The sequence below is a fragment of the Pelodiscus sinensis genome, chromosome 31 (assembly GCF_052426305.1).
Source record: "Pelodiscus sinensis isolate ZL-2025 chromosome 31, ASM5242630v1, whole genome shotgun sequence".
Lineage (NCBI taxonomy): Eukaryota > Metazoa > Chordata > Testudines > Trionychidae > Pelodiscus > Pelodiscus sinensis.
The window spans coordinates 1,820,470-1,936,547 of record NC_143082.1 but is presented as its reverse complement, the minus strand read 5'-3'; the positions used below and the strand labels follow the sequence as shown (position 1 = coordinate 1,936,547).

The window sequence follows — 116,078 nt, the reverse complement described above, 5'->3', positions numbered from 1 at the left end:
GCGGGAGTGGGCAGGGACAGCCCTCCTCTCCCCTTCCCAGCCGTGGGATTGTCTGCTGGAGTCCTTTGGGTTGTCCTTCCCGGTACTGCCCCCAGTTCCCCCAGACACCCCGGTGCCCCACCAGACACTGACGTTGTGTGAGGGGGGTGACCCCAACTGCAGGCAGGAGGCGACGTGCTGGGAGACCTTGGCCAAATACCCGGCCCGCTCTGTGCCTCAGTTTCCCTGCCTGCTTTTCGTCTCGTTAGGCAGGGAGCTAATTGTGACGGGGCAGCCTCTTCTGATCTGTCTGTGGAGCAACGGCCGAAGGGGACCCTGATCTCAGCCAGCGCCCGGCCCGCTGGGAGCTTGATTTTGGTTGGGGTCTGGGGAAGGACCCTGCAGCCAGTGACGGCTCCTTGGATCCATGCAGGGCTCCCCTCACCTGGGGGCTGGCCTGGGCTGTGGGGGCCAGCCCCGCTCTCCAAGCAAAGGACCCCCAGCCCAGCCCCCCTTCCCAGCTCCCCCAGCGCAGGGGGAGAGGCTGCTCTAGGGTCAGAGCTCTCCCTGGGGGCCCACGGGGATTCCTAGGGAAATAGTCTCTGCCCCGGCCGCAGCTGCCCACGGGCGCCTATGGGCGCGTTCCATAGGGGTCCGCCTGCAGCGTCGCGCGCGGGGCGCCCCATAGGGGCCGGGGCGCTCCAGGGCTCGGCCGGCAGGGGGCGGCGCGGTGCGGGCGGACGGACCCGGAAGGTGCCGCCCAGCCCGGCCCGGCCGCAGGGACGGAGCCACATGGCGGCCCCGGAGCGACGCGCCTTCGCCCAGCGCATCAGCCGGTGAGAGCCCCCCCGCGGGCCCCCCCGGCAGGGCCCCCCGCCCTGCGCCCCCCCGCGGGCCCCCCGGACCCCCCAGCGCCCCCCGCCCTGCGCCCCCCCGCGGGCACCCCCGCCCTGCGCCCCCCCCCGCGGCCCCCCCGGACCCCCCAGCGCCCCCCGCCCTGCGCCCCCCCGCGGGCCCCCCCGGGCACCCCAGCGCCCCCCGCCCTGCGCTCCCCCGGGTACCGTCGGGCCCTGCGCCCCCCTGGCACCCCCCAGCCCCCCCGCCCGGCACCCCCTCGGGCCCCCCCGCCCCGAACACCCCAGCGCCCGCCCGCCCTACGCCCCCGGTCTCGCCCCCCCCCCCCGGGCCCTTGCCGGCGTCCCCCCTGCGCTCAGCGCATCAGCCGGTAAGAGCCGGGGGTGCCCCTGCTCCGGGCCCCCCACCCAGCGCCCCCAGGCCCGCCCCTTGGGGCACCCACCCACAGACCAGAGCACCCTGGGGCACCCCCAGCACTGCAGCTGCCCCTCCCCCTCAGTCGCTGGTGTCCCCGGATCCTCCCCGCAGGGCCCCTCCTGCCAGGTGCAGGCTGGGAGGGGTCCCCCAAGATGCGCATGGGGGGCTAGAAAGCTTCCTAGCGGGGGGGGGGGGCCAGTCCCCTGCCAGGTCCCAGTTGGCATCTCCCTGCCCCCCAGCTAGAAGTGTGAGCCCCCCCCCCCCCCCGCCAGATGGGAGCCTTTTTCCAAAGATGTGGGATCGGGGGTCCTGGGAACTGGAGTCCCCCTCCCCCTGCAGAACGTGCGAGCTGAACCCCAGCCCCAGCCCGAAGGACAGGGCTCCCAGCTCTCCCTGCCTGCTTCGCACGCACGCGTCCTCTCGTGAAATGCTAGTGTTGCACGGGGGCCGGGTTGGTGCCCGAGCCTCACGCTGTCTGTGGCCTGGCAGACTCTGTGTTTCAGTAGGGGGGCGCCTGGTCAGGTGGGATATCCCTGGGGTTTGCCTCCCGCCCCAGCGTGTGGGTGGAACCTGGTCTGGACGGGGCTTGGGAAGGGGGCCAGGCGCAGAGGAGCCTCGTATGGCCGGGCTGTCGACGCTGCCTGGCCCGCACTGGCCCTGGGGCCCGCACGAGCCGGCGAGCGCCGTGCAACGAGAACGGTCGCACCAGGATCTTCACTAGGGTGCCCCTTTGGAGCCTGGCGCCTCCCCCCTTCCCGGCCCGGCGCCGTGCAACGAGAACGGTCGCACCAGGATCTTCACTAGGGTGCCCCTTTGGAGCCTGGCGCCTCCCCCCTTCCCGGCCCGGCGCCGTGCAACGAGAACGGTCGCACCAGGATCTTCACTAGGGTGCCCCTTTGGAGCCTGGCGCCTCCCCCCTTCCCGGCCCGGCGCCGTGCAACGAGAACGGTCGCACCAGGATCTTCACTAGGGTGCCCCTTTGGAGCCTGGCGCCTCCCCCCTTCCCGGCCCGGCGCCGTGCAACGAGAACGGTCGCACCAGGATCTTCACTAGGGTGCCCCTTTGGAGCCTGGCGCCTCCCCCCTTCCCGGCCCGGCCGGCCAGCCCCTCGCTGGCATGTTTGTTGCTTCCTGGCGGAAGGAAATTCGGCCCTTTCCTGGCTCCCTGTTGGGCTTTGTTGGGTTGTCTGCTTTGGCGAGTGTGTGTGTGTGTGTGTGTGTGTGTGTGTGTGTGTGTGTGTGTGTGTCAGTCATAGAATCCCAGGGCTCGCAGAGACCTCAGGAGGCATCAAGTCCAGCCCCCCGCCCAAAGCAGGACCAATCCCAACTAAACCAACCCAGCCAGGGCTGAGTCTGTCTCTCTGTGCCTGTGTGTGTGTCTGTCTCTCTGTGTGTCTCTCTGTGCCTGTGTGTGTGTGTCTGTGTGTCTCTGTGCCTGTGTGTGCGTGTGTCTGTGTGTGTCTGTGCCTGTGTGTGTGTCTGTCTCTCTCTGTGTGTTTCTGTGTGTGTCTGTGTCTGTCTCTCTGTGTCTGTGTCTCTCTGTGTCTGTCTCTCTGTGTGTCTCTGTGTCTCTCTGTGTCTCTCTGTGTGTCTGGCTTTTCCTCCAGTTTGTGAAGCGCAGGGCTAATGCTCCGGGCCGGGTCTTGCAGGCAGGCAGCCGGGCGCTCCGTCCCGCCGGTCGCGTTCAGGTAGCAGTTAGTGGACGTTGAACTGCGCCGGCTTCGTTCCCTGCCTGCGGGCTGGGCTTTGGGCAGCGTCTCTCTCCCTGCCCTCCCCCCCCCCCCCCCCGTGCGGCTTGGCTCCCCAGCCCGGCGGGCACCGGCCAGTCGTGGGCGCGAGTTGCTGGGGAGCAGGAGGGACACGGCCGGCCCGGGGGTGACCTCGCTCACTGGCCGCGAGCCGGCAGTAGGTGCAGGTGAATAATTCAGGGGCTCCGGGCTCTCCCTCCCCTGCTGCTCTCGGCTTCCTCTTCCCCCGAGCCGGGCGCAGGCGGGGTGTGGGCCAGGCAGCCCGTGGGGCACTTGGCGGGGGGGCGGGGGGCTGCAGGATACCTTGGGCAGGTCTCATTTGCTTGTCCCAGGGACTTGCCTGGCCCCGTCCCTGCAAATCACAGGCCTCAGCTCTAACCACTGCGCCAGCCTGCCCCTGCTCTCTCTTGGCCCCTGTTCCTCCAGCTGCCAGAATGGGCAGAATGTTCTTTTCACCCCTCCTTGTCCCAGCAGACTGTCACCTTTCCGGCCGGGGCTCTGCGGCACTGGGGGGGGGGGGGTCCCTGGTCCGGGATCCATGCAGCTCTTGGCACAGTGTGTGGGGGGGGGGGGGGGTAAAGATCCATTCTCGGGCAGGGCACCCCAAGGTGCTCTCACAACACCCATAAGTGACACAGTGTCTGGCCTGTCCCTGAGCTCGACTCCCCCCAGCAGGTTGTTTCCAGCCCCGGGCCCCCAGAGCTGGCCTGTGGGTGCGCTCAGCCTGGGCCCGCCAGCTCCAACCTGCTCCTGTCCAGCGCCCTCCGGTTTCTCCAGCCTCCCTTGAGCTCGTCCGGCCCCAGGCAATTGGTACCACAGCAGAGCAGCCTGCTGGGCGACGCGGGATGGGTCACGTCACTGCCCAGTGCCTCAGTTTCCCCTCCTGCTCTGTGCCTTGCTGGGATTGATTGTAAGTGCCTTGGGGCAGGGCTTGTCTCTGGGCAGCAGGAGGCGGGGTCCCGATCTGGGTCCAGGGGTTCCCCTAGGGCGCATCACTTGGGTTGGGGTTTTTCCAGGCCTTTCCCACCCCCTCCGTGCCCGGAGTGACCATGGAGGTGTCGCCTTGGTGACTCAAAGACCAGCCTGGCCTTGCTGGCTTTGAGCCAGTGTCCTTCTTTGCCTCAGTTTCCCTGTCTGAAAGGGCCCCACTGTGTCCTGCCCCGTGGCTGGGCCCCCGGACTTGCAGAATCCAGGGCTCCGGGGAGCCGCTGTGGGGCCTGACCGTACGCAGCCCCCCGTCTGGATTTGAACGTGGCTGGGGCAGGAGGCGCCACGTGCCCTGGTTCCCGGCCTGAGTGCGTCTGGCCCTGGCTTCCGGCCGCCCCAGGACTGGAGCTGGGCCCGCCCCATAGGGGGCGCTCTCTCCTTGGGGGTGCCGAGCCCCGTGCCCCACTAGGGGGCGCTGTGCCCCCTTTGCACGTGCTCCCATCCCTGGGCGCCGAAATCCCGACGCTGCTCACGACGGCCTCCCGCTGGGGGCGCCGCTGCCCCGGCGTGGGCGGCCCCGTGCGAGCCCCCGGAGCCCGCGCCCGTCTCGGGGCCCCGTTTGCTTTGGGGCGCGGCCGGCGGAGGCGTTTGGTTTTATTGTCCCGGGGTAGGAGGCCGGGGTCCTGCCGGGGTTTGCTCGGGACCCTGGGCCTGCCTGCTGCCCCGACAACTCTGCCCTCCCCATCAGCCCCCTCCTCCTTGGACCCAGAGCGTGGGAGCCCGGCTGGAAAACAGCTGCTGAGCCGGGCGGGGGGAGCGCGGGCGGCAGCAGCTGCTCCGTGGCAGCTGGTGGTACCAAGTGGCACTGCCTAGCGCTGCCACCCGGGCGGATGCTGCCGCGCTGATGGTGGCCGGGTATTGAGCCGGGCCTCGGACACCTGGAGGCGTCCCCGGTTCCCCCCCGAGGTCTCTCGGGGCCTCGGTTTCCCAGGGGCGAGTGGGGACCCAGAAGGCGCCGTGGCCCCGTTTCTGAGGGGGGTGGCTCGGGCCCTTGGTCTGACTGATACCCCCCCCATTGAAAAGTTGAAATCTGACTCGTCGTCCCCCCCCCCCCCCGAGCTAGGGATGGAATCCAGGAGTCCTGGCTCCCAGCCTCTCCCCCCTCTAACCACTAGGCCCCACTCCCCTCCATACACATTGTTGCTTGAAGCAGGAGACCTGCCTCGCCCCTTACAGCAGCTCCCGGGTCCCCAGCCCGCCCGGCGCCTGCGCTCTGTGCCCCGGGGAGGGCCTGGGCATGGGGCCGCCTGGCAGCACGGGGAGCCGGGGCAGGGCTCGCTCGTCTCCTTTCGCACGGGGGGCCTCTAGGAGGGGTGGCCCCTCTGTGCCTGGGGCGCAGGACTCCTGGGTTCTCTCCTGCCTGCGGGGTGTCCCGGGGCAAGCCCCTGCACTGCTCCGTACCTCAGTTTCCCCATCTGTACAATGAGGCGCATGGGGAGCTCCTGTGGAGAGAGCTGGCAGATCTGCTGCCCCCGTGCCCGGTGTGTCCCCCCCCCCCCCCCCAGCAGGGTGGTGTGTTGTGGTATTGCGTAGGGGCCCCCCGTGATTGGATTCCCGTGGGGTCGGGCGCTGCATAGGCCGAGTGAGGGACGGCTCTTGCCCCCATGCGCCCCATAAAAGAGAGAAGAGACAAAGGCTCGTATCCTCATGTTATAGGTGGGGAAACTGAGGCACAGGGCCGCACTGGTACTTGCCCAAGGCCACCCAGGGAGTTGGTGGCAGAGCCCGGGCGTCCTCAGGCGCATTGCGGAGAGAAGGGGGGTGAAAATCCAAGCTCTGAAGAACCAGGGATGCTCCCCCGGACTTGCCAGCGCTACCCCCGGCCTTGGAGCGACTCGCGGAGCCAAGCTGGGCGGGGAGGGGCTGGGAAGTGCCCCTCCCCCGGCTCAGTAACGTGTAGCGCAGGCCTTGCTGGATCCGGTCTGCGCTGGCGGGCACGGGGAGGGGCTGCCAGCCCGGACTCCTGGGGTCTGTTCTGCGTGGCTGTGTGCCCTAGCGGTTAGACCAGACGACCGGGAGACAGGAAGGCCTCCTGGGGTCTGTTCCCAGCTGTGACTTGTTGGGGGACTTTTCCCTGCGCTGTGCCTCAGTGTCCCCTGCTGCGGGGCAGGGCCGGCTGTGAAGCTGCAGGTGCCCAGGCCAGCCTGCGGCCCCGGCGACGCCGGCTCTCTGGGCTCCAGGCCTCGCCCGGGCGGCTCCCGCCCTGACCCGACTCTCTTGCAGGACGGTGGCGGCCGAGGTGCGGAAGCAGGTGTCCCGGGAGCACGGCGCGTCCCCGCAGCTCTCCAAGAAGCGCAGCAGCTCCCAGCAGCTGGTAAGTCGTGTCTCCCCCCCCCCCCCCCGCCCCCCCCCCAGATCCTGGCTCTGCCCGTGGCCCAGCCACGTTGGGGGACCTTAGTGCCGGCTCCTGCCATTGGCTCTACCTCCCCGGCCCCGCCCTGCCCACGGCTCCTGCTGGCCTGCGTGGCTGGACACCCCACGCTCCGTGCATGGTTCGTGGGGGCCGGGAGCTGCGGGCATTGAACCTGCGGGCGCGGCGGGGAAAGGCCCGGCCTCTCCTGCCTGCTGGGAGCCGCTGCCGGAGCCGGCTCGTGGCCCCTGCTCGGCAGCAAGGCCGTGGCAAGGCGCGTGGGGGCTTGTTTACCGCTGGGCAGGGAACAAGGACGAGCCTCCCATACAGCCATTCATGGTGGAGCTGCTAAGCAGGGCAGTGGGGTCTAGTGGTTACAGCGGGGAGGGGCTGGGAGCCAGGACGCCTGGGTTCTCTCTCCAGCCCTGTTGGTCCCTCTCCCGGGGGGCCCCCCTGAGCCTGGGCGGGAGGCTGGCCTGGCGCCAAGCGAGAGGACGCCGGTGCGCTGTAGCGCTAACCGCCTCGGTTTCCCTTTCCCTTTCCCGTGTGGTTTCGGTGTCTTGCCCTCACTTCCTGCCTGGCTGCTCTGTGCTGAGATTCCTCCGGCACAGCTGGCCGGTGTTACCCGTGGCCCTGTGCCCGCCAGCCAGGGCGGCCCCCGCCCAGCCCGGATGCGCCCCCCCCCCCCCCCCGAGCTGGGAGCACGCCCAAGGGGAGCGGTGTGGGGGGCGCTAGGGGGTGGTGTATTCCCAGTCAGTGCATCTCGCTACAGGAGCCGGGTGCGGTACCCAAAATATACCCAGTGTCTGAGCGTTGGTGGAAGAACCCAGGAGTCTCCTGCTCCAACCACTAGGCCCCCCTGCCCTCTCAGAGCCGGGGAGAGAACCCAGGAGTCTCCTGCTCCAACCACTAGGCCCCCCTGCCCTCTCAGAGCTGGGGAGAGAACCCAGGAGTCTCCTGCTCCAACCACGAGGCCCCCCTGCCCTCTCAGAGCCGGGGAGAGAACCCAGGAGTCTCCTGCTCCAACCACTAGGCCCCCCTGCCCTCTCAGAGCCGGGGAGAGAACCCAGGAGTCTCCTGCTCCAACCACGAGGCCCCCCTGCCCTCTCAGAGCTGGGGAGAGAACCCAGGAGTCTCCTGCTCCAACCACTAGGCCCCCCTGCCCTCTCAGAGCCGGGGAGAGAACCCAGGAGTCTCCTGCTCCAACCACGAGGCCCCCCTGCCCTCTCAGAGCCGGGGAGAGAACCCAGGAGTCCTGGCTCCCTGCTCACTGCTGTCGCCGGTAGCAGGGGAGAAGCTCTCGCCCTGGGGGCCCGGGCAGGGGCCTGCGAAGAGCTGGCCTTGCTGTGCTGGGACCCCCCCCATGAACGGATCTGCCCCCAGGTGCCGCTGACGGAGGTGGTGGAGCCGGTGGACTTCGAGGAGTACCTGGCGGCCCACCCCCCGGAGGTGGAGCCTGGCCCGCTCCGGGACCTGGTCGAGTTCCCTGAGGATGACCTGGAGGTGGTCCGGGAGCCCCGGGAGTGTCGCACGCTGGAGTCGGGGGTGCCCGACGAGGGGTGGGTGTCTGGGCCGGGGCTTGCTCCTGAGCAGTGTGTGGGGGGACCGGCCCTGATGCTCCCTTCGGCCGCGGGTTAGCACCTCAGTACTGCCCAGCCACCAGCAGGGGGCAGCGCGTCTAGCACAGGGCTTACGTCTCACAGCGTTTAATGTGTGGCCACCACTCCCAGTGCGAGCGCCAAGTGTGGTCCTCCCTAGGGGGAAACTGAGGCACCAGGGGCCTCACCAGCCTGTAGTGGGGAGGCTCCGACGAAGCAGCATGGCCTGGGCTACACAGACAGGAGGGGCGGGGCTCAGGCTAAGGGGCGGGGCTGCAGCTATACAGACAGGAGGGGCGGGGCTCAGGCTAAGGGGCGGGGCTGCAGCTACACAGACAGGAGGGGCGGGGCTCAGGCTAAGGGGCGGGGCTGCAGCTACACAGACAGGAGGGGCGGGGCTCAGGCTAAGGGGCGGGGCTGCAGCTATACAGACAGGAGGGGTGGGGCTGCAGCTACACAGACAGGAGGGGCGGGGCTCAGGCTAAGGGGCGGGGCTGCAGCTACACAGACAGGAGGGGCGGGGCTCAGGCTAAGGGGCGGGGCTGCAGCTACACAGACAGGAGGGGCGGGGCTCAGGCTAAGGGGCGGGGCTGCAGCTACACAGACAGGAGGGGTGGGGCTGCAGCTACACAGACAGCAGGGGCGGGGCTCAGGCTAAGGGGCGGGGCTGCAGCTATACAGACAGGAGGGGCGGGGCTCAGGCTAAGGGGCGGGGCTGCAGCTATACAGACAGGAGGGGCGGGGCTCAGGCTAAGAGGCGGGGCTGCAGCTATACAGACAGGAGGGGCGGGGCTCAGGCTAAGAGGCGGGGCTGCAGCTATACAGACAGGAGGGGCGGGGCTCAGGCTAAGGGGCGGGGCTGCAGCTATACAGACAGGAGGGGCGGGGCTCAGGCTAAGAGGCGGGGCTGCAGCTATACAGACAGGAGGGGCGGGGCTCAGGCTAAGAGGCGGGGCTGCAGCTATACAGACAGGAGGGGCGGGGCTCAGGCCAAGGGGCGGGGCTGCAGCTACACAGACAGGAGGGGCGGGGCTCAGGCCAAGGGGCGGGGCTGCAGCTACACAGACAGGAGGGGCGGGGCTCAGGCTAAGAGGCGGGGCTGCAGCTATACAGACAGGAGGGGCGGGGCTCAGGCCAAGGGGCGGGGCTGCAGCTATACAGACAGGAGGGGCGGGGCTCAGGCTAAGGGGCGGGGCTGCAGCTATACAGACAGGAGGGGCGGGGCTCAGGCCAAGGGGCGGGGCTGCAGCTACACAGACAGGAGGGGCGGGGCTCAGGCTAAGGGGCGGGGCTGCAGCTATACAGACAGGAGGGGCGGGGCTCAGGCTAAGGGGCGGGGCTGCAGCTATACAGACAGGAGGGGCGGGGCTCAGGCTAAGGGGCGGGGCTGCAGCTATACAGACAGGAGGGGCGGGGCTCAGGCTAAGGGGCGGGGCTGCAGCTACACAGACAGGAGGGGCGGGGCTCAGGCTAAGGGGTGGGGCTGCAGCTATACAGACAGGAGGGGCGGGGCTCAGGCTAAGGGGCGGAGCTTAGGTTGTACAGCCTAGAGGGATGGGGCTAAGGGGTGGGGATTTGGAATATGAGCGCTCATGAATTCTTGGCTCCCAGCCCATGGCCCGCCCCCTGCCTCGCCCCCTTGCCGGCCCCCTGGGACTGGCATGGCCCCGGCCTCGGGGGCACTTTGGGATGGGCCATTTGAACCCTGTCCCCCTCCCCCCCACGCCTCCACCCAGGGCTAAGCTAATGCTCCCGCCAACGAGCGCGTTGTAATTAATGCCGGCAGAGACTGCCAGCCCCCTTCCCCCGCCTCTCGAGTCACCCCACTGCTACAGGTGGGGAAACTGAGGTAGGGGAGGGGGCGGGACATGCGGCCGCTGACTCGGCGCGTTTCCCTCCCGCCAGTTTGCTCGATGGCCGCGTGCGGGCCGCGGTGCAGGTCTACACGCAGGACTGGCTCGTGGTGCGGAGGAAGTAAGTGGCCGGGGCGCCGGCGCCGGGTGAGCCGAGCCCTCGGTCCCCAGGGCCTGACGGCTTCTCGGTGCTGTGGAGCCGCTCCCCGCGGGCGGAAATGGCTGCTCGTTCCGTGCCTGGCGGGAGGCCAGGGGGATGGGCCCAGCACGCCAGAGCTGTGCCGGAGCCGGCTGCCCGCCGTGGGCTCCGAACCCCCGGGAACCGGATCTGCTCAGCCCCTGCCGAAAGGGGCCTTGTTTCTCCCGGGGCTCCGTCGGCCCGGCCTGGCTCGGCTCTGCCTGGTTCCGGAGATGGGTGCGGCCAGGGACAGCGGGCAGGTCGCCATCCCCTGCCTGTCCGTCCGTCAGCCCACGTTACCCAGCAGCTGAGTCCTGTTCTTCCAGATAGGGAAACCGAGGCACGGAGCCCCCGGGGGTGTCAGAGCTGCTAGCGGGCACAGGTGGGAGATGGCCACGCCCGCTCCCTCCCTTGGCCGGAGGCACCCGCAGGGGGTTCCCCCACCATGCTGGGGCGACTCTGCCCCTTCCCTGGGGCCAATAGCCTGCTGGGGGCGTGGGGGGCGCCGGCTGGGCGCTGAGCGTAACCCAGGCTCCCCGTGCCCAGGTACCAGCCCCTCAGCACCATGTGCAGCCCCCACACGGCCGAACGGCAGCGGCAGCGCCAGAGGGGGCTGCCCCGGCAGGTCTTCGAGCTGGACCAGGCGGAGGAGGAGCCGGTGAGGAGGCTGGGGGGGCGGGGAGCGCCCCTGGGGGGGCCTGGCTGGGAGGGGCAGTGCTGGGGCCGGGGGACTGCGGGCTGGGCCAGCCTGGGGGGGGACCGGCCCAGACGGCTCTCTTCCCCCCCAGGAGGAGCTGAAGCGCCGCTCGCCCTCCCTGGACGACACGCCCCGGGGCAGCTGGGCCTCCAGCATCTTCGACCTGCGGAGCTCGGCGGCCGACCCGCTGCTGCTGGCCCTGCTGGAGCCCACGCCCGTCGAGGAGGTGGACCGGCGCAACGAGGAGCTGCGCAAGGAGAACCGGCCCCCGGAGCTGCTGGCCCTCTTCCCCATCCCCGACGAGGTGAGTCCCGCCCGGCGCCTGCCTGAACTGGGGGCAGGAAACAGCTCCCCCCTCCGGCGCGCTGGGCTCTTGGCAAACCGTCCCCAACCCAGAGAGCTCCTGAGGGGAGGGGAAACTGAGGCACGGGGGCTGTGACTTGCCATGGGTGGCACGTGGGGTGGTGGCAGAGCCGGGCGGGGACGGCTGGGGGCGGCGGCGCGGGGACGGCTGGGGGCGCCGGGCGGCGGCGCGGGGACGGCTGGGGGCGGCGGCGCGGGGACGGCTGGGGGCGCCGGGCGGCGGCGCGGGGACGGCTGGGGGCGCCGGGCGGCGGCGCGGGGACGGCTGGGGGCGCCGGGCGGCGGCGCGGGGGGCGCGCGGGCGGCGGCGCGGGGACGGCTGGGGGCGCCGGGCGGCGGCGCGGGGACGGCTGGGGGCGCCGGGCGGCGGCGCGGGGGCGGCTGGGGGCGCCGGGCGGCGGCGCGGGGTTCGGGGGCCGCTCTCACGGCTGCGCCGGCCGGCAGGACGAGGCGGTGGAGCGCTGCACCCTGCCCGAGGAGCCCCGGGAGCACTTTGGCCAGCGGATCCTGGTGAAGTGCCTGTCGCTCAAGTAAGTCGCGCTCCTGGTGGGGTGGAGAGGAGGAGCGGCCGGGTGTTGGGGGCCTGGGATGCTCGTGCTGAGCTTTGCTCGTCTCTGGGGCTGCGGGCGTGGGGGGTGGGGCGGGGGGGCGTAGTGATGGGGAAACTGAGGCGCTGGAGGTGGGGCTTGGCCATGACTGCAAAGTGAGTCAGGGCAGATCCAGGAATGGAACCCAGGTGACCCGGCTCCCAGCCTGCCCGGCCGCAGTGGGGTGGGGCCCCCAGGGGGCTGTTGGTTGTGGGGCTCGCCCTGACCCGCCCACGTCTCTCTGGCACCAGGTTTGAGATCGAGATCGAGCCCATGTTCGGGACCCTCGCCCTCTACGACGTCAAGGAAAAGAAAAAGGTGCCAATGGCCCAGTGAGCCAGGCATGGGGTGGGGGGCAGGGCTTGGGGGGGAGCCTGGGCTGTATTGTCTAGGCCAGGGGCAGGCATGTGGGTGAGGGGCGGGGCTTGGGCCAGGGGCGGGGCAGAGTTGCAGGTGAGGGGTGGGGCCTGGGCAGGGGCAGGGATGCGTATGAGGGGCGGGTGAGGGGCGGGGGCAGGGATGCGGGTGAGGGGCGGGGCCTGGGGGGCGGGGGCAGGGATGCGGGTGAGGGGCGGGGCCTGGGCGGGGGCAGGGAGGGGCAGGGAGGGGCGGGGCCTGGGCAGGGGCAGGGATGCGGGTGAGGGGCGGGGCCTGGGCAGGGGCAGGGATGCGGGTGAGGGGCGGGGCCAGGGCAGGGATGCGGATGAGGGGCGGGGCCTGGGCAGGGGCAGGGATGCGGGTGAGGGGCGGGGCCAGGGCAGGGATGCGGGTGAGGGGCGGGGCCAGGGGCGGGGCCAGGGCAGGGATGCGGGTGAGGGGCGGGGCCTAGCACGGGCCGTCTCCTGCTCTGACTTTTGCTCCCTCCCCAGATCTCGGAGAACTTCTACTTCGACCTGAACTCGGAGCAGACGAAGGGGCTGCTACGGGCGCACGGCGCCCACCCGGCCATCTCCACGCTGGCGCGCTCCGCCATCTTCTCCATCACCTACCCCTCCCCCGACATCTTCCTGGTGCTCAAGGTGAGCTCCGCTCCCGGCCCCCGCTCTAACCGCTGGGCCCCGCTGCCCTCCCCCGTGGGTCACGCTTTGCTCGTCTCCCCCAGCTGGAGAAGGTGCTGCAGCAGGGCGACATCGGCGACTGCTGTGAGCCCTACATGGTCCTGAAGGAGACGGACGCAGCCAAGGTAGGGGCAGCCCCGGGGCCCGCTGGGCTGTGACAGGTGGGGCGGGTCCCTCGAACTCGGCCCCTCCACCCCATGCCTGGGCCTCTGTCCCAGGGCCTGAGCACAGGCCAGGCTGTTTTCTGGGGTCCCAATTGTCCCTGCCTCTGCTCCAACCACTAGACCATACTTCCTTCCCAGAGCTAGGGAGAGAGCCCAGGAGTCCTGGTTCCCAGCCCCTGCTCTAACCACTAGCCCCCACTCCCCTCCCATAGCTAGAGAGAACACCCAGGAGTCCAGGTTCCCTGTCTCCTCCCCCCTCCCCCCCCGCGCTAACCACTAGCCCCTACTGCCCTCCTGGCACTGGGGAGAGACCCCAGGCGTCCTGGTTCCCTGTCCCCCCCCCCCCCGCTAACCACTAGCCCCTACTGCCCTCCTGGCACTGGGGAGAGACCCCAGGCGTCCTGGTTCCCTGTCCCTCCCCCCCCCCCCCCCCGCGCTAACCACTAGCCCCTACTGGCCTCCCGGCACTGGGGAGAGACACCAGGCGTCCTGGCAGTCGGTGCTCCCCAGGGGCTGGGTGGGGCTGAGCTGGTTTCTCGCGGCCCCCACCCCAGAACAAGGAGAAGCTGGAGAAGCTGCGTGGGGCGGCGGAGACGTTCTGCAGCCGCCTGGGCCGGTACCGCATGCCCTTCGCCTGGACGGCCATCCACCTCCTGAACATCGTTAGCACCGCCGGGCCCCTGGAGCGCGACGCCGCGGAGGCCGAGAGCGGTGAGCCCTGCCATCGGCCCCCCGAGCCGGGCCTGGGGCCCAGGGGCTCTGCCCTCCCTCAGTCTGAGCCCTGTGCCCCAGCGTGGCGCTAGGGGCTGGGCTGCAGGGAGGGGGAGGGGGCTCGGTGGGGTCTGGGCTGCAGGGAGGGGGAGGGGGCTCGGAGGGGGGCGCTGGGCTGCCGGGGGGGACTCGGTGAGGGGGTGGGGGTTTGGGAGGGTGTTGGGCTGCAGGGGGCTGATCTGTAGCCAGGTCCCAGGGATTGGCAGAGGCGCCACCTGGCCCTGGGGGTGCAGAGGGCAGCAGGTTGGTGCCAGGCAGCTGTGGCCCCACCCCAGAGGTGGCTGCATTTCAGTGGCAGGCAAGACACCCATCATCTTCTAGCCCGGGGTGGGGGAGCCAGGGCAGTGCCTGGGGCTTGCTGGGCCGCCCGTGGAGCCCCCCGGCCCGTGGTGAGCGCCCCCCTCCTGTCCCGGCAGAGCGCAGGGGCACCTGGGCAGAGCGCAAGCGGCGGACGCTGGAGCGCGGCAGCGCCGGGGAGGAGCTGGGCAGCTTCGGCAGCTTCCGCCCGGCCACCCTCACCGTCACCAACTTCTTCAAGCAGGTGACAAGCGCCCCCTGCTGGTCACGGTGGGGATTGCATGGCCCTGTTGGGGGCAGGGCTTAGGGGATGGAGGTGGGGTACTTGGGGCGCAGCTGCTGTGGGTATGGCTGGCCATATTGGATTTGGGGGCAGGGTGATTGGGGGCAGTATGGGATCGGGGGCAGGTCAGTGTGGTGGTATGGACCAACAGGGTTGTATGGACTCGGGGTGGGTAGGGGGAGGTGGGAGAGGTTATAGGCTCGGAGAGATGAGGGAGGTATGGGCTCTGGGGGCGGGAAATGAGGGTAAGGGCTTTGGGGGGGGCAGGGAGATGGGGGGGTATGGGCTCTGGGGGCGGGGCGATGGGGGGGGGGGGGGGATGGGGGGGCTGGGGGGCTGGGGGCGGGGCGATGGGGGGGGCATGGGCTCTGGGGGCGGGGGCGATGGGGGGGGGGCATGGGCTCTGGGGGCGGGGGCGATGGGGGGGGCATGGGCTCTGGGGGCGGGGGCCCGACGCGGCGGCTCTTCTCGCCCTAACGCCCGCGGGCCCATGCAGGAAGGCGACCGCCTCAGTGACGAGGATCTCTACAAGTTCCTGGCGGACATGCGGCGCCCGTCCTCGCTGCTGCGCCGCCTGCGGCCTGTCACAGGTGGGGGTGCAGGGGGGCGGGGGCACCGAGGGGTCCCGCGGGGGAGGGGGACACGTTGCCTTGCTGGGCGAGGGCCCGTACGCGGCAGTAAGGCCCCCGGGGGCGGAGCCTGGGGGCAGCCACAGAGCCCCGCCCAGAGGGCCGGGCAGCGCGGGGGGCCCCCAGGCCCAGCTCCTCACGCCCCCCGGCCTCTCCTCCCAGCTCAGCTGAAGGTGGACATCTCGCCGGCGCCCGAGAGCCCCCCGTACTGCCTGTCCCCGGAGCTGCTGCACGTCAAGCCCTACCCGGACCCCCGGGTGCGGCCCACCAAGGAGATCCTGGAGTTCCCGGCCCGCGAGGTCTACGTGCCCCACACCACGTACCGGTGGGTCGCTTTATTTCCCAGGGCGGGGGGGGCCTCACCCACCCGCCGCCAGCTGGCCCCTCGTCTCGCTGGCCCCTCGTCTCGCTGGCCCCTCGTCACGCTGGCCCCGTCCGTCCCGCGGCCGGCTGGCCGGGTGCTCGTGGGGCAGGGGGGCGCCGGGGGCCCGCTCATGTCCTGGTGCGGTGCTGCAGCTGCTGGGGGAGGAGGGGAGGGTGAGCGGGGGCTGGGCAGCAGGAGGGGGAGGGGTGAGCCCGTGGGGCAGCCAGGCGGGACTGGTGTTGCTGGGACGCTGCCCTTCCCCCACCCTGGGCAGCGCCCGAGGGAGCCGACCGCTTTGGGCTCCGACAGGCCTGGCTCTGCCCCCTGGCTCCAGGGCCATGGATCGTAGGCAGCGTGGGCTAGTGGCTAGCACGAGGGCTTTGGGACACATGGGTTATTCCCAGCTGGGCTAGGCCCCTCTCTGCCTCAGTTTCCCCTCGGGTAGCAGCTTGTGCCTGCCCCCAGCTCATCCGCGCCGAGCTCCCCCGACCCCCCTCACGGGGCCTTACCTGCTCCCGGAGCCGGGCCAGCTGCTGCGCCTGGCGGGCCGCTCGCTGCTGCTGGTGCTGGGTCGAGCCCGCCAGGGCCCGGAGGGCGAGGCTCTGCTGCTCCACGTGCATCTGGGGAGGGGCAAGGGGGTCAGACCTGGGGGAGCTGAGCGGGTTGGACACGGGCCAGGGGACCCATGGTGCCCCCCCGCCCCTGGCTCCACTTGGGTTAACCCCCCCTCCCCCGCACCAGGCGTCAGCGTCTCTCCCAGGCTGGGGCTGGGCAGATCTGGCCTGCGAGTCCCTGGGGCCCGGCCCTTGGGGCATCCCAACGGGCGTTACCTTGAGAGCAGCCAGCTCCACCGCCCCGTGCCGGGGACCCCTGCGCGCCAGGCTGGCCAGCGTCCGCTCCAGCTCTGTCAGCCGCTCCGCCAGCAGGAGGAGCCCTGCCTGGGCCCCCTGGAGGGCCTGGGTCCCGCCGTGGGTCTGCAGCCGCAGCGCCAGCTCCTCCACCTGGCGGGGGGAGAGCAGAGGGCCGGGGGGCTCGTCCCTGGGGTGTTGCGAGGGACCCGGGGCAGGACATCAAACGCCTCCTGCCCCTGGGTCTGCTGCGGAGGGCAGGGCAAGGCCATGTCGTGCCTCAGTTTCCCCCTCTGGGGCTGGTAATCTTGCCCCACTCTCCGGACTGATGGTGAAGGGCTGGGTGACGTGGGAGATGCCCCAAAATCTGCTTGGGCCCCAGGGCCAGGATCCAGGCTGGCCTCCCCTAGGGCTGTGCCGGCACTAACCCAAAGGCCCCGGCCATAATGTTGGGGAAACTGAGGCATGGCACTGGACCCCGAGATCGTGAAGAAGTGACACAGCCAGGAATAAACGCTCCCCCCCCCCTCCAGTGCCGCGGGTGGGTACCTTGAGCCCCTGCACTGCCCCGCGCAGCTCCTCCGCCCCCTGCCGGGCCTGGCGCGCCTGGTGCCACAGGGCCCCCAGCGAGTGCTGGCAGAGCCGGAGCCGGCGCCCGGCCTGCTCCAGCTGCTGCCCCGTGGCGCTGTAGGTCTCGTGCAGCGCCTGGCTGAGCTGTAGCACCCCGTACACCAGGACGTCCAGCTCCTCCTGCGGGGCTGCCCCTGGGGGGGGCCGGGCCGGGCCGGGGGGCAGCAGCGCCAGCAGCAGCACCAGGCTCCGCATGGCTCCGGCGCAGGCAGGCGGGCAATGGCCTGATGCAGACGTGGGATTGGGAGGGCGGCGTGGGGCAGGCTGTCTGGTGAGTGTCTCCTCCCTGCCGCCAGGCAGACTTTGGCAGCTGGCGCTGCGCCCGCCCCCGTCCCGCCGGCCGCCCTGGGTCACGGGGCCCTGGCCGGGGCAGGGCGCTTGCGAAAGGGGCGTGCGTCAGGGGGGCAAGGGGAGGTGAAGAGGGCAGCCCACAGGTGTTCACCAGCGCTCCCTGCAGCTGGCGTGGGGGGGGGGGCCTGGGGGGCAGCCATTGATCTCACAGCTAGAGCCTGCTCGCTTCCCCGAGCCACGGAGAGAGCCATGGAGTCCTGGCTGCTGGGCCCTCTGCTCTAACCGCTAGCCCCCACTGCCCTCCCCGAGCCACGGAGAGAGCCACGGAGTCCTGGCTGCTGGGCCCTGTGCTCTAACCGCTAGCCCCCACTGCCCTCCCCGAGCCACGGAGAGAGCCACGGAGTCCTGGCTGCTGGGCCCTCTGCTCTAACCGCTAGCCCCCACTGCCCTCCCTGAGCCACGGAGAGAGCCACGGAGTCCTGGCTGCTGGGCCCTCTGCTCTAACCGCTAGCCCCCACTGCCCTCCCCGAGCCACGGAGAGAGCCACGGAGTCCTGGCTGCTGGGCCCTCTGCTCTAACCGCTAGCCCCCACTGCCCTCCCCGAGCCACGGAGAGAGCCACGGAGTCCTGGCTGCTGGGCCCTCTGCTCTAACCGCTAGCCCCCACTGCCCTCCCCGAGCCACGGAGAGAGCCACGGAGTCCTGGCTGCTGGGCCCTCTGCTCTAACTGCTAGCCCCCACTGCCCTCCCCGAGCCACGGAGAGAGCCACGGAGTCCTGGCTGCTGGGCCCTCTGCTCTAACCGCTAGCCCCCACTGCCCTCCCCGAGCCACGGAGAGAGCCACGGAGTCCTGGCTGCTGGGCCCTCTGCTCTAACCGCTAGCCCCCACTGCCCTCCCCGAGCCACGGAGAGAGCCACGGAGTCCTGGCTGCTGGGCCCTGTGCTCTAACTGCTAGCCCCCACTGACCTCCCCGAGCCACGGAGAGAGCCACGGAGTCCTGGCTGCTGGGCCCTCTGCTCTAACCGCTAGCCCCCACTGCCCTCCCCGAGCCACGGAGAGAGCCACGGAGTCCTGGCTGCTGGGCCCTCTGCTCTAACCGCTAGCCCCCACTGCCCTCCCCGAGCCACGGAGAGAACCCTGGAGTCCTGCCTTATCCCGCTCTAACCAGTAGCCCCCACTGCCCTCCCTGAGTGAAGGAGAGACCCCAGGAGTCCTGGCTCCCAGCCCCCTGCTCTAACCACTAGCCCCCACTCCCTTCCCAGACCAGGGTTCCAGCTGAGACAGGATATGGGGCAGTTCACTGCCCCAAGCCCTGACTTGGGCAATGGGAGTTGGCATCTGAGCAGGGGGAGTTTCAAACCAACCTCCCGCTCATTCCCCAAATCCTCCCCTGCCGTTCTCCCTCCTCTCCCACGCCTCTGGCTGCCCCGTGGCGCTTTGCCCCGCTGTGTACCCACTCCGGAGCGGCCTCTGGGTCGGCCCAGTCACCGTCGGGCAGGGATGGGGGCAGGACGCCTGGGTTCTCTCCTCTGACTTGGCACCAGGCCCCTGCCCTTTGGCCTGCCTCAGTTTCCCTCCCTGTAGTGGGGTTGTGGCTCGCTCCCCAGGCCTCTGGGAGGCAGGAGCCAGTCCCAGCCTGCCGCTGTGGGAATGGGCCTTCCCGGGGCCCGGTGACACCCTGCCCCTCTCTCCTGCCCCCCAGGAACCTGCTCTACGTCTACCCCCAGAGCCTCAACTTCAGCAGCCGCCAGGGCTCGGTGCGCAACATCGCCGTGAAGGTGCAGTTCATGGCAGGCGAGGACCAAAGCCAGGCCCTGCCGGTGAGCCGTGGCCCCGCCCCCGGGCTCCGTGGGGCCCCCCATCAAAGCACCATCCCAGGAGCAGGAGGGGTGTGGTACCCAGGGGCTGCTGGGCTCGGAGCCTCCATCCAGTCTTGGGATTTTCAGGGGCCTGGCTGGAGAGTTTGGTCCCCTTAGGGCTGCCCAGCCCCAGACACCCCAAACCCAGGCCCTGAGATGGGGGGCAGCTCGGTGATGCTCTATGGGGCACTCTGAAATTCAGGCCCAAGAGTCCAGGGTGGTTAGACACACACCTAGTGCCTAAATCCCCTAGGCAGCATAGTCCCTCTCCCCCCTCCCGCTGTTGGGTTGCTGTCCCGTCTCTTCCCCCAGCCCAGGGTGGCCCCAGTTCAAGTCCCCTGGCCCCTCGCCTGGTGTGACGCCGTTGTGCTTTGCCAGGTGATCTTCGGCAAGTCGAGCTGCAGCGAGTTTGCGAAAGAGGCCTACACGGCAGTGGTGTATCACAACCGGTGAGCGCAGCCTGCAGGGCTGTTGAGGACTTTGGGGGGGGGGGCTATTTCAGTTAAGACGGTAACCTGTCTGGGGAGGTGGGCTGGATTTGGGGTGCTGGCTATTTCAGATAATATGGTCGCTTGACTAGGGGTGTCTGGGTGGGACAGTGGGCAGGATTGGGGGGTGGCGGCTATTTCAGTTAATACGGTAACCCGTCTGGGGGTGTCTGGGTGGGACAGTGGGCAGGATTGGGGGGTGGCGGCTATTTCAGTTAATACGGTAACCCGCCTGGGGGTGTCTGGGTGGAACAGTGGGCAGGATTGGGGGGGCTATTTCAGTTAATACGGTACAGTCTGAGGGTGTCTGGGCAGAGGGGGGCGCTGGGCCCAGCCTGTGAGTCTCTCCGGGATGGGGGGGGCCGGAGCAGCTTGGAGCGGCCTGGGGGTTTCAGGGCTGGAAGGGCTCAGGGCCCCCTCACTGCCCGCTGGCCCCCCAGGTGCCCCCAGTTCTACGAGGAGTTCAAGCTGCAGATCCCGCCCGCCCTGACGGACAATCACCACCTGCTCTTCACCTTCTACCACGTCAGCTGCCAGCCCAAGCCCAACACGCCGCTAGAGACGCCCGTCGGCTACACGGTCCGTCCGCCGGGGCTGCCTGGCCTGGCCCTCGGTCCTCCCGCCGGGGCTGCCTGGCCTGGCCCTCGGTCCTCCCGCCGGGGCTGCCTGGCCTGGCCCTCGCTCCGCCCGCCGGGGCTGCCTGGCCTGGCCCTCGCTCCGCCCGCCGGGGCTGCCTGGCCCTCGCTCCGCCCGCCGGGGCTGCCTGGCCCTCGGTCCGCCCGCCGGGGCTGCCTGGCCCTCGGTCCGCCCGCCGGGGCTGCCTGGCCCTCGGTCCGCCCGCCGGGGCTGCCTGGCCCTCGGTCCGCCCGCCGGGGCTGCCTGGCCCTCGGTCCGTCCGCCGGGGCTGCCTGGCCCTCGCTCCGCCCGCCGGGGCTGCCTGGCCCTCGCTCCGCCCGCCGGGGCTGCCTGGCCCTCGGTCTGCCCGCCGGGGCTGCCTGGCCCTCGGTCCGCCCGCCGGGGCTGCCTGGCCCTCGGTCCGCCCGCCGGGGCTGCCTGGCCCTCGGTCTGCCCGCCGGGGCTGGCTGCCTGGCCCTCGGTCCGCCCGCCGGGGCTGCCTGGCCCTCGGTCCGCCCGCCGGGGCTGCCTGGCCCTCGGTCCGCCCGCCGGGGCTGCCTGGCCCTCGGTCCGTCCGCCGGGGCTGCCTGGCCCTCGGTCCGTCCGCCGGGGCTGCCTGGCCCTCGGTCCGCCCGCCGGGGCTGCCTGGCCCTCGCTCCGCCCGCCGGGGCTGCCTGGCCCTCGCTCCGCCCGCCGGGGCTGCCTGGCCCTCGGTCTGCCCGCCGGGGCTGCCTGGCCCTCGGTCCGCCCGCCGGGGCTGCCTGGCCCTCGCTCCGCCCGCCGGGGCTGCCTGGCCCTCGGTCTGCCCGCCGGGGCTGCCTGGCCCTCGCTCCGCCCGCCGGGGCTGGCTGCCTGGCCCTCGCTCCGCCCGCCGGGGCTGGCTGCCTGGCCCTCGGTCCGCCCGCCGGGGCTGCCTGGCCCTCGCTCCACCCGCCGGGGCTGCCTGGCCCTCGGTCCGCCCGCCGGGGCTGCCTGCCTGGCCCTCGGTCCGTCCGCCGGGGCTGCCTGCCTGGCCCTCGGTCCGCCCGCCGGGGCTGCCTGGCCCTCGCTCCTCCCGCCGGGGCTGCCTGGCCCTCGCTCCGCCCGCCGGGGCTGCCTGGCCCTCGGTCCGCCCGCCGGGGCTGCCTGGCCCTCGGTCCGCCCGCCGGGGCTGCCTGGCCCTCGCTCCGCCCGCCGGGGCTGCCTGGCCCTCGGTCCGCCCGCCGGGGCTGCCTGGCCCTCGGTCCGCCCGCCGGGGCTGCCTGGCCCTCGGTCCGCCCGCCGGGGCTGCCTGGCCCTCGGTCCTCCCGCCGGGGCTGCCTGGCCCTCGCTCCGCCCGCCGGGGCTGCCTGGCCCTCGGTCTGCCCGCCGGGGCTGCCTGGCCCTCGCTCCGCCCGCCGGGGCTGCCTGGCCTGCTGGGGCTGTCGGGGCCTTCTCGCTGCCCCAGGCACGGCCCCTGCCTCTGTCCTCTCCCTCTTGGGCATGGCCCCGACCCCGGGGCCCCCCCTTGTCCCTGCCCCCAGGAACCTCCCCAGTGCCCCCTCATGTCCTGCTCCCCATCCCATCCCCTCCCCTCTCTCCCGCCAGTGGGTCCCCCTGCTGCAGCACGGCCGCCTGCGGACCGGCCCCCTCTGCCTGCCCGTCTCGGTGGAGAAGCCCCCGCCCAGCTACTCAGTGCTCACCCCTGACGTAAGTGAGCGGGTGGCTCCGTGGCACCTGGGCACGTCTCCCAGCTCTGCGGGACTCAGGCCCCGGGGGGAGGGCTCACCCAGGCCTGGAATGGGGCAGCAGCCCCCTTTGGGACCGGCCTGCGCCTTCCTCTGAGCACCAGCAGGGAAACTGAGTCACGGGGACGGCGGTGTGGCCAGATCCTGGGAGGGAGCACGGCTGCATCCCAGCTTGGTCCATGCCCTCTGCCCACGGGAGGTGGGACCTAGGCAGGGGGCGGGGCCGGGGCCGGGAGTGGGTACCCAGGGCCGAGGCCTGGCTCCCACGGCTCTCCCTCCCCACCGGCAGGTGCAGCTCCCTGGCATGAAGTGGGTCGATAACCACAAGGGGGTGTTCCACGTGGAGCTGCGGGCCGTGTCCTCGGTGCACACGCAGGTGAGGGGGGCTGGAGCGGTGGGGTGGGGGACTGGAGGGGGTGCTAGAGGTGGCATCATGGGGGGGAGGTCGAGGCTCCGGGCCCAACGTCCCGGCTCCTTGGCATCGCTCGGTGCCGCTCGCGGCCTCCCCCGTGCCAGGACACCGGGCGCCCTGTGGCACCGGGGGGGGCGATGCTGCTGGTGCATAGAGCCCCCTGGTGCCACCTCCCCCCCCCGCAGGACCCCGCCCTGGACAAGTTCTTCACGCTGGGCCACGTGCTGGAGGAGGGCAGCTTCCCGGTGCGGCTGCGGGACGCCGTGCTGACCGAGGGCAGCGTGGAGGGCGAGCTGCGGGCCAGCCTGGCCGGGCTGCGGGGGGCGGGCCTGGGGCCCCTCCTCACCCACGCCCACCAGCTGCTGGACAAGCTGCTGCTGCTCATGGCCCGCCCACCCCTCATCGGGGGGCAGATCGGTGAGTGCCCCCCGCCCCGCAAAGGGCTGGCCCCCCCGTTAGGGAGCCTCCGGCACACGGCCCCCTGCGGTAGCCTTGCCCCCCCATCCTTTGGCAGGCTTGCCCCAATCGGAGCCCCTGGCACCCCCATGGGGATCGCGCCCCCCAATTAGTGGGGGGCAGAACAGCCAGGGGCGGGCTTAAGGCGGTTCTCCACAAATGCAGAGGTGGGGGCCCGCAAACGCCCCCCAAAACCTGATCTCTCCTGGCTTTGGTACAAACACTCCCCCCCAAATCGTAATGCCTGGATTTTGGGGACTATCCGCTGCCACCCCCCAAGTAAACCAGGGAAGAGGTCACTTGGGAAACCTCCTCCCTAAACCTCGGGCACCTCCCCAAAGGGGAGAAAACACCAGCTGCCGTCTGGGTCGCTGCCCCCTCGTCAGAGGCCGGCAGACCCCCAGACCCACGTTCCCGAAACAAAAGGTTTTTGGCCGACCAGACACCTGCCCGGAGACGGGCGCCACCCTAAGCCCTGGGCTGCTCGCCTCCTTCGAAAGGGAGCGTCTAGACGCCAGCCCGTGCTCCGGAACGCGCCCGGAAAAGGCCCGGTTTGCAGCACGCGGCACCTTTTCGAAGGAGCCCGCTGGGGAGAAGGCGTCTCCCCGTGAAACGCGGTTTCCCGCGGTCGAGGAAGCTGCCGCGCTCGGTGGATTTACTCGCGAAAGACCCCGGCGGCAGGCGGGACGCAGGGAAAGATTTGGTGCAAAAAAGGCCACTTTTTCCGAAACCCCCCTGTAGTCTAGAACGTGGGGGGGGAGAATTCTGCCCCCGCCGCCCCACCTCTGATCTTCCCGCCCCCCTCCGGGCCCTCCCCCTTCTCAGGCCAGCTGTCATGAGGGGGGGAGGAGCTGGCACCCCCCCCCCCCCAGGGAATGGTGCCCACCCTGGAAGGGAAAAGGGGAGAGCGCTGCAGCTGCTCCGATTGGCTGCTCCATCCCAGGAGGCGGGGCAGAGGGGAAGAGAGCCAATCAGAGGCGGCGCGTCCCTCCCAGCACCCCCCCACAGGGCAGGCACTGTGGACGGGGTTGGCCGGTTGTGCCTCGGGGCGCGTGTGTCCGAGCCCCCGCCATTGGCCTAGATGGGGAAACTGAGGCACCAGGTGGGGCTGTAATTAGCGGCACAGCCCAGGGGTCCTGTGTGCCCGGCCAGCTCCCGGGGCCCAGCCTGGTCCCTCTCCCCAGTTCAGCCCCCTCCCCCCCACGTCTCCCCCAGTCAACCTGGGCCGTGCCGCCTTCGAGGCCATCGCCATCATGGTGAGCCAGATCCACCGGGGCCTGGAGGCCAGCCAGGACCAGCACGGCCACAGCCCGGTGCTGGCCGCCTACGTGCACTTCGCCTTCCGCCTGCCCGCCGCCGAGCCGGCCCCGCCCGGGAGCGGTGAGCGGGGCCCGGGGGAGGAGCCGACGGGAGGGTAGATCGCCCTGGGAGGGGGCTGCTCTCTGGAGGGGGTCTCCCGGGAAAGTTTCCTCTGGGGGAACCTTGGGAAGGGGGGCAGAGCGGGGGAGGGGAACTGGGCTGAGATGCAGGACCCCCGGGTTCTCTCTCTGGCCCTGGAGGGGAGTGTAGGCTAGTGGTTAGAGCAGGCAGGTGGGAACTAGGACCCCCGGTTCTCTCTCTGGCCCTGGAGGGGAGTGTAGGCTAGTGGTTAGAGCAGGCAGGTGGGAACTAGGACCCCCGGGTTCTCTCTCTGGCCCTGGAGGGGAGTGTAGGCTAGTGGTTAGAGCAGGCAGGTGGGAACTAGGACCCCCGGGTTCTCTCTCTGGCCCCGGACGGGAGTGGAGTTTAGTGGTTAGAGCAGGGGGCCCAGGAGCCAGGCCGCCTGGGTTCTCCAGGGTTTCAGAAGCTGACCCCCGGAGGGGGGTGTATGTTCCAGAGGCCTCGGTGCTGCCCCCCGGGGCTGCCGTCCAGTGCGCCACCCTGTCCCGCGCCACCGCCCGCCCCACCAGCCTCACCCTGGCGCGCTCCAAGAGCATCAGCAACAGCAACCCCGACCTGGCCTCCACGCCCGGCTGCCCGGACCTCGAGGTGCAGAAGATCCTGGCCAGCAAGGTAAGGCCGGCGCTGGCTGTGCCCCCGGGGGGTCTCCTGGCACCCGGCCCCCTCCCGCTCTGCCCTCGCGGCTCCCCCTCCCCGCTTGGTGTTGCTGGGACCCCTTGTGCCGCGGGGGGGCCCTGCTTGGACTCTGCCTCCCGCCGGTGACGGTTCTCGCTGCTCTTTTCTCTCCCGGCGGCCGCGCGCAGGCGATCGACCGCTCGCACTCCTGGGTCAACTCGGCCTACGCCCCCGGCGGGCCCAAGGCCGTGCTGCGCCGGAACCCGCCCAGCTCCAGCGCCGACCTCAAACAGGTGCCCCTCCCCCTTTCCGCTTGGCTTCCCCGCTCGGCTTCGCCCCTCGCCGGCCGGTCCTCGCCGCACCGCGCCTCCCCCTGGTGGTGGGGGGGCGGGGACTGTGGCGCCACACGCCCGCTGGGGTGGGTCGAACCGGAGCAGTGTCGAGGTGGGGGGCTCCGGGTGGGGAGGGGGCTGCCGTGCTGGGGGCTCGGCCCAGGTCTGTGGCTGCCCCCAGGCTGGGGAGGAACCTCGGTCGCTGTTGGGATTCGCATCCGTGTCTCTGCTCTGCTCCATCCTCTCATTCCATTCGCTCCTCCATCGGCGCCCCCCGCAGGCCAGCGAGCGAAGCGCCAACCGCCTCTCCTCCTTCCTGGAGAGCTGCTCCAGCGCGCCCGCCGCCCCCACCCGGCCGACCGCCAAGAAGGTAGAGGGGGCGGGAGGGAAACGGGCCCACCTGGAGTAGACGGGGGTGGAGGGTCACGCTCCAAGAACTCCTGGGTTCTGTCCCCGTGCTGGGGGCTAGTGGTGAGGGCAGGGCGCTAGGAGCAGCTAGAGCTGGGGTACTGGGCGGCTGGAGCCTGCATCCTGTGTGGCACTGGGCACGTCCCAGCCCTTTCCCGTGCCTCAGTTTCCCCATTGCTAACACTTAGGGTGCCCCGTGGCCGAGTTAACGAATGCCAAGGAAGTGTTCGGAGCCCGCCCGGGGCCATTAAACATCCAGTCCGAGCCAGGGGACGATCCCGCAGGCGCCCCACAGGCATCGGGTCGCTCCAAAATCTTTCCTGCGGTCCCTGGCCAGAGAGAGAATCCGGGAGGGGCAGGAGGGGAGTCTCCTTTCGAACAGGTTCCCCCAGACTCGCCTGCTAGCTTCTCATCTCCCGCCTCTTCCTCTCCATCCATCCGCTGTCCATCCGCTGTCCCACGCGTGCTCCATCGCCGGCGCGCGCTGGGCCGCCTTTCCCAGCCGCATCACGGCCTCCAGCAGGGGGGCAGCCACCCCGCCGGTCCCGCTGCGTCCCTGGGGACTGGGGAACCGTTCCCGGGCCAGGGGGCTGGAGCGACTCAGCACGTTCGCCGGGCACTGGGGCGAGTCGGGGGGAGGAGGCGTTAACGCGGGGCTGGGTTCAAACCCCGCCTGCCACCAACCAGCGCCACCCGGGGCCTCGGTTTCCCCCCGTGCCGAGGGGGCACTGGGGATTGCAGAGCGGGCAGCGCCCAGACGCCAGGGTGATGGGCCTGCATGAGCTCAGCAGGCAGAGGGGTCAGGCCCCCATCAGCCGAACAGGTCCAAGAGCAGCGGGGGGGTAGGGGGGACACGACGCTTGATGCCCCCCGTAACGGTGCCTCCGTCTCTGCCCAGCTGCTGCACGAGGAGCTGGCGCTGCAGTGGGTGGTGAGCACGAGCACCGTGCGCGAGGCCGTGCTGCACCAGGCCTGGTTCTTCTTCCGCCTGCTGGTGAGTGCCCCTCCCCCGGCCCCTGGCTCCTGGAGAGGGGCTCACCTCTCAGCCCCCCACTAGCCACCCTGCCCTTGGGGGCACCCCGGGGTGGGGGAGGGGCCACCTGCTGGGGAGGGAGGCTTCAGGCCACAGGTCTGGTGGCAGGTGACGGGCGGCTGCCACCAGGGGGTGGGTTCCTGGCCCCGCCCCCTGGCGCCCAAGCCCCGCCCCCACCAGCGTGCGGCTCCGCCCACAGGTGAAGAGCATGGCCCTGCACCTGCACCAGGGCGAGAAGCTGGCGGCCCCGCGCCGGCTCCGCTTCCCCAGCCGCTTCGTGGACGACGTCGCCGCCCTGGTGGGCTCCGTCAGCGCCGAGATCGCCAGCCGCCACCAGAAGGTGGGTCCGTCCCGCCCCTCGACCCCCAACCTCCCGCCCTGCCCCGTCGGCCGCACCCCCTGCCCCCCGACCCCCAACCTCCCGCCCTGCCCCGTCGGCCGCACCCCCTGCCCCCCGACCCCCAACCTCCCGCCCTGCCCCTCGGCCGCACCCCCTGCCCCCCAACCTCCCGCCCTGCCCCGTCGGCCGCACCCCCTGCCCCCCCGACTCCCAACCTCCCGCCCTGCCCCGTCGGCCGCACCCCCTGCCCCCCGACCCCCAACCTCCCGCCCTGCCCCTCGGCCGCACCCCCCGCCCCCCCGACCCCCAACCTCCCGCCCTGCCCCTCGGCCGCCCCCCCTGCCCCCCGACCCCCAACCTCCCGCCCTGCCCCCTCGGCCGCACCCCCTGCCCCCCCGACCCCCAACCTCCCGCCCTGCCCCATCGGCCGCACCCCTGCCCCTCCGACCCCCAACCTCCCGCCCTGCCCCTTCGGCCCACCCCCTGCCCCCCGACCCCCAACCTCCCGCCCTGCCCCCCGACCCCCAACCTCCCGCCCTGCCCCGTCGGCCGCACCCCCTGCCCCCCAACCTCCCGCCCTGCCCCGTCGGCTGCACCCCCTGCCCCCCCCCGACTCCCAACCTCCCGCCCTGCCCCGTCGGCCGCACCCCCTGCCCCCCGACCCCCAACCTCCCGCCCTGCCCCTCGGCCGCACCCCCCGCCCCCCGACCCCCAACCTCCCGCCCTGCCCCCTCGGCCGCCCCCCCTTCCCCCCGACCCCCAACCTCCCGCCCTGCCCCGTCGGCCGCACCCCCTGCCCCCCGACCCCCAACCTCCCGCCCTGCCCCCTCGGCCGCACCCCCTGCCCCCCCCCCCGACCCCCAACCTCCCGCCCTGCCCCTCGGCCGCACCCCCTGCCCCCCGACCCCCAACCTCCCGCCCTGCCCCGTCGGCCGCACCCCCTGCCCCCCCCCGACCCCCAACCTCCCGCCCTGCCCCGTCGGCCGCACCCCCTGCCCCCCGACCCCCAACCTCCCGCCCTGCCCCGTCGGCCGCACCCCCTGCCCCCCGACCCCCAACCTCCCGCCCTGCCCCTCGCCGCCCCCTGCCCCCCCCCGACCCCCAACCTCCTGCCCTGCCCCCTCGGCCGCCCCCCCCGACCCCCAACCTCCCGCCCTGCCCCGTTGGCCGCACCCCCTGCCCCCCCCCCCCCGACCCCCAACCTCCCGCCCTGCCCCATCGGCCGCACCCCCTGCCCCCCCCGACCCCCAACCTCCCGCCCTGCCCCTTCGGCCGCACCCCCTGCCCCCCGACCCCCAACCTCCCGCCCTGCCCCCCGACCCCCAACCTCCCGCCCTGCCCCGTCGGCCGCACCCCCTGCCCCCCAACCTCCCGCCCTGCCCCGTCGGCTGCACCCCCTGCCCCCCCGACTCCCAACCTCCCGCCCTGCCCCCCCGCACCCCCTCCCCCGACCCCCAACCTCCCGCCCTGCCCCGTCGGCCGCACCCCCTGCTCCCCACTGGCCACTCGCTCCTGTGTGTGTCCGCCCCCCGCTGGCAACGTACCCCCCCCCCCGCGTTACTTCTGTCTGTCTCTGTCCCTCCACCCCAGCCCAGCCTGCTCTCGGCCACATGGGCTGGCTGCTCGCATGCTGCTTGGAGCCCGTGTCCTTGGGTCCCCCCCCCAAGTGTGACCCCCCCCCCCCCGGCCTTGTCCCTGCAGGACGCGGGGCTGGCAGAACGCCTCAACAGCAGCCTGGCCTTCTTCCTCAACGACCTGCTCTCCCTCATGGACCGCACCTTCGTCTTCGGCCTCGTCCGCACCTACTACAAGCAGGTGGGCTGGGCGGGCGGGAGCCTCTGCCCCCGGAGCGTCCTGGGGCAGGGAGTTCCGCAGGTGAACTCCCCGTGCGGGGATGGAGCGTCCTGGGGCAGGGAGTTCCGCAGGTGAACTCCCCGTGCGGGGATGGGGGTGGGGAGGCAGCTGGGCTGGGGGGATGGTCAGGAAAAGGCTGGGAGAGGAGAACAGCTGGGCCAGGGCTCTCCTGGGCCGTCCCCTCACTGGCCGCCCCCCCCAGATCGGGAACCGGCTGCCCAGCGCCCAGAACGCGGCCGCCCTGCGGGGGCTGCGCCTCGATTTCCTGCGCATCGTCTGCAGCCACGAGCACTACGTGAGCCTGAACCTGCCTTGGCACCGCCTCTCGCCGCCCGCCTCCCCCTCGCCCTCCACCTGCTCTGCCACCTCCCAGGTACGGCCCCTCCCCGCGCCCAGGTACGGCCCCGCCCCCCACTCGCCCCGCGCCCAGGTACGGCCCCGTTCCCCCTCCTCCCCCCGCGCCCAGGTACGGCCCCGTTCCCCCTCCTCCCCCCGCGCCCAGGTACGGCCCCGTTCCCCCTCCTCCCCCCGCGCCCAGGTACGGCCCCTCCCCCAGCTCCTCCCGCGCCCAGGTATGGCCCCGCCCCCCCTCCCCCCCCCCCCCTGTGCCCAGGTACGGTCCCGCCCCCTGCCCCGCCCACCCAGGTGCTGTCCCCTGGAGCCACAGCCCACGCCCAGAGCTGGCTCCCGGGGGGGTCGCTGCCGTCCCAATGGGGGGTCACTGACCCACCACCAAAGCCCTCGCCCCCCACCCCAGTGGCTCTGGGCCTGGGGGAGTTTGCTCTCTGTTGGGGGCAGCCTGGGGAGGTCCCGCCCCGAGCTCAGCACTGAGCCATCCAGGGCATCACGGTGTGGGGGGAGCCCCGGCTTGGGGGCAGGACATGGGGGGGGCAGGCGGGGGCAGGGGGAGCCACTGTCCAGGCATTTCAGTTCCTGGCATCTGCCCCCCCCGGCCCGGCTCTTCCCCACCTGCCTGCCCCACGCATGCCCCCTTCCTGCCCTGCCCCACGTCGCTTGCTCCCGCAGGGCTCGGCCTTCTCCAGCCTGGCGCCGGACCCGCGTGTGGCCGGCATGTTCGAGCTGTCGGGGCCCTTCCGCCGCCAGCACTTCCTGGCCGGGCTGGTGCTGACGGAGCTGGCACTCGTCCTGGAGCCCGACGCCGACGGGTGAGCAGGGTCCCCGGCCCCCCGGGATCCAGCTGGGCAGAGCTTGCTGGGGAGGGGGGAGGGGCAGGGAGTCAGGATGCCTGGGTTCTCTCCCGGCTCTGAGAGGGGAGTGGGGCCTAGTGGTTAAAGCGGGGCGGGGGGAGGGGCAGGGAGTCAGGACGCCTGGGTTCTCTCCCGGCTCTGAGAGGAGAGTGGGGCCTAGTGGTTAGAGCAGGGAGGAGGGGCAGGGAGTTAGGACGCCTGGGTTCTCTCCCGGCTCTGAGAGGAGAGTGGGGCCTAGTGGTTAGAGCAGGGGGGAGGGGCAGGGAGTCAGGATGCCTGGGTTCTCTCCCAGCTCTGAGAGGAGAGTGGGGCCTAGTGGTTAGAGCAGGGGGGAGTCTCCTTTTCAGCCCCCCCTTTTCACACACCCTCTTCGTCCTCCCTCCAGCATCTTCTCCTTGCACAAGAAGGCCATCAGCACCCTGCACAACCTGCTGAGCACCCACGACGCCGACGCCCGGTACGCCGACCCCGTCGCCCGCGCACACGTGGCCCGGCTCTACCTGCCGCTCCTCGGCATCGTCACCGACGCCCTGCCGCAGCTCTACGACTTCACCGGTCAGCCCCTGCCCCCCACCCCCACTGCACATCGGACCTCACACCCCTTCCCAAGTTGGGACGAGAACCCGGGAGTCCTGCCCCTCCGCTCTACCCACTAGACCCCACTCCCCTCCCCGAGCTGGGGCGAGAACCCGGGAGTCCTGCCCCTCCGCTCTACCCACTAGACCCCACTCCCCTCCCCGAGCTGGGGCGAGAACCCAGGAGTCCTGCCCCTCCGCTCTACCCACTAGACCCCACTCCCCTCCCCGAGCTGGGGCGAGAACCCGGGAGTCCTGCCCCTCTGCTCTACCCACTAGACCCCACTCCCCTCCCCGAGCTGGGGCGAGAACCCGGGAGTCCTGCCCCTCTGCTCTACCCACTAGACCCCACTCCCCTCCCCGAGCTGGGGCGAGAACCCGGGAGTCCTGCCCCTCTGCTCTACCCACTAGACCCCACTCCCCTCCCCGAGCTGGGGCGAGAACCCGGGAGTCCTGCCCCTCCGCTCTACCCACTAGACCCCCACTCCCCTCCCCGAGCTGGGGCGAGAACCCGGGAGTCCTGCCCCTCCGCTCTACCCACTAGACCCCCACTCCCCTCCCCGAGCTGGGGCGAGAACCCGGGAGTCCTGCCCCTCTGCTCTACCCACTAGACCCCACTCCCCTCCCCGAGCTGGGGCGAGAACCCGGGAGTCCTGCCCCTCTGCTCTACCCACTAGACCCCACTCCCCTCCCCGAGCTGGGGCGAGAACCCGGGAGTCCTGCCCCTCTGCTCTACCCACTAGACCCCACTCCCCTCCCCGAGCTGGGGCGAGAACCCGGGAGTCCTGCCCCTCTGCTCTACCCACTGGACCCCACTCCCCTCCCCGAGCTGGGGTAAGAACCCGGGAGTCCTGCTTCCAACCCCCTGGGTAACTGCTAGATCCCGCTGTAATAGGCGAGGTTTCTGGGGACACGAGGTTTCTGGGGACACGGTTCAGGGCGAGTGGCTCAGAGCCAGGGCTACTGACAGCCAGAGACCGGGCCAGCCCCACCGAGCACGTCAGCTGCCCCCCGGCCAGCAAGGAGCCTCCCTGGCAACCCCCTTGGGCACTAGGGGTGCCCTGTGCCACCGCAGCCCCGCGCCCTCCGCAGGGAGAGGTTAGGACACCCCGTGGCCCCCACTCCACCAGGCTCTCCCGGGCCCAGGGCGCTTCCCACCTCGGCTCTCGCCCCCAGAGCCGCCGGGCCCGGCCCTGTTCTCCAGTGACCCCGTGGCTCTGGGGCGGGGCTGGCCAGGGGTCTCAGGGTGCAGGCTGCTCAGCGCGGCAGCTTGGGGCTGGGGGGAAGCGTCTCTCCATGGCCGCTGCAGCTGGGAGAGGGGAGCAGGCCCCCTGGCGGGACGGACAGACAGACGCTCTCCGACGCTGGCCCTCTCTCCACCCCGCCCCCTGCTGGCCCAGTGGGGTAATAGCTGGCCCATCGCTGCCCCCCTGTGGCCGTGCTGCAGGAGAACGGTGCCTGCTAGCAGAGCCCTCCCTCTCCATGGGATGGAAACCAGTCCCATTCCAGGCACAGCCCAACGCTCTGGCACGGCCATGCCCAGCCCTGGCTTTGCTACGCGACGAGGAGGCGGCCCGGCGAGGGGGGCGGCTCTTCCCGTGCGGGAGGAGTTCTTGGGCCGACTCAGACGCGCACAAACTCTCGCAAGCGTCTGCTAGAGTAGCCAGAACGAAGACAAAGCTGGAGACGCCCGGGGCCCCCTCGGTCCCCCGGCTCACGGGGAGGGAATCCAGCGTTCCCGGGGCGAGATGGGGTTTGCCAGGCTGGTCGGAGCGTTCGCGGCAGAGCTCCTCCGCTCCTGGCCCTGCTCTCTCTGGGGCACCCCGGGGCTGGCTCGTGCCCCAGCCTTGTGCTCTGCCCCCCCCAGAGCACCACAGTGCGCGCGGGCGCCTGGTCACCGTGCCCAGGGACGACGTGGACCACGACAGCAGCACCATTAGCCAGTCGGTGGCCATGGCCATCGCCGGCTCCCCCCTGCCTCACGCCCCCCGGGCCAGCCCCCTCCCCGGGCCAGCAGCCGTGAGTATCCTCTGCGGGGTCCTCGAGCCAGCCGGGGCGTCGGAGCAACCTCGGTCGCTGGAGATAGGGTGCTCCCTTCCTGGTGACCCCGCTGCCCCCCCAGCTCCCTGCTCTGACCACTAGACCCCACTCCCCTCTCAGAGCCGGGGATTGACCCGTGTCCTGCCCCCCCGTCGTCTAACCACTAGACCCCACTCCCCTCCCAGACCTAGGAGACGGTTTCTGTGGGGCGGGGCTGGTGATGGAGCCGGCAGTGCCCTCGGGGTGGGTGGCAGCTGCCTGGCAGGGTTGACGGCAGTGGGGCGGGGCGGGGCGGGGTGGGGGCAGGGGTTTCTGGGCTGGATGTCCCCCCCCACACGTCATGGCTCCGGCTGCAGGGGCCCGGGGTGGGCGCTGACCTCCTCTCTCCCACAGCCCCCCCGCGCGGGCGGCGCCCTGTCGGCGGAGTCCAGCCGCACCCTGCTGGCCTGCCTGCTGTGGGTGCTGAAGAACGGGGAGCCGGGGGCGCTGCACGGCTGGTTTGCGGAGCTCCCCCCCCCGCAGCTCGGCCGCTTCCTCGACCTGCTGTACCTCTGCGTGGCCTGCTTCCAGTACAAGGTGGGGCGCAGCGGGGGCCCCCCAAACGGAGTCGCGGGTGCTCACGTTGGGGCCGATTATCGCGGCCCCCCCCTCGGCCCCCCCAGCACACATGGCTGGCCCAGCCCTGTCCCCCCTCCTTCCCTGCACGGCCTGCCCATCCCCGTCTGTCCTCCCTCCGCCCCCCCCAACAGCTGGCCCCGCCCCCCCCCCGACACCCGGCCCAGCCCTGTCCCCCCTCCTTCCCCCTGCCTGCCCCCCCGCCTGCCCATCCCCGTCTGTCCTCCCTCCGCCCCCCCCCCCACACAGCCGGCCCCCCGCCCTGTCCCGCCCCCCCCCCCCGACACCCGGCCCAGCCCTGTCCCCCCTCCTTCCCTGCACGGCCCTGCCCATCCCCGTCTGTCCTCCCTCCGCCCCCCGCCCCCCCCGACACCCAGCCCCCCCCCCCCCCTGTCCTCCGCCCCCCCCGACACCCCCGGCCCCCCCCCCCCCCCGACACCCGGCCCCGCCCTCCCCGCCCCCCCCCCCCCAACAGCTGGCCCCGCCCTGTCCCCCCCCCCCCCCGACAGCCGGCCCAGCCCTTTTCTCCCCCCAGGGCAGGAAGGCCTTGGAGCGCAGCAGCAGCCTGGCCTTCAAGAAGTCCCTGGACATGAGGGCGCGGCTGGAGGAGGCCATCCTGGGCACCGTGGGGGCGCGCCAGGAGATGGTGCGGCGCAGCCGGGGTGAGCTGGGGGCGGGGACAGAGCCCCCCTCCCCTCCTGATGCCACTTCTCATGGGGGGGCTCAGACCTGGGTGGAGCCGACTGTCTAACCGCCCCCCCAACGCCCTGCCTACTCCAGCCCCCATGCGCTCACTGCGCTGGGGCAGGGGAGATGTTGGGGGCTGGGAGGGGCTCAGGAGGAGAGCGGGGGGCAGGTGGGATGCCGGGGGCTGCGAGTGGCTTGGGGGGGCAGGGGAGATCCCGGGGGCTGTGAGGGGCTTGGGGGGGCAGGGGAGAGGGGGGCTGTGAGGGGCTCGGGGGGCAGGAGGCATGCCTGGGGCTGGGGGCTGGGAGGGACTCGGGGGGAGAGTGGGGGGCAGGGGAGATGCCGGGGGCTGTGAGGGACTTGGGGGGCAGGAGGCATGCCTGGGGCTGGGGGCTGGGAGGGGCTCGGGGGGCAGGAAGCATGCCTGGGGCTGGGGGCTGGGAGGGGCTCGGGGGGCAGGAGGCATGCCTGGGGCTGGGGGCTGGGAGGGGCTCGGGGGGCAGGAAGCATGCCTGGGGCTGGGGGCTGGGAGGGGCTCGGGGGGCAGGAGGCATGCCTGGGGCTGGGGGCTGGGAGGGGCTCAGGGTGTGGGGGTCTGGCTGGGGCGGGGCTAAGCCCTTGATGAGGCTGGCTCACCCTGGGGTGCCTGCGGCTCCTAAGCCCCCTCCCCACGCCCTGCAGAGCGCAGCCCCCTGGGGGGCCAGGAGAGCGTTCGCTGGAGGAAGAACCTCACCCACTGGCGCCCCAACTCCGACAAGGTGGACAGGTGAGTGCGGCCGCCGCGGAGCCTGGGGCGTCTGGGGGCCATGAGGTGGGTGGGTGGGCACAGGGCTGTGGGGGCTGGCCCTAGGGGGGAGGAGGATGCTGGGGGACCGGGCTGGGGGGGGGGGGAGATGGTTGGGAGGGCTGGGCTGGGGGAGAGGAGGACGCGGGAGGGGTGGGGGCCCGGGCTGGGGGGGGGGGAGATGGTTGGGAGGGCTGGGCTGGGCTGGGGGAGGGGAGGACGCGGGGGAGCCAGGGGGGAGGAGAGGCCGCGGGAGTGTGGGGGGCCGGGCTGGGGGGGGGGCTGGGGGAGGGGACGCGGGGGGCCGGGGGCCGGGCTGGGGGAGGGGAGGACGCGGGGGAGCCAGGGGGGAGGAGAGGCCGCGGGAGTGTGGGGGGCTGGGCTGGGGGAGGGGAGGGGGGGACGCGGGGGGGCCGGGGGCCGCGGGGGGGACCGGGGGGCCGGGCCGGGGGGGGGGAGGACGCGGGGGGGCCGGGGGGCCGGGCTGGGGGAGGGGAGGACGCGGGGGGCCGGGGGCCGGGACCGGGGGGGGGGGAGGGGAGGACGCGGGGGAGCCAGGGGGGAGGAGAGGCCGCGGGAGTGTGGGGGGCTGGGCTGGGGGAGGGGAGGACGCGGGGGGGCCGGGGGGCCGGGCTGGGGGAGGGGAGGACGCGGGGGGCCGGGGGCCGGGCCGGGGGTCGCTCTGAGTTGGCCGTGGCTCTGCCCCAGGAGCAGGGAGCAGGTGGAGCAGGAGATGCTGGTGGAGGGGAACCTGGCGACCGAGGCCAACCTGGTGGTGCTGGACACGCTGGAGATCATCGTCCAGGTGGGGGCAGGGCAGGGCCCCCCCCGGCAAACCCTCCCCCCAGCTGCTCTCACTGACCCAGCCCCCCCCGAGAGCCTGGGACAAGTCCCCCCCCCCCCCGGAGGCTCCGGCCCCCCTGACGCCGTGTCCCGCAGACGGTGCTGCTGGCGGAGGCCCGGGAGAGCCTGCTGGACGTGGTGCTGCGGGTGCTGCTGCACGGCCTGGCCGGCGCCTCCAGCGCCCTCTTCCTGCAGCACGGCCTGGCCACCCAGCGCGCCCTGGTCAGCAAGGTGAGAGCCCCCCCCCGGCCCCTCCCCCGCCCAGCGCGCCCCCCCACCCCCCCCGCGGCCCCCGCCCAGCCCCCTCGTTCCCCCCCGACCTCCCCCCCGCCCCCCGCCCGGCCCCCTCGTTCCCCCCCGACCTCCCCCCGCGGCCCCCGCCCGGTCTCCTTGTTCCCCCCAACCTCCCCCCCCAACCCCCCGCCCGGTCTCCTCGTTCCCCCCCAACCTCCCCCTGCGGCCCCCCACCCACCCCCTGACCATCCTCCTCATTCCCCTGCCCACCTCCCGCGGCCCACCCGCCTGTTGTCCCCATCCCCCCCGACCGCCCCCAACCATCCCCCCGACCCCCACCCCCCCCCCGCACCTCCCCCACCCACTTCCCCATTCCCCACAGACTCCCAACCGCCCCCCGCGGCCTCTGGCCTCCCGGCCGTACTCCCCATCCCCCAACCGCCCCCCGCCTGCTTCCCCCCCCGCCCGGGCCCCCCCCGTGGCACCCCGCTTCCCCATCCCTCACGACCCCTCCTGTGGCCTCTGGCCCCCCGAACGCCCTCCCCATCCCCTCCCGCCTGCCCCCCACTCCCCCATCCCCCACGGCCCCCTGACCGTTCCCCTTGTCCCCCATCCCCCACGACCTGCATTGGCTCTAACACCCCCCCCCCCCGCACAGTTCCCGGAGCTGCTGTTCGAGGAGGACACGGAGCTCTGCGCCGACCTCTGCCTGCGTCTCCTGCGCCATTGCAGCAGCCGGGTCGGCGCCATCCGCGCCCACGCCAGCGCCTCGCTCTACCTGCTCATGCGCCAGAACTTCGCCCTCGGCAACGTGAGCGCCGCGGCCGGGCCCCTGGACCCCCCCCCCCCCGGCCGGGCCCCTGGACCCTCCCCGGCCGAGCCCCTGAACCCCCCCTCGGCTGGGCCCCTGGACCCCCCCCGGCCGGGCCCCTGGACCCCCCCCGGCCGAGCCCCTGAACCCCCCCGCAGCCGGGCCCCTGGACCCCCCCCGGCCGAGCCCCTGGACCCCCCCCCCCCGGCTGGGTCCGGCCGTCCCCCCCGGCTCTGGGGTGGAGCATGGGCCGTCTGGGCCCTGCCGCCGGCTCCTTGGCGCAGCTCTGGGGGAGTGGCTGGGGGCTCAGCCCCATGGCGCCCCCCCCCCATGCCAGGAGCTGGGTGGCGCTGCACCAAAGCAGCAGGGGGCGCTGTGGGCGCCTCGGCTCATCCCCCCCCCCCCCCCCCCCACAGAACTTCGCCCGGGTGAAGATGCAGGTGACCATGTCGCTGTCCTGCCTGGTCGGGACCTCGCCCCCCTTCAACGAGGAGCATCTGCGCCGCTCGCTCAAAACCATCCTCACCTACGCCCAGGAGGACGCTGCGCTGCGTGACAGCCCCTTCGCCGAGCAGGTAGGGCAGCCCCACGGCGCCGCCCCTTCGCCCGGCGGGTAGGGCAGCCCCACGGCGCCGCCCCTTCGCCGAGCAGGTAGGGCAGCCCCACGGCGCCGCCCCTTCGCCCGGCGGGTAGGGCAGCCCCACGGCGCCGCCCCTTCGCCCGGCGGGTAGGGCAGCCCCACGGCGCCGCCCCTTCGCCCGGCGGGTAGGGCAGCCCCACGGCGCCGCCCCTTCGCCCGGCGGGTAGGGCAGCCCCACGGCGCTGCCCCTTCGCCGAGCAAGTAGGGCAGCCCCACGGCGCTGCCCCTTCGCCCGGCGGGTAGGGCAGCCCCACGGCGCCGCCCCTTCGCCGGGCGGGTAGGGCAGCCCCACGGCGCCGCCCCTTCGCCGAGCAAGTAGGGCAGCCCCACGGCGCCGCCCCTTCGCCCGGCGGGTAGGGCAGCCCCACGGCGCCGCCCCTTCGCCGGGCGGGTAGGGCAGCCCCACGGCGCCGCCCCTTCGCCCGGCGGGTAGGGCAGCCCCACGGCGGGTACCCTGGTGGGTGGGAGCCTCCGGCCCTGTCCCCCCCCTCCCTCCCCCAAGACGGTTCAGTGGGTCCCAGGGCGCCGCGCAGCTCAGACTCGCTCCAGGGACCAGGAGCCGTCAGCACCATCCATCGGGGGGGGGGGGGGGTGGAGAGGGGCCAGAGCCCCAGCTCTGCCCCCTGCCCGGCCCCCCAGGCCAGCGAGACTCCCTCCTCCCCCACCAGCCGGAAACAAACTCCCAGGCCCCCAGGCCGCCCCGCCCCCTCCTCCCCTGCTTTGTTCAGATTCTGGGGCAAAGTGTCACCTGCCTGAATCCTCCAGCTAGCTCCAGTGCCAGGCCGGCCTGGGCCCCCCCTCGGCCCCCCCCCCACAGGGCAGCAGGGTTCGCACACAGCACCCCAAAGCAAGCAGTGACTGCAACGCCAGCGGCAGGCCTAGCCTGTACGGCACCAGCCCCGCCCCGCCGAGCGCGTCAGCCACCCCCCTGGCCGGCCAGGAACCTCCCCAGCTAATCCCCTCGGACCCCCGGCGCTCCCTGTGCCCCCGGCCCCCTTACACAGGGGAGAGGTGATAACCCATCCCCCACCTCCCCTCGGCCCCCCGGCGCTCCCTGTGCCCCCGGCCCCCTTACACAGGGGAGAGGTGATAACCCATCCCCCACCTCCCCTCGGCCCCCCAGCGCTCCCTGTGCCCCCGGCCCCCTTACACAGGGGAGAGGTGATAACCCATCCCCCACCTCCCCTCGGCCCCCCGGCGCTCCCTGTGCCCCCGGCCCCCTTACACAGGGGAGAGGTGATAACCCATCCCCCACCTCCCCTCGGCCCCCCAGCGCTCCCTGTGCCCCCCAGCCCCCTTACACAGGGGAGAGGTGATAACCCATCCCCCACCTCCCCTCGGCCCCCCGGCGCTCCCTGTGCCCCCCAGCCCCCTTACACAGGGGAGAGGTGATAACCCATCCCCCACCTCCCCTCGGCCCCCCAGCGCTCCCTGTGCCCCCCAGCCCCCTTACACAGGGGAGAGGTGATAACCCATCCCCCACCTCCCCTCGGCCCCCCGGCGCTCCCTGTGCCCCCCAGCCCCCTTACACAGGGGAGAGGTGATAACCCATCCCCCACCTCCCCTCGGCCCCCCGGCGCTCCCTGTGCCCCCCAGCCCCCTTACACAGGGGAGAGGTGATAACCCATCCCCCACCTCCCCTCGGCCCCCCGGCGCTCCCTGTGCCCCCGGCCCCCTTACACAGGGGAGAGGTGATAACCCATCCCCCACCTCCCCTCGGCCCCCCGGCGCTCCCTGTGCCCCCCAGCCCCCTTACACAGGGGAGAGGTGATAACCCATCCCCCACCTCCCCTCGGCCCCCCGGCGCTCCCTGTGCCCCCCAGCCCCCTTACACAGGGGAGAGGTGATAACCCATCCCCCACCTCCCTTCACACACCCCAGCGCTGGGGGGCAGGGGCTGTGGGCCAGAAGCAGGTGAGTGGCAGGAGGAGGTGGGGGCCAGGCCAGGGCCGGCCCAGCTAAGGGCTCTGCAGCGCTCGGCCCCCACGTGGCCATGAGAGGTGCCGGCCTTGGGGGGCTGAGCGGAGGGGGCGGGGTCTGAGCCCAGCCCCCCTCTGCCCCCAGGTGCAGGACCTCGTCTTCAACCTGCACATGATCCTCACCGACACCGTGAAGATGAAGGAGCATCAAGAGGATCCCGAGATGCTGATCGACCTGATGTACCGGTGAGCCCCCCCCCCGTGTTTCCTCCCCCTCCCCCCAACCCGCTGCACCCCTCCCCCCCACAGCCCCCCCATGTTCCCTCCCCGTCCCCCCCAGCCCGCTGCACCCCTCCCCCCGTGTTCCCTCCCCCTCCCCCAACCCGCTGCACCCCTCCCCCTCCCCCCAACCCGCTGCACCCCTCCCCCCCACAACCCCCCGTGTTCCCTCCCTGTCCCCCCCAGCCCGCTGCACCCCTCCCCCATGTTCCCTCCCCTCCCCCAACCCGCTGCACCCCTCCCCCAACAGCCCCCCGTGTTCCCTCCCCGTCCCCCCAGCCCGCTGCACCCCTCCCCCCGTGTTCCCTCCCCCTCCCCCAACCCGCTGCACCCCCTTCCCCCCCAGCCCCCCCGTGTTCCCTCCCCGTCCCCCCAGCCCGCTACACCCCTCCCCCCCGTGTTCCCTCCCCCTCACCCCAACCCGCTGCACCCCTCCCCCCACAGCCCCCCCGTGTTCCCTCCCCGTGCCCCCAACCCGCTGCACCCCTCCCCCCCGTGTTCCCTCCCCGTCCCCCCAGCCCGCTGCACCCCTCCCCCGTGTTCCCTCCCCGTCCCCCCCAGCCCGCTGCACCCCTCCCCCCGTGTTCCCTCCCCCTCCCCCAACCCGCTGCACCCCTCCCCCCCACAGCCCCCTCTTCCACTCCCCAGCTCGGTACCTGCACCACCCCACGGCCCCCTGCGCCCCCCCCAACCATTAGCCCTCACTTCTCTCCCAGGATCGCCAAGGGCTACCAGAACTCCCCGGACCTGCGGCTGACGTGGCTGCAGAACATGGCGGCCAAGCACACGGCGCAGGGGAACCACGCCGAGGCCGCGCAGTGCATGGTGCACGCCGCCGCGCTGGTGGCCGAGTACCTGAGCATGCTGGAGGACTGTCGCTACCTGCCCGTGGGCTGCGTCTCCTTCCAGGTGAGCCCCGAAGCCCTGCCGGGGGAAGGGAGAGACCCCCGGAGTCCTGCCCCCCCGGATCTACCCACTACACCCCACTCCCCTCCCAGAGCCAGGAGAGACCCCCGGAGTCCTGCCCCCCCCGGATCTACCCACTACACCCCACTCCCCTCCCAGGGCTAGGAGAGACCCCCGGAGTCCTGCCCCTCTGGCTCTACCCACTACAGCCCACTCCCCTCCCAGAGCCAAGAGAGACCCCTGGAGTCCTGCCTCCCCCCCCGGATCTACCCACTACACCCCACTCCCCTCCCAGAGCCAGGAGAGACCCCCGGAGTCCTGCCCCCCCCCCCGGCTCTACCCACTACACCCCACTCCCCTCCCAGAGCCAGGAGAGACCCCCGGAGTCCTGCCCCCCCCTCTCGGCTCTACCCACTACACCCCACTCCCCTCCCAGAGCCAGGAGAGACCCCCGGAGTCCTGCCCCCCCCACCCCGGCTCTACCCACTACACCCCACTCCCCTCCCAGAGCCAGGAGAGACCCCCGGAGTCCTGCCCCCCCCACCCCGGCTCTACCCACTACACCCCACTCCCCTCCCAGAGCCAGGAGAGACCCCCGGAGTCCTGCCCCCCCCTCCCGGATCTACCTACTACACCCCCAATCCCCTCCCAGAGCCAGGAGAGACCCCCGGAGTCCTGCCCCCCCCCTCCCGGCTCTACCCACTACACCCCACTCCCCTCCCAGAGCCAGGAGAGACCCCCGGAGTCCTGCCCCCCCCACCCCGGCTCTACCCACTACACCCCACTCCCCTCCCAGAGCCAGGAGAGACCCCCGGAGTCCTGCCCCCCCCCTCCCGGCTCTACCCACTACACCCCACTCCCCTCCCAGAGCCAGGAGAGACCCCCGGAGTCCTGCCCCCCCCCCGCCAGTGGCCTCCCCCCTCACAGCCCGTCTGCGCAGGGCATCTCGTCCAACGTGCTGGAGGAATCGGCCGTCTCGGACGACGTGCTGGCGCCGGACGAGGAAGGGATCTGCTCTGGGAAGTGCTTCACCCAGCAGGGCCTGGTGGGGCTGCTGGAGCAAGCGGCCGCCGCCTTCACCCTGGTGAGTGCCGGGGGGGCGGCGTGGGATGCCGGCGGGGGGGTGCCTGGGCCGGGGGGGGGGCGGGGGGCCGGGGGGGGCGGGGGGGGGGGCGGGGGATGGCGGCAGGGGGTGCCTGGGCCGGGGGGGCGGTGTGGGATGCCGGCAGGGGGTGCCGGGGGGCGGTGTGGGATGCCGGCAGGGGGGCGCCTGGGCCGGGGGGGGGGGGGGGATGCCGGCGGGGGGGGGGGGTGCCTGGGCGGGGGGGGGCGGGGAGGATGACGGCAGGGGGGTGCCTGGGCGGGGGGGGCGGCGGGGGATGGAGGCAGGGGGTGCCTGGGCCGGGGGGGCGCTCCTGGGCTGCGTGGCACGTGGCGCCTGCCCCTGTGCTCACGTGGCCGGGGGGCTGCCCCCCACCCCCCCCCAGGGCGGGCTGTACGAGGCGGTGAACCAGGTCTACAAAATCCTCATCCCCATCCACGAGGCCAACCGGGAGTTCCCGAAGCTGGCGGGGCTCCACGGCAAACTGCAGGACGCCTTCAGCCGACTCAGCTGCCAGGTGAGCGCCCGGCCGGCCCGCTGCGAGGGGAGTGGGGAGTAGTGGGTAGAGCGGGGGGCTGGGAGCCAGGACTCCGGGGGTCTGTCTCCTTGGGCAGGTCCCCCCGTCTCTGTTCCCCCCTCTGCGGCGTGGGGCGACCCCTTAGCCTGCCGGGGCCCCAAGGCTGGTCCCTGGGTCAGAGCGCCCCCTTGTGGCCGGCTGGGACTTGCAGGGGAGCCCTGCTGAGCGGGGTGGGGGGGCCGGTTCCCTCTGTCAGGCCTTGCCCCCGTGTCCTGGCGGCAGCACCCAGGGGGCCATGGCGGGGGTCCCACTGGGACTGACGTGCTCTTTCCTGCTCTCTCCCCTCTGCGCCCGTCCCGTCAGAGCGCTGGCTGGGAGGTAGGACCCGTGTGCATGGCTGTGCGAGTCCCTGCCCCCCGGGCGTGTGCACGCCCCCCTCGCCCCCCCCCCCTCCCGCATGGTCTGGGCTGCCTGGCGGAATGGTCTCTTTCTAACCCTCGTCTGTGTAGCTCGGGCAAAGGAGGGGGGCCTAGTGGTTAGAGCGGGGGCAGGCTGGGAGCCGGATGCCTGGGTTCTCCACTTGGGGAGGAGAGTGAGGCCTAGTGGTTAGAGTGGGGGTGGGCTGGGAGCCAGGACGCCTGGGTTCTCCACTTGGGGAGGAGAGTGAGGCCTAGTGGTTAGAGCGGGGGTGGGCTGGGAGCCAGGACGCCTGGGTTCTCCGCTTGGGGAGGGGAGTGTGGCCTAGTGGTTAGAGCGGGGGCGGGCTGGGAGCCGGACGCCTGGGTTCTCCGCTTGGGGAGGGGAGCGGGGCCTAGTGGTTAGAGCGGGGGCGGGCTGGGAGCCGGACGCCTGGGTTCTCCGCTTGGGGAGGGGAGCGGGGCCTAGTGGTTAGAGCGGGGGCGGGCTGGGAGCCGGACGCCTGGGTTCTCCGCTTGGGGAGGGGAGCGGGGCCTAGTGGTTAGAGCGGGGGCGGGCTGGGAGCCGGACGCCTGGGTTCTCCGCTTGGGGAGGGGAGCGGGGCCTAGTGGTTAGAGCGGGGGTGGGCTGGGAGCCGGACGCCTGGGTTCTCCGCTTGGGGAGGGGAGTGGGGCCTAGTGGTTAGAGCGGGGATGGGCTGGGAGCCAGGACGCCTGGGTTCTCCGCTTGGGGAGGGGAGCGGGGCCTAGTGGTTAGAGTGGGGATGGGCTGGGAGCCAGGACGCCTGGGTTCTTCGCTTGGGGAGGGGAGTGGGGCCTAGTGGTTAGAGCGGGGGCGGGCTGGGAGCCGGATGCCTGGGTTCTCCGCTTGGGGAGGGGAGCCGGGGCCTAGTGGTTAGAGCGGGGGCGGGCTGGGAGCCGGACGCCTGGGTTCTCCGCTTGGGGAGGGGAGCGGGGCCTAGTGGTTAGAGCGGGGGCGGGCTGGGAGCCGGACGCCTGGGTTCTCCGCTTGGGGAGGGAGCCTGCGTTGCTCTGCTGCGAGGGTTTGCAGGTCTCGGCTGGTGCCCTTCCCTGTGGGGTGGGGTGGGGGGGAGCCCTGGCTGGGGAGGGCTCTGGGCCAGGGCAGGAAATCCCCACGGGGTGGGGGGCAGCCCCCGCCCCAGAGCACAGGCCCCAGCGAGCCCATGCTCAGCCCCAGTGACCTTCCCCCTCTGGGGGGCTCTGTCCCGGGCCTGGGGCTGCCCCCTGCTCACCTGGTGCCTCTGTCTTCCCCCCCTGCCGCCGGCCCCGCCCGCTGCCGCTCTCCCGGCTTCCTGCTGCGGTGAGTCTCCCCCCCCCCCGGGGCCCACGGGTTTGGGGGGCTGGGCCATGTCCCCTGAGCTGCGGGAACCTCCCTGCCAGGGGGAGAAGCCGGGGCGGGGCTGAGGCCGCGGGGGGGGCTCTGTTCTCAGCTGGCGGGGGAGGGGGCAGGCGGGGGTGGGACTGGGGGGCGTTGGGGAGCGGCCGTGGCAGCCGCGGGCCAGAGCAGGGGCTGTTCCCGGCGCTCCCGGCCCGGCATTCTCTGGGGGTTTGGGGCGAGGAGGCCGGGTTCCCTGCCAGCCCAGCCGGGTCCTGCAGGATGGGCCGGTGCCAGGGCAGCTGTTGGGGGGCAGGGTCCGAGCGCGGTTGAGATGGGAGTGGGGTCTAGTGGTTAGAGCGGGCGGGGGCCGGGGGGCTGGGAGGCAGGACTCCTGGGTTCTCTCCTCAGTTCTGGGTGGGGTCTAACCACTAGCCCCCACTTCCCTTCCCAGCGCTGGGCACAGAACTAGGCTGTAACCATTGGGCCCCACTGCCCCTGTTCTAGCCTGAGCTGGGCGCCCGGAGCATCAGACCCGTTAGGCGGGTCCCACGGATCCCCTACGGCAGCACAGTGACTCCTGTGCCCCCCCCCCACCAGCCCCCTGGCTAGCAGGCCCCCTGCTCAGCCTGGGGTGGGTTGGGGTAAGGGAGGCGCGGGCCGGGGCCGGGGCCGGGCGTTCGGGGGCGCCGCGTTGCATGGAGGAGGGGCTCAGTAGGGGGCGCTCTCTTCTGCCGGCAAGTCAGTGCCGCCGCCGCGTTGCACCCCAGAGGCAGCCGCACTGGAGGGCGAGCCGAGCCCATGAGGCGCTGCCGGCTCTGGGCCTCTCCTGCCCCACCCGGCTCACGGCCCGCCCTGCCCCCAGGCCAGCGCATGTTCGGGACGTATTTCCGGGTCGGCTTCTACGGCTCCAGGTTCGGGGACCTGGACGAGCAGGAGTTTGTGTATAAAGAGCCGTCCATCACCAAGCTGGCCGAGATCTCCCACCGGCTGGAGGTGAGGGGCACCGGCAGGGCTGGGGGGCGGGAGCGAGGGGCAGGGCTGGGGGGCGGGGGCTGCGGGGCGGGAGCGAGGGGCAGGGCTGCGGGGCAGGAGCGAGGGGCAGGGCTGGGGGGGAGCGGGGGCTGCGGGGCGGGAGCGAGGGGCAGGGCTGGGGGGCAGGGGCAGCGGGGCGGGAGCGAGGGGCAGGGGCTGCGGGGCGGGAGCGAGGGGCTCTGGCAGGGTAGGGGGCAAGCGGGCTGTGGCATGGGAGGAAAGGCCCCCTCCGGCCCCCCAGGGGGCGAATCCCGCTCCAGGGTCCCTCCGTGGCTCCAGGGTGTCCCGTGGGCTGGATCCTGGGCCCCCGCGCTGTGTGGGACGCTGCCTGCCCCTCATTGTGGTCTCTGGCCACCGAGGCGAACCCTGTCCGGGGATGGGGGTCTGGGGCTCCGGGGTCTCTGCTGCCAGCCAGGGAAGCCGCAGGCCGGGCCCCCCCCCCTCGCCGGGGCGGCTGGAGACTCTTAGCTGGAGACCCAGTGGTGCCCCCCAGGAGTTCTACGCCGAGCGTTTCGGGGACGACGTGGTCGAGATCATCAAAGACTCCAACCCCGTGGACAAGGCCCGTCTGGAGCCCAGCAAGGTAGGGCCAGGGGGGCACATGGACACCCCGACCCACGTGGTGCTACAAGGACACAGCGAGAGGCCCTGTCCCCGGCGGCTCCCAGCCTGAGGCACGAGGGGGAAACTGAGGCACAGAGCCGGCCGAGGACTCACCCAGCTTTGGCTCGGTGGGACGGGGGTGTGGGCCGGGCGCTTCAGCCACGGGGCTCGGTAAGGGGGGGGCAGATCCCTAGCCAGGCCCCCTCATTGCCCCCCTGCTCCCAGGCCTACATCCAGCTGACCTACGTGGAGCCCTTCTTCGACACCTACGAGCTGACGGAGCGAGTCACCTACTTTGAGCGGAACTACGACCTGCGCCGCTTCGTGTTCTGCACGCCCTTCACGCTGGCCGGCCGGGCGCACGGCGAGCTGCACCAGCAGCACAAGCGCAAGACGCTGCTCACCACCTCGCACGCCTTCCCCTACATCCGCACCCGCCTGCCCGTCGTGCACAAGGAGGAGGTGCCGGGACGCCCTGCAGGGGGCGGGGCAGGGTGCTGGGGGGGGGCCACGCAGCGGGGCAGGGTGCAGGGGGGGGCCACGCAGCGGGGCAGGGTGCTGGAGGGGGGCCACGCAGCGGGGCAGAGTGCTGGAGGGACCACGCAGCGGGGCAGGGTGCTGGGGGGGACCACGCAGCGGGGCAGGGTGCTGGGGGGGCCACGCAGCGGAGCAGGGTGCTGGGGGGGGCCACGCAGCAGGGCAGGGTGCGGGGGGGGGCCACGCAGCGGGGCAGGGTGCTGGGCAGGGGGCAGGGCTGGGCAGAGGGGCCAGGCACGTCCCCGTGCCCCCTCCCCAGCAGAGGAGGGGGGCTGAGCCCTCCCCACCCGCAGATCATCCTGACGCCCATCGAGGTGGCCATCGAGGACATGCAGAAGAAGACGCAGGAACTGGCCTTTGCCACCCACCAGGACCCGGCCGACGCCAAGATGCTGCAGATGGTGCTGCAGGGCTGCGTGGGCACCACCGTCAACCAGGTCGGGCAGCGCCGGGCACGGGCCCCGCCCCCGGCCCCGCCCCCGCCCCCCCCCCCGGCCCTGGCCCCGCCCCCGTCCCGGCCCCGCCCCCCTGGCCCACGACTGTCCTGTGGATCAGGAGTGAGGGGCAGGTCTGGGGCGGGGGCTGTGTGGGGGGGGGGGTCTGGGGGGAGGGGCTGTGGGGGGGGTCAGGTCTGGGGGGAGGGGCATCTCCGCTGGCACTGACCTGCTCCCCGCTGCCCAGGGCCCCCTGGAAGTGGCCCAGGTGTTCCTGGCCGAGATCCCGGACGACCCCCGGCTCTACCGGCATCACAACAAGCTGCGCCTCTGCTTCCGGGACCTCACCAAACGGTAGAGACGCTGCCCCCCCGCCCCGCTGCCCCCCCGCCGCCCCCCGCCCCCCCCGCGCTGCCCCCCCGCCCCCCCCGCCCCCCGCCGCCCCGCGGCCGCTGCCCCCCCCCCGCTCCCCCGCCCCCCCTGCCCCCCCTTCTGCCCCCCCTGCCCCCCCCCCGCTGCTCCCCTTCCCCCCCCCGCCCCCCGCCCCCCGCTGCCCCCCCCCACCCACCCCCCCACTGCCCCCCGCGCCCCCCCCCCCGCGCTGCCCCCCCCCTCCCACGCTGCCCCCCCCCCCTCCCGCTGCCCCCCCGCCCTGTGCTGCCCCCCTTCCCCTCCCCGCTGCCCCCCCCGCCACCCCCCCCCCGTGCTGCCCCCCCTTCCCCCCCGCGCTGCCCCCTTCCCCCCCCGCGCTGCCCCCCCGCCCTGTGCTGCCTCTCCCGCCCCACGTACTGCCACACCCCTGCACAGCCCCTCCCTCTGCCCCATGCTGCCCCCATCAACCTCCCACCCCTCACACTCCTGAAGCCCCCAGTTTCCACCTCCTCCTCCCTTCCCCCTATCCGTGGGGTCCCGACCCCCCAACTCCCCTGCCACTGTCCTGGCCCCGCCCTGGCCCCGCCCTCCGCGGGGGGCGAGCAGGGCAGCCCCCGCCCCGCCCCTAGCGCCCCCCTGGGTTGCAGGTGCGAGGACGCCCTGCGCAGGAACAAGGTGCTGATTGGGCCGGACCAGCGCGAGTATCACCGGGAGCTGGAGCGGAACTACCAGCGCCTCCGGGAGGCCCTGCAGCCCCTGCTCAGCCGCCGCATCCCCCAGCTCTACGCCCCGCTGGTCCCACGCTCCACGCACCGGTGAGCCCCCAGGGAGACAGGCCCCGCCCACCCTGAGTGGCTGCAGGGCGAGCGGGGAAACTGAGGCAGGGAGGAGCCAGGATTTGCCCAGGGTCACGCAGGGAATCCCGTGGCAGAGCCAGGAACAGCCCAGGAGTCCTCGCTCGGAACCCCCCTGCTCTAACCGCTGCACCTCACTCCCTTCATGGAGCTGGGAATCCTGAGTGGCTTGTTTCCTGGGGTCTCTCCACCCCCATTCCTGGGGCCCAGCCGCTGGGGACGGGGGTAGCTTTGCCTCTTGTTAATTTCACCATCGGATTAATTGGAGGCTCCCCTCTGCCCCCAGAAACTCTCTGAACAGGTCGAGTCTGAACAAGTTGGAGGGCTAGGAGCCGGCGTCTCCAGGGACTCGGACCAGCCGTGCCCGCGGGGGGGCTGCTTCCTGGCGGGGGCCTGCATGGAGCCGGCCCAGCCTGCCTCCTGCTGCGCCCGCACCTGCTGGCAGCCTGGCCCCAGCGGGCCTGTGGGGCAACCACCCTACCCCGCGCGGGGCCCTTCTCTGCCCGTCCCCTGCGGCCTGCGCCCCGTGCGGCAGGGGCTGTCCGGCCGGTCCCCCTAGCAGCCTGCCCCAGCGTTGGACGGCCCCGATCCGGACCAAAGCTTTGCGCTGTGCCCTGGGCATCCCCCCTACAGCGCCCGCGGCTGCCCTGCCACAACCGGTGCTACAGGCTGGTTCTGGGGGCGGGAGCTCCCCCCCCTCCCAGCACGGGGGATGGACCCAGGAGTCCTGGCCCCCCCGGCCTGAGCTCTTGGCCAGCCCTCCCCATTCCTGTGTGGGGAGGCAGGAGGCGTCCAGCCCCCACGGGCCTAGCTCTGGTGTAAGGGAGAAGGGCCCTTCCCCCCGCCTCTGTGTGTCTGTCGTCCCGGCTCTGGGCCCGGGCTGGGGGGCTGAGCTGTTCCAGGAGGGGCTGGCAGGGGCACGGTTAACAGGCACCACCAGGCTGTTCGAAGTGAGTCCAAGGCGGGGGGTGGCACCCAGTAAAGGGGCACAGAGTTGGGGGGAGCCAGATCCCTGCACAGGGTGGGGCAGACCAGAGATTCCCTAGGACCCCCCCCCCCCCCCAGCAGCCCAGCTCTGCCCTAGAGGGCAAACCTAGCCCAGGCCCTGGTGCCCTGACTCCACCAGGGCTCGGATGGGGAATGGGGGGGGAAGCCCAAGTCTTCCTGCCCCCCCCCACTCCAGCCAAGGGTCTTCACTGAGTCACTGGAACCCCCCCCCTGTAAGTGCCAGGCGGGGGAGCGGTGAATCCGCAGTGGGCACTGCCCCCCCCCTCCCTGGGCAGCTGCATTGGCTCTGGCTCCTGCCTTGCTCTGATCCAGGCCCTGTGGGGGCAGGGTCTCTCCTCAGCTCCCCCCCCCATGTCTAGCCGGGCCCGGGGGGAGGCGCCGGTCGGGTTTATTTATAAAGTGATTTAACAATAAAACCAACCCCCTTGGGACTTGTTGGAGTGCCGGGCAGATGAGCCCAGTTTGTTTATGGGGGGCTGGAGGGGGGCTCGTGTGTGGGTGAGGGGGCAGCGGCTGGGGATACCACTGGCAGGTGGGTACCTGGGCAGGAATTGCCAAGGGCCATGGGGGGGGGGGAGCAAAGTGTTATGAGCTTGGGTGGGATGTACATGAGTTACTATTAGGTGTATTACGGTAACATCTGGATTGGGGGGGGGAGGCTTTTGGGCCAGCACTGCCCAGACTGGCCCACCCCGAAGTGGCCCTGGTCTAGCCAGCTGCAGGGTGGGAGGGGAAACTGAGGCAGAGAGAAGCGCTTGTCATGGGTTGGAGCAGGGCCAAGGACCCAGGTGTTCTGGACGGTGCCCTGGAGGGGGGAGGTGAAGCTGCCCGGGGGGCGAGCGGGGGGGGGGGGGCACTGAGGGTTCCTCGGCCAGGCCTGGGCCGGATCCGACAGAGCAGGGGCCGGGCTGGGGTGCTAAGCTGGGCACTACCGTAATGCACCTAATAATGCCGCCCACGGAGGTTGTAAAGGGCGCCCCCCGAGCCCTGACCCCGAGGAGCTCAGAGACCCCAAGTGCCCCTCGCGGGGGCCCCTGGGCACCAGCCGGGGCCGCGCCTGCTCCTGGGCAGCGCTTCGCCCCCGGATCGGGCCCCGCTCCCGCGGTCTCTGCCGCTTTTAGCCGGGCAGGGGTGTGGGCCGGGGGCGGGGCCGCAGGCAGCCCCCGGGAGCCGGGCCGGTCGCTCCTCGCCAGAGCTCCGCGGCGGCCGGGCGCCTGGCAGCGGGGAAAGGTACCGCAGCCCCCGGCCCGGGACCCCCGAGGGGCGCTGCCCCAGGGACCCCGCCCCCCCCGGGAGGGAGGCTGCGTGGGGGGCCCGCGGCGTTCGGGGCCCGGCTGCCCCCCTGGGAGAGCCGAGCGCCCCCCCCCCCCCCGCGCGGTGCCCCCCGCTCCCCTTAACCCGCCGCCTCGCCCCCTTGCAGGTCCGGCCGGGCTCCCCGCCGAGGTAAGCGAGCGAGCGAGCGAGATCCGGGCTCCCGCTTCGCGCCTCGGGAGCCGCCGCCCGGCCCGGGGCGCGGGACGAGGCCGGGTCTTTCGAGGGCCCCTCTCCCGGGGCGCGGGCCGGCTCCGCTCCGGGGGGGCAGGGCTGCGGGTTGCGCTGCGCTGGGGGAGGGGAGCCGCGCTCCCAGCTCCAGATGTTTGTCATTAGACGCCAGCGGCTTCCCCCTTGTTTTCCGCCGGGGCGCGGGCGGGTTCGGGCCGGCGCTGGCCGGGGGGGGGGCGGAGGCTGGAGGGGTCCGTGGCTTGTCCCGCTCGCCCTGCAGTTCGCTCCCGGTGCCGGGCTCCGCGCACATCTGGGCGCCAGGTGAGGGGTGGGCGCCGGGCGCAGTGTCGGCGTGGGGGCGGCACGGCCCGGGGTGTGGGGCGGGCCGGGGCACGGGGGGGCGGAGGGATCGGACATTGGGCTGGGGGGGGGGCAGTGCCCAACTCCGCCAGCGACTTGCTGCGTGGCCCTGGGCTGCTCCCTTTGCCTCTCCCTGGCTGGTTCGTATTGTGCGTCTGGGGGCGCCCGGCCCGACGGGCCCTGATCTCGGCCGGGCTCTGGGCAGCAGAAAACTCCTCCGGTTGCCGGTTACTCAGACCTCCCCGGCCCGGCTGTTCCAGGTTTAAGGCCCCTGGTTTTACGGGTAGTGGCCGGATTTGCTCCCACACCCGTGGCCGGTTCTAGCCCGGCAGCCGCGTCCCCGGGCCGGGCTGCGCTGCGCTGGGGTCCTGGCGGGCCAGGCGCTGCAGACAGGGGGGGTCGCCTCTACAGCCCCAGGCTACACCTCCAGTTCTGCACGTGGAAAAGCGGTCGCCGAATCGGGGCCGTCCATCGCCAGAGTCTGTTTCCTGCAGCCCCGCACGCGGGAATGCGGCTGCCTCTGGTGCGGAACGTGGCTGCCCTTTGGGCTCGGGAGCACGGGAGAATCGCAGCCCGGGGGGATGGGAAAGGGGTGGCCTGGGGGGGGAGGGGTTGAAGGAGGTGAAGGTCTGGCCCTGGCGGGGTTTGGGTGGGTGGCTGGGCGCGGCCGGGCGGGCCTGCGCCAGGGAGCAGCTGATGGCAGAAGAGAAGGAGCAGAGCCGGGATTAGCAGTTAACCCCTCCGTGGCCACTTCTGGGGCGACACCGGGGGGAAGATCTCGGGGCCCCTGAGATCGGTTGTATGTCCCGCCAGCTAAGTGTGGGACGCCCCTTGTTTCCGGCGCTGGGGTGGAGTGAGAGGCAGCCCTGGCCCCGAAGGGCTCACAGGCTACACACGGGGAAACTGAGGCACAGAGCGGGGGAAGGGGCTCACCCGGGAGATCAGAGGCAGGCGTGGCATCCAGGTGCCCAATCCAGAGCTATGGCCACTAGGCCGTGCTGCCTCCTGGTCTCTCTTGCCTGCAGTGTGGGGCAGCTGCCTTTGGCTCCTTGCAGGGTTGCTGATGGGCCAGGAATCCAGGCAGGGTGCAGTGCGGGGGCTGGGCCCTGGTCCTGCCCCGTCCTGCCCCCACCCCTCTCCTCCCCCTGCAGGCAAGACAGTGGGGCAGGAGCCACCCCCCAGGACTTGACTGTGGCTCAAAGCCAGGGAAAGAGGAAGGAATTTCTGAGCCCAGCCTCACCCCCTGGCTCCCCATTCTGGGCGCTGGGGCAGGGAGGGGTTGGGGGGTCGGCTGGGGGGCTGGACCCTCCATGCGAAGGAGGGCTGGGGAAGGGGCAGCAGCCGCCTTCCCACCGCCAGCCCCAGAGGCCCAGCTCTTTTCCCTGCCCCCACATGGGATCCCTGGCCCCAGCTGGGCGGGTCCAACCTGAGGCTCCTTCCTGACCCGGCAGCGTCTGCGGCCCTGAAGCCTGCGGATGGTTCCCCCTTTGCAGCTTCCTTGCTCCCTGCGGTCGCGGCCCTCGCACCAGGAGTGGAACTGGGGTGGGAGGCAGAGGGGCTGGGCTAGATCCCTCCTTCTGGGGGTCTGCAAAGCCCCCCCACATGCCCATGCCCCCCCCCCCCGCTGCCCCTTTCCCGCCCCGGTCCGAGGACCCCAATTTTGCTAGTGGGAAGGGGAGGATTCCCACAGCCCTGCCCCCTTGGGGGGCCGTTCGCCCATGGGGCACTGCCCTGCCCCCACGTGGAGGGAGGGGAGTGGGGCTCGGAGGCTGAATGGCTCCGTTGTGCGCAGGGCGCAGGCGGGGGAAGGTCGGACAATCGCTGCTTTCATGCCAGGCCCTGGCGGAAGTGAAGGGAAAGTCCCTCGGGGGCCCGGGCGGGGCCTGTGGCTGGGGGGGGCGTGGGGGTCGGGATTCCAGCTGGGAAGGGGGCTCGGCGTATTTCCTCTGCACCTGCAGATCCCCAGAACTTGTCCGTGTTCTCCCCCCGCCCCCAGTGGCCTTTGAAGGGCAGGTTATGGGCCTTCCCCATCCAGGGGCCTGGCCTCGGCCCTCGGGATGGAAGCCCACCCAATTCTCCGGCACAGGCAGAGCTTGGAAGGCGGCAGCCGAGGCCAGAGGCCGCGGGGATGGGCAGGGTGGGGAGCACTGAGCTGGCCTGTGTCTGCCCCTCCACCCTGCTGGGCGGGTGCCCCCAGCCCTGCCCTGTGCACTGGGGGGCTCAGAGCGGGCCGGGCAGCCGGGGGCCGTGTGGTACCCAAGCCCCCGCCGCTTAGAACAGAGCCGGGCGCAAACCCGGGTGTCTGAGTCACGGCGTCCCCACCCGCTGGCAGCGACTGTGCCCAGCCCCGAGATGCACCCGGGGACCCGCAGAAACAGCTCCCCAGCCCCACCCCAGAGGCGGCTGCATCTCGGCCCCTGCTGAAACCTGAGCCTGCCCAGGCCCATGTGAGCCCAGCCCGGACTAATTGGTTCCATGTGCTGCCGGCAGCTGGGGGAGGGAGCGGATCTGCCTTAAAGAGGCCGCGCTGGCTGAGGTCTGGGGGGGCAGGGTGTTCTCGCTGTCCCCCGGCCGGGCAGCGAAGGCCCTGTACAGACCGGGGTGTCCGTGGGGCCGGCACTCAGAGGAGGGTTCTGCAGTGGGATGGAGGGGCCAGAACACCCGCCCCCTGCAGCTAGAACCCAGGATTCCTGACTCCCAGCCCCCCAAGGCACATGCAGCGAGGCTGGGGGGTGGCTCTTGGAGCCAGGGGCCACAGGGACAGGGAGCCTCTAATCGCATTAGATCCCCCCCGGCTCGGCCGTTCCAGGCGTCAGGAGCAGCCGGGTTTGTGGGACCGGACGCAGGGATTGGAAAACAGACACACCCCGCCCCGCGCAGCCCCCCCGCCCCTCGGCACTCGGAGCCAGCACCCTGCAGATCCCAGCTGCAAAACAAGCAGGAATGTGCCAGCTTCACCCACGCCCCTGCCCCCGCGCCCGCCTTCTAGCAGCACCCAGAGCTGTGGGGTGGGAGTGAGGGGCACCGGCAGGGCTGGGTGGCAGGGGCTGTGGGGCGGGAGTGAGGGGCACTGGCAGGGGCTGTGGGGCAGGAGTGAGGGGCACCGGCAGGGCTGGGGGGCAGGGGCTGTGGGGTGGGAGTGAGGGGCGCTGGCAGGGGCTGTGGGGCGGTGGTGAGGGGCACCGGCAGGGCTGGGGGACAGGGGCTGTGGGGTGGGAGTGAGGGGCGCTGGCAGGGGCTGTGGGGCGGGAGTGAGGGGTACTGGCAGGGGCTGGGGGGCAGGGGCTGTGGGGCGGGAGTGAGGGGCACTGGCAGGGGCTGTGGGGCAGGAGTGAGGGGCACCGGCAGGGCTGGGGGGCAGGGGCTGTGGGGTGGGAGTGAGGGGCGCTGGCAGGGGCTGTGGGGCAGGAGTGAGGGTCACCGGCAGGGCTGGGGGGCAGGGGCTGTGGGGTGGGAGTGAGGGGCACTGGCAGGGGCTGGGGGGCAGGAGTGAGGGGCACCGGCAGGGCTGGGGGGCAGGGGCTGTGGGGCGGGAGTGAGGGGCACCGGCAGGGGCTGTGGGGCGGTGGTGAGGGGCACCGGCAGGGCTGGGGGACAGGGGCTGGGGGGCGAAGGACACCGGTGGGACTGGGAGGGGGGGGAGGGGCATCAGCAGCATGTGCCCACCCGGCTGTGGGGCAGCGCAGCCCAGCTGTAGCCCCTGGCCCCGGGAGAGCCACGTGGAGGCTGCTGAGGCAGCGCTTTTGGGCCAGTGCTGGGGACGGGGGGGGAGGGGCTGTGGAGTTGCCCCCCGCACACTGCACCCCAGCCCACGGCCTCCCCAGAGGTGGCTGCGTTTGGGGCCGGGCCTGTGGCCGGGGCCAGGGCGACGGTGGGAGCTGCCCGTGCGCGGAGCCAGGCAGGGAGCCCGCGGTGCCAGCTGTGGGCAGGAGCCACGGGAGTTCCAGTGTGTGGGAGCCGGGGCCTTGGGAAGCCGCCAAATCCTTCCGCCATGGCTGGACTCCTCACCCGGGCCCTGCCCAACCCTATAGCCCCCCCCCCCCCGGGCCCTGCCCAACCCTATAGCCCCCCCCCCGGGCCCTGCCCAACCCTATAGCCCCCCCCCCGGGCCCTGCCCAACCCTATAGCCCCCCCCCCCGGGCCCTGCCCAACCCTATAGCCCCCCCCCCACCGGGCCCTGCCCAACCCTATAGCCCCCCCCCCCCCCGGGCCCTGCCCAACCCTATAGCCCCCCCCCCCGGGCCCTGCCCAACCCTATAGCCCCCCCCCCGGGCCCTGCCCAACCCTATAGCCCCCCCCCACCGGGCCCTGCCCAACCCTATAGCCCCCCCCCCCGGGCCCTGCCCAACCCTATAGCCCCCCCCCCCCCACCGGGCCCTGCCCAACCCTATAGCCCCCCCCCGGGCCCTGCCCAACCCTATAGCCCCCCCCCCCGGGCCCTGCCCGTCTCCATGCCCCCGGGCCTTGCCCAACCCTATAGCCCCCACCGGGCCCTGCCCAACCCTATAGCCCCCCCACCGGGCCCTGCCCAACCCTATAGCCCCCCCCCGGGCCCTGCCCAACCCTATAGCCCCCCCCCCCCCACCGGGCCCTGCCCAACCCTATAGCCCCCCCCCCCGGGCCCTGCCCAACCCTATAGCCCCCCCCCCCGGGCCCTGCCCGCCTCCATGCCCCCCCCCGGGCCCTGCCCGCCTCCATGCCCCCCCCGGGCCCTGCCCGTCTCCATGCCCCCCCCGGGCCTTGCCTGGCCATGGCCAGTGCCCCTTGGAGCCGGGTCCCCCAGTGGGACGCTGGGCTCGCAGGGGGGCAGGGCCCCCGGCTGGCCCCAATTCCCTGGGGCAGAGGCGCTCGGGACCCGGCCCACACGCTCCAGCCAGCCTGGGCACGGTCCAGAGAGACTCCTCGGAGCCAATGAAAAGGGGAGTCCCAGCCGGCTGTGCTCCCCCGTCCGTCCCGCCTGCTCTCGGCTCGGGGGCTTTTGGGTGCCCCTTGGCTCTCTGCTCTCCAGCCCCCTTTCCCTTCCTCTTCCTGGCCCCACGTGGCCCCTCTCCTCGGGCCCTGAGCTCGGCCGGGGTCTGGGCAGCGCCTGACTCTTGCCCTGGGTTGAAATTGACCTTTTAGTGACGTGGGGCCGTGGCACAAGCGGAGCTGGTCCCCTGAGCAGAGCCCAGCGCACGGTGGCAGCTGGTTGCTTTGCACAGGCTGGCAGGGCCCTGCTGGGCGCCAGGACGCCTGGGTTCTCTCAGTGCTCCGGGAGGGGAGGGAGGTCGAGTGGTTAGAGCCGGGACGCCTGGGTTCTCTCAGTGCTCCGGGAGGGGAGGGAGGTCTAGCGGTTAGAGCCGGGACGCCTGGGTTCTCTCTGTGCTCCGGGAGGGGAGGGAGGTCTAGTGGTTAGAGCCGGGACGCCTGGGTTCTCTCTGTGCTCCGGGAGGGGAGGGAGGTCGAGTGGTTAGAGCCGGGACGCCTGGGTTCTCTCTGTGCTCGGGGAGGGGAGGGAGGTCTAGTGGTTAGAGCCGGGACGCCTGGGTTCTGCATTCAGTGGCTGACACTTGGTGCCTTTGGCTCCGCAGGGCGGTGGCGGGTGCTGGGCCTGAGGGCCCGGGCGGGCGAAGCGGCATGGTGCTGGCGTCCCGGCTGCCCAGACACAGGCCGCGCACTAAGGAGGCAGCGCTGGCAGTGGTGAGAGCTGGGAGCCAGCTGTGGGGCTGGGGCTGGGCAGCTGCTCATGTGGGGGGGGTCTGGGGGCCAGCCAGGGAGAGCTGTGGGGGGCAGGGCAGGGGGTAATGCTCCCATGGGGGGCGGGGGAAGGGGTGTCTCGGGGCAGGGACCCTGTGTTGGGGGGGGGGCTGTTCCTGGAGCCGGGCCCATGGCTGCCCCCCTGCTTCGGCCTGGCCCGACGGGGCCACGCCCCTTCCCTGCTCCGCCGGCCGCCTGGCTGAGGCTGCCCCACTCATCACACCAGGCCCCAGCTTGGGCCTGAGCCACCCCCTGGCCTGGGGCCGGACCAGCACTGGCGCCCCCTACAGGAGGGGCCCGTCTCCCCCATGCGCCGGCTGGGGGGGGCTGCAGGAGCGAGCAGGGGGGGGCTGCAGGAGCGAGCGGGGGGGGGGGCTGCGCCTGGCCCAGGCTGCAGGAAATTCTCACGTAGCTGCCGGCGAAACTGTTTATTTTTAGAGCAAATCGCTGCCATATACGGAAAGGGCCAGGGCTGCGCGTGGCCCCCCCTCCCCCCCGGCCCCCACCTCACCCCCCCATCCCTGCTGCCCCGCCCCCCTCCCCCCACCTCACCCAGCCCCACTTCGCTGGGCTGCAGACCCCAGGGCCTTTCTCACATCAGTCACCGGCCTGGGGTTCCCAGCTCTCCCCCCGCAGGCTGCCTGGCCGAGGGAGGGGCAAGGCAAAGGGCCGGGATGACAGGCCGTGGGGCAGGAGAGAGAGGCACCGGCAGGGCTTGGGGGGAGGGGCCGTGGGGCAGGAGAGAGGGGCACCGGCAGGGCTTGGGGGGGAGGAGCTGAGGGGCACTGGCAGGGCTGGGGAGGAGGGGCTGTGGGGCAGAAGAGAGGGGCACCGGCAGGGCTTGGGGGGAGGGGCCGTGGGGCAGGAGAGAGGGGCACCGGCAGGGCTTGGGGGGGAGGAGCTGAGGGGCACTGGCAGGGCTGGGGGGGAGGGGCCGTGGGGCAGGAGAGAGAGGCACCGGCAGGGCTGGGGGGGAGGGGCTGTGGGGCAGGAGAGAGGGGCACCGGCAGGGCTTGGGGGGAGGAGGAGCTGAGGGGCACTGGCAGGGCTGGGGGGGAGGGGCCGTGGGGCAGGAGAGAGGGGCACCGGCAGGGCTGGGGGGGAGGGGCTGTGGGGCAGGAGAGAGAGGCACCGGCAGGGCTGGGGGGGAGGGGCCGTGGGGCAGGAGAGAGGGGCACCGGCAGGGCTGGGGGGGAGGGGCCGTGGGGCAGGAGAGAGGGGCACCGGCAGTCGCTGCCCTCCTGGAGCTGTTTTTCCCCAGCTGGTGAAATGGGCCGAGGGCCCGATCCTGCCTGGGTCTCCCAGCTGCTCCCCCCCCCCCCCAGGTGCAGCGCAAGGCTGAGAACAGGGGGGCTCACTCCATGGGTGCCGGGGAGAGTCGCTTGGGCCCAGCCTGGCTGCGCGGGGGGGGGGCCCGTCTGCCTCCTCCCTCCCAGCCAAGCAGCTCCCTGCCCCAGCCCCCACCGCTGAGCCCCGGGTTTGTGCCTCAACACCCTCCCCAATTCTATTTTCAAACTTTGTTTCATTTTCCATCCCAGCAGTGGAGCTGCCCCTGTGCCCCCGCCCCCTGCCCCCCCGTGCCCCCCCCCCCGTGCCCCAGCCCCCCCCCTGCCCCCCCCCCCCCCCCAGCCCCCCCCTCCCCCCCAGCCCCCCGTCCCCGCCCCAGCCCCCTGCCCCCCCTGCCCCCGTGCCCCCCCCTGCCCCCCCTGCCCCCGCCCCCGCCCCCTGCCCCCCCTCCCAGCCCCCTGCCCCCCCGTGCCCCCGCCCCAGCCCCCCCCCCCCCCAGCCCCCCCCTGCCCCCCCGTCCCACCCCCAGCCCCCGCCCCCCCCCCCCGCCCCAGCCCCCCCGTGCCCCCCCCCCCGCCCCCTGCCCCCCCTGCCCCCGCCCCAGCCCCCCCCCCTGTCCCCCGCCCCAGCCCCCCCCCCCTGCCCCCCCGTGCCCCCGCCCCAGCCGGGTCCGATTGCTCCATTGCACTGGGGCCCGGCTGATCCCGCTCGGAGCCATTCTCCTTCCCCCCCCGGCGCCCCCCTCCCCTGATGGCATCTCTTGCCCTTTGCTGCTGGGGCACCAGGACCCGCATCCCATGGGTGATGTCACCTCCAGTCGCCATGGCAATGGGGGGGGTCCCCTTGGCTACTTTCCCTCTTGCTCTTGCTAATAGAGTGGGGGGGGGCCGCAAAGGGGAAATCCCTGGACCCCCCCCCCCCGCACCCCTATTATCCTGCCCCCCCATTCAAAGCACCAGAGACGTCTGACTTGGCTGCCCTCGGCCAGACAGCCAGGGAGGGGGGGTCAGAGGCCTGTTTGCCCCGTACGGGGGGGTCTGCCCCACACGTGGGGGCCAGCCACGCTGCCCTGTGCGTCTGGGTCAGGCTGGGGGGCGCGGCAGCCCCGGTCCCTCGCTGCGCCGTGGGATTCCCTCGCATCGCTCGCTGTGTCCGGCTCGTCCCCGGGCTCGGGTCCTCTCCTTGGCGCTCGCTGTGCCCAGGGGCATGGGGGGCACAGGCCCATGCAGGCCTGGAAGGATGGGGGTTGGGGCGATGGGGGACAGGTGCAGGCCAGGGGGACCAGGGGGTGCAGGTCTGGGGGGATGGGGCCTGGGGGTTGGGGAGATGGGGGACAGGTGCAAGCCAGGGGGGATGGGGCTTAGGGGTTGGGGGGATGGGGGACAGGTGCAGGCCAGGGGGACCAGGGGGTGCAGGTCTGGGGGGATGGGCCTAGGGGTTGGGGGGATGGGGAACAGCTGCAGGTCTGGGGGGATGGGGCCTAGGGGTTGGAGGGATGGGGAACAGGTGCAGGCCTGGGGGAGCAGGGGGTGCAGGTCTGGAGGGATGGGGGTTGGGAGGTGGGTGCAGGTCTAGGGAGATGGGGCCTAGGGTTTGGGGGGCATGGGGGACAGGTGCAGGCCTGGGCTCAGGGGTTTGGGGGCGGGTGCACCACCCGCCCCCACCCCCGTTGGTGCCAGGTCTGGGGGAATCCCATGTGGGGGAGGGGAGTGGTGTCCAGTGGTTGGAGCAGGGGGTCTGGGAACCAGGACTCCTGGGGTTTTCCCTGGCTTGGGGGGGCTGGCAGCCAGGAACTCGGGGGTTCGGAGACCCCCCTTTCTCTCACCCCTGCCCTGTGCCCGGCAGAGGGCTCCAGCCCCCTGCCATGGACCCCAAGGGGCCGCTCCCCCCCTGCCAGCCAGACGCCGTCCTGGCCAGCACCCAGCCCCTCCCCTGCCCGCGTCAGACTTTCCGGAGCTCTGGCGCTGGGAACGACCCCACCAGGAGCTCAGCCTGGCCCACGGGCTGGAAAATCCCTGCAGCTCTCTGGCCCCCGTCCCTGGTCTCTGCACCCAGCCCCTGCACAGAAATGCCCCTGGGGCATGGGTGCCACCTCCGCTGGCAGACACCAGCTCACCCTTCTGCTGGGCTGAGGGGTGGGGGTCTAGTGGTTGGAGTGGGGGTAGGCGCTAGGTCTCCTGGGGTCTGTTCCCAGCTCTGGGAGGGGAGTGGGGTCTAGTGGTTGGAGCGGGGGTAGGCGCTAGGTCTCCTGGGGTCTGTTCTCAGCTCTGGGAGGGGAGTGGGGTCTAGTGGTTGGAGCGGGGGTAGGCGCTAGGTCTCCTGGGGTCTGTTCCCAGCTCTGGGAGGGGAGTGGGGTCTAGTGGTTGGAGCGGGGGTAGGCGCTAGGTCTCCTGGGGTCTGTTCTCAGCTCTGGGAGGGGAGTGGGGTCTAGTGGTTGGAGCGGGGGTAGGCGCTAGGTCTCCTGGGGTCTGTTCTCAGCTCTGGGAGGGGAGTGGGGTCTAGTGGTTGGAGCGGGGGTAGGCGCTAGGTCTCCTGGGGTCTGTTCCCAGCTCTGGGAGGGGAGTGGGGTCTAGTGGTTGGAGCGGGGGTAGGCGCTAGGTCTCCTGGGGTCTGTTCTCAGCTCTGGGAGGGGAGTGGGGTCTAGTGGTTGGAGCGGGGGTAGGCGCTAGGTCTCCTGGGGTCTGTTCCCAGCTCTGGGAGGGGAGTGGGGTCTAGTGGTTGGAGCGAGGGTAGGCGCTAGGTCTCCTGGGGTCTGTTCTCAGCTCTGGGAGGGGAGTGGGGTCTAGTGGTTGGAGCGGGGGTAGGCGCTAGGTCTCCTGGGGTCTGTTCTCAGCTCTGGGAGGGGAGTGGGGTCTAGTGGTTGGAGCGGGGGTAGGCGCTAGGTCTCCTGGGGTCTGTTCTCAGCTCTGGGAGGGGAGTGGGGTCTAGTGGTTGGAGCGGGGGTAGGCGCTAGGTCTCCTGGGGTCTGTTCTCAGCTCTGGGAGGGGAGTGGGGTCTAGTGGTTGGAGCGGGGGTAGGCGCTAGGTCTCCTGGGGTCTGTTCTCAGCTCTGGGAGGGGAGTGGGGTCTAGTGGTTGGAGCGGGGGTAGGCGCTAGGTCTCCTGGGGTCTGTTCCCAGCTCTGGGAGGGGAGTGGGGTCTAGTGGTTGGAGCGGGGGTAGGCGCTAGGTCTCCTGGGGTCTGTTCTCAGCTCTGGGAGGGGAGTGGGGTCTAGTGGTTGGAGCGGGGGTAGGCGCTAGGTCTCCTGGGGTCTGTTCTCAGCTCTGGGAGGGGAGTGGGGTCTAGTGGTTGGAGCGGGGGTAGGCGCTAGGTCTCCTGGGGTCTGTTCCCAGCACTGGGAGGGGAGTGGGGTCTAGTGGTTGGAGCGGGGGTAGGCGCTAGGTCTCCTGGGGTCTGTTCCCAGCTTTGGGAGGGGAGTGGGGTCTAGTGGTTGGAGCGGGGGTAGGCGCTAGGTCTCCTGGGGTCTGTTCCCAGCTCTGGGAGGGGAGTGGGGTCTAGTGGTTGGAGCGAGGGTAGGCGCTAGGTCTCCTGGGGTCTGTTCTCAGCTCTGGGAGGGGAGTGGGGGCTAGTGGAAGGTCGGGGCAGGACCTGGGCTGTACTGTGCTGGGGACCGTGCTCTGGGATCCAGGGGTAGCTGGAGTGGGGAGGGGACCCTGCAGGGGGGGGTTGCCCCCCATAGTCCCTGCATGCCTTGGCCTGGAGCTCTGGGGCAGGAGTGGAACGAGTTGGCTGGGTCTTAGCCCCACCCAGCCGTGGGGGGAAGCTGTAGGTCGGGGGGAGGCCACATCCCTGCTCCGGCACTGGCTGGGGAGAGGACGCCCCCTGGACCCCCCAGTGAGCGGATGGGGGCGGCGGGATCCAAGCTGCTGGCGCCTGGCCCAGCCTGTTGGGGCCAGGAAACCAGACGCAGCAGCTGGGAAAGTGGTGGGGGGAGGCGGGGGGGGGGGGGTCACGGGCAGGGCGAGAGCCGGGAGGGCGGGGGGCTTGAAAGTCAGGCTACAAACAAGCTGGGATCTGCCAGGGCGGGGGTGGCGGAGCCAGGACGCCTGGGTTCTGTTCCCAGCTCTGGGAGGGGAGTGGGGGCTAGTGGTTAGAGTGGGGGGGGCGGGGAGCCAGGACGCCTGGGTTCTGTCCCAGCTCTGGGAGGGGAGTGGGGGCTAGTGGTTAGAGTGGGGGGGGCGGGGAGCCAGGACGCCTGGGTTCTGTCCCAGCTCTGGGAGGGGAGTGGGGGCTAGTGGTTAGAGTGGGGGGGGCAGGGAGCCAGGACGCCTGGGTTCTGTCCCAGCTCTGGGAGGGGAGTGGGGGCTAGTGGTTAGAGTGGGGGGGGGGGGGGGGAGCCAGGACTCCTGGGTTCTGTTCCCAGCTCTGGGAGGGGAGTGGGGGCTAGTGGTTAGAGTGGGGGGGGCGGGGAGCCAGGACGCCTGGGTTCTATTCTCAGCCCTGTCCAGAACGTGGGAGTTTAGCAGCAAAGGCTCCGGGGGTGGTGGGGGGGGGCTGGAGCTACGTGCCCCTCCCCCGGCCGTGTACCCAGCCGCTGCCTCTTGTTGCAGGTCGTGGGGCGGAGCCGCCCCCCTTTCTAAGGGCTCCCCGGGATCGCGGTGACGGGCCGACGTTGGCAAGAGGCCGGCATGGCCCAGGTGCTGCACATGGAGCCTGGTTTCCCAGGTGGGTGCTTGGGCATGGCGGGCCGGTCTGCTCTCGGTACCATTCAGCAGCCTCCCTGCCTGCCCAGTGCTGTGGGCTGAGTCAGCTGCTGCCTCCACCCCAGAGGTGGCTGCATCTCGCTGCTGGGCCCCACCCCAGAGGTGGCTGCATCTCGCTGCTGGGCCCCACCCCAGAGGTGGCTGCATCTCGCTGCTGGGCCCCACCCCAGAGGTGGCTGCATTCGACCCGCGAGCTAAGGAGGCCGCCGGGGCATCTGTAGGTAGCACGTTAGCTTTCTAAGGGCCTTAGGGTTCCGCCAGGGTGCAAGGCGCTGGATGAACCCAGCTCCCGTGGGCCGAGCACTGGTAGTGCCACTCGGGGCCTGGGGAGACCAGACGCTCCAGAGGGCTCGTGGGTTCTGTTCCCTGCTCTGGGAAGGGAGGAAGATCTAGTGGTTAGTGCAGAAAGGGGCTTGAGTACCTGGACTCCTGGGTTCTTTCAATGGTGCTGGAGGGGTGGGGAGGTCTAATGGTTAGGGCAGGGTGCTGGGAGCCAGGCCGCCTGGCTTCTATGCTGAGCTGTGGGAGGGGAGGGGCTGGGAGCCCGGAGGAACGTGGCAGTAACTTTCCCATTGCCTCAGTTTCTCCCCCCGCAAAGGGGGATGAAGCGGGGGCAGGGGAGTCTGCGACAGTCTGGTGGAATCAGCCCCCCCGCCACTGACCCCTGCCCCCGCTCTCAGGAAAGCCCGCCCTCACCTCCCCCACCGCCTTCGGGATGCCGGAGCCGCAGCCGCCCTACTCGGTGGAGACGCCCTACGGCTACCGCCTGGACCTGGATTTCCTGAAGTACGTGGATGACATCGAGAAAGGCAACACCATCCGGCGGGTCCCGGTGCACCGGCGGCCCCGCTACAGCTCCCTGCCCCGCGGCGCCGGCTCCTGGTGGACCTCCACGGAGTCGCTGTGCTCCAACGCTAGCATGGACAGCCGCCACTCCTCCTACTCCTACTGCGCCCCCGGCTTCTTCCCCCAGTGCGGCACCAGCGCCTTCAACGCCCGCGTGGAGAAGACCCTGCAGGACGCCCGCCGGAAGCTGGAGGACCAGGCGGGCACCGGAGAGCCGCCCGGCCTGCGCCAAGGCCTCTCCGGCTCCAGCAGCTCCCTGGCGGGCGGCTCGCAGGCCGGGGGCACCCCGCTGGGCTCGGGGCTCTCCACCCCGGTGTGCCCCACGCCCGGGCACCTGCAGCACGTGCGGGAGCAGATGGCCGGGGCCCTGCGGAAGCTGCGGCAGCTGGAGGAGCAGGTGAAGCTGATCCCGGTGCTGCAGGTCAAGATCTCGGTGCTGCAGGAGGAGAAGCGCCAGCTGAGCGTGCAGCTGAAAAGCCAGAAGTTCCTGGGCCACCCGGGCGGGGGCGGGAAGGGCCGGAGCCGGGGCGAGCTCTTCATCGACTTCCCGGAGGAGGAAGGGGCCGCGGGGGAGGGAGGCAGCCGGCGGGAGGGCGCGGGGGGCGCAGAGAGGAAGGAGGTGAGGTCGGTGGGGGTGGGGACGGCAGGAGGGCAGCAGGCGGACAGGCGGAGCGTGGGGGTGGGCGTGGGCGAGCAGCAGCTGGCGCCGGAGGGGCAGGGCCAGGCCGGGCATGCCCTGGCCGCCAAAGTGGCCGTGCTGGAGAAGCAGCTGCAGAAAGCCCTGCGGGAGCTGCAGGCCGCCCAGCAGAAGCTGGCGCAGGCGGGCACGGCTCCGGGCAGCCCCGGCGGGCGGGAGGGCGAGGCGGGGCCGGGGTGGGCGGAGCGGGCCCCCTGGCCGCAGCCGGACGTGCCCATCAAGGTGGACACAGTTAAGGTGATCCAGGTGCAGCGGGAGCCGGAGATCGCCGCCAGCACGGACGCGGGCGCGGCCCCCCGACCCCAGCGGGCGCAGAGCCTGGAGACCAGGGAGCCCTACGCCAGCCTCCGGGCCCTGACGCTGGGGGAGCCGGCGCCGCCGCCCCAGGCCACGGTGGTGGAAACGACCTTCCCCGTCCACGCCGCCGCGCCCCACGCCGCCCCCTTCCACGGCGTCAAGAAGATCAGCATCGTGGCCGAGCCCGGCGGGGACGGGACGGGCTCGGGCGGCGGAGCCTCGCCAGGTAGGGCCCAGCGCACACGTCCGGGGGGGGGGGGGGCACGCCACGGCCTTCCTGCCCCATAAGGCCTCCGGTCAGTTCTGGGATGGGGATTGCTGAGGGGCAGAGCTAAATGGAGGGAAAGACCTAGCCAGCGCCCCATTGCCGTGCCCACCCCCTCAGCCAGCCCATCCCCCGCCAGCCAGCGCCCCATTCCCGTGCCCACCCCCTCAGCCAGCCCATCCCCCGCCAGCCAGCGCCCCATTCCCATGCCCACCCCCTCAGCCAGCCCATCCCCCGCCAGCCAGCGCCCCATTCCCGTGCCCACCCCCTCAGCCAGCCCATCCCCCGCCAGCCAGCGCCCCATTCCCGTGCCCACCCCCTCAACCAGCCCATCCCCCGCTAGCCAGCGCCCCGTGTCCCATGCCCAGCCCATCCCCCGCCAGCCAGCGCCCCATTCCTGTGCCCACCCCCTCAGCCAGCCCATCCCCCGCTAGCCAGCGCCCCGTGTCCCATGCCCAGCCCATCCCCCGCTAGCCAGTGCCCCCTCAGCCGGCCCATGAACCAGCTGCAATATGGAGGCACTGCTGTGAGGGTCGAATTAGGGCAAACGGCTCAGAGCCAGGGCTACTCACAGCCCCCCCCAGACTCCCTCACACAGGAGAGAGGTTATAACCCATCCCCCCACCACACAAGGAGCCGCCCACCCGTGTCCTTCCCTGCCGGTGGCCCCGGGGGAGCTGCTGGCCGGCAGGTTGGCAGCAGAATTCCTCAGCGGGGTCGTGGCACTGTGTCAGGGTCCCTGCCCCCCGGCGTTGGAGTCATCGCCCTGGGGCGGGTGCGTCTCCCCGAGGCAAATTCCTGGGCCAGCCGCACGGCGCCCAGACCCACAGCGTCCCCCCCCCCCCCCCCCCACGTCGCACAGGCCCCCCGCCCAGACCCACAGCGTCCCCCCCCCCCCCCCACGTCGCACAGGCCCCCCGCCCAGACCCCCAGTGTCACCCCCCACATCCCCATGAATGTTGCAAACCAACCAGCGAAGCCTCCGCTCTCCACAGACGCCTTGTGTTAGCCTGAGCCGTGCCGCAAGAAACGTGACTCAAACCGCCATCGGCGCGTCCACACGTGGCCTCTGGCGCCAGGCAGCGCGAATGGGCTGGGTTCCCGAGCGACCCAGAACCGGTCCCGTGTAAATGGGCTTGAAAGCACCGCCCCGGGGATGGCTCCGGGGGCCAGGCCAGGCCGGGAGGAGAGGTCACGTGGGTTAGCAGAGCCAGGTCATAATCATACGGGCGTCCGCTAGGATTTAACTTGACTTCCAAATTCCAATCTTTCCCAGCTATGTGCGGAATAATTGTCACGTGCACCCAGGCATGTGTGGATGTGCACCACCAGGGGAAACTAACTAGCTGTGGGCGCTGTGCTCTCTCCTGAGCCCAACGCCCGGCTTACGGGGAGCGCTGGCGTGACGGCGCATCGGGGAGCCCCCGACCCTGCACCCCGTCCGCAGCCAGATGTGGCTTAGGCAGGCCGCAGAGTAGAAGTTTCTTTGCTTCTCAGAGATACAGAAGCAGGCTCAACGTTGCCACTGGGCCCAGGGCAAACAGGCTTGGGGGAAAGGGGTGCACAGGCCCTGAACCCCCCGCCTGGACTTATTCTGCTTCCTCCACGCTTCCCACTGCCAAGGCTGCCCCTTCTCCCAGCCACACAACACGCCTGGCCCCAGGCAGCCCCCCTTCCTTTCTTCAAACTCCTCCCCCCGGCCAGGGCCTAGGTGCCTCCCCCAGGGCCCCCCCCGCTGGGCCGTGCTACAGACACGCACAGTCTCTGTTAAAACCAGCTTTGGAAGGGTCGGTTCTATCGGGACCTGATGGGCCCCCCCCCCCCCCCCCCCCGCGCCCCCAACTCTCTGGCCAGTGGCGAAACCAGCAGCTCGCAGCGGAAGCCCGGGAGGCGCTGTGCCGGCAGTCGCCAGTGCGCGTTGAGGGGCTGTGGGGCCGGGACTGGGGGGGCTGGCGCTGGGTGGGGGCAGCCGCAGAGACGCCCCCTTTGTGAGCCTTGGCAGTGGCTGTCACAAAGAATCCCCCCCCCCCCCATCACATCCCGCGGCCGGGGACCGGCCGTGTGTCAGCCCGCCGCGGCGCGGGGCCGTGACGCCGAAATCGATGCAGACAGAGCAGCCGAGGGCCGACACCTCCTGCGGGAACCGCCGGCGGCTCCCCTGGCTCCCGCCTGCCCCAAATCTCGGGGGAGCGAGACGTTCACCAGCAGCCCCCACCCGGCTGGGAGGAGGGAGCCTGGCCAGGCCTGGCTCTTTTCAGGCTCTCCCGGCGCCCGGCTGGACAGAACCTCTGCCCCCCCCAGTCCCGCTGCCTGTGACGCTGGGCGGCCCCGTCTCCTTTCCCCGGGCCCCACAAATGCCCTGGGGGGAGGGGTCTGAGCCCCCTAAATCCCCGTCAAGCCGCTCCCGGCTGTGCAGAGAACACCCCGCATGGGGTGCGCTTTGGCCCCTCTCGGTGCCCGGGAGCAGCCAGCTCTGAAGGGCGCTGCCAGCCCCGGGAGTGGGGCCCGTGGAGGCTCGGGGATGGGGGGCGATGGGTTAGGCCTGGGAGTGGCTGGGGGTGGAGTTGGCAGGGCCGGGAACACGCGAGGCAGCAAAGCCGCTCGCCGCACCTGGGTGCCTGCCCGGCCCGGACGGGCATCGTCGCCTCGTGGCTGGAGGGATCGGGAGCCCGGACTCCTGGGTCGGAGGCCCCCCGGCATGGGCCTGTCTCTGACCCTGCCCCCTCTGCCCCCTCTCTCCAGAGCTCCCCGGAGCCCGCCGGAAGCCGGAGGCCCCGGCCGCACAGACCCCCGTCCCAGCTCAGCTGGCTGCACCGTGTCCAGGGCAGGCGGAGGGCCCAGGTGAGGGGCTCAGCGGCCCAGGGGATTCAGGAGCGAGGGCCCCAGGGCAGGCTCTGACCACGGCCCCTCTGCTCACCCCCCAGGCGCAGCGCAGGGGGGCGTCCGAGCCGGCGCAGAGAGGCAGGAGGAGGCCGCGGAGCGGGGGGGCAAGGAAAGCTCCCAGTTTGTGGGCGTCAACGGCAGGTAAGGAGAGGAGGCAGCAAGTCGCCCGGCGGCGGGGGGAGGGGAGGAACTGCCCCTGCCCCACCAGGAGGGGGGAGCTGGGGGCAGGACGCTTGGGTTCCCTCTGCGGTTACAGCGGGGGCTGGGCTGCAGGACTCCCAGCCGGGACGGGGTGGGGGGTGTTGGGCAGCGGGAACATGCAGCCCCGTTAGCTCACAGCTGGGGCCCGGCTCCGCTGGGTGCAGCGGGGTCCCATGGGATCCGCAAGGGATCTGGGGCCGGGGAGGTCTGCTGCCCAGCCCCACAAGGCCAGGGGCCTGCCATGGGCTCCTACAGGGCCTGGGCTGGTCTGTCACCCGGCCCTACACAGCTGGGGGGCTGGGTCCTGCCGCTGGCCCCTTTGGGCCCAGTAGTTAGTCGGGAACCACGGTGTAGTGGTTAGAGCCGGGGCTGGGAGCCAGGAGTTCGGGGGGGGGCGCAGCTGGTGCTGCCCTGCCTGCTGGAACCTGCCCCCCCCCCCCCCAGGTACGAGTTGACGTCCTCGTCGGGCTCCAGTACGGCCGAGAACTCGGACAGCGAGAGCACGGAGAGCGAGTACCACGAGGCCAGCGAGGGGCCCCTGGCGAGGCAGGCGGGGCCCCCCAAGGCCCCCCAGGGCGTCCCTGCCGCGGGCGACACGGCGACGGCAGGCGACCCCCCCCGCGCGGCACAAGGCAGAGACGCTGGGTAACGACGGGGCACCGAGCCCTCCCGCGAGCGGGTGCAGGGGCGAGGCCAGGGAGCCTGGACGCCTGGGTTGGCCCCAGCCCGGGCAGGGGAACGCGCCGGGGGGTACTGGATGCTGGCTTGGCTCTGCCCCTCCCTGCCCAGCCGCTCGAGGCAGCATCAGGCCCCGAGCTCTGGCCATCGGCTTCCACCCGCCGTGCCCCGGCTCCTCAGCCTGGTGTGTGCACCCTTGGGGGCCGTGTTCAGTCACCTCCCCCGACAGCCCCGGCTCATCTTCAGGGTGCTTCCCCATGGGGAACAGCCCACCAGTCCCGGCTCCCACCTCTCGCTGCAGGACGGGACTCGGCCCGGAGCTGTCAGCAGCCTGCGAAACCCTGCGCGAGTACCTGGAGGGCCCGGACACACTCATGGGCCAGGAGACGGTAGGGGGCGAGAAGGGGCCAGGAGCTGGCAGTGGGTGGCTCTGCGGGTGGTGCACGCCTGCGCTTGAAACAAACTTTAGTCCTCACATGAGTGGCGAACATTAAAGGGGACACTGGCGACCTCCCCGCGGCAGGCTCCGGCTGCTGCCAGGACTCCGGGGTCCTGGCTGTTGGTCTGGGCGGAGCGAGCCGCGAATGCCTCGGACAACGGACCAGCACCAGGCTCCCCGCCCGGCAGGGGGCGTTACGGGGAATAATCCTTAGATCCCTCTGCAAAGCCAATCTCACAAGGAGAAACTGAGGCAGTGGGGGGGGGGGGATTTTGACCTGTCCCAGCTCCTGCAGCAGCCTGGGGCGGAGGCGGCAACAGAGCTCTGGCATCTGAGGCCCAGGACGGCACCTCAACGGGCCCCCATCCCCCGCTCAGAGGGAGCCACAAGCCCCCCGCCCAGAGAACCCTGAGCATCTCTCTCAGCCTGCCCCATCCCCCACTTGCCTGGAGGGGCCCCTGGCACCTGCCTGCCCCTCCCTGCCTCCCTGGGCACCTTCATTCCACCCCCCCCTCGGGGCAGAGACCGTGTGGCTCCCCTTCCCTCTGCCCTGCTCTCGGCTAGAGCCGCTGCCGGCACCCAGCACCCCAAGCGCCCCGTTGGCAGGGGTTACACGGCGATTCCAGCCACCCGGCCACACAGGGAGGGCAGTGGGGTCTAGTGGTTGGAGCCGGGGGGGGGTCACTTGCTCCGGAGGCCCCATGCGACTCCCCCTCTCCCGCTCCCCCAGAAGGCCGCCTACGCCCTGGTGCTGCAGGACTGGCTGGAGCTGTCGTGTCACAGGGAGGCAGCCCCCGAGGCCGTGGCCAGGCGCCTGGCCGCCTACCGCGCCTACGCGTCCCGCCTGCTGGAGTTCGTCGTCAACATGGCGGACGGGAACGGGAACACGGCGCTGCACTACACCGTCTCGCACTCCAACTTCCCCGTGGTCAAGCAGCTGCTGGAGACTGGTGAGGGGCAGTGGGGGCTAGTGGTTAGCGCCGGGGGCTCGGGGAGCCCCTGGACTCCTGGGTTCTGTCCCAGGGCTCGGGGGGCTCTCGCCGCTGCTCACTGCTCCCCTCCCCAGGGCTGTGCCACGTGGACAAGCCGAACAAGGCGGGCTACACGGCCATCATGCTGACGGCACTGGCTGCCACCCGCTCCGACCACGACATGGCCACCATCCGGCAGCTGCTCCAGCTTGGCGACGTGAATGCCAAAGCCAGCCAGGTGGGGCGGGTACAGGGGGCGTGGCCAGGAGCACAGGGGCAGAGCCTGGCCAGAGTGGGCGTGGCCAGGAGCACAGGGGCGGGATCTGCCTGGGGTGGGCGTGGCCAGGAGCACAGGGAGGAAGGGAGCAGGCCAGGTGGGCGTGGCTAGGAGCACATGGGTGGGGTCTGCCTGGGGTGGGCGTGGCCAGGAACATAGGGTGGAAAGGAGCAGGCCAGGTGGGCGTGGCCAGGAGCACAGGGGCGGGGTCTGCCTGGGGTGGGCGTGGCCAGGAACATAGGGAGGAAGGGAGCAGGCCAGGTGGGCGTGGCTAGGAGCACATGGGTGGGGTCTGCCTGGGGTGGGCGTGGCCAGGAACATAGGGTGGAAAGGAGCAGGCCAGGTGGGCGTGGCTAGGAGCCCATGGGCGGGGTCTGCCTGGGGTGGGCGTGGTCAGGAACATAGGGAGGAAGGGGGTAGGCCTGGTGGGGAAGGTTTGCCCCGGGGGGAGTGGGAGGCTGAGCAGGAGCCAGGGGATCTGGGGGGTCTGTCCTCCACCCCTTCCCTGTGGGCCCCTCCCTGACCCGGCTCCCTGCAGGCCGGCCAGACGGCCCTGATGCTGGCCGTGAGCCACGGGCGCCAGGACATGGTGCGGGCCCTGCTGGCCTGCGCGGCCGACGTGAACCTGCAGGACGCCGACGGCTCCACCGCCCTCATGTGCGCCTGTGAGCACGGCCACGCCGAGATCGCCCGCCTGCTGCTGGCCACGCCCGCCTGCCACGTAGGCCTGGCCGACCACGTGAGTGCCTGGCGGGGGGGGGGGGCCGGCGGGCAGGGGGCAGGTGGGGCGAGACCCAGCTTCCCAGAACCAATGGGCAGTGGAGGTGGGCTTATGCAAATGGACCACTGCCCTGATTTGCATATTTGACTATGCATCAGTCCACTGTGTAACCAGCGCCTCCCAGCTGGTCCCCAACCCCCACCTCTGGGGCAGCCAGAGGGGAACAGGAGAACTGGGGGGCCGACTGCAGAGATGGGACAGGTCACCCCTATCAGGAGCCCCGGCCTGGGGCGATTCAGTCCCCAACCTGCCCCGCCGGCTGCCCCCTTTCTGCCCTGACCCCGTCCCCTCCGGCAGGACGGCAGCACAGCCCTGTCCATCGCACGGGAGGCCGGGCACAACGAGATCGCCGTCATGCTCTACACCCACCTGAACTTCGCCAAGCCGCCCTCCCCGGTGAGTGACGCACGCCCCTCGCACGCTGTGCGCCGCCTGGCCCGGGGCGTGGAACACGTGCGCACACACATCCCTCGCACGCTGTGCGAAGCCTGGCCCGGGGCGTGGAACACGTGCGCGCACACATCCCTTGCACGGTGTGCGTAGCCTGGCCCGGGGCGTGGAACACGTGCGCACACACATCCCTTGCACGGTGTGCGCCGCCTGGCCCGGGGCGTGGAATACGTACACATCCCTTGCACGGTGTGCACAGCCTGGCCTGGGGCATGAAACACACACACACATCCCTTGCACGGTGTGTGTGACCCGGGGCATGGAACACACACACATCCCTTGCACAGTGTGTGCAGCCTGGCCCGGGGCATGGAACATGCACACATCCCTCGCACGGTGTGCGTAGCCTGGCCCGGGGCATGGAACATGCACACATCCCTCGCACGGTGTGCGTAGCCCGGCCCGGGGCATGGAACACACACACATCCCTTGCACGGTGTGTGCAGCCTGGCCCGGGGCATGGAACACACACACATCCCTTGCACGGTGTGTGCAGCCTGGCCCGGGGCATGGAACATGTGCACGCACACATCCCTCGCACGGTGTGCGTAGCCTGGCCCGGGGCATGAAACACACACACATCCCTTGCACGGTGTGTGCAGCCTGGCCCGGTGCACAGAACATGCTCACGCCCCTCACTGGCACAGGTGAAGCAGGGCTGGGGTGTGTAACTTGCACACACATGTTGCTTGTGCAAGGACGGGACATGTAACATGCATACACATGTGGCTGACATGGGTTGGTGCGTGTAACATGCACACATGTGGCTTGTGCAACGACGGGACATGTAACATGCACACACATGTGGCTGACATGGATTGGTGTGTGTAACATGCACACACGTGGCTTGTGCAAGGACAGGACATGTAACATGCATACACATGTGGCTGACATGGATTGGTGTGTGTAACATGCATACACATGTGGCTTGTGCAAGGACGGGACATGTAACATGCGCACACACATGTGGCTGACATGGGTCGGTGCGTGTAACATGCACACGTGGCTGGCACAGGTGGAGCAAGGACGGGCCATGTAACTCTCACACGCCCCCTCGCTGGCACGGGCGGTGGAGGCCTGGGTCCGAAGTCTGGGTCTGTTATGCATCACCTGTGGCGTGTGTGGGCCCTGCACTGTGCCTCAGTTTCCCCGTATGTAAAATGGGGAGATGGAGCGGGCGGGCAGGGCTACAGCCAGCTTGACACTGAAGCCAAAATGTTCCTTCCAGGGGACCCCAAAGCAGCTGAAAGCCGAGCCTGCAGCAGCCGCCCTGCCCCCCGAGGCTCAGTAGCGGAGGGGCCAGCCGTGTATCCGCCCCCAGGCCTGGCAGCGGGGGGGAGGGGAAGGTTCCGCCCGGCTGCCCTGACGCCACCGAGCGAGCTCCGGGGAGGAAGGTGGCGCAGCGGAAGTTTGCGAAGCCCCGTCCCTCCTGTGGACCGAGCCCCTGGCCCAGCTGGTGGGAGCTGGGGGGCAGGGGGTGCTGCTGGCGGCCAGCACTGCTCCAGGATGAAGGCCAGGCAGCGGGTGAAGCGCCGCTCGCAGCCTGCAGTGGAACCGGCTTGCTGTTTGAGTCTCCGGACGCCAGCCCCCCGAATCCGATCCCCGCCCGCCAAGCCGGCTGCTGCTGCAGGCCTAGCCGCCCCCAGGCTCCTTCGCCACGGAGGACCAGCCACGGCTGGCTTGAGAGGCTCTGCCCCAGCATCAGTCGCACCGCCCCAGCCTCCATCTGGCAGCCACAGGATTCTCGCCCGGGCCTCTTCCTCACCCCCTGGAAATTCATGCGTGTGGGGAACGTCCCTCCCCTGCCCTCACCCCCCCCCAGGGGAGGATGTGCCCCCGCCATTGGGCAGGGGCTGTAGGTACTCCGTCCAGTGGCAGACTCCCCTTGGATGAGTCACATCCCATCACTCCATGCCTCGGTTTCCCCTCTGGATTTTTAAGAATGCTCTCGCGTGCCTTGGTGCTAGCTCTGTGCTGGAACGAGGGCGGCGCTGAGGCTAGACGTGATTTTAACGGGCACGGGTGTTTAAAAACATCACAGCGCCCCGGGAGGCAGCCTGAATTAATTACCCTACCTGGCCACTAGGGGGCAGCCCCTCCCGCTCTCTAGCTACCTGGCTCCATGGAGCTTTTCAGGGCACAACCCAAACTTTTGTGAAGTCCCAAAGGTGGGCAGAGCAATGAGCCTTTACTGCCGGCGTGGCTCCCCCGGGGCCCCACCCAGCCCACGCGCCTTCACTGCCGGCGCGGCTCCCCCGGGGCCCCACCCAGCCCACGCGCCTTCACTGCCGGCGCGGCTCCCCCGGGGCCCCACCCAGCCCACGCGCCTTCACTGCCGGCGCGGCTCCCCCGGGGCCCCACCCAGCCCACGCGCCTTTACTGCCGGCGCTGAGCCCACCCGGCCCACGCGCCTTCACTGCCGGCGCTGAGCCCACCCGGCCCACGCACCTTCACTGCCGGCGCTGAGCCCACCCGGCCCACGCGCCGTCACTGCCGGCGCTGAGCCCACCCGGCCCACGCGCCGTCACTGCCGGCGCTGAGCCCACCCAGCCCACGCACCTTCACTGCCGGCGCTGAGCCCACCCGGCCCACGCGCCTTCACTGCCGGCGCTGAGCCCACCCGGCCCACGCGCCTTCACTGTCGGCGCTGAGCCCACCCAGCCCACGCGCCTTCACTGTCGGCGCTGAGCCCACCCGGCCCACGCGCCGTCACTGCCGGCGCTGAGCCCACCCGGCCCACGCGCCGTCACTGCCGGCGCTGAGCCCACCCGGCCCACGCACCTTCACTGCCGGCGCTGAGCCCACCCGGCCCACGCGCCTTCACTGCCGGCGCTGAGCCCACCCGGCCCACGCGCCTTCACTGTCGGCGCTGAGCCCACCCGGCCCACGCGCCTTCACTGGCGGCGCTGAGCCCACCCAGCCCACGCACCTTCACTGCCGGCGCTGAGCCCACCCGGCCCACGCACACGCGCCACATTGAATTTCCCAGCCCGTTGTAGGATTTCAGCCCCGGCCAGCGCGCCCAGCTGGGCTGCAGCCCAAAGAAACCTGCCGGGTGTCGGTTGCCTGCGTAAGCCTCAGGCTCATCCCCCCCCCCCCCCGGGTGCTTGTGGCAAAGCAGCCCCCCCCCTCCCCCCACGTGGTCCAATGGGCTGAATTTCTGGAGCGTCTCTTTGCTGCCTGAGACACACGCACCCCGGCATGTTTAGCGAATGTTTTACCCCCCACCCCCACGCACACAGGGGCAGAACCGTGGGACGGGAGGGGCCTTGGCCCGCCGTGTAGCCCTGGGGGGCCGGTTAGTGGCACGTCCCGAGAGGTGTATTCGTTGCTGCCAGTATTACGCTAACCCCACGTATAGCCTGTTACGAAATAAAGCGACTAGGAAAACTGAGGGTTGGTACCAGTCGGCTCGCTTAGTGTGTGTGTGTGTGTGGGGGGGGCTGGTCCTCGCTGTTTACTGCCCTGCTGGGTGATCTAGGGCAAGCCACTTCTCCCTCCATGCCTCTGTTTCCTCTTTGCGTGAGCTCTTCAGGGCAGGGGCTCTCTGAGAGCAGTGCGGTGCAGCGCCTGGCCCAGCGGGGGGCGGGATCTTGGTCCAGGTCTGGGCAGCACCCAGCATGCCTGGGCCCTGATCACACCAGCGAGCCTCCAGGGGCCCATCTAGCCTGGCATCTGGTCTCCAGCACCCACCAGCTGCTGCTGAGGAAGCTGCCAACTGTCCCCTACTGCCTGGGGCTGCACAGGCCAAGGCCCGGCGCCTCGCTGAGCAGCGTGTGGCTCTTGAGGGAGCCATGCTCCAGGCCCCAGGACCCTGGTCTCGTGGGGCCAGGCTGGGAGCCATGTGTCTACTCCCAGGGGCTGCGGTGACGGCAGCAGGTACCGTATGGGCGGCTCTGGCTTGCAGCCCTCACCTGTGTCCCACCAGCGGCGACGGGTTCGAATCCTGCAGGGGCCCAGCCTGGGTGCTGCTAACGGTGGGTGCCCGAGGCCTGGGGCCTAAGCGGCGCTGCCCGGTGCCCGCCAGGGCGATGGCAGGGGGGCGATTCTGCTGCAGAGGCAGGCGCTGGCAGCATCATATGCAGCCTGGTCGGCTCCCAGGCCACAGAGGCACCATCGCTGCCCAGAGCCGCCTGCTCCAGTGCGGGGGACCCAGCTCCTCTGGCCCACGGGGTCGCAGTTGTTTCACTAGCACGTGGCTCTAACCCCATCCTAGGGGGACAACCCAGGAGCGGTGACACTCATTGCTCTAGCCCAGGGGTGCCCAAACTTTTTTCAAAGAGGGCCAGATTTGATGAAGTGAACATGCGTGAGGGCCGACCATTTTGCCTGACATTCTTTGAACCATTAAAATTAAATGCAAATTAACTATTTTATGTAAAGTTTATTGCAAACGGCATACTTTTCATTTCGTCACATGGATGACAAATCTAAACAGGTGTTAAATCACTCTGCCTTTCATATCTGAAGGCCAGATGAAAAAAAAAATCCAGGAATCTGAAATATATGTCAGGAACATTGTAAAGTACATTACATATTATTGGTAATAAAGGTTGTCTGTCAACTTTTAAGTTCAAAAAATATGAACAGGAACATAACACCAAGTATACATGTTGTGTCCAAATATATTTATAACTGATTTAGACCAACTGACATTAACTGAGCTTTTACAATGTATTCATCTCAATACATATGGATTCGTTGGGGGCCATAAAAGATAGATACTGCCAAATTACCTGTGGGGCCGTATTAAACCGGAACACGGGCCGCAATTGGCCCGCGGGCCGGACTTTGGACATGCCTGCTCTAGCCACTAGACACCACTCCCCTGCCAGCACAGTGCTATCCTGGCTCCCCCCGCTAGGGGGCACCCTTGTGCCATTCATGCACCGGACCCCTGGCTGCCCCCACTGTGGGGGAAATCTCGCTCCCCTGGGGTACAGAGCCCCCAGAAGGGTCCGACGCCGGAGGGCAAATCAGTGAGGCAGGAGAGAAATCTAGAAGGAAAAACTTTCTGCTGCATGCAGGCTGACACACCAAGAGTGAAGCAGCCCTGAGGGACAGGTTCAGGGTCCTTTATCCAGAATGCTCAGACAGCTCAGTTGTGGATTGTTTTTCTTTAACATATCAAAGGCCCAGCAGAAGCACTCGGCGAGGTTTCTGTTCACCCCAGGAGAGCGAGACGTAAGTTTCACAGAACAAAGCCACATGAGAACGTGAGTGGAGGAGTCTACAAGGCAAACTGTGCCAAAGATACGAGTTTACATGACAAATTGTGACAGACTAGGAGTCTCCATGAACTTGAGCTAGGAGGCATTGGAAGGGTCTTGGTCAGAGTTAATTTGATTTCTCTCTGTGACAGGGAGAGAGGCCTGGAAAACTTTGTAACCCTTCCAGCAGTTTTATTCAGAGAGTTTTGATTTCCTGCACAGTCCCCCCTTTAGCCACAATTGGAGTGATTTGATTTTTCTCCCACACCACCCGGGCCTAGTTAGCCGGCTGCACCGGGACCTCCCCGGCACAGAGCTGGGCCGTGATGGGCTGGGCGCCGGGCTGCAGCGTCCCCCGCGCAGCTGCCTGTTGGGTGCCTGCTCCTGGCTTTCGCAAAGCCCCAGCAGCCGGAGTCATGTTAGTGAGCCTGGCTGTGCCGCGGGGCGAGGTGGGGTACGTGCGAGCCGTCCCTCTGCAGCCCATGCACCAGGCCGGTCCTTGCCCCCTCGCCCTGCCCTCCCTCCAGTGCTGGGCCCCGGGGGGGCGGGAGCCTCCACCCCACCTTGGCTTTTCCCAGCCTCGGCGCCGCAGGTAACAGACCATTGGCCAGCGCCGCCTTAAGGCAGGGCCACACCACACAGGGCCCATGGGTTTGGGGCACGCGGGTGGGAGCCACAAGAAAGCCGTAGCCGATAGCCTGCTCTCCCGGGGCCGTGCGGGTGAGGAGTTCGATTCCTGGCCGGGCACCGCGCTGGCACCCGGCGGGGCAATGCTGCGGTTTAGTAATAGCAGCAGAACTGACTTCGAGAGGGCCTGCGTGCTGGGCCAGCTTGCCGCCAGCTTTGTATTGGTGCCCGTCCATGTGTGAGACGCGATTTGCATAGATTTGCATATAGCTTTGCATGGCTAGGAAACCATAGTGACGATGGGCATGTGATAGTAGCACTGTGGGCCCCAGGGCTGCCCCACACAGCTCAGGGCTGGGAGGTGCTGGCCCGGGTTGGCCAGGCTGGGGGAGCCCATGGAGCCAGCTGCCCCACCCTGCAGCCGGGCCCACAAGACGCCCAGACATCAGGCTAGAAATGAATCGTTTCTCCAGGGTAGGGAACAGAGCACCGGGCACATGCCTGCACGCACACGAGTGTGTACACACACACACACACACACACACACACACAGCTCTAACCGGTAAACGCTGCTCCCCTCCCCACATCGGGGAGAACCCAGGGCCCTGCCGCCAGCTGGCGCTGCTCTAACCACTAGGCCCTGTTCCTCTCCCAGCACCGAGCTGGAACCCAGCAGCCCGGGCCCCCGGCTCCAAGCCTTGGTGGCTGCTGACAAGTCAGCAAGGTCTAGGACCGAGGCCAGATCCTTCCCGCGGCAAGCGAGCCAGGAGGCTGGCTCCGGCGTCCTTGCCCCCTGCCCTGTGACGTGGGCTGGCTGGCAGGCAGCTAGGCCAGGAATGCCCAGTGCCCAAAGGCTGAACCTCACTTCTTCACCTCCCTCCTGGCAGCAGGGAGGCCAGTGGGCACCCAGGGCGGCATGGCCTGGGGGGGCTGGGAATAGCGCAGGCTGGCCCTGCGGGGTAGGCAGGTCCCAGGGCTGCTGGCAGGGAGATGCCGAGATCCGTGGCCTGACTCTGGCTTGTGCTGGGGGGAGACTTGGTGCAATCTCAACATCAACACCCTCTGCTCCGGCCAGCTGACCCCTGGCACCCTTCAGCTCCCCTCCCTCCACGTACCAGCCGCCCTTTGCCCGCCTGCCCCGCCCCGGCTGGCAGGGCTGCTGGCCCGCCAGTCCCACTCCCCCCCCCCATGGCCAGTTGCCACAGAAGCACACCATCCCCCCGCCCATGGGGAAGGGGTAGCTCCCTTCCCCCCAGCCTCAGTCCAGTTACCAGCCTGCAAGGTGACCTTGGGCAAGTCAAGTCCCCTCTCTGTGCCTCAGTTTCCCCTCTGAACCCCAGAGCTGGGGGGGGGGGGAGAAGATGTTTATACCTGAGCACCCCCCTTGTGAGCACCTCCCCCCTGCCCAACCCCAGACAAACACAAACGCCACAAGCAGCTCCCTGTGCAGGCAGCATGGGACGCAAGATCAGGCCCCTGCCTGTGGCATTTGCAGCGGGGGGAGGGGGGTACTATGGGGCAGGTTTTACTGCTGCAGAAAGGGCCTAGAACCAGCCCGGGGGGGGGGGGGGGAGGGAGAAAGAGAGAAGCACTGCTTAAGCCAGCCCCTCGCTGGGCCCCCAGGGCTTTGGGGGGGGGGGGGGAGTAGGCTGCAGGGGGCCACAGCTCTGCCCCTGCTGGGGGTGCCCGTCTCAGCCCAGCACAGGGCTCCGAGCGCCCCGGGGGCAACGGGACCCAGGTCCCGCCCTGGGATTTTTGCAGCAGGAGCCACAAGCCCTTTGGTGCCCTCGCCCGGCCGGGGCCCTTCCACAGCCCCCAGGGAGCGTGGGGCCAGCCCCTTCCGCCCCCCACCCCTTGCACAGGCCCCGTGGGGCCCGCCAGGCAGGAGCACGGCCTGAGGCTGCTGGCAGCAGCGCAGCTACCTGAGTGTTTCCTCCAAGGCCCTGCCAGCCACTCACAGGCCCGTCTCCCCGGCGCCGCTCACCAGGCCTTCGAGCAGCTTGGCCCCCCACAGCCCCCGGCCTGGGTGACTACTCGCCTTCCGCTCGGAGCCCCAGGCCCTGCTGGGGGCAGAGGGGAGCAGGCCTGGGGCCCGAAGAGCAGGATAAAGCGCACTCAGAACACACGCAAGGGCCTGATGCGGGGGGGAGCCGCTACCCTGGCCTGGCAGGATGCAGGCACCAGTCCCTTTGCCGAGCCGGGCTGGGGGCTGCAGCCCAGAGGCCACGGTGGGAGGCCAGGGAGAAGAGTGGGGGTTTGGATGCAAGGGAAAGGGAACGTACGTTCCCCTGGGGGAGGCGCCCTCCTCCGGGCCCCCAGCCAGAGGGACAGGCAGGCCCTGAGCCAGGCCAGGACTTTGCCCCTCACTGCACCATAAACCCAGCCAGCGGGGCTGGGGCCAGCCGGAGCCCCGTGTGGAATCAGCAGCTGGTGGCAGCGCCAGGCAGCACCGACCCAGCGCTTCCCTCCGGGGGACTGGGTGGTCACCCCGCTGGTGCAGCCTGAGGCCCTGCTCTGCCCAAAGCGCCAGGCTGGGACGGGGGTTCCAGGTGTTTTTACAGGAAGGCACCGTGGGAAGGGAAGGCCCCAGGGTTCCCCCTCCACAGGCCTTGGGGCAGGCACCCGGGGCTTCGCTCTGCCCTCGCATGCGACGTGAGGGGCGAGGTCTTCAGCACAACAGGCGCCGGTTGGGCGACAGGGGCCCCGCGGCCCAGCCTGGGGGGGTACAACAGGGCGCTGAATTAGCCTCCCCCAGCTCACACAGCAGCCAGGCAACGGCAGCCTTGGGGTTTTGGGCTGGAGCAGAGCTCTGGCTCAATCGATCCACGAGGCCGTGCTGTTACTGATTAATCCTGGCACCGGAGACAGGCCGGTCACACACGGGCGTGTCCAATAGGGAACACCCAGAACCAGGCTGTCTACAGCCCTCTTCACCGCCACCCCTACGTTTAAGCACAGGCCGAAGGGCTCATCAAGTCTAACGTTCCTGAGCGGAGCCAGGCCAAGGGAAATCCGTCGCCCCATTAGCCAGGGAGCGGAGACGAATTACGACCAGGAATTACAAAGAGAAGGACACAGCGAGGTTGCTAGGGGACTGTTTCCATTCCAAAATTTAATTGATCAGATTAGGGTAGAAATTGTAACACTCTGATTTAAAAAAAAACCAACCCTGCGTCTTTGAGCGCAGAGAGACACCCGCGCTGCAGCCCCGGGGGCACGGCCGGGGACACCGAGGACGGGCAGTAGTGCAAACATTTCTTCAGGGGGCGACCCCATCAACACACACAACCAAAAAAAAGACGAAGAATGAAATTAACTCCGCAACCATTCCATTGAGAAAATAAATAAATCCTATTTACAGAAATAGCTCCAGACAAACATTCACACACACGCACGGTGTGCGCCGAGGAAATAGATACTATAGAACCTGTACACAGCGATATTTACACCCTTCAGAATCAGAAGTTGAATCTTTCACAGCTTTGGGCAGGCCGAGGGGAGTGCTAAGCCAGGGCTGTCTACAGCCCTTTTGTTCACCTTAAGATCTTCAAACCGTACACGGGTGTCCCCCGCCCTCCCTTCCCCACACTTATTAAAACCCTCTGGTATGCAGAATTGCCCCCTGCCGACTGCACGGGGAAGGTACCGAATCGGATCAGAAAAGGCAGCAAGCAAGCCCGGCTCCTGGAACCGTTACTCCAACCGCGGGCCCGGCCGGCTGGCCCCAGACACGCACAGGGAATGTCACCAACTCGAGTCCACGTCTCCAAAGTGTACTACAAAAGCTCCCGGCGTTCCCGTTCGGCGGATTTTTGGTAGAATCCAGTTGGCCTAAGCCCCACAGCCTGCGTTAAGTGCCAGGGAGGGGGCTGGCAAAAGCATTCGGACAGAGGGGTGCGGGGAAGACTCCCCCGCCCCCAGAAGGCAGCCGGTGGCGAAGTTCTCAAAACTCAAAGTGCTAAGGCATGTGGCGACTGTAAACGGTCAGCTGTCATGGCGTCAGTTTCCTCCTGGAACCCCCACTCCCCCCGGCAGCCAGGTGCGCAGAGGAGCCGCGGTCCTGAGCGCCGGCGCAATGAAACCTTCCCCTCCAGCCTGGCGTTTGGCCCCGCGCTCCCCCAGGCCCAGCCGCGCGGGGGGGAACCGTGTGTGCAAAACCCACCCAAGACACCGTTCAAAAACCAGCCCCGGAAGAGAACCCAGCCAAGTGCAAGGAGGGCAGGAGAGGGGGCCACGGCCCCAGCCAGGCCAGCACCTCGCAGCCGCCTGGTTCCTTTGCCCGCCGACCGGGAGTGAAGGACTGATCCTGCCTGGGCAAGGCAGACGCGCAGGCTTGTGCTTCGGGGGTTCCAGGTCTAAGCAAACCTCCATCCCCCGCAAGGGCCGACGCCGACAGCAGCGCTTTGCTTTGGCTTGCGAAGTCCCTGATACGGATCCATCCTCGCCCGGCGGCTCGGCCCGCAGGGATACTGCCCCGCTGCCAGCCTGGTTCCTTCCCCCAGCGCACGTGAACAAAAAACCCTTCCTCCTTCCCCAGAGCACGGAGACAGGCAGCAGGCCCGGCGCCGAGGGAGAGCAGCAGCAGCCGACAGTATTAAATATATAAAATGTAAAAACCCAGGAGTCCGGCCGCACCCGTCTCCCCCCCGGAGCCGAGCACGCTGCGCCGGGGCAGAGCGGGAGGCTCAAGTCGCTGAGGAGGCCCTGGGGGGCTGGACGGTCGAAGAACCCAAGTCGGGGGGCGTGGCCACGAGCGTCCCTGCCTCCCGCGAAACGAGCAGCAAAGTCTGGCGAGAGGCGCGTCCCGGCATCACGCGGCGTCGTCCTCCATGCTGACCATCTGCCTCTGGGAAGGAAACACATCGCGGCCGTTACCAAAGGCGCCTCCCGGCCCGGCGGCCAGCGGAGCCGCAGGAACCCAGCGCGGCGGCAGCCTAACACAGGTCCCTAGGGCGTGACGCCCAGGCTAGGCCCGGTGCCTCGACCACTGGGAAACGGGGCTGGTGCTAAAGGAGAACCGCTCTTGGCAGTACAGGGGCAAGGACACAGACTAGGGCCCTGCCAAAACAGACCCTGAATTTGGTCAATTTCACAGTCGTGGGAGATTAAAAACAGTAAAATTTCATTTCAGCTACTTAAATCAATGGTAGGGGCCCTGGGCGGGGGAGGGGCTGCAGTATTGTTACCCTGACTTCTGGGGGCGGCTGCTGCCTTCAGAGCTGGGCCCCAGGCCGACACTGCAACCATGGGGCTGAAGGGGAGCCCTGCGACCCCCGGCAGCCCTTTCCGGGTCAGGGCCCCCGGCCTGGGGAAGGCTAGTCTCCCCTGCGCAAGCCGCGGAGGCCGGATTTCACGGGAGCACGCCAGACGGGGCAGGGCAAGCCCCGGCATTCTGACAGGGGGTGGGACGGGACCCCCAGGAGGAGCAGCAGCTTTGCCCTGCCCCCCACGAGCCGGACCCGGCCGCAGGAGTCGCGACATGGCCAGGCGGGCGGGGCCACGTGCTGGGGACGCTGCTTTGACATTTCCAGCTGCCTGTCTCGGAAGGGGGGGGCGCCCCACGCCCCCGGGGCAAGGAGCTCTGGCTGGCAGCTGGATGCTGGAGGCTGGCGGGAGCCGGGCGGGCTTACCGAGGGGTACGTGTACCCGTCCTGGCTCCGACAGATGTGAACCTCGTCCTCCGTGGTCTTCTGATAGACGGGGTTGTCGAAGTTGATGCTGTTGATGTTCTTGAGGCGCCAGTGTTTCCACACCAGGACGGCGCCGAAGGCGATTAAGCAGAAGAGCACTAAGGGGGGGGGACGGGACGTCAGTGTCAACACGCGGCCCGGGAAGTTCCAGTCCCCGCCGCGCCAACGGGGCGACTGAGGCAGAAGCCCAGCCAGGGTCCCGCTGAGCACCTGCCTGGGAGAAATTCCTCCCCCCTCCAGTGCGGGCCAAGCAGGCCACGAGCGGACGCCCCGCAGGGAGCGGACACTTACCCAGCGGCAAGACCACGGAGAGCGCCGTGTGGCTGGAGCGCTTGTCCTGGTTGGTCTCGGCGGTGATGCCGTTGCGGGCTGGGGGGGAAGGGGGAGAAGCCAGTTAGCGTGCGGCGGACAGGCAGGACCGCGAGGGACAGGACAGGGCTGGTGCTAAGGGGGCTGCATCAGACACTTTCCTATCCCATGGCCACGGAGTCCAAAGCGCAGCTCACCTCCTGCAGCAGCCTTACAGGTGGGGAAACTGAGGCAGGGTGCCTGACGGCCTGGGGCAAGTTGGGGGCCTAGAGAGGAGGAGGAGAAGCCAGGAGTCCCTACTCCTGGTCCTCAAGCTACACGCCCCTCCCAGGCCCGAGAAGCGGAAGCCAGGTATCCGGACACCACTCCCTTGCGCTACGCATGAGACCGTGCCCCTCTCCCCGAGTTGGGAGCATAACCTGGGAGGCCAGACGCCCCATGCCCTCTGCTCTAACCACTAGACGGCATTGCTGGGCTGGTTCTGTGCCCTGGGGGTTTGCCTGGAGGCAGGCGCTCTTACCCTTCTGGGACAGGCTGACCGTCTCCGCCGTGGTGCGGGTGACCGTCTCCGCCGTGGTGCGGTCGGGGCCCTCCTTGGCGTGGGTGTTCGATGCTCCGACGGTGGCAGGCGGAGGCCTCGTCGTCCGCTCCAGCGCGTGGGTCGTGGTGAGCAGCCGGGCCACGAGTGTGGTGCTGGGGGCAGCAGGGACTTGGGGATCTGCGGGGAGGGGATTGAATACTCAGCGGAGCAGAGGGATGTCTCTGTCCCTCACGGCAGGAGAAGCGTCTTCCTCCGAGTGTCACTGACAACAGGACCCCGGACTCCTGGCTCTACCCACCAGGGAACACTCCCTCTCGCTCCAGTCGGGCAGGCCATGTACCTTTGGTGCAGCCCCGCATGTCGGCTGCCAGGTGCTGGCCGTCGGGGCAGGCGCAGGTGTACTTGGGCGAGTGGCGGGTGATCTGGGGCGCCGGGAGGCACAGGTACTGACAGCCGCCGTTCGGGAGCAAGTGGCTCTCACACCAGTTCACACCTGGCGGGCGGGAGAAGCAAGGGTGAGCACGAGAGCGCAGGGAGCCCCCCCCACGGGGGTGGGGAGCCCGTAGGCAGGGGGCCGGCTGGGCGCCTACCTGCCGGCTGCTTCAGGTTGTGGTACAAGACGAGATCCTCCGGGGAAAACAAGTTGTCGGCCACCACGGTGACGTCGGCCCCCGTCAGGCGGTTGGCGCTGAAGATGGCCTCGTTGAGGACGTCCGACCAGTACACTTTGTCCTGCGGGGGGATGCGAGGGGGAGGTTCCAGAAACGGGCCTGGAGAGCCGCCCCGGCCGCCCCGCCCCACGAGAGCAAATAGCCAGCGAGGCAGCTCAAGGCCTGGGCTCCAGAGCCAAAGCTGCCCACGGATCGCGGCAGGAGCGAAGTCCAGGCAGGCCCGAGCGACGGAACGGCGAAGGGCTAGTCCCGCGGGCCGGCTGCCTTGCTCCCAGCGCGCTCGGCGGCCGGGCAGCCAACGGGAACAGCCAACCCGTCGGACTCTGGGAGAATCCCTCCCTGGTCCTGACCCGCATTAACCGGCGCAGGGCAGCCCCCACGCGCCCGGCGAAAGCCCCGATTCACAAAGCCCTTCAACCCTAAGCCCCAGGCCCGGCTCCTCCGCTGCATCTACACAGCCCGAGCAGGGCGGGCCGACCCGGATTGGCGCCGCCACGTCCCGTGGGTTTGCGTCGCAGGGCCCGTACCGCAGGCGCCGGGAGGTTTTTAACCTCGCAGGCCGACTTCCCCCACGAGCCACCGGCACTGCCTGGCCAGCCCGCTGAGGGCCCTTCGAGTGGCTCGCATTTCGGGGGCAGAAGAGCCGGGCCTCTCCCCCAGGTCACACTGGGCAGGTGCAGAGAGGCGCCCCCGGGGAGCCCGGCAGGCCCGAGCTGTTTCTGGTCCCCCCAGGCTTTCCCGGGGGCCCTGCGCCCGGCCGCACGACCCACCTCGAAGACGGTGACGGCGAAGGGGTGGGCCAGCTTGTCCTGGTCCTGCAGGATGGTTTTGCGGCTCGCGCCGTCGACGCCCACGCTGGAGAGGGAGTGCAGCTTCGCGTCCACCCAGTACAGCCGCAGGTTCACCAGATCTGAAACCGAGCCGGAGCGTGACGGGCTGGCCGGGACAGGCAGCGCCGAGCCACGTGGCCAGCTCTGGCGCCCGCCCCGGCTCCGGGAAAGGGGCCCGGCGCTGGGCCGTTTCCAATCCAGACGCTCCCGCCGGCCTCACCCCGTTTCTGGCTCCGGACCGACCCCACCCCTGGGCGTGACCGGCTCCCCCAAGCTGGTTCCGCGGGGAGCAAGCCGAGCGCTGGGCTGGAAGGGGCCGGGCGGGGGATCCGCACAGGCCAAGTTCCCACGAGGCTCCAGCCTGCCCCCCGCCCCCAGGTCCCAGCCCCCCAGCCCGTACCGAGAGTCAGCCCGTTGGGCCACTCGACGCCGTCTTTCACCAGCGCGAAGCTGTCCACGCCGTTCAGGCCGGCCTTGGCGATCTTGGCCGAGGAGCCCCAGTCCGTCCAGTACATGAAGCTGGGAGGGAGACGCAAGGAGGCGTTAGAAAGCCCCGGGCGGGCTGGGAATCCAGGCAGGGGAACCCAGCCCACCCCCTGGCTCTGGCCCGGCAGAGCCTCGCCCGCCGCCCGCCTGGGAACATGCGGGTGGGCCGGGGCGTCAGCGCCTCGTACCCGTGCACGGGGTCCACTACGATGGCCCGGGGCTTGGAGCCGGGCTCCTCAATCAGGGTCTTCTGCTTGGCGCCCGCCCTGTCGGCCACGGAGACGGTGCCCCGGGCCGAGTCCGTCCAGTAGAGGTTCCCGTGGACCCAGTCGACGGCGATGCCCTCGGGGGCGCGCAGGCCGGCGCTGATCACCGCGGCGTGCTGGGTGACGTTCTCCGCCTGGTCGAGCCGGGAGCTGCGGGGGAGGAGGAGCCGCGTCAGCCCGGCCGAGCTCCTGGGACGGCCGGCAGCACCGGGGGAGGCCACGGAACCGCGGCACCTTCCGCCCACGGAGAAGCGGGCGCGAACTCTGGCGCCGGGGTGAAGACCTGGGAGCTGAGGGCCCCGCAGCCGGACAGTCTCTGTGCCGGGTTAGGGCAGCGCCTGCTCCCCACCACCAGCCCCTCCGAGGGGGGCGCAGGAGAACTCCCGGGCTGCTCCGGGGTCACCACGAAAGGGGATGCTGGTTTCGCTGCAGAGCCCCAGGCGTTTGGGGCGGGGGGGGGGGGGTGTCAGACCCCCCCCCCCGCCAGGAAGCAGGTGCCAGCCGGGGGCCGTTCCCCGCCCAGCGGGGCTACCTGGCTGCGTTCCTCGCCCACCCTCACCCAGGGCCGCCCAGAGAATTCAGGGGGCCTGGGGAAAAGCAATTTCGGGGGCCCCTTCCTGGCACACCCTGTCTCAGACCTTCTCGTGGGGGCCTGCGGGGCCCGGGGCAAATTGCCCCATTGCCCCCCCCCCCCCCCCGGGAGGCCCTGCCCCCACCTGTAGATTTTCTTCTGCGACATGTCGGACCAGTAGATGCGGCGGGCGGCCACTTCCAGGTCCAAGGCCACGACGTGCTTGAGGTGGGCCAGCAGGCTGCCGTAGTCGCGCCGGTCCAGAGTCATGCGCCGCACCTCGTTGCGGGTGGTGAAGAAGAGGCAGGCGATGGTGTCTGGCCGCGAGAGGGGGGAGGGGGCGTGAGACGGGCCCAGCCGGCAGCCCCTCCGGCTGGAGCGTCCCAGCGAGCCCACGGCCAAGACGTGGCCGTCTCCACGGCGACAGCCACCACGTGCCGGGGCCAGAGTCGCTCTCAGGAGCGAGTCCCAAGGGTTCGCTGACGCGCCGGCCCCAGGGCAGGGACCCCGCCGCACGGACAGGCAGGCAGGAAACGCCCCGGCCCACCCCCGGGGAGGAGAACCCCCGACCCCCCGGCCCGGCCCCGAGAACCAGGAGCGCCCGCCTTACCGACGGCCTTGCAGGTCTTGGTGGCTGGGTCCAGCTGGTAGCCGGCGTGGCACTCGCACTTGTAGCTGCCCTCCAGGTTGACGCAGATCTGGCTGCACGTCTCGGGGTCCAGGCACTCGTCGATGTCTGCAAAGCCGGCGGGAAGCTGCTGAGTCGAGCCCCTGGGCCCCACCCAGAGCCTGAGCCCCGTCCCAGCCCCGAGCCCCTCAGAAGGGGCCCACCTCAGCGCCCCCTCCCCGGGGCAGAAGGAGTTTTCCCAATGTGCACCCACGGGGGGGGGGGGGGGGGTCGTCACACGGCACCTCCCCTGCACGCTGGACACGGAAGCAAATCCATGGGGCGGGGGCAGGGGCGGGCCCAGGGGCGAGGCCTCTCGCTGGGGGTCAGAGATCTAGGGCGGGGCCAGGCCTGAGGGGCTCAGGCCCAGCACAGAAGGTCAGGGTGCAAGGCCTTAGGGCTGGGGCCAGGCATGAGAGTTTGGGGGGCAGGAGGGTGCTCAGGGCAGGGGGTCGGCTTGAGGGCAGCTTGGGGAGGAGCAGCTCTCTGCTGCAGCTCTGACCCTGCATGGGGCTCGGCCCCTCGGGAGCTCCCCAGCACGGGAGGCGAGGACGGGGCCTGGGCAGCAGTGGGGGGAGGGGGGGACCCGGTGGGGGGCAGGGGGAACCGACACGGGAGACGAGGACGGGGCCTGGGCAGTGGCGTGGGGAGGGGGGACCCGGTGGGGGGTGGGGGGGAACCGACACGGGAGGCGAGGACGGGGGCTGGGCAGCGGCGGGGGAGGGGGGGACCCGGTGGGGGGCGGGGGGAACCGACACGGGAGGCGAGGACGGGGCCTGGGCAGCGGCGGGGGGAGGGGGGACCCGGTGGGGGGCGGGGGGGGACCCAGGAGGCGAGGATGGGGCCTGGGCAGCGGCGGGGGGAGGGGGGACCCGGTGGGGGGCGGGGGGAACCGACCCGGGAGGCGGGGACGGGGGCTGGGCCGCGGCGGGGGGGGACCCGGGAGGCGGGGACGGGGGCTGGGCCACGGCGGGGGGGGACCCGGGAGGCGGGGACGGGGGCTGGGCCGCGGCGGGGGGGACCGACACGGGAGGCGAGGACGGGGGCTGGGCCGCGGCGGGGGGGACCGACACGGGAGGCGAGGACGGGGGCTGGGCAGCGGCAGGGGGAGGGGGACCCGGTGGGGGGCGGGGGGAACCGACACGGGAGGCGAGGACGGGGGCTGGGCCGCGGCGGGGGGACCAACCTTCGCATTTCCTCTGGTCGACCAGGCGGTGGCCCTCGGGACACAGGCACTCGTAGCCGATCTTCAGGTCCTTGCAGACGTGGGAGCAGCCGCCCTTGTTGGCCAGGCACTCGTTGGTGGCTGCAGGGGAGGGCGGGCGTGAGCCGAGATGTGAGGGCCTGCGAGCGCCACGCGGCCCGGGCACCCGGCCGACCCCAAGGGCTGGACACGGGGTCCCGCCGCAGCCAGCAGTGCACCCCCCCCCGGCAGGCCCCACGCACCCGCCCCCCCCCCCCCCCCCCCCCCCGACGGGCCCTGCACTCACCACACTCCTTGACGGGCTCGTCCGACCAGTCCCTGCAGTCCCGCCGCCGGTCGCACACCTTCTCCAGGGCGATGCACTCCCCCGAGCGGCACTGGAACTGGGCCGGCCCGTCGCACGCCGTCACTGCCGGGAGGGAAGGGCCCTTGAGTGTCGCCCTCCGCCTCCTGGGGAGCCCTGGACGGGTGTGAGGGGCCCTGCCCCCCCCCCCCCCCATCATCCTGGGCCTTCCCCCCTTCCCCACGCCAGCCGGGGCCCCCCCGACCCCTACCCCACACTGACCTGGACCCCCCCCCCACAGCCAGCCCCCCACACACACACAGACACACACACACACACACACTGACCTGGACCCTCCCCCCCACAGCCAGCCCCCCCCACACACACACACACACACACCTGGACCCCCCCCCCCCCACAGCCAGCCCCCCACCCACACACGCTGGCCCTGGGGCCCCAGGGGCGGGGAAGAGCTCTTGCCTCTTCCAGCCACAAGAGCTGGGCGCAGAGGGGTCCTAGCCCCCCCCCCCATGGCCGCGCCGGGCGCTCACCGTTCTCACAGCCGAGCTCGTCGCTCATGTCTGGGCAGTCGTACTCCTTGTCACACTGCCGGCTGCCGTGCACGCAGGTGCCGTCCCCGCACTGGAACTCGTCGGGCCGGCACGTGGCCTTCGCTGCGGGAGGCAGAGACTTGGAGCCCAGCCGCACCCACGGGCTGCCCAGGCCGCCCCCCACGCTGCCCAGGGAGCCAAGGCGGGTCTCTGCCCCCCCTCCACAGGGGTGTTTATCAACCCGAGCTGGCCGGAGGGCGGGGGACACGCAAGCTGGACCAGGGCACGTGGCACCTGGACTAGCCCCACCAGCCACGCCCTGAACGGGTCCCGAGCCGGTTTGCCAGGGGCTGGGCGGGGCGACGGGAGGGAGCCCTGGTCTGTCCCGCATGAGCAGTAAGGGAAAGCACAGCTGAGAAGGCAAGCTCCAGCCCCGCCCCCCCAGCCAAGCCCTGCTGGGACGGCGCGTTGGGGCCCCCGCCTCCTGCACCCCCGAAAGGGCACGAACAGACCCCACCAGCCGGTAGCACAGGGGGAGTTTATTGCCTCTCCAGGGTACAGCCCAGCACAGATGTGATCCAGTTACAGGAACTGGGGCTAAGAGGCCTCAGTGCCCCCCCCTCCCCCGGAGATGCGGGGCAGCTGGTCGGACAGGTTTGGAGCCCCCTTTGCGTAATGACTCACCCCCTGCCCTGCTGGGCCGCGCGACAGACAGCAGGTTGCCCACAGCCCCAGCCAGGTCCCCCCACGACGTCACCCCCCCCCAGCCAAGCCCTGCCCCCATCCTTCCTGGCCCCGCCCCCGGGGGCCTACCACAGTCGTGCTCGTCGGAGCGGTCCCGGCAGTCGGAGCCGCCGTCGCAGCGCCACCGGGCGTGGATGCACTCGCCGCTGCCGCAGTGGAACTCCAGCGGGGAGCAGGGGCTGGGGGGCTGGGCCCCCGCCTGGCCCCCGCAGTGCTGGGGCCACTCGTCGGAGCCGTCGGGGCAGTCGGGGTCGGCGTCGCAGGCCCACAGCTTGGGGATGCAGAGGGAGCTGTTGCACTGGAACATGCGGGGGTCGCAGGTGGGGGCGGGGCAGTCGGCCTCGTCGCTCCCGTCCTCGCAGTCGTGCTCCTCGTCGCACACGAAGGCCAGCGAGACGCAGGCGCCGCTGCGGCACCGGAACTGGTCGTCCGCGCAGCGCCGCGGGGCTGCCGAGGGGGCGGAGCCGTCAGCCGGGCGGGGGAGGGGAGGCAGGCTCCGCCCCCTCCAGCGCCTCTCTGCCTCCCCGGCCCCCCATTCCGCCACGGCCTCGCTGCGCTCCGGGCACACGCCCGGGGTCCCAGGCAGGCCTGTTTGCTGCTCTAACCACTAGCCCCCGCTCCCCCCTAGAGCTGGGATAGGACCCAAGAGTCCAGCCCCCAGCTTGCTTCCCCTGCTCTAACTGCTAGCCCTCACTGCCCTCCTAGAGCTGGGATAGGACCCAGGAGCCCACTTCCCCCTGCTCTAGCCACTAGCCTTCACCACCCCCCCTCGAGCTGGGATAGGACCCAGGCCCGCTTCCCCCTGCTCTACCCACTAGCCCTCACTGCCCTCCCAGTGTGAAGAACAGAACCTAGCAATTCCCCATCTCCCCCTAGACCAGACTAGTCCTTTCCATCTCCAGCCACGGGACCCAGGAGTCCCCACTGCCTGCGTGCCTGCTCAGACCATTAGGCCACACTCCCTGCCTTTAAGCCCAAGCAAGCAGGGTGTCCTGTTCGAGCCCTTGGCCACGGGAGCCGGCACCCCTGGCTCCGACGCCACGAGCCACTTACCACAGTCCTGCTCGTCTGAGCCGTTCTCGCAGTCCGCCTGCCCGTCGCAGCGCCAGGACTTGGAGATGCACCGGTTAATTCGGCCTCCGCAGCTAAACTCCCCCGACTGGCACGTCACCGACTCTGCAGGAGAAACCAGCAACAGCCTCAGACCCAGCTCTGCAGTGACAGGCAGGGCTGGAAGAAATCGAGGCCTAGGCCTGCTAGTGTGGGCCAGCCTGGCATCAGAGCCTGGCCATACTGTCACTAGCCAGCCTGCCCAGCCGGCCTACACCCACCCAGGGCTGCCAGCTCTCCCGGCCCGGCATCTCCCACACTCAGCACTCCCCCGGGGACTACTGAACACAGCGGTCACACTAATTTTTTCCCATCAATGTGTGGAATAAATTTTCTTCTGTGCGCTGAGGCATGTTCAGATGTGCACCACCAGCAGAAACACAAACCGCCAGCTGTGGACACTGCTCATCAGGTGGGTGGCACCTGAATCTCTCCTGGGCAGCCGCCCAAGCGCTCAGCCTACAGGGGATGCCGGTGAGAGCAAGCCGGGAGATTTTAAGGAAGCGGCATCATGTCATGCTGGGAAAGAAAACTCCCAGGCTCGCTTTGGTCAGAGCCGGTGACCCCAGGCCTCCCCTGCCACCCGGCACCTGGAAACCTTCCCCTCCTCTCCAGCCAGCGCCGGTCCCTGGCCAGTCCCCCTTGCCCCCATTTCCCTAGGCAGAGCCTGCCCACTCGCCCCGGCGCGGCTACTTACTGCAGGTCTCCAGCAACTCGTCAGAGCCGTCCTTGCACTCGGCGTTCCCGTCACACGCCCACTTGTAGGGGATGCACTCGCCATCCTGGCAGCGGAACTCGTTCTGGCTGCACCTCTCTGCTTCTGCGGGGGGAGGCGGGGAGCAAAGAGGGGAGACCCGTTAGCCCCGGAGTGGAGAGCGATACAGGCTCCTGGGGGAGCAGCAGCAGCCGCCGCCGCCCGGGGCATTCTCAGCGACACCGAGCGCGAGGAAATCCGATTGTTTTAGAAACGTGCATCTGTCCATCCACGTGTCCCTTTGTGCAAGGAAGAACTCGGCTCACCCTCTTCTCCCGACAAAGCGGGTCGGGGTTTGGTGGTGCCAGGACAATGGGACGTGCCTGGAATTTGATGGTTTCTCATAACATGGAGAGGGAGGGGTCTGCTAGGAGGGCGAGTTCCACTGCAGCATGACCACAGGGGGCAGCGATGGGCCAGCTATTACTCCACTGGGCCAGCAGGGGGTGGGGTGGAGAAAGGGACACGATCTACTATATAGGTCAGAGGGTTTGTCTGTCTTTGGGCGTCTGCTCCTGTCTGACTCCCCCCTCCTGTATTACGCCGGGTCCCCCGCTCGGCGCGGCCACGTGTTACAGAGCAACCCGCAGGAAATTCATGGCTTTGGTGGGCGCCGGAGCCAGAGAGACAGAGGCGGGCGCAGGAAGGAGCAAGCGGAGAGCAGGCGGGGAAGAGGCCACGGGGACGGAGAGCCGAGTCCCCGAATTCAAGGCCCCGAGCTGAAGCCGGGGGAGGTTGTGCCAAGAGGGAGCTGCTGGGGCGTCACCAAGCCTGGAGATGGATCACGAGACTCAGAACTGGGAGGAAGCGCCGGCCGCACGGAGCCCTTTGGGGAGCTGGTGCTTCCGTCCAGTTCCGGGTCTTGTGACCGTCACCAGCCTTGATGAAGCCCCGGCTCCTGGGGCCAGGTGATGTACAGCCTCCCCCCCGCCCCCCGTTTTCATTTAAAGCAGGGGTGGGGAACCTTTACACAGGCAGGGGGGCGGACCCCACAGAAAAATCCAGCAGGGGCTGCAGGGAGGCAACAAGGGGGCTGGAGAGCCAGCACGGACTCCCCAATGCTGGGGGAGGCCCTAAGCCTCAGAGGCCAGATCCAGGCAACCCAGGGGCCACATCCGGCCCCCCGGGCCTTAGGTTCCCCACCCCGATCTAAAGAGGATCTGCCTAGAACTCGTGTTGCCGGAAAACCTGGAACGTCAGCCACTCCCCAGGGCCTGCTCTGGCCCCCGGCACGGCAACAGCTGAGCCCCAACACCATAACCTCTTTATCCTCATAACTTCCCATGAGACAGGGCAGATGAAGTGACAAGGCCAAGGCCATACAGGCAGTCTGTGGCAGAGCTGGGATTTGACCCCCCCCCCAAAAAAAGTTCCTCTAACCAGTGGTGTAAAGCTGGCTGGTCCAAGAGACCCCGTTTTTAAGACCAGGATTTTAGGAGGCCCAGCTCAGGCTGGCTGATGTGGGCTCAGGCAGGTGGTTTAAAACTCAAGGGAGCTCCCCACCGCGAACAGACGAGGCTATGGACCTCCACTGCCAGCAGACCGGGGTAGCTGGGCGGGAGGCCGTTCTGCCCCGCAGGCTCCCATGCCCCAGCCCAGTGCCCAACCACACCAGGCTCCGGGATCCCGGCGGGAACCCGCCCCGTGACACAGCCCCGCGTGTTCCAGGCATGAGCTGGCTCCCGGCACGCTGGGCCCCCCCCCGCTGCCGCTCCTCCGCTCGCTGGTTTCCGCTCTGCCGCGGGCCAAGTTTCAGCTGACGCACGGGACGTCACCCCCCTTGGAAAAGGGGAGTCACCGGGGCTGTTTGTCACTGTCATCCCGGCTCCTCCTCGCGGCGCGTCGGGATCACACCACCAGCCGCCCCGCCCAGCTGTTAATCTTCCGAGATAAGGTCTCCGAAGGGCAGGCCCTTTTCCTGCCCAGCTCCACCGCAGCTGGGGAGTTTGCTGGCCACAGCCTTGTGCAAACAAACCACCACCAGGCGATCCGGCCACGGGGCCACCCCGGCACCACGCGGCCCAACCGCCCCTGCCCGGAGTTAAGGGCCGTGACCAGGGCCTGGAGCAAAACCCCCGTCCAGGCTGCACTTCGGCTCCGGAGTTATCGCACGCGCCCCTCCCGGGAAACGGGGGCCAGGGCGGGAACCTAAGGGCCAGATGTGGCCCCCAGCTTGCCTGGATCCGGCCCCCACGGCTCAGCGCTCCCCCCAGCCTTGAGGAGCCTGCGCTGGCGCCCCAGCCCCCGTTGTCTCCCCACGGGGCTGGGGTGCACAAAGCTGACTTGCCTGGGTGTGCGAGGGGAGTGGGGGAGGGTCTCCCCTCACTCGGGCCCGTGTCGTGGGGGAGGGGGGTTTGTTTGTTTTTCTTCTCACTAGTGCGCAGCGCCCGGCCCACAAAAGGTCGCCCTGCGCCCGCTTTAACCCTTTCCAGAAGGGCGATTTCCCGCACCAGCCCCGACCACGGCGGCCTCGCCGGGGCCGAGTTGCCCATCGGGGGGCACAGGACTGGGCGTGCGCCGGGCCCCGTTCCAGCCTGGCCACCTGGCGCCGGCCCCGGGGGAGCAAACACGCCGAGGCGCCTGGCTGCACCAACCTGCCTCGTGCGACGCACGAGACAAAACGGCCGCAGCTCGGCCCACAGAAAGCCCCTGGACAGAGCAGCCCAGACCCCAGCTTCCCCTCCCGCAACAGGCACGGCCGGGAACCTGGGACTTTCCGGCCAGCTGGGAACCAGGACTGGCCCCCCGGAAAGCCCCGGCCCGGCTGCCAAGCCCCACAGCTGTGGAGGGGCTCTGCCGAGCACAGGCGCCGATACCAGGCCGGGGGGCCTGGAAATCCCACCCCACCAAGCGCCACGTAGACAGCGCTAGGCCAACGGGCGAGTCTCTCGGGACAGGGCCACGAGGCCCCCCGGCAGGCAGAGAGCCGCCCCCCGCCCCGGTGCGTGCTGGGAAGTCCAAAGGGGTGGCCACAGAGGTCCGGCAACGCACCAAGCCAGCCAGGGGCTTCTCTCTCCGGGAAGCCAGCTCCCAGCACCGTGGCGTCCGCCTCGCACGGGCCGGAGCCGTGGCCACCTGCGTGGCGCTGCCGGGCGAGCGGCCGAGGCCAAGGCGCCCTGCAGACCCCTCCTGGTCAGGGCGCGAGCGACTCCACGGGGCAGGCGGCCAAGCGGAGCGCCGCTGGGGACGCTGTTTTCCGCCGCCGGCTGGGAGCCCTTGTCCCCGCGGCGCTCGGCTCCCAGGCAGCGACGTGCAGGAGCCGTGCGCACGCCAAGCGCGCACCTGTCAAGGCGCTGCCCGAGAAAGAACCGCCGGTGCGTTCCCAGCCCCGCCGAGGGCAGAGGCGGTGGGGCGGGCGAGCCTGGGGGGGGATTTATACAACGCCCCCGCGGTGCGCGGCCAACCCCCAGGCAGCGCTGGAGAAGGCCCAGGCCTCGAGAGTGGCAGCTGGCGAGACTCGACCCGGACGCTCCCAGCGCGCCCTCAGCGCCGCCAGCGTCTCACGGGGCCGGTTCCCCCGACCGGGCAGCGGGCGCGCTTGGAGGAGACGCGGCCCAGCGAGGGGAGACCCACTGCCTTTCCCAAGGCCCCTCCCTTCGCTTCCCCAGTGACCCAATTCACAGGCGCCTCGTTTCGAGGAGCCATGCCGCTCCGCCGCGGCCCGCCAGGCTCCCTGGGGCTCGCCACCCCAGGCACGGCCCCCGCCAGGCAGCGCCGCGGAGCTTTGGCCCGTTGCAGATTTAGGGCTGGATTGTGTCTCTCCTCTAGCTCCCCTCACCCACGTCACTTCCTGTTCTGCTACCGACTCGGCGAGCCCGGCCCGCCCGCCCCCTTACACCTGTCACCCGGCTTCCGGTGCGGTACAAGCTCGGGACAGCTCGTCGCTCCTGCCCAGGCCGCGGGAGGGCCTGGAGCAGAGTCCAAGCCCGGGAACGGCCGGCCAAGCCAATCACAAAGGCTCTTCTGGGCACCTGGAGCAGCCTCGCCGGCGGCCGGGAGGGCGAAGGAATAAAGCGCCCACGGCCGGGGCTGCCTGCCAGCCACGTGCAGCCACTTGTGCGTCGCCTCGGAGCAGGAGCAACGGCAGCCCAGCGGGTGCCCTGTCAGCCTGCAGAAGCCAGCTGGCAAGGCGACACCGAGAGGCCAGGGAAGCGAGCCAGAGAGCCTGGGCTGCCCGACCAAGGGCAGCGAGCAATTAGCACAGATGGCAGGCGTCCAGGCAGGAGGGGGAACCAGAGCAGATCAGCAAGAGCTCAGAAGGCCAAAGTCAAAGTCATTCCAAAGTGACTGTGTAACAGACTTGGGCCCAGATTTCCAAAGCCCCTTCCCGGCCCCCGAGTTTCAATCATAGCCAAGGGGAGTTAAGCACCTAGCAAGTTTTACCAGAGACCCTATTGGCACCTGTGGGCGCCTAACACCTTCCGCAATCTGACCCGTAGGCTAACTTCCTGTCCAGGCAGTCTGGCTCCAAATTGGGGAGTGCACAGCACCACTTCCTCCTCCCCGTCAGGGTCCGAACCGCGGGTGTCCCTGGATCAGGGATGCCCAAATTAAGGTGGTTCAAGTGTAGCCACCTCCACAACCGGAGAAGAAACAGGCGCGCCCCTACAGTCGCTGTAATTCCTGCCCGCGCCCCGGTTCCACCATCCAGTGCCTGCACCCGGCCGAAGGGGGCTGTGCAAAAACACCCCACCAGTTCACGCCTGCGTGGGGATGCAACAAGCAGAGAGCGACTCTGAGCCGAGCCAGCCAAACATCCGGGGACAGCCCCCAGGCCGGGTGCCCCACTAAAACCCAAACCTGCACAGCACAAGGTGTGCACACCAGGGCTACATCGAGACTGACCGCCTCTTTCGAAAGAGCGTCTCGACGACACGCAGATGTTTAGAAACCGCAAGCCGCTTTTTCCAGAGTCCAGACGCTCTTTCGGAAAAGCACAGTCCGCATTCGATAGCGCCTCTTTCGAAAGAGCACTTCCGACAGCGGGCGTGATTCCTCGTAAAACGAGGCTCCCCGCGATCGAAAACACTGCCACGCGCTTTCGCTTGACTTCCAAAGGAACGCGGCTGCAGTCTAGACACAGGTGACGTGTTTTCGGAAAACCTAGACACACCCCAGAGGTGGTGCTTTTAGGGGCGCCACACGGAGTTTACCGACGCCAGCCCCAGCACAGCGGCAACAGAGCGGACAGCGGACGTGTTTCAGGGACGCCCTCGCAGACGGCCCCGACCAGGGAGCCGTTTGCAGCGTCTTGCCCCCCAGTTCCAGCACTGGGTTTGAAGACGCTGTGGGGGGAGCGTGTAAGATGGACGCAGCCAGCTCTCCCGCGGGTCCCGAAGCCCTGTGGGCCCCGATACCCAGGGCCGTTCGGGTGCCTCCCTTCCACCGGCTGCGCTGGGCGCCAGAGCAAGCAAGGAAACGCCCGTGGGCCCCGTGGGAACAGGCTCTCCACTAAGTGACGCCGCCGGCCACAGGTCCCACCGGTGCAGCGCCGGGCGTGACTGGGCTGGGCCGTCCCCAGAGCAACCCACGCAGGGCCCCTCGGACGCCTGACAAGGGCCAGGAAGGGCCAGGAGCGGCCCTCTACAACCCCCCGCCTTGGCCCGGACGCAGCTTACGGGATTGCTAGGACCAGGGCTGAGGGCACCCCGGGCGCTGCTCCCAGCCCACCCCAGGGCCCCACCGCTGCCAGGGCGGCCCTTTGCCCCCCCGGGCGTGGCCACAGGCAGGGTCTCCAAGCAGCTGTGACCCCAAGTCAGCAGAGGAGCCAACACCCCCGCTCCCCCCCCAGGGTGCGAGGCCAGCCAGGGGCGGAGGGGCCAGGACACCTGCACCATGGGGCTCCTGGGGCACGGGGGGGGCAGATGCAGACAATGGGGGGGCAGATGCAGACAATGGGGGGGCACTGAGATCCTGATGGGTCAGGGGTTTAATCCGGGGGGGGGGCTCACAGTTGGGAGCGCCTAGGCTGGGCTCCGCCCCCCAACTCCCATTGGCCAGAGGGGGAGGGCCTCCCGGGTGGCCAGTTGCCAGCGCAGCCAATGGGCGAGGGGAGAGCCCAGCCAGAGCCCTCCCCCTTCCCTTCCCACCCATCCCGGGGCCCCGCCCACCCATGTTCTCTAGTTTCCCTACAGCCCTGCTCTGTGACCCCCCCGGCACCCCTCCCCCACCAGGCACCCCCCCAATACAGCCCCCAGGCACCCCTCCCCCACCAGGCACCCCCCCAATACAGCCCTCCAGGCACCCCTCCCCCACCAGGCACCCCCCCACACACAGCCCCCAGGCACCCCTCCCCCCCACCATGCACCCCTCCCCCCCAACCCCCCCACACCGCCCCCAGGCACCCCTCCCCCCCTCCCCCAGCCCCCAGGGCACCCCCCCCACACACAGCCCCCAGGCACCCCTCCCCCCATGCATGCACCCCCCCCCACCATACAGCCCCCAGGCACCCCTCCAATACAGCCCCCAGGCACCCCTCCCCCACCATGCACCCCCCCCACACACAGCCCCCAGGCACCCCCACCTCTCTCAGAGCCCCCCCCGGACGCCCCCACCCCTCAGTCCAGTCTCTCCCCTCCCCGCCCCCGGGGCCGATCAGCTGTTCATCTGATCCGGCTCCCCGGGGCCCGATCCCCCAGACTCGCCCTGGCGATCCCGAGCGGCCCCAGGCCGATCAGTACCCCAATGGGGGGGAACCCGCCTTCAGACCCCCCCCCCCGCTTGCTTCGAGAGCCCCTGGCTGCGCTCGCGCCGGGCAAGGTGTTGCGTGGGGGGGGGGCAGGGCCGCGGTCGCCCCCAGGGAGTTACGGGGCGCCTGGGAAGGGGGGTGACTCCGGACCCCCCCAGGCTCCCAGCCCCTCCGGGGGCGAGTGAAACAGCCCCGCAAGGGCCGGGAGGGCCCACGCGCTGGGAACGCGGGGGGGGGGGGCTGCCAGTAACGAGCCCCTGCTGCAGCCGGGGGGGGGGCTCACAACACCCCGTCTTCCCTCTGGCTCCGCCCCCAGCCGAGCGCCCCACGTGCGCCCAGAACCGGGGCGCTACCGGCACCGCACCGCACATGAACGGGGCGCTTCGACCCCCCCAGCAGACCCCACCCCCAGGCTGGCTCCAATCCTCCCCCCAGGCTGCCCCCCCCCAGGCTGACCCCAACCCCCCCCCCCCCAGGCTGGCCCCAAACCCAGGCTGGCCCCAAACCACCCCCCCCCCCAGGCTGGCCCCAAACCCCTCCCAGGCTGGCCCCTGTGGGCTCCCACCCCAGGCTGGCCCCCCCCAGGCTGGCCCCCACCCCCCGCGCAGGCTGGCTCCCCCCCAGGCTGGCCCCCACCCCCCGCGCAGGCTGGCTCCCCCCCAGGCTGGCTCCTGTCCCCCGTATCTTACCTGCGCTTGCAGCGAGGGCAGCGCGGAGCAGCAGCGCCAGGAGGGCGCCCAGGGCCGGTGCCGGTGCCATGCTCGCTGCGGCGGGTCGGGGGCTCGGTCCGGGGGTCCCAGCAGGGCGGGCGGCGCGCGGGCGCTAATTGCTCGTGTGCGGGGCCGGGCTCATTAGCCGCATTTCTAGGCGCGCCGGGGGGAGGGGTTTGCGATGGGGTGATTTTCAAACCTCTGCGCATCAGCGCTGGGGGCGGAGCCGGGGACCGGGCGATGTGACATCGGCGGCGAGTCCTGCCCCCGGGCCGCCCGACAGCCGGGGGTGGGCGCGAGTGGGCCCCGCCCCGGCCGCCTGTGGAGGGGGAGCCCACAGGTGCACCCCTGGGTTTGGAGCCCAGGCGGCCCGTGGGGCAGCTGCTCAAAGCACGGGGGGGGGGGTGCTGGACCCCCCGCCCTGTATCCCCCTCCCTCGGGGGGGCGCTGGACCCCCCGCCCTGTATCCCCCTCCCTCGGGGGGGCGCTGGACCCCCCCGCCCTGTATCCCCCTCCCTCGGGGGGGCGGCGCTGGACCCCCCCTGCCCTGTATCCCCCTCCCTCGGGGGGGGTGCTGGACCCCCCCACCCTGTATCCCCCTCCCTCGGGGGCCTGGCAGCAGAGACCCGGGGTGCAGGGCAGCAGCGCCCCCTGGCAGGCAGGACCCTGGTCATCCAGCTGGGACCCCCCCCACCCCAAGTTCCCGCGCCGCCGTCGGAGCACGAAGCCCAGGCCTGTCCCGGGTGGAGACGCGGGGCCCTCACCTGCCTTAGGCCTGGGCAGCCGGTCGACATCCTCTCCCCAAAACACCAGGCCTGGCCCCTCCCCTCCAAGCAGCACAGACCAGGCCAGACTGGACCTGCCTTTGGGGCTGCTGCTTTCCCTTGGCTGGAAGGTGCCCAGCCCCCCTGCCCTGTCTCGCTGCGAACGTGCAGCGCTGCCCCCGGCGTCTATTTTCCCCGCCACGGAGGCCTTGGGCAGGAACGGGAGGGCTACGGGCGCCTAGGAAGGGGGGTGACTCCAGCTTGGAGCCCCCACAACGCTGCCCAGCGGGGAGAAGAAACAGACCAGCGCTAGATCCCTCAACCTACCCCGCCCTTTGACCCCGGCCGGCAAACCCACCAGGAAATTGCAACCGAGAGGAAACGGCTGCAGCAAAAGCTACAAATGTATCTCCCACGCGGCACGGCAGGGTCCTGCGCACGGGGCCGAGGACCCAGGGCCACAGGCTGCAGTGGCTGCCAAACGCTGTCCAGGGCCAGGCACAGGACACGCTGGGCCATGGACACCCCCCCCCCCATCTGCCCCAGCTCTTCGCTACTTTCTACTGGGCGTGCTCAGAGGGCTTCACCAAAGGAGGGAGTGCTAGCTCCATTTTGCAGTGGGGGAAACTGAGGCACGTGGCGTTATCTCCATTTTGCACTGAGGAAAACTGAGGCACGGAGTGCTAGCTCCATTTTGCAATGGAAACTGAGGCACGGGGCACTATCTCCATATTGCAGTGGGGGAAACTGAGGCACAGAGCATTATCTCCATCTTGCAGCGGGGGAAACTGAGGCATAAAGCGTTATCTCCATTTTGCAGTGGGGGAAACTAAGGCACGGAGCACTCTCTCCATTTTACAGAGGGGAAACTGAGTCAAAGAGGTTCTCTCTATTTTACAGCGTGGGAAACTGAGGCATGGAGCAGTGCTGGGACTTGCCTCGGGTCACCCAGCAGGCCAGGCATAGAAGCCAGGTCTCCAGCATCCCAGCCTGTGTCCGCTGCTTCCCAGGATCCCCCACACTCCCGTCAGGTGTGGAGAGACACTGCCACAGGCAGGGGGCTGCTCAGCAAGTTCCCAGCTGCGAGAGATTTAAAAGGCACTTTGTGGCCTCGCGCTGGGCACCTGAACTGTTCCCAGAGCCCCCTCGTGGCAGGATCAGCCCCATCTCGTGCCTGGCGCGGCCCCGCCCGCCCCCTGCATCACTTAAGTCCCACTTCAGCCTTGAGAGTAGAACTTAAGTGGGACTTAAGCAGCCGCCAAGAAGGGGCAGCCGCAGCGTCCTGCTGCCAGAAGCGACTGAACTTAGCAGGGCCCCGGGTCAGCGTGTTCCCAGCTTCTCTGCCGTCCCCAGGCCACACGTCCCCCCCCGGCCACGTTTGTGGGGTGGCCACCTCTGTGTCTATGGCAGATCTGCACGGCCACCCCCCGTTTACCTCTTGGGGGCGGGGCGGGGCGCTCCCACCTGCACAGAGAATGGGGTTCACGCCATGGCAGGAAACACGCACGTTCCGCCTTGCACGCAATACCAGGCCTCTCTGAGAGCTGGGGGGCCTCAAATGCCGCCCCGCTGATTAGCAGAACGCCCACAGTGCTGGCTTGTGTTCCTACTGGAGTTCACCATCATGCCTTGGTGCACGTAACAAAATTTATTCTACACATGGATAGAAAATATTGGAGGGAACACAGCACACACCACCTACTTTTCCTGTGAACCAGACCCGCTGTGTCATGCTGGACTTGGACTTTTCAGCCCCCGTAAAAGGGGCTAATCAGTCCCCCCACCTCGCCCTCGTGGGCAGTGCTGGCCCATGGCTGCGGTGCTAAAGATGAGGGACGCTAACGAGCTACGGATCGAACTGCAGCTCAGCGTACGGCCTGACCCGTACTAGCCGGGACTGCAACAGCCATCTCTAGGGCCAGGCGAAAAGGGGGACCTGGAACACACCCCCAGACACAAGAGTCCTCCTCTAGACGCCAGAGTCTGGCTCCCACTGAAGGGGACTGAAAACAGGCTGCGTTTGTTGTTCCTGCCTCACCGGACTGAAGATCACCACGCCATTTTTGCAAGAGTCCGAAATATTAACCCCGGCATCCTTGTCAAAGTCTGGCCTCGCTAGCTCTCAGCCAGTGGGTGAACTTGAATTCCACACCAATTTGGGGGCGATACTGCCTTCTTGTCCCATGCTCTCACATAGCATCGCTGCGTCTTACAAAAGAGCCCCGTTTCCCGGGGGCGCCCTGGAATCCCAGCCCCCGCTTGGGGTCTGGCCGTTGGTTAAATCTGGGACGTGCCTCGGGAGCCACTGGGCCGAACGGGGTTGTCGACAAGTTCGACATTTGCCAGCGACAGCGGGAATCGTGAAACGTTCTTTGGCCTCGCGCGCCGGGACGATAATTCACCGTTCCGTTCTGCGGCTGAGATTTCCGGAGGTGCTGCTATTTTATTCTCTCTCTTGATTCCTCTGGATTTGGTGCCCGGCCGGTTTGTGCTGGGCTTGCCTCTTGTGCCGTGTCTTTAGGGCCACGTTTCCCACAGGGAGTTCCCCGGAGCCTAGGGGCTCCGTGAGAAATGCTCACGACAGTTGCATGGCGCGATGTTTTTTGATAAAAATCGGGACGACTGTTTTTATAAGTACCGTTGAGGGTTATTGTGGCGATGGTCAGTAAGGAGGCGCAGTGCGGCAACCTGAAAGGGGAGCAGAGGATTCGTACAGCGCTGAGTAGTCAGGCGGCACCCTACGGCTGCCACGGCCGTAGAGAACAGCCCACCGCAGGAGCACGCTGCAGACCCGGGGACGTATATTACACGTGTCAAACACCCGATCCAACCATCTGGCCTCGCTCATGGCAAGGCAAGGATTTAAGATCTTTATTTCCCCCTTTCTTGGGGCCGTGGCCCGCTGCACGGCTGGGCTCGTCATACTGCGTTTTCGCTCAGTGTTTCACAACGATCTCCGCCCACCGCTACTCCAAAGCTACACCCAGCTGCAGAACTTGGGCAGCGAACAATCGGACATGGGCTGGCCCGCACGAGCAAACTGTGGGCACAGGCAGAGAAGGACAATCGCAGCTTTTTGTGACAGAAAAGTGGGAACGCGGGCTGTGGAAAGGGAAAGCGCTCTCCTCCGCCGGATTAGCCGCAGGCAGCAAGAAACGCAAGCGAGCTAGGAGTCCTTCGTCTGTCCGACTTACTCTGCTGGAACGGAAGATGCTCCCGATGCACGGTGTGCAGGGGGCAGGAAAGTACGTCCCAGTAGCTCTCTGATACCCACTGAACTCTGAAGGTGTCTACAGACAAGCCTTTCCGAACACGCAGACAAGGGCGCGAGGGTTTTCAAGCAGAAGCTTGACACATTTGCAAATAGTAAACTCCCGCTGACGGAAAATCGCTAAATGGGACAAGGAAAACGCAGCCGAAGCTTCCTACGCAGGGAGCTACCGTGTCGCACTGGCGGGAGACGCGCATCCAATTGCAGAAAACCTCACCCGGCCGTGTGCACAAGGTAGTGCGATGCACGCTCGATGAGCAATCTCGCGAAAAAAGCAGCGGCCGTGCCGTTGTCAAACAAAACCCTTGTGCATCACATTCGGGATCTTGCTGCTGAGCTGGAGAAAGGGCTAGTAAAGGCTCCACCACATTTGCAGGACCCCATGGGGGCGCCGTGGCCAGAAAAGTTTGGGAAGTTTGTAGGGGCTGCTGGTTTGATTCTGTATTTTTCTGTATGTTTTGTGGCCCAAATTTCCCCTCCCCCGTCTCCAAGAGTCAGTTCAGGGAAATCCTTCCCGTCGCTGTCTCTGTCTCTTTGTCGGTGGAGTCAAACTCAGACCGAAAACACCGAGCTGGCCGGGAGTCCACAGTGAGAATTAGCTTCTCGCTGGCTTCTTTTAATTGTCTGAAAAGGACCCGGCCTCGTTCGCAGCAATCTGAGGGCCATTCCCATGGGAACAAACTCCCCCGGGGAGAGCAGAGCTTTGCAGGAAGGCTGGTAAATAGGCCCCGGGTGAAATGATTGACGCCAGCCTTTTGAACGTGGCGAAAAATGCCACTTCAGTGACTCCCAAACCGTTTGCAACTGTGTGTCAGGTTTGGTGAATCTGGGGGAAACGCGACACGGCCGCTACGGCTGTTTTCCTAACGACGTGTCTCGACTTTTCAGCTGGAATTGAGCCGTCCATTAAAATGCCCTTTGCTGATGTTTAGTGTTTAAGACTCAAGATTGAAACATTTGGATTTTGTCCAAAATGAAAGGTCAGGAGACCAAAACGATTTTCTCTCGTGACTTCACCAAGGCACCGAAAAATCCAGGTTTCACTCAGTTTGGCTAATGCAAATCTTTTGGCTGCCCCACCAGAGACCTGCCAGGGCCTCGTAGAGCTGAGGATGCCTACAGTGCCCGACAGTGCAGCCGAGCTGAAATAATCCAAGAGGGGATTTAAAACCCGCGCTAGGCTGGGGAGCTGGCTTAGCCTCAGAAGGCCTGGGTTGCAGCCTCTTCTCTGCTACACACTTCCATGGGTCCTGCTCCATGACTGGGGCTCTCAGTGCAACTGGAGTCCACTGAATAAATCAGTGACATCATGTTAATGGAGTCGAAGGAAAAATCCCACCGCTGCCTGCAATAGTCAGAGCCATCCCATCAAAAGTGATGGGACGGTTGCCTCAAGCCCCATGGCGGCCACTTCAGCCATCCTATAGATAGGTCCCAGGGATTACCGAGGGGCCTGGCATGGGGCAGCAGCAGGGGTCACCTTTCCCCTTCCCGTGCACTCAAGCAGCAGCAGGAGCCGGAGTGACCCGGCAGCGGCTCTATTCTGCCCTGCCCCTCCACCCTCTTCCAGGCTCCTGCACTCAGCTTCAGCACAGCAGCAAGAAGCAGAGCACCCGGCCCCAGGAGGGCACAGGGGGGAGGGGGCGACAGGGTGACCCCAGCACTACTTCTACTGGTGCAGATCTCACATGCAGGCCGAGAGACGCAGGGCCAGGAGGGTCCACCGGCCGGGGGCCGGAGCGAGGCCAAGGGCACCAGCGGGCAGGACAACGGAGCAGCGACGGTTCCCCAGCTCCGTGCCCAGGAAGGCACAGGAAGGGCAGCCCCCCCGCGCAGCCAGCGTAGCGGGCTCCCCACTCTGTGCCCAGGGGCATTTGGCAGAGGAGGCCTAATCCGCCGGCACGTCAGCAGAGCAGCCACGTCCAGCGCCCAGCTCCAGGGGACCCCTGGCTCTGTCGTCTCTAGCCGCTGTGGTTACTAGCACTTCCCTTCTCCCACGCCGCTAGCCAGGGCCTGGGGCGCCGGTCGGAGGTGTTCGGTAGGGTCCTGGGCGGGGAAAAGGCAACGCGCCGTGTTATTGAGAGTAGAGAAGCAGTTAGAATCTGCTTTATACATAGACACACACACACACACACACACACACACACACACACACACACACTTCCTGCACACAGACACAGACACACAGAGGTCCTGCACGCGCATGCACACACACGGGTCCTCAACACACACGCATGTGCACACACACACACACAGGTCCTGCGTGCATGCACACACACATAAACACAGAGTTCCTGCACACACACACAGAGGTCCTGCACGCACACACACACACACACACATAGGTCCTACATGCACACACAAACACACAGAGTTCCTGCACGCACGCACACACACACACACACACACACACAGGTCCTACATGCACATACACACACACACACACACAGGTCCTACATGCGCACACAGACACACAGTGTTCCTGCACACACACACACACACACGTCCTACATGCGCACACAGACACACAGAGTTCCTGCACGCGCGCACACACACAGGTCCTACGCGCGCGCACACACACACACACACACACACAGGTCCTACATGCACACACACACACACAGAGTTCCTGCACGCGTGCACACACACACGGGTCCTACATGCGCACACAGACACACAGTGTTCCTGCACACACACGCACACACACAGGTTCTACATGCACACACAGACATACAGTGTTCCTGCACACACACGCACACACACAGGTCCTACATGCGCACACAGACACACAGTGTTCCTGCACACACACACACAGACACACAGGTCCTACATGCACACACAGACACACAGTGTTCCTGCACACACACGCACATGCACAGGTCCTACATGCACACACAGAGTTCCTGCACACACACATACACACACAGGTCCTACATGCGCACACAGACACACAGTGTTCCTGCAGACACACACACACACACACACACACACACACACACACACACACAGGTCCTACATGCACACACAGACACACAGAGTTCCTGCACACACACACACACACACACACACACAGGTCCTACATGCGCACACAGACACACAGTGTTCCTGCACACACACGCACACACACAGGTCCTACATGCGCACACAGACACACAGTGTTCCTGCACACACACGCACACACACAGGTCCTACATGCGCACACAGACACACAGTGTTCCTGCACACACACACACACACACACACAGGTCCTACATGCGCACACAAACACACAGTGTTCCTGCACACACACACAAACACAGAGGTCCTACATGCGCACACAGACACACAGTGTTCCTGCACACACACACACACACACACACACACACACACACACACACACACACACAGAGGTCCTGCATGCACACACAGACACACAGAGTTCCTGCACGCGCACACACACACACACACACACACACACAGGTCCTGCAGACGCGCGCACACACACACACACACACACACACACACACACACACACACACACACAGGTCCTGCAGATGGTGTGTAGTGACCGGTCTATGGTGGCTCAAGTCAGAGTCACTGGCCAGGCCAGGCCGACTGAGCGAGGAGTCGGGTTCCCGGAGCTCGGCTTGCAGGGTGACCCCAGAGTCCCATGGCCAGAGCCCCCTTCCCCTCCGTGTCGGTCCCCAGGGGAGTCTGTGGGTTTTGCAGTGTCATGCTGCCGTCACCCGCCCTGGGGAGGGGTGAATCTGTTTTCCAGCCTGCTGGGGATTCAGCGCTGGCCTTACCGCGAGGCGAGCTGAGGCGGCTGTGTCAGGTGCCAGACTGTGTGTGTGTGTGTGGGGGGGGGGGCGTCACTAGGACCCAGAGCAGGGAATCGTGCACTGCTGGTTCTCTCTGCTCTGGATGCACAGAGCTGGGGGGGGCTGTGCCGGAGGAAGGAGGGCTCAGGAGACATAACAGGCAGGCAGGAGAAAAGGGGCCGGGGGGGCGTCATTGGAGCTCCCCGCCTCAGGTGTCAACTGGTTGAGGGCCAGCCCTGTGGGGATTGTCAGGCCGTCCGTCGGGGGGTCTTGCTCTTGGGGGGGCTCTGTCTGTCTCCAGGGTTCCTCCGTGCTGCTGTCTGTCTCCAGTTCAGCCTCCGACACAGCGGCTGTTTCCTCGTTATCTTCGAGATTCCCACCTCTTGATCACCTGGGATCTGCGATGGCTGCCGCACTCCCCCCCCCTCCGCACGATTGTAGAGGGTTGCAGACAAGATCAATAGTTACTAGATGCCCCAGCTCGGCTGGTGATGCAGACGAGGGACACAGCTGCACTTCAACGCTGGCCGCACGCAAGGCCTGACACGAACAGTGTCCAATGGGAGCCAGAGAGAGAGAAGCAGAAGCTGCAGAACTTAGAAGCAAGTCATTAGACATCAGACCAATTTGCATCACACTTACAGCCTTAGAACCAATTGGAAATAGACATCTTTGCTACAGAGGAACAGCAGCAGCTGGGAGGAATCAGGGTCTTTTTCCAGCTCTTGGTAGAAACAAGCAAATGGCAGACGCAGGAGCCTGGCATACTATTTGCAAACCTGCCTTGGCAGGTCCTGTGCCCCGAGGAACTCTGCCCCGCCACCCGTACCAGGGCCACACTCACGTCGGCTTGTGCCAGCTTTCACCCACCGGCCCACGGCTTCCACTACCCCCTGCATCTGCTCCTAGGGAAACCCCTCCGGCACCGTGGCGTAATTCCACGCAGGCTCCCGCTTGCCTTGGGTGGTGGCTTTTATGGATTCCAGCCATCACTGCATAACCGGGGCTTAGTTGCTCCTCCTCTTGCGTCCTGTCTCCATCCCAGCCCTGTACTCGATCCGGGCCAGAGGGAAGCCATGTTCCCCTTCCAGCATTCTAGCGCCGACAAACGCCAAACTCCCCTGGCGCTGATGCCACAGCCCTTGTCCGTTGCAGCCTCCCAGCTCGTGAGGGCTGGCACTCGCCCTCAGCTCAGCCGGCCAACCGAGCAATATCCCCGGCCTTCGGTGGGGGCCGCTGCTCTGCGAAGCGCGTTGCAGAAGGCTCACGCTGTACAGGGCGTGGCCCGTGAACACGATCAGCCGCCTACAGCCACAGCCGGGGTGCGGGAACACGGCAGCTCTCCTCCACGGGATGAGAAAGGAAGAAACAGAGCTGCAGGCTGCGCTCGCATCTTGCATCTCATCTGGCGACTCCTGTCTCCAGCTGGCGAATGCTGCAGCTTTCTAACGCCGCAGGCAAAGGGCTCGGGCCTGCTTTCATGGGAGGGCCACGTTCGCGGGGCCACGGAGCTGCAGACACGTGGTGGGGGAGGAAGAAGAGGGGAAGCGTCACTGGCTGCATCCCAGCCACGAGGAGGCACGTCCGTCTGAGGGAGGAGGTGCTAAAATTCTCACCCTTGTGGTTTAAATCTAGACCCAAACGCTCGGAGAGTTCTAGTCTCTTTGGCTCCGAGAGGCTCAAAGTCACCTTGGCCTCGCCGCGGACCTGCCCCAGGAATTGCATTTGCTTCTTCCCCAGCGAGAGCAGGAAAACACTTTCTCTGGAATGCAGCAGCCCAGAGCGGGACAGACCTCAGAGGCACGCAGCGACCTCGGGGAAGGAAAAGGAAGTTCGAGTCCTTTGATCCGCCCTCTGGGAACATCCCCTGGCAACACGCGGCGTCCGTGCGATCCTCGGCCAGCTCGCCCCCCCCATCCCGTTCCTGCACGTTAGTGGCCTGGACTTGCCGCCACGGACCGGCCCGAGAAACGGCTCCGAGCAAACGCAGATCCTGCCCGGGTTTTTTTGGTTTCGGGACCTGGGTCTGTGCGGTGCTCGCTGCCATTCTCGGAGGGTTGCTTACTGGCTGGTACATCAGCACCAGCAGGGGCCAACCAGCCCCATAGTTAACCAGACAAAGAAAGCGGCGATCCCCAGCCAGAGACCTGGGACTGTTAATGAACTAAAGCTAACGCAGGGCTGCTCTTCATGCGGCCTGCAGCCCGTCTGTGTGAGGCCTGCGGGGCGGATTGGGTCACGCCGGACTCAATAGGCAGCCTGCAGGTGGGAGCCAAAAGAAAAAGTAGCCCCTGCGGTCTCCTATGGGCATGCGGATTGGTAGTTCGATTCCTGGAGTGTCTTGCTCGGATGGGGCCGTCGGGGCAATGGTGCATTTTAGTAACGGCAGCAGACCTGCGTGTCGTGTAGCCCTGCCTTCATCTGTGTATTCATGCCCGTCGGTGTGACCGGAGCTATTTGTATGCATTTGCATATAGACGTGCATGTCTGTGCAACCACACTTAAGCTGAGGCCCTTGACGTGAGCCGTGAGTATCACTGTGGCCCCTGGGAGAAGCCCTGGTCTAAAGCGTCACCTCCACTCAGCTCAGTGGATGCTGCTCCTGCAGGGGGGTGTGAATTCACCTAACGCCCACCTGGTCAGACAGGACAGCGCAGCGAAGCCGCGTCAGCCTTTCCCCTCCCCCCGCCCCGCAGAGGTTCACTGTGATTTGGGAAACCCGTATGACATCAGGGACCCGGGCTCTTGCGTCAGGGTGAAGACATCGGCTTGACGGGGTTCATGGGATTTCTTGTTTAGCAGCGTTACAGCAACAGCCAGTGGGCCCGATCGCGCAACAGGGCCCCGTTGTGCAAGGGGTTGTGCAAACAGAGCCAGGCCCTGTCCTACACAGCTAACACCCGGCGCACGAGGACAGGGAGGGGCGGAGGATACACCCGTCCTACGAGCCCGGCTGCACCCAGAGACATTGGAACCCAGCGACAAACGCTTCTGCTGGGGGCTCGCCACGGACGGCGCCCTGGTCGCTGAGACCCCCGACCAAGCCAATACAACCCGGAGAGACAGCGGGCAACAGCATTCTGGGGTGGAGAGCGGTGCATGATGGGAATGTGGTTCCCACGCCTGGGTGGGCCTGTACCACTCCGTGTGTCACCCACATTTTCCACAAGGCACCGTGCTGGACAAAGGCGAGTCGCCTGCCCATGCTGCACTGGGCCTCGTCGCCTGGTGAACACACCCACACCACCCCACACCCACCCCACACCCACCCCACACCCACACCCACCCCTACCCACACCACACCCACACACCACACCCACACCACCCCACACCCACCCCACACCCACCCCACACCCACACCCACCCCTACCCACACCACACCCACACACCACACCCACACCACCCCACACCCACCCCACACCCACACCACACCCACACCCACCCCTACCCACACCACACCCACACACCACACCCACACCCACACCCACACACCACCCCCACACCACACCCACACCACACCACCCCCACCCCCACCCCACACCCACCCCCACACCACCCCACACCCACACCCACCCCACACCCACACCACACCCACCCCACACCACACACCACCCCCACACCCACCCCCCACCCACCCCCCACCCACACCACCCCCACACCCACCCCCACCCCACCCCACACCACACCCCCACCCCACACCCACCCCACACCCACACCCACCCCACCCCCACCCCACACCCACACCCACCCCCCCCACACCACACCCACACCACACCCACACCCACCCCACCCCACACCACCCCCACACCACCCCCACCCCCCACCCACACCACCCCCACACCACCCCCACCCCCCACCCCCACCACACCACACCCACACCACACCTACACCCACACCACACCCACACCACCCCCCCCCCCACCCCACACCCCCCCCACCCCCACCCACCCCACACCCCACCCCCACCACCCCCACACCCACACACCACCCCCACACCCACACCCCACCCCCACCCCACCCCCACTCTCTCTCTAGAGAACAGGAGCTAGGAGGGAGGACTGAAAGAACTGGGCTTGTTTAGTTTGGAAAAGAGAAGATGGAGAGGGGACATAAGAGCAGTTTTCAAGTATCTGAAAGGGTGTTACAAGGAGGAGGGGGAAAATTGTTTTCCTTGGCCTCAGAGTAGAACAAGCAGCAATGGGCTTAAACTGCAGCCAGGGAGGTTTAGGTTGGACATTAGGAAAAACTTCCTGCCTGTCAGGGGGGTCAAACACTGGGATAAATCGCCTAGGGAGGTTGTGGAATCCCCATCTCTGGAGATATTTAAGAGCAGGTTGGATAAATGGCTATCAGGGATGGTCTAGACAGTATTTGGTCCTGCCATGAGGGCAGGGGACTGGACGCGATGACCTCTCGAGGTCCCTTCCAGTCCTAGTATTCTATGACTTACACACACACATACATGCACATGCGCACACACACACAAATGCACAAACTCACACGCGTGCACACGCATACACACTCACGCATGCGCGCACACTCACACACACCTATGCACAGATGCACACACACATGCGCGCACACTCACACACGTGCACACACTCGCGTGCACATTCACGCACCTACACACATGCACACACGCCTGTACACACACTCACACGTACACACAGACATGCACGCACACACACACACACAAGCATGCGCACACGCACTCACACACATGCGTGCACGCTCAGACACTCACACACATGTGCACAGTCACACGCGCACACACAGAGCAACACACGCAGGGCTCCATGTCTAAGGAACGGGGCCGGGGCTCAGGCAGGTCCTTTCCGTTGGGAGGGATGCAGCGAGCCCAAGGCACCAGGGCCCTGGACGGCCGGTCCCGGGGTGCTGGGATTCAGCCGTGGTGCACGTTCCACGCTGCGGTGGCCCCGTGCCGGCGGTGGGCCCATGGGGTCCTGTGCAGGGCCACAGAGCGTTTTGTTCCCACGCGCCCGCCGGGCTGCCAGGTCTCCCCGGTTTCCAGCCGCGCTGGTTTTTCCTGCCAGTAATGAGGGTGCCCCGCCCAGGAGGGGAGGGGCGGGGCGGGGCGGTGAGTGCGGATTCCCCCTCCCCCATCCAACCTCAGTGCTGCTCCGGTTCCATCCGCACAGCGGGCCAGGTCTCGGCACCGGGCGCAGCGAGCAACACGGCCCCCACCCGGGCGACCGACTCGGCTCCCACGGTGACAACGGGCCAGGCGCAGCTTTCTGCCAACTCGGCTGGCGTTAGCCCGCGCCCCCCGCGGATCCCCCGCACCCCCCGCGGATCCCCCGCACCTCCCGCCCCCCCTGCGGATCCCCCGCACCCCCCGCGGATCCCCCGCGCCCCCCAATGCAAGCGCTTGCCATTCCCACGCTGCCTCCAGCGAGGGGCCCCCAAACGCCTCCCGGCTGGGTCGGGGCAGGCCACACGCAGGGAGGGGACGGTGCGAGCACCCACGGCTGGAACTGTGGGGCCAGGAGGCTGCAGGGCTCCCCCCAGAGGTGACTGGCGGGGGGGGGCGCAGGGAGCCCTCTGTCATGTGACCTCCCCCAGCTTGGACAACCAGGCCCTGCCCTTGCTCCGCCCACCAAGGCAGCCCTGGGGACTAGCAGGTGGGGAGGGGGAGGGGGAACACATTTGGGGGGGGGAACGTTTCAAGCCACCAGGGAGGCAAGCAGGCAGGAGGGGGCCGACACGTCATCTCCCTCATCGGAGGGACTCAGACTAACCCTGCCACGGATTTGCATTTGGGGAGAGGCTCAGGGCTGCAGCCGAGGGCCCCTGCTTCGATAATTTGGGGCAGCCCCGTGTGCTCCACAGGCCAGAGGAGATGGACAAGCCCGGGGCTGAAGCAAAACCCAATGTGAATCCCAATGAGAACACAAGAACGGCCAGGCTGGGTCAGACTAAAGGTCCAGCTGGCCCAGTGTCCTGGCTACTGACCGTGGCCAATGCCAGGCACCCCAGTGGGAGCGAACAGAACAGGGAATCGTGAAGCGATCCCTCCTGTCACCCATTCCCAGGCTCTGACACACAGCGGTGAGGGACACCCTCTCTAGCTAATTGATGGACCTGTCCTCCATGAACTTTTCTAGTTTTTTTTTAAACCCTGGTTTTTACAACATCCTGTGGCAAGGAGTTCCACAGGTTGACTGTGCACTGTGTAAAGAAATACTGCCTTGTGTTTGTGTTAACCCTGTTGCCTGTTCATTTCATTGGAGGACCTTGTGCGATGGGAACAAGTCAATCATTTTTCCTTAGCCACTTTCTCCACAGGGGTCATGACCTGATAGATCTCTCTCCTATCCCCCCTTAGTCTCCTCTTTCCTAAGCTGAAAAGTCCCAGTCTTATTCATAGGGCCCGTTCCTGCCTATCCCCAGGAGTCTCACCTTGGTTCGCTGTCCCACGTGGTGCTTGGTCTGTAGCCACGGTCACCTGCTCAGGGACTGCTCATGGACCAGCGATTGGCCTCCAAGGTTCTCCTCCGGGCTCCACTAGTCAGCAGAACTGAACCAGCTGGCAGCGGCTCTGTGCCTCGCTGAAAGACACTTGGCACGCGAGCAGCAGCCTGGAGGGGGGAGGGGGTGGCCCGTAGCTGCTCTATTACTATGCGCTGCCGTTCTGTGCCTCGCTTTCCCCAAGTGGGAAAAGGGGGCCGATAGCAATGGCCATCCAGGGCTAATTCCCTTCGTGCTTGTCACGTGCTTTGCGCGCCGCCGGCTGAAGCGGCTGCCGGCCGTGGGCTGCGCACGCAGCTCTCCAGGCGTTAGGTGGGCCATATCGTTCCTCCGTGGCCTGGAGGAGGGCGCATGGGCCACGGCCGCGTGTGGATTGGGCTGCCAGTGGCCCGTGGGCTACAGAGCAGCGCCCTGCTCGTCTGGAGGAGAGCGGAGCTGGTGGCACCGTAGGGTCCCCATGGGACGCCCACATCTTGAACAGTGTACGGATGGGGGGCCTCATCCCTCTCGGCCCAGAGCCCCCAAACTCCCCGCGAGTGGTGCTGTGGGTAGGCGAGGCGCCGGGGCAGGGGCTGCGTGGGGCGGGCTCTCTCTGGCGACGCCCAGGCTGTCTGGGGCTGACGGAGCCAGTTTATTGCTCTTGCTGGGACATTTTCCTCCCAGGGGTCTTGCCTGACTCCCCAAACTCCCTGGTCTGGAGGGATTCTTTTCCCGGGGCTTCGTGCGGTTTTGTCTGGGGAAGGGAGGCGGAGCGGCCAGGGACCCAGGAAACCAGCACGTGAATTCCTGGCTTGCACCCTGCAGTGGGAACCCGGCTGCAGGGCTGGCTGTGGGAAGAGACAAGAACGTTTCCAGTAGAACGGCAGAGCCGAGGGCTTTCTGGGGCGCAGGCAAACCTCCTTCGACGAGGCAGAACTCCTTTTTGCACAAGAGCTCTTGCACAAAAGGCGTGTGGCCGCTCCGCAGGGGTTCCTCGCACAAAAAGAGCCCATCCGAAAACGCACAGGTGCTGTGATGGCCATTCTGCGACGGGCCATCAGAACGGTCTTGCGCAAGAGCGTCCTTACCGGGTGGACGTGCTCTTGCAGTTGCGATGCGCTTTGAGGCGTGGACCCGCTTTTGCGCAAGAAGTTTTTGCAGAAGATCTTTTCCGCAAAAAGCTTCTTGCTCAAAACCTCTGCAGTGTAGGCAAAGCCTTACGCTTCACCCGTCTGCTACCCACAGCGCCAGGCCGGAGGGCGTGGGTCTGTTTCTTCCCACGCACCGGGCCGCCGGTGTGAAGGGCCTAATCACTTCGAGTACATCGAGCAGGACGGGTGGGTCTATCCTCGGGCTGCCAGGTGTCCGGCTTTGAACCGGACAGTCCAGCATTTGAGCTTTCTATAAATGAAGAAATAGAACTGTCCGGTGTTTTCTAAACGAGATGGAAGGTAGATTGTGATGTGATGGCAAGTGTGTCCGGTATGTTTGATGAAACCATCTGGCAACGCTAGAAATGCTGCCCATTCCCCCCAGCGATTGTTCTTCCTAAGCCCATGTTATAGCAAAGCCAGACCTGGTCGTTCTAATACGATTTACCAATGGATTACACGTTGTGTAGGACACGTCAATGGCCCAACGCCCCCGTTGGGGTACATCCTGCTACCCAGGATGTTGCTGCTACGTGCGCAGTTGACAGATTCATGGCTGCATCTGACCTTTTCGCTTATCAGAAACAGAAGTCCAGTGCAAGGCCGCTTGCCCCGTGCTCCTGACGTGGTCTCGCGGCCCATGCGCAATCTGCATTGTTATGCAAAACAATTCCGGACTCTCGGGCCCTGCCCGCCTGCGTTGTTGCACCAGACTTGAGCTAGGCCAGAAATCCGCACCGGGGACAAGGCCGACATCGCCGGTTATTGCCAAGGCCGGCTCGGGCAGGCACAGAAAGCCGGTGGCCGCGGCTTGGCAGGGCTCTACTAGGAAGCCCAAGTAGCAGCAACACTTTCATTCGGGGGCGTATGCGCAACCCGGGGCGCTGCGGGCCAGAGAAAAGCAAGTGCTCCGGCCTCCCTGGGGCGGCTCAGCCCAGATCTCCCACTGACTCTAGCGATTCCCGCAGGCAGAAGTGCCGGCACGGTTTGGGCCTCAGTTTCCCCTACTGCCCATAGAGCCTGCCTCTCTCTCAGCGCTTTGGCCTGTGAACGGGCCCATCTCGGGGGGGTCTGGTTTCAGCTCGGGCCCCGGACCTGACTGCTCGGCGCTATAGACAAGGGGCCGCTCTCTGCGGGGCCCAGCCGGCGTTTTATCGCTCGGCCCAGGCCGCAGCGAGCGGGGGAGGCCGGCAGAGGTAGGGGCCGGGGCCGGCGGCCCCCTCTTGAGCCCAGTCACCGCAGGGATCTCACTGCTCCCCGCCCTGGAGTCAGCGCGCTGGAGAGCAGCCAGGGCCCCCCCGGGGCTCGGAGGGGGACGTCTGCGCTGCCCCCCACTACCCGGGGGGGGGGGGCGAGGGGCCTTTGGGAGCAAACCCTGCCCAGCTCCAGGGATCCGCCCCCCGCCGCAGGGACCACCCGGGGCGTCCAGCCCTCCCGCAGGCACCGCGGCTCCCTACGGCCCGTCCTGCCCTGCGCGCGGGCGGCCCCGCCGGCTGCACTCGAGGAATCTGGCAGCGGCCGAAGCGGAGCCAAGGCGCCAGCTTTGCCTTACAGAGGAGTCAGGCCACTGCGGCTCCTCCCTGCTGCGCCGCTGGTTGGCTGGGGAGCGGCAGGAGCAAAGGGAGGAGACGGGCTCCTCCCCAGAGCCAGCCCTGCGGCCGGGGCCGGGCCGGGGGCGAGAGGGCGCTGGCTGCCAGGAATCTGGGCGGGGGCCGGGGCCCCCTGGAATTCGTGTCTCTGGGAGAGGGCGGCCCCGATTCCGGGGGGCTGGGGCCCCGCTGCCCTGCGTGCCTGCGGCTCCGAGGCGTTCCTGGCAGAAATCCTCCGGGTTTGCCCGGGCCCCGCAGGGCTGGGCCAGCGCCCCGCTCTCAGACGGGTCCTGCCGTGGCGAGGGGGGGAGCTAAGGCGGGTAGAGCCGGGCAGCAGGCTGGGGGGCGGGGGCTGCTGAGTGCAGCCCGGCCCATGGCAAGCAGGCCCCGGGCGCGGGGCAGCCCCTGGGGTGGCTGGGGGCGCATGAGAGCGGCACCGCTGGACACCAAGCCCCATTCCCCGCCTAACCCGGAGGCCCCTGAAGCCACAAGCGGGTCCCACGGCCCTGGGTG

The 116,078-nt window shown here is 69.3% G+C and overlaps 4 protein-coding genes across 20 annotated transcripts; 2 read left to right on the top strand and 2 right to left on the bottom strand.

Annotated features, from left to right (window-relative positions):
- The first annotated feature begins 662 nt into the window (after positions 1–662).
- DOCK6 (dedicator of cytokinesis 6) lies at positions 663–48,699 on the top strand. 9 transcript variants are annotated; one of them, XM_089774713.1, is made up of 50 exons: positions 663–815; positions 6,209–6,299; positions 7,719–7,894; positions 9,839–9,907; positions 10,511–10,622; positions 10,753–10,965; positions 11,469–11,554; positions 11,863–11,929; positions 12,481–12,630; positions 12,714–12,794; positions 13,388–13,544; positions 14,021–14,145; positions 14,681–14,774; positions 14,976–15,138; positions 18,649–18,766; positions 19,184–19,254; positions 19,734–19,872; positions 21,475–21,576; positions 21,904–21,990; positions 22,212–22,443; positions 23,698–23,862; positions 24,359–24,534; positions 24,726–24,830; positions 25,150–25,239; positions 26,176–26,271; positions 26,510–26,650; positions 28,352–28,465; positions 28,707–28,877; positions 29,531–29,670; positions 30,098–30,267; positions 32,155–32,306; positions 32,721–32,903; positions 33,478–33,604; positions 34,311–34,395; positions 35,128–35,218; positions 35,353–35,487; positions 36,149–36,301; positions 36,718–36,876; positions 39,006–39,106; positions 39,856–40,048; positions 40,986–41,129; positions 41,533–41,664; positions 42,028–42,042; positions 44,287–44,412; positions 44,945–45,034; positions 45,280–45,516; positions 45,885–46,028; positions 46,273–46,379; positions 47,045–47,212; positions 47,538–48,699. In XM_089774713.1, exons 1-50 carry the CDS (start codon positions 772–774, stop codon positions 47,578–47,580), a joined length of 6,330 nt encoding a protein of 2,109 aa, XP_089630839.1. In that variant the 5' UTR covers positions 663–771; the 3' UTR covers positions 47,581–48,699. The 9 variants fall into 9 exon arrangements, with proteins under 9 accessions (XP_089630839.1, XP_089630838.1, XP_089630837.1 ...); XM_089774712.1 differs by having other exon boundaries at positions 35,125–35,218; XM_089774711.1 differs by having other exon boundaries at positions 35,122–35,218.
- ANGPTL8 (angiopoietin like 8) lies at positions 15,109–16,850 on the bottom strand. 3 transcript variants are annotated; one of them, XR_016348164.1, is made up of 5 exons: positions 16,575–16,850; positions 16,008–16,178; positions 15,687–15,797; positions 15,236–15,332; positions 15,109–15,203 (listed from the first exon to the last, which is right to left on the bottom strand). XR_016348164.1 is itself a non-coding variant. In XM_089774720.1 (4 exons), the coding sequence occupies exons 1-4, from the start codon at positions 16,848–16,850 to the stop codon at positions 15,306–15,308; spliced, it is 585 nt and encodes a 194-aa protein (XP_089630846.1). In that variant the 3' UTR covers positions 15,109–15,305. The 3 variants fall into 3 exon arrangements, 1 of the variants encoding a protein (XP_089630846.1); XR_016348165.1 differs by having other exon boundaries at positions 15,236–15,329; XM_089774720.1 differs by having other exon boundaries at positions 15,109–15,332.
- A 654-nt stretch (positions 48,700–49,353) lies between the features above and the next one.
- KANK2 (KN motif and ankyrin repeat domains 2) lies at positions 49,354–74,004 on the top strand. Of its 7 annotated transcripts, none has more exons than XM_075916152.2 (13): positions 49,354–49,489; positions 55,672–55,780; positions 61,673–61,787; positions 62,506–63,891; positions 66,673–66,771; positions 66,855–66,954; positions 67,459–67,659; positions 67,994–68,081; positions 68,865–69,081; positions 69,198–69,340; positions 69,918–70,118; positions 70,458–70,556; positions 71,839–74,004. In XM_075916152.2, the coding sequence occupies exons 3-13, from the start codon at positions 61,751–61,753 to the stop codon at positions 71,899–71,901; spliced, it is 2,634 nt and encodes an 877-aa protein (XP_075772267.2). In that variant the 5' UTR covers positions 49,354–49,489; positions 55,672–55,780; positions 61,673–61,750; the 3' UTR covers positions 71,902–74,004. The 7 variants fall into 7 exon arrangements, with proteins under 7 accessions (XP_075772267.2, XP_075772260.2, XP_075772268.2 ...); XM_075916145.2 differs by having other exon boundaries at positions 49,355–49,489; positions 68,862–69,081; XM_075916147.2 differs by lacking the exon at positions 49,354–49,489 and adding an exon at positions 49,918–50,062 and having other exon boundaries at positions 68,862–69,081.
- Positions 74,005–79,534: 5,530 nt separating this feature from the next.
- On the bottom strand, positions 79,535–98,682 carry LDLR (low density lipoprotein receptor). The gene is made up of 18 exons (XM_075916154.2): positions 98,502–98,682; positions 91,068–91,190; positions 90,314–90,436; positions 89,330–89,707; positions 88,517–88,639; positions 87,969–88,091; positions 87,665–87,784; positions 86,422–86,547; positions 85,957–86,128; positions 85,163–85,390; positions 84,889–85,007; positions 84,429–84,568; positions 83,578–83,719; positions 83,328–83,480; positions 82,967–83,164; positions 82,429–82,506; positions 82,078–82,235; positions 79,535–81,293 (listed from the first exon to the last, which is right to left on the bottom strand). Exons 1-18 carry the CDS (start codon positions 98,569–98,571, stop codon positions 81,258–81,260), a joined length of 2,610 nt encoding a protein of 869 aa, XP_075772269.2. The 5' UTR covers positions 98,572–98,682; the 3' UTR covers positions 79,535–81,257.
- Between the last annotated feature and the right edge of the window lie 17,396 nt (positions 98,683–116,078).

What these genes read in the sequence shown, in the direction of transcription:
- LDLR (XM_075916154.2), bottom strand. Translation starts at nt 98,571, where the DNA reads ATGGCACCGGCACCGGCCCTGGGCGCCCTCCTGGCGCTGCTGCTCCGC. An exon ending in CGAGTTGCTGGAGACCTGCA is followed by an intron (nt 90,437 to 91,067) that starts GTAAGTAGCCGC and finishes TTTCTCCTGCAG; the next exon opens with AGTCGGTGACGTGCCAGTCG. An exon ending in CGAGCTCGGCTGTGAGAACG is followed by an intron (nt 88,092 to 88,516) that starts GTGAGCGCCCGG and finishes CCCTCCCGGCAG; the next exon opens with TGACGGCGTGCGACGGGCCG.
- DOCK6 (XM_089774711.1), top strand. Translation starts at nt 772, where the DNA reads ATGGCGGCCCCGGAGCGACGCGCCTTCGCCCAGCGCATCAGCCG. An exon ending in CGCCGCGGAGGCCGAGAGCG is followed by an intron (nt 13,545 to 14,020) that starts GTGAGCCCTGCC and finishes CTGTCCCGGCAG; the next exon opens with AGCGCAGGGGCACCTGGGCA. An exon ending in ACAGCCCCTTCGCCGAGCAG is followed by an intron (nt 36,877 to 39,005) that starts GTAGGGCAGCCC and finishes CTCTGCCCCCAG; the next exon opens with GTGCAGGACCTCGTCTTCAA.
- ANGPTL8 (XM_089774720.1), bottom strand. Translation starts at nt 16,850, where the DNA reads ATGCGGAGCCTGGTGCTGCTGCTGGCGCTGCTGCCCCCCGGCCCGGCC. An exon ending in TGGAGCTGGCTGCTCTCAAG is followed by an intron (nt 15,798 to 16,007) that starts GTAACGCCCGTT and finishes GCCCCTCCCCAG; the next exon opens with ATGCACGTGGAGCAGCAGAG. An exon ending in TGGCCCGGCTCCGGGAGCAG is followed by an intron (nt 15,333 to 15,686) that starts GTAAGGCCCCGT and finishes CTCCTCCCCCAG; the next exon opens with CAGCTGCAGCACCGCACCAG.
- KANK2 (XM_075916145.2), top strand. Translation starts at nt 61,751, where the DNA reads ATGGCCCAGGTGCTGCACATGGAGCCTGGTTTCCCAG. An exon ending in GCACAAGGCAGAGACGCTGG is followed by an intron (nt 67,660 to 67,993) that starts GTAACGACGGGG and finishes CTCTCGCTGCAG; the next exon opens with GACGGGACTCGGCCCGGAGC. An exon ending in TGAATGCCAAAGCCAGCCAG is followed by an intron (nt 69,341 to 69,917) that starts GTGGGGCGGGTA and finishes GGCTCCCTGCAG; the next exon opens with GCCGGCCAGACGGCCCTGAT.